This window comes from Moschus berezovskii, chromosome 23 (genome assembly GCF_049115385.1).
Source record: "Moschus berezovskii isolate FMDL1 chromosome 23, NW_MosBer_1.0, whole genome shotgun sequence".
NCBI lineage: Eukaryota > Metazoa > Chordata > Mammalia > Artiodactyla > Moschidae > Moschus > Moschus berezovskii.
Window position 1 is genome coordinate 51,116,794 of NC_142482.1, and position 144,179 is coordinate 51,260,972.

Consider the following 144,179-nt stretch of genomic DNA (forward strand, 5'->3'; position numbering starts at 1 on the left):
CTCATGATGTACTCTGCATATAAGTTAAATAAGCAGGGTGACAATAGCCTTGACATACTCTGTGGGGTTTCCTCCCTGGCCTGGCTTCCTCTTTCTCTTCCCTTTATCTTCTCTCCTGCCTTGTAGCACTCCAAGGCAGGAGCCAGAGACTGAGGGGTGCCTCGGCCTCGGCAAGAAAGCCACCCAAGATTAGCTCCTCCAGGAGACTGGGTCTGAAGGAGCAAGCCCCAAAGAGGAAGTGAGCGTGCCGCCAGTCCCACAGCCTCCCTCACCCGGAAAGAGAGACACTCAGACGCAGCGGGGGATTCTGTCAAGGCAGTTCCTGTTTTATTAGTGTAAGCTCCTCATATATATATGCAAACAAGGGGTAAGCGCGGGACTTTTAAAAGAGGCTTTCCACTCACATCAAATCATGTAAGGGTGGGGGTGCTTAGGAGCCACTCAGAACCTTTTGGGTTTATCTGGGCCGCGCCCCCCTGACATCTGTCAGGCGCCGTCTTGCTGTGAGCACATGTAAGGTGCCTTGGCCACGCCCCCCTGTCATCTGTCAGGCACCGTTAAGGCACCCTATAATACTCCTTTGCCGATTTGAAACCAGTCTGTTGTTCAGTGTCCAAGTTCTAACTGTTGCTTCTTGACCTGAATACAGATTTCTCAGGAGTCAGGTCAGGTGGTCTGGTATTCCCATCTCTTTAAGAATTTTCCACAGTTTGGTGTGATGGTTAAGGGCTAATACTCTATAGAATTTAACGATTGAGCACTGCTTTTCCTCCTTAAGTTAAGGAAGATAAAGCAATATCTTCCTTTTAAAGCAATATGTTTGGCTCAGGAATTAAATTGTATTCCATAGAGAGGAAATGTATGTATTAATTACTAGAAATGATTATTGCTTTCATGATCCTGACATTTAGAATGACTGCATTTGGTGCTTAAAATAGCTGATCACTTTATTTTCCTGACAGTAATTTCTTGTTTCTAAATGACAAAAGAAAAATGTATGGATATTTAACTGCAAACATTCTTCATCAGTAACACTTTGCAAAGGCAGGTAGCCTTTATCCCCGATCAATGAAAAGGTCCAAAGCCATGGTGTTTCCAGTAGTCATGTATCAATGTGAGAGTTGGACCATAAAGAAGGTTGGGCACCAAAGAACTGATCCTTTTGAATTGTTGTGCTGGAGAAGACTCTTCGGGTCCATGGACTCCAAGGAGATCAAACCAATCAATCCTAAAGGAAATCAACCCTGAATATTCATTGGGAGCACTGATGCTAAAGCTGAAGCTCCAATACTTTGGCCACCTCATGTGAAGAGCTGACTCACTGGAAAAGACCCTGACGCTGGGCAAGATTGAGAGCAGGAGAAGAGGATGACAGAGGATAAGTTGGTTGGATGGCATCATTGATTCAGTGGACATGGGTTTGAGCAAACTCTGGGAGATAGTGGAGGACAGGGAAACCTGTGTGTTGCAGCCCATGGGGTTGCAAAAGTTGGATGCAGCCTAGGCCCTGAACAACTACAACAGTGAAAAGCCAACTGGAATGTAAGATATAACAGTTGCCTTTTTGAAACATTTTATCTCGTGGACTTTTCAAGCGTAGTTGAGATCTCAGTGTGCAGAATGAAAATTGTGATGAGGGGAATGCAGCTTCCTGGACAGGGTGAGAATCTCGAGGTGACTTTGCAAGATGGATCTTTCGCCCTCTGAGGGGCAGTGACCAAGAACAAGGACAGTAGGAAGCAGGGTCCTGGGTAAGCAAGCAGCTGTCTGCCCTCCCAATGGTGTAGGCTGCTGTTAAAGGAGCAGTGTTCAAATTAATTTACTTCAGTTCAGTTCAGTTCAGTTCAGTCGCTCAGTCGTGTCCGACTCTCCACGACCCCATGAATCACAGCACGCCAGGCCTCCCTGTCCATCACCAACTCCCGGAGTACACTCAAACTCATGTCCACAGAGTCGGTGATGCCATCCAGCCATCTCATTCTCCGTCGTCCCCTTCTCCTCCTGCCCCCAACCTTTCCCAGCATCAGAGTCTTTTCCAGTGAGTCAACTCGTCGCATGAGGTGGCCAAAGTATTGCAGTTTCAGCTTTAGCATCAGTCCCTCCAATGAACATCCAGGATTGATCTCCCTTAGAATGGACTGGTTGGATCTCCTTGCAGTCCAAGGGACTCTCAAGAGTCTTCTCCAACACCACAGTTCAAAAGCATCGATTCTTCAGCAATCAGCCTTCTTCACAGTCCAACTCTCACATCCATACATGACCACGGGAAAAACCATTGCCTTGACTAGACGGACCTTGGTTGGCAAAGTAATGTCTCTGCTTTTTAATATACTATCAAGGTTGGTCATAACTTTCCTTCCAAGGAGCAAGCGTCTTTTAATTTCATGGCTGCAATCAGCATCTGCAGTGATTTTGGAGCCCCAAAAAATAAAGTCTGACACTGTTTCCACTGTTTTTCCATCTCTTTCCCATGAAGTGATGGGACCAGATGCCATGATCTTTGTTTTCTGAATGTTGAGCTTCAAGCCAACCTTTTCACTCTCCTCTTTCACTTTCATCAAGAGGCTTTTGAGTTCCTCTTCACTTTCTGCCATAAGGGTAGTGTCATCTGCATATCTGAGGTTATTGATATTTCTCCCAGCAATCTTGATTCCAGCTTGTGCTTCTTCCAGCCCAGCGTTCCTCATGATGTACTCTGCATATAAGTTAAATAAGCAAGGTGACAATATACAACCTTGACGTACACCTTTTCCTATTTGGAACCAGTCTGTTGTTCCATGTCCAGTTCTAACTGTTACCAACTTGCAAATAAACAAAAACAGAAATGTGTTTATGATTGTCTTTAGGGATGAGAGTCACTAAACACATAACAGGGAAACTAAACAATGTTACATCATTCAGAATGATACAGTGGGAGTAGATTTATTTACATGAAAATATATTGTACTTCTGAGTTGAAAAATGCAAGTTACAAAACAGTTTATGTTGTATGAGACCATTTATGGCAGGAAATAAAAATCGAAGTCCATACAGTCAAATATTTCTAGTAGTTTTCTTGATAGGAGGGGAAAATGTTGGATTCTTGCTATTTTTTGATTCCTATGTTTTTCAGTGCATATTGCCTATAACATATTACTTACAGGATTTAGAAAAATGAAAACAAAGAGGTGGCTATGATTTTTAAGAAGCAGATAGGACTGACAGAGAGACCGTAACAGTTATCTCCCACAGTTTGTTTTAAAATAATGCCTTTATTGATCTCCTGAGACAAACACTCCACCATCCTACAAGAGGGTTTGCATATACAGCTTGTGTGGATGCAAAAGTGATCTGTCCACTGACACACTGCAGCATTAAACATCTTTAGTATGTGTTCTTGCCTGGAGAATCCCAGGGACGGAGGAGCCTGGTGGGCTTCCGTCTATGGGGTCCCACAGAGTCGGACACGACTGAAGTGACTTAGCAGCAGCATGAGGCATTTACTATATAATTACTCCCTCAAATATTAGCTGTTTATTGATAATTAAATAACAAATACAGAAATAGGCACAGTCGTAAATTACTGGTAGTCACCATGGCAACACCCTATGAGAAGTTCTATTTTTGTCCTTGTGATTACAAAGGTACTTTTGCTAACAGTCTTACATCGTGTATATTTTAAATATATGTGAAATATTTTAAAATACATCTTTTATACATTATTTTAAATAAATATAAATTATCACAAGTTTTTTTCCCCCCAGAAAAAAATGGAGGGGCTTTTGCTAGATATCGAAGTACCTTTTATTAGACACAGCAAGGCCATCTTTCACAAGGAAATCAATACAGGCATTTTTCAGCTGCCCTCAATTAAAATTATTATAAAGACATTTGCCTAATCTCACCTTTCTGACTCATAACTTCTGAAGGTTGTGGTTTGGTTTTAACTGAAATACCCTGGTGATTGTTCAGAACTTCATTATAAGAATGAGAAAACCAGTTATGTTACTTCAGTAGATAAAATTAACATTATTCCTAGAGACTATATTTTAGAAATCTCAGTCCTTACTGTTTAGTATGAATCATCTTTAAAAAAGAAAGAAAGTTGATCCTGGTAAAAAGTCATGTTTACATTTGAAGTAGTTGGTTTTGCTTTGTTCATTTTTTAAATTTTGCAGGGATGGGGTTGGTGGCTTATTGGAGGCAGAGTGGGTTCAACCACAAACCTTGTGCCCTGCTGATGCTTGTGGCTCTGGGAAAGCAGGAAGGACTTACAGCTTCTGAACCTCCTTCTCTTCTTCCCTAAACCATCAGACGGTTTCATGAGTAGTAACATGCCTAGAGTTTTTGGGCTTCCCAGGTGGCACGGTGGTAAAGAATCTGCTTGTCAGTGCAGGAAATGCAAGACACGGGTTCGATCTCTGGGTCAGGAAGATCCCTTGGAGAAGGAAATGGCAACCTGCTCCAATATTCCTGCCTGGAGAATTCCATGGACAGAGGAGCCTGGCGGGCTAGAGTCCATGAGGTTGCAAAGAGTCAGATGCGACTGAGCGCACACACAACACGTGTCTAGAGGTAGGGCATCCAGGTAACTCATTGCGTCTCTCTCTTTCCATGCCGTTAAAACGAATGGTCTTGCTAAGAAAATATACAGCTTATCATCTAGGGTGTGTTACTCCTTGGCATGTTTAACTATATAGAGAGAGGTTTCAAGCCAGAACATCAATGATAAGGCTCACATCTATATTGTGTACATTTTAAAAATAATTTTATTCATTTATTATTATTATTTTGGAATTGTGTTGGGTCTTCACTGCTGCTCGAGCTTTTCTCTAGGTGCTGCGAGCGAGGGCTATTCTCGAGTTGTGGTGCTCTGGCGTCTCATTGCACTGGCACTGGTGTCTCTTGTTGCCGATCACAGGCTCTTGGGTGCTCGGGCGTCAGTGGTTGCGGCTCCCCAGCTCTAGAGCACAGGCTCAATAGTTGTGGTGCATGGGCTGAGTGGCTCTGCGGCATGTGGGATCCTCCCGGTTCAGGGATCGAACCTGCGTCTATTGCACTGGCAGGCGGACTCTTTAGCACTGAGCCACCAGGGAAGCCCTATAATTACATTTATTTTAGCTCAATAAACATGCCTATAAATAGGATAGGCACAAACATGATTTCAAGGGAAAGTATTATTTGGGTATTTAGCAAATTTGAAGATTGATTTAACTTTCAACAATTACTGTAAATTTGCATTGAATGTATTTTTAGTCAATTAAATTTTATTATTTGCGTAGGTCTGAATGATACTCCAACTCTTCCAAAGTGTCCCAGCACAATTATTTTATAGTAGTCAATCATTAGCTACTTTAATATTTCACATGATTAGGATTGGCACTTGTCACCGCGAGATCATCTCTGTAGAAAAACCCATGGACAGATGAAAAACATCATGTTGCCCACATAGGATTTTATGTCAATAATATGCTATAAATATTCACATGTTTTAGCTTGCACAGTACTTTTAAACACAGTATTTTATCTGGTACAACTCTGAAAAGTGTGATTCCAAATTAACATACAAAGTAAGGTGGATCAGGCAGTAAAGAATCTGCCTGCAATGTGGGAGACCTGGGTTCAATCCCTGGGTTGGGAAGATCCCCTGGAGAAGGGAATGGCAACCCACTCCAGTATTCTTGCCTAGAGAATCCCATGGTCAAAAGAGTCTGGCGGGCTACAGTCCATGAGGTCGCAAAAAGTTGGACATGACTGAGCAGCTAACACTTTCACAAAAGAGGCACAGGGAGCCTACAGGGCTTTCCAAGGTACCATTGTAAGAAGTAGACTCTGATTCTTAAAGGTTTTGGTTCTGAAATGAGTTTCGAAAGAAGCCTCCCCAACCAGCACCACCATCCATCAGCTTAAGGAGTCCTCAGTCCTATAGGCTGTAGGAAGATGTGGTGTCCATTATACCATCCCAAAGGGAATGTACAAACAGGAGGTGCCCAGTGGTCTTCTGCTCAAGTCAGCACTGCCCCCAGCCATGATTCCCAGGGAAACAAGCCATCTCCTGGGCTCTCCTCTGGCTTTTGGAGGATGGATGGGTATAATGACTCATCTACTGAAGAAATATTTACAGAGCATATATCATGTGCTAGTCACTTTCCAAGGTACAAAACTGCAACCGAGGTCAAGACGAACCCATCCTGTGCCCTGTCTGGTGGGGAAGATGGACACGCATCAGCTAATTCCTACAGAGGTGGCAGGTGTGACACCGAGGAACCCGGAAGAAAGGGCAGCTATGAGAGAGGCCATCAGCCCAGACCAGGGGCGTCAGAGGAAGTGGGGTCTGAGTGGAGACGCGAGAAACAAGAGGGTGTTCGTCAAGTAAAGCCGTGAGATGGGGAGAGAGGAAGGAGCGGACAGCAAGCACAAAGGCCCAGAGACTAGGGAGTGTGTGAAGTTTGAAGAAGCAGAAATTCAGCAGAAGTGAATTATGAAAGCGGAGGGTCTTACCAATGAGAAAAAGAAGTCTGGACTTTACCTTGATCATGAAAGGGAACCAACAAAGGGTTTCAGCAGAAGACCACTGAATAAATACTGAAAAGACTGTTTTTTTCAGTATAAAGTCAGACTGTAAAAAACTGTCAGAAAAAAATTGCAAAATGTGAGAGTTGAGAGTTAAGTTTTATTTGGGACAGATGAGGACTGTAGCCCAGGAGACAGCATTTCAGATAGCTTGAGAAACTCCTCCGAGGCTGTGAGAAGAGGAGCTAGGATATATAAGAGTTACAATAAAGGGCAGGTAGTTCGGAACATCAAAAGATTACTGTTAATTAAAGAAACTAGATGTGTCAAGTTAAGGAATTTAGTACTTTCCTATGTATGGGAAGATGCAAGAGTCTGGGCTCACTGAAATCATGCCTTTGATATGCACCTCAGCTATCTGGGGCCATATCCTGTATTTTCAGATCCTGAGTTTCCTCAGGGCTCATCTTATGGAGTGGCTGCAATCTGATGGCTGCTAGACAGCAGGTATGCTTTCCTTCCTGAACCCCTCAGGGCTCATCAACTCACACTGCAGGGCTACAGTCTGATGACTGTGACATCCTTGTTTACTGATACGGCAGGAAATATTCCATTTCTCAAGACTATTGAAAAAAGAAAGACGATTGTAGTAATCTAGCTGAATGATGGTTGGATGGTCTGAACTAGGTAATGACGGGAGAGAGTATAAACATGGATACAAAATATCCTCATAGAATGTAGACTCATAGGACCTGATAATTGACTGGACGAGGGTGGTGAGGGAACAGAAGAACCACAGTGCAATTCCAGGAAGACGAGGGCCAGAAAACTCCTCAAGGAAGTCAGGCACTGGACCTCCTCCCCGACCAGCTCCACTTAAAGTTTTTCTTTTCTCACGTGAAGAAAATTTCATACTTCATTTAATTCTGAGAATTGGGTGTTGCTTTCTTAAATTTTGTGAATGAAATGTAATTTAGCCACCATTAGGATTTTGCTTTCATCACAACACAAAGAGAATTAAAAGAAAAAAAAAAAAACCCACACCTAAACATACAGCATATGAAGCATACAAATCATGAAAATACTTAACACAAATCCATAAATTTGTCTTAAAGGACCCTCAGAGGGTGGACACAGCCAAGGGGCAGGAACCACAAAGAAGTATTTTATTTGTCACAAACACATTAACAGAAGCTGAAAGGTACTCACAAATGAAAGGCATTTTCACAATGTTTGAACCCACACTTAAGGAGAACAACAACTTTATAAAACCGAAGTTGGTCAAATTTTCCTTTTATTTAATTTTTTGAAAGCCAGCCTAGCTATTTAGTCGACTCAACTGAGCTCCAGCCCAGGCAGCTCTCACAATCATTCCTAAAGCCCAAGGCACATCGCAGGGTGTGAGGGGTCAGGCAGTCAAAGAAAACTGGAGACAGCCTAAGAATGTCACACTTGGGGAAATGGATGCCTTTTCCTGAAATTCACATAAAATGGCTTAACTTCTATCAGAATACGTCGTCCGCTTGGTTGTAGGACATGTCTGACTCTACAACCCCGATATTTTCGTAACTATAGTTTCTATCATCAGAGGTAGTTTCACTTTTACTCTTCTTCCTTTTCAGCAGTTTTCCTTCCTGCAGGTCAGATGGTTCAAATTCGGCACAACTCACGGTTTTGGGTCCTTTTGCAAACGGAACCTCCTCCCCAACCAGTTCAGCTGAATCTGAATGACGGGCTGGGGGCAGAAGTCGGTCGCTCTGTAGCCTTTTTCTTATTTCTTCTTCTTTAGTCTGAAAAGCAGCGTTAAAGGGTGAAGAAAAGAGTCCCAGTAACTTTCTCCAAGTTCTCATTAATACTGCCTGTAACGAACATTCTTGGCTTCTCTATTTCATTATGCAGTCATTCAACAGAGGTTGAGGAATTACTATTGAAGGGGAAAGACCCCCCCACCCCACCCCTACACCCTCCAGACACTCTCAAGGAGCTATGGTCTAGACCTTGCTTTTTGGGAGGTCAACAAGAGACACGCAAGTAAAGGCTGTCAGACCAAAGCCATGAAGGCTGGTTCCCAAAATAATGGTAGACAGAGGGTGATGGGGACCATGTGTGTGTGAATGCTGCAGGCGTCTGAGGTCTGCATAGCCTCCTCTCAGCTCCCATCCTCCAACCAAAACCTCCTGCCACCTGGGGCCCCAACTAATGTTTCCTTCTCTTTTTTTAATAGGAAGAAAATATCATACTTAATTCTCAGAAGTAGATATTGCTTCCTTAGGCTTTATGGAGCTGTAATTCAACCAAATTCAAGATGGTGCTTCATTTCTTCACCACACAAAGAGAACTTAAAAAAATTAAGTATACAGCATGGGAAGCATAGAGATCACTAAAAGAATTAATACAACCCATGCAATTTGTCTGAAAGCTGCCGATTAGAGAGGATGCACTCATTCAGAGCAGCGCCCCTCACGTGAGAGCTGGGCTACCTTCCTGCGCGCCTCTACCGCCCGCATCTTCTCTTCTATGTCCTTCATCGTGAAATCTTTTCCTTCCTTCTTGATCTTAAGTTTTTTCAGCCTGGCTGGTGGCTTTCTCAGTGGCTTCTCGGTAGTGCTCACCTGGAGGAAGACACTTTTTAAAGTGGACAGACAAATGTATTCACTGGCAAAGGGAAAGGCAAGAGAGAGTGAAACATTGTTTAAGGTGTTAGTTCTAAAAATCTGAACAGATTTTTGGATAGATTTTAAAAACAATGATGTGAAAACTGGTAAAAACTGAACTCACTCCTAAAGACTTAATTCCTGGTAACAACAGAACTGATTCCTAAAGAAAAAGTATCTATTGGATGTCTAGGGAAAAAACAAACTATTATAGAAAAAAAAACAACCACCCAAAAAACAAACATGAAAAAACGCAGAGATGGAAGAGGGCTGATAAGAAGGAAAAAAAAAATCTGAAGAACACAAACAAGATGGGGAAAAGTGGCAAATGAATGCTGGATGCATTTGTAATTCAAGGTAAAAAGTTAAACCCCATGATTTTTTAATATTCCACAAGCAACAAAAGACTTTCATTTGGGATTGAGATTAGAACTTTTGGTATTATGGAGGAGAGGCTTAACAATCACTGATACAGCAACTCTGTTCTGCACTGGGCTTTGCTGTTGGTTCTTTCCACGTGTTTTCATGATGACAGAAAAAAAAAAAAACCCATACTATTTACTATGAGGGCTTCCCAGGTGGCGCCAGTGGTAAAGAACTGCCTACCAATGCAGAAGACATAAGAGACGTGGGTTCTATCCCTAGGTCAGGAAGATCCCCTGGAGGAGAGCATGGCAACCCACTCCAGTATTCTTGTCTGGAGAATCCCATGGAGGGAAGCCTGGTGGGCTACAGTCCATGGGTTGCAAAGAGTCAGATACGACTGAAGTGACTTAGCACGCGTGCATATCTCCTCTGACTGGCCATCCTTTATATAGTTTAGAGCAGCGATAATGACTTTGATTATAATTTCTAGTTATTAAAAAAGGTTAAACTGTTGTAAAGGGTTTGCAAAGAAAGTTTAATTTTAAAAAATAATATACCTTGGGTATGAAAAATTAAAATGATACATAAATAGTGCCCTAATCCTCTGTTTAGGGGATCTAACCAGTCCATCCTAAAGGAAATCAGTCCTGAATATTCATTGGAAGGACTGATGTTGAAGCTGAAACTCCAATACTCTGGCCACCTGATGCGAAGAACTGACTCCTTGGAAAAGACCCTGATGCTGGGAAAGATTGCAGGCAGGAGGAGAAGGGGATGACAAAGGATGAGATGGTTGGATGGCATCACCAACTCAACGGATTACTTTTCATTCAGTGAAAGCATGGACTTTGTTCAACGATAGCACACAGAATCATACCAAACACAGTACTTGTCAAGAAGGGGACAAATGAGATTCAGAAGCTTGGGGGCCAGCAGGCAGGGGTCCTGGACTCTATTTCATCCCGGGTCTACCACTGCTACTCACTGGGTGACCTGACACAAAGCATTTCGTCTCTCTGGACTCACTTTTCTCAAAATTATACCATAAATGCCGCTCTGCAATCTGCTGAGGACGGCTAAGGTTCCTTCCAGCTTTAAAATCTATGATTCTTGGAAAGCCTTTTAGAGGGAAAACATTTATTAAAGTTTTGGCTCAGTTGCAGCCTTCAGACAGTTTTATGTGGTGAGAAATTGTGCACTGCAGGAAAACTGGGAGATGTTTGTCAAAGCAAGTTCCCCTCCCCCAGTCTTGTTTTATTTTTTTAATGACCATTGGTTTTTAGGCTCCCTGCTGGCCAAAGCCATCTGCTGAAAAGACAGATATGCTTGCTATGGGGGCTCAACTAGAGATACTGTAAAATTAGGTGAAGATAGTTTTTTTAGGGATGTTCACTCAGAGAGGGCTAAGAATATGATATAGTCATCTAAAATCCAATAAACAAAGGTTCCTTCAGGCTTACACAGGATCTGAACCTTGATTTAAGTGATGAGCTCAACAGTTTCCAGAGAACTTGGGCTTTCCAGTTTGGGTGGACTCTTCCTATGGATTTATCCAAAAATGACTCTTAAGAAATCATATGCTTCCTACTCCTTGTGGAGGTTAATCCTACCTGGGCAACCTCTGTCCTTTCTTGAGTTTGACATTTTAAAGAAAAGCGTTCAAAGACCTGAGAAAATCTATCTGTATTCTTTACCACTGGATTTTATGAAATCAGGAGTTATCAACTATCATTTTGTACCATTTATCAAAAATGATAGGATTATATGATCACATTATACCTAGAGAGCTACCCATAGAAACCATACAAAAAATCAGCTTCAAAACCTATAGAAGTTATTAGTTCAACTATTTTCTTTACGAGCAGCAGCAGGGGATGGCATGCCCAAGACACTGTAATAAGTTGAGGGTCTTGTTTCTAGCCAACATACCTTGTATACATTACTTCTGGCACCCTCAGCACTTTTCTAGTTAACTATTGACCAACAAATAAACTTACTTTGGCTATACTCCCTTAGTGAGAGTCTTGTGCGTAGAGTAAGGCAGATTCTCAGAAGAGATCTGTCATTCCTGTTCATTGTTAAAACCTCCAAGACAATCATTCTGAGCGTGAACTGCCATTATTTTGTCTTTATCTGGTCAACTTCCTCCCCCTTAAAAAAACTCCCCATGAGGTTCAACAATGTTAGAAACTCTGATATATTGTCAACAAATTCCCTAACAATATTGAAAGTTATCAAGGACAGGAGTTGGCTTGAAATGGGAATCATCTTGGACCAGAGATAGGAGGATTCAACAGAGGATTGAGAGTCTTGTGCAGGGAAACCCAGGATGGGAGAAATGAGTTTGGGATAAAAGACTCTTAAGTGGATAATGGGTTTCCCTGGTAGCTCAGTGGTAGAGAATCTGCCTGACAATTCAGGCAGATTGGGTTCGATCCCCTGGTTCAGGAAGATCCTCTGGAGAAGGAAATGGCAACCCACTCCAGAATACTTGCCTGGGAAATTCTATGGACAGAGGAGCCTGGTGGGGTTCCTCTGGGGTTGCAAAGAATCTGACTTCACTTAGAGACTCCGTTTAGTCAGTTCGGTTGCTTAGTTGTATCCGACTCTTTACAACCCCATGGACTGCAGCACGCCAGGCTTCCCTGTCCATCACCAACTCCTGGAGTGTGCTCAAACTCATGTCCATCGAGTTGGTGATGCCATCCAATCATCTCATCCTCTGTCGTCCCCTTCTCCTCCTGCCTTCAGTCTTTCCCAGCATCAGGGTCTTTTCCAATGAATCAGTTCTTTGCATCAGGTGGCCAAAGTACTGGAGTTTCAGCTTCAGCATCAGTCCTTCTAATGAATATTCAGGACTGACTTCTTTTAGGATTGACTGGTTGACTTAGTGACTAATCAACAACAAAGTCGATAATACCTATGTGGATAAATGAGAGCCAATCCCATCTCTTTAAAGAGATCTGTACCAAGCCATACAGATATTTACATGTGTACATAAAACCAATTTACATTCTTAATACAGTCACTGGAGTCTCATGAGAATGTTTTAAAAGGTACTGGATGATTCACTTGGTCTGATACTTTAGCTTCTTAACATTGTATTTCTTACATATCATTATAATTCTGAGTGAACGTAACACCTATTAGTATGAATATGCTTTCAGGCAGGTTACCCAGGAATGGACATAGTACTGGCTAAAAAGCAGATGATGAAAAAAATTGAGAAAAAAGATGACAGAGGGTACTTCCCTGGTGGTCCAGCTGTTAAGACTCTGACTTCCAATACAGGGGGCAGGGGTTCCATCCCTGGTTGGGGAACTAAGATCCCACATGCCATATGGAGCAGCCAAACAAACAAACAAAAAGACAGTGGGGGCCCCTGGACAAAGACACAGCTGTGGACTTCTAGGAAGAGACTAGGTCATAGGGGAGTCCTCTTTGTTTCCTTTGGCTTTTTGTTTCCTAGTTAAAAGTATTAACTGTCTCATGATATTTTCATTCTTAATATGGTTCCCCTTTCAGTCCTTCAATATTCAGTCTCAACTTTTTGCATTGGCCTTACAACCTTCCCCCAGATAGTCAAGATCTCTGGTGTCTGACATACACGTTCTCAGCTACACATGAATTGAGAGACTTCACCAGTGACCCTGAGCAATTATCTCTCTTCATTTCCATATGCTTCCTAGGTACCATCTTAGTCCTCTAGTGAACAGATGCTCTATTTTCTGGAATATTTTAGGACTTTCTTTCAGGGTGAATGGGGGAATTTTAGTTTCGAAAGCTTTAATCCTTCCCAGCTTGATCATGAATGTGAGGGCTTGGTGTACACTTTTATTGACACTTCAGGGCAGCACTTCTCAGCCTGGGCTGCTCAGGAGGACCCTGGGAGCTTTCAAAAGCTCTACATTCTGGGGCCCAGCCTCTGCCACTGGTCCCAGGAGTTCTGAAAGCTTCCAGGGTTATGCAAATGTTCAGGTTAAGGACTGTGCTAAGTAATAAGATGCTTTACTGTTCTGGCCTGTTGCAAGTCTGGCTTTTGTTGGACATCTTGGCTCAATTCCAAACCAAAAAATAAAAAAAAAAAAACTGTGTTATTCTCGCCTACCTCTGCAGTCCTGTCACATTTAAATCCTTCTGAGAACACTCCAACTATGCTCCACCATTCCATTTCTGCATAATACGAATACAAATGAAGCCTTCATCTTTGGCTCTCTTAATGATGTTATTGAAAGTCAAGCCTGTAGTTTTCATTTTTTAATAGATACATTTCTTTCATGATGCAGCTTATATTAATTAACCTTGCTGGTGCCCTAGTGAGGTCTGAGTCTGAATTCATTCATCTCTGGCATTGGAATCACTGAACAATATTTTATTGCTACTCCCACTGGTGTGAGCATCAAGGGACAATAGCATCTCTCTTCAGAAGGCATTGCTTAGTTACTGAATGTCCACACAGTCTATCTTCCTCCAGATGGCTCTCCTGTCTTTTTTTTGTTTTTTTTGATTCACCTTTTATTTTCTGATTCCCCAGAGATTCATCTACAGCAAGAAAAAAATCTCTCCTAGCCTTTTTCATATTAAAGACACATCATTTTTTAGTACTTTGAAGATGCTGTTGCTGCTGCTAAGTCGCTTCAGTCGTGTCTGCTCTCTGCGACCCCATAGACGGCCTCCCACCCAGGCTCCCCCGTCCCTGGGATTCTCCAGGCAAGAACACTGGAGTGGGTTGCCATTTCTTTCTCCAAAGGAAAGTAAGCTAAGGTACTTCGAAATGCCCTGTATCCTGATAGCTGGCCTTATACAAATGTAAATTGTCATTATGTTGGCATCATTTTTTCCATCATATGGTCCATTTTCACCTTCCCTCACTTCCTCTTATTATTGGCAGCTTGATAATATCATTCATAAGGCTTAACAATCTCCTTCCTTTCGCTGAATACTTTCTGTAGCACTTATTTTTTCCTTCTTCAAAAGAAAATGCCATGTTGGCTTTTATCATGAGTTCTCAGCAAGTCCCATACACAGAGAAGGAAATTACCTTCATTGAAACACTAAGTGACTTAGGTGGCAAACTTGATTTCAATAATGAATCTTTTTATTCCCTATTTGATTGTTTTCCCTACAACGCAGGAGACTGGTCACCACTAAGGTGGCTTTGATATAATTTCAGGCCTCAATTTCCATCATTTCAGTTTCCTTCTTTTCTTTCCTATTCATTTTCTGTGTTATTTCTTCATCTTTTTTCCTCTGTCTATGCTTTAGGATTACAGGTACTGCTGGGAGCAGTGGCTTAAAAAGAAACCCAAACAAACAAGAGAACTAAGCAAAACAACACCAAGCCTGCTATCCTCACCATAGGTTTACAAAGAGCTTATTAAAAAGTGAACTCAAGACTTTGACCACAACCAGTTAAAATCAGCCTAAAACGAACTGCTCATACTACAGAAAAACAATGATTGATTAGTTAAGATGAATTGACAAAGAAAAATAGAGTATAACAATTTTTATCATTTCGTTTTATTTCCTCATGATTGACCTCTAGGTGTGTATATAAATGATAAGCGTATCTGCTTTAGCTTTGGTATTTAGACCTATTTTCTGATTGGCTAAGCCAGTGTTCAGTTCTATATTCACATATCGAATACAGAGGCAATGTTTAATAAAAACTGCTGAAAGAAGGAAGGCATTTGATTCAATGGGTCTTAGGTTTCAAGTTTGGTAAAACCCAAGATATGTCTTATTGGATTCATTAATCACTAATGATCAGGCAATTCCTGAATCCATAGAGAAGGGTGGTGTGTGGAGGGGTGAGGGAGTTAATGGGAGGAAAAAACTGGCTTAGATAAACGCTGTAGTATAATCTGTATTGTGACACTAAGATGCATATTGCTAGAAAAAATAACTCCTGATCAGTCACATCCTGTTGCTATCTTCAACTATGCAGGGCATGCTGAGTCACTCAGTCATGTCCAACTCTTTGCAACCCCATGGACTATAGCCCACCAGACTCCTCTGTCCTTGGAATTTTCCCAGCAAGAATACTAGAGTGGATTATTATTTTCCAGGGGATCCTCCTGACCCAGGAACCTGAGTCTCTTGAGTCTCCTGCAGTGGCAGGCAGATTCTTCATCACCAAGTCACCTGGAAAGCTTATTTTCCCTATAAGTTAGTGTTAATTACAAAATTACTTGCCATGACATTGTATGATTCTCCATTTCTAAATACTCTGCTGTGGCTCTGTATTATTCCTTGAACAATTAACTCCTCCAGAATGTCTGATGACTTTTGTCGCTCTCGATTCTCTAAGGGTTGGGAATTATGGATTAATCCATTGATCACTAGGTCTTCCAAAGGAAAAGAAAAAGAGAAAGTGAAATTTAAGCACAATGATTTTATCAATCAAATGCTAAATACATGCCTTATAAATCATGCTAAATAATTAATTGTTAGTCTCAACACTTGTACCTAAATATGTTTCCATTACAAATCTTTATAATCCTTTGATGTTCAAATCCTTAATGTTCTTACAGAGGATACACATCAACATAATATAATGTTTACTTAGCAGGTTGGAATATTAACAGAACAAAAAAGTCCTTTCATGTGTTGCTATATACTACATTTTTGTTGTAACAACACATATACACTCGGGTACGATTACACGGGTTCTGTGCAATAATTATGACGCTAAACCACAGGTACAAACAAGATAGTCTTTCAGTGACTCTCATGAGTTGCAGTTTGGTTTCTATGCTTTGTATACAAAGGATAAACAGTGTGATGTTGCCAAGAGACTTCTAGTTCTGCAACCCCGAGTTTACAATTATGCCATCTGCTAAATCTACATAAGTAAAAGCATGCCTTTTTGAAAAGAGTCTTTGAACCAAATCAGAATTGGAGTCAAGTGGTAGCTAAGTTTTTATCAGTGATTCTAAAAATGGCACAGAAACAGTTTATAGGGGAGCACTAATGAGAGGGACCGCCCCATTACACATCACCCAATTATAGAAGTAAGCAAGGAAGCATCCCGTTTTCACAACCTCATAAAATAAAGGTGCAATGAGGGGTCCTTGGAAATGAGCTCTTAGGACTTCCTTGGTGGTCTGGGTGTTAAGACTCTGTGCTTCCAGCGCAGGGGGCACAGGTTCGATTCCTGGTCAGGATACTGTATGCTGCACAGCACAGCCGAAATAAATTAAATAAGTAGTCTCTAGCCACTGACACTTCGGAGAAGGTGATGGCACCCCACTCCAGTACTCTTACCTGGAAAATCCCATGGACGGAGGAGCCTGGTAAGGCTCCATGGGGTCGCTAAGAGTTAGACACGACTGGGAGACTTCACTTTCACTTTTCACTTTCATTCATTGAAGAAGGAAATGGCAAACCACGCCAGTGTTCTTGCCTGGAGTATCCCAGGGACAGGGGAGCCTGGTGGGCTGCCATCTGTGGGGTCGCATAGAGTCGGACACGACTGAAGTGACAGCATAGCATAGCATAGCATAGCATAGCCACTGACACTTAGAAAAATGAAAGAAAGAAGTGAGCTCTCTTGTATTTTAAGACGCTCTTTCCATCCAGTGGATGAAATCTTTTCATGAAAATTTCTAACATCACTGTTTAACGAAGACAGTCTTCGTGAATTTGTAATGGGAAGATAGGAAAAACCTCTAGACACACACACACACAAACCAGATGTCTCTCACTTCAGAATATTAACCTTCTTGAAATTTTTAACAAATATACTCTGTAGCTGTGAAGAGCAGGGATGCAGAGAGAAGACAGAGAGGAAACGGCGTACACACTAAGTCGCTTCAGTTGTGTCCGACTCTTTGTGACCCCATGGACTGTAGCCTGCCAGGCTCCTCTGTCCATGGGATTCCCCAGGCACGGATACAGGAGTGGGTTGCCACTTCCTTCTCCGGAGAATCTTCCCACCCTAGGGATCGAACTCATATCTTCTGTGTCTCCTGCCTTGGCAGGTGGATTCTTTATCACTGCGCTACCTGGGAAGCCCCAGAGGAACCTGGGATGAGAACAAATAGAAAGCTCGGGGCACTGGTTCTTATTTATCCTGTAGGAGGCTCTTCCCTGAAAACAAATTGGTACTGCATTTTGAAAACACCTGCTCTTGTGGCTCAGCCCCTCCCCAGCTGGTCTCTCTCGTGCTTCCCCGGGGCCTCCCTCCCCACACTGCTCTCAACCGTGTATATAGATGGCAGGACTGCCTGTCCAGAGGCACCCAGGTCCCTGGCCTCCTGACAATCTGTAGGTTGTTAACACGTGGATAGCGAGCATTCGTATTGCAGTCTAGGAGGGATTCTCATCAACAGAATTATCAGAGAGAAAAAATGCCAGTGCTGACCCAACACAGGGTGAGGGGGGGCATCTCTGCCCTGCTTCCCCTGCCCCTCCCTCATCCTCAGAGGTCATGCTACACCCTGTCAGAAGCACAAGACGAGGAGCAAGGTGAAACTTGTGATGGACTTAGTGAATATTACGCTTAATGACATATCAGACACAGACTATACAATATTACTTATATGTGGAATCTAAATAACACAAACAAATGCATATGCAAAACAGAAATGGACTCAGACATAGAAGACACACTAGTGGTTACCAAAGGCGAGAAGGAAAAGAGTAGGGGCAAGGTAGAGGTGGGTGATGAAAGAGAATCTACTATGCATAAAGTAGATAAGCAACAAAGATGTATTTTATAGCCCAGGGAATTAGAGCCATCGTCTTGTCATCAGTTTTAATGGCATATATAATCTGTAAAGATACTGAATCCCTATGCCGTATTCCTAAGACTAATACCATGTTGTAAATCAACTATGCTTCAGTTTAAAAGATAAATAAAATGGGCATTAAAAAAAGGAGGTTTGTCATAACCCAAGTTGCCGCAAAAGTCCAAGTAAAAGTATGTCACTTACTATCCAATCTATTTTCCGACTCTAACTGGTTCCTAGGGAAGAAACTACGGGAATGAAGGATGGAATGAAAGCTTTCCCCTTTGAATAAGAGAGTACTCTTCCTTGGAGTCTGAAAAGTTCAATTTGTTTTAAAGGCTGAAGAAATAGAAATAACAGCTCTTAACACCAGAAGGTAGCTCAAGTAAAGTGAAAACACACCATTAAAAAAAAAAAGCCCACTAACAGTTTCTAAAGAACACACTAAGTCAAAATTATGTCTTGATGTTTTTGGAAGATACTTTTACTATATATCGGCTGATAGCTTTGAATGGGGAGAGACAGGAGAAAGTGTTTGATGTAGGTTTTACTAATTTTTTAAATGTAGAACTTTGCCTTGGAAAGATGTTAGTATGGTGGGAGTTTTGAGGAATTTAACTAAAGCCTGGGCAACTCCTATTCCCAAGGCCTTATCCAACCACCAATAAGAGCTCTTAGTTTCTTAATTAACTAATTAATTAGGCTGCACTGGGTCTTAGATATGACACATGGGAGCTTCCACCTTCGATGCAGCATGCAGTTTAGTTGCAGCACGTGGGATCTAGTTCCCTGACGAGGGATCGAACCCAGGCCCCCTGCATTGGGAGTTTGGAGTCTTAGCCACTGGACCACCAGGCAAGTCCTAAGGACTTTTAGTTTTAAATAAAAAAGAAAGTTTTAATTATGTCATCAACAAAATTTTTAGTATCTTATTAACTCATGATGTGAGTAAGTAATGGTTAGTATCACTCACATAATGAAGGCCTAAGGATAACTCCTAATGTTTTAGTGATGGGACCTTATCACTTGAAGCACTGCCTGGAACACAAAAAGCAGTGATGCAAGTCCCCAAACACACATTATAAAATGTATTCAGAGAAACAGTATTTTACAGAGATCAACACGTACGGGGATTGTTACCTGAATTTAGTTTTCCGTTTCTTTCACTAGGAGATGGGAAACTTTCTGGAATAGTTCCAGGTAAGCTTCCCAACTGGGCCTGCTTGTCCAGGTCTCCGGGGCTGCCCATAGCATCCTCGGGCAGTGAAGTTTCAATCTGGGGTCTGTAACTGTCCCTAGAATGAGCCACGCTGACATCAGCCTGTGAAAAGGGAATGGCTTTGTGAGAGTCAAGACTTCTTAGAAAATGGTTTCTTTTTAAAAACTTTATGGAAGTACAGTTGATATACAATTTTTTATTTTTAAATTTATTTTTATTTATTTATGTGTCTGCACCAGGTTTTAGGTGCGGCACGTGGGATCTTAAATCTTCATTGCAGCAGTTGAAGTCTTAGTTGTGGCATGTGGGATCTAGTGCCCTGACCAGGGATTGAACCCGGGCCCTCTGCATTCGAAGCATGGAGTTTTAGCCACTGCACCACCAGGAGAAGTCCCAGAAAATGGTTTCTTGGAAAATGAAAATGTCGCAGGGTCTGCTTTATGAATACTTAGTCAATTGGTTATCTGTGGGAGGCTAAAGAGTACTCAGCAACTAGTCGATGTGAACTTTTAAGGCAAAACAGACTTCTCGGGTGTGATTAAATTAAGGACTTCATGATAGCAGGAGTATCCTGGTTATCCAGGGAGCTCTGAATGTAATCACAGGTGTCCTTAGAAGAGGGAGGCAGAAGAAGATGCGACTACAGAGAGGGAGATGGTGATCTGACGTCAGAAGCAGGACACAGCTGAAGATGCTGCAGTGCCAGCAGCCAAGAAATGCAGCTCTAGACTCTGGAAAAACTGAAGAAAACGTCAATGAGAAGATGCTTGAGTTGGGTCTTTATGAATGAGCTTCCAGTTGTTGTTTAGTCGCTAAGTCACATCGGAATCCTTTGCGACCCCATGGACTATATAGCCCGCCAGGCTCCTCTGCTCATGGGATTTCCCAGGCAAGAATACTGGAGTGGGTTGCCATTTCCTTCTCCAGGGGATTTTCCTAATCCAGGGATCGAACCCAGGTCTCCTGCATTGCAGGCAGATTCTTTACCACTGAGCCACCAGAGAAACCCTGAGGCCCAGTATGGAAAGGGAAAAGGTCATTCTAGACACAGGAAAAGTACACAGGAAACAGCAGGGTGTGCTCAGAAACTTGAATTATTCCAGTTAAGCAGAGATAGACTGATGTAGAAAGTGGTAGCTGCTGAGGCAGGAAAGTCTTTTGTGACATGTAGGCACGTGCCATTTTGTTTTGAAGGCAACAGGAATCTTTGTAGGCTTTTTATACAGGAAGTAAAATAAGGTGATCAGGTGTGATTTTTAGAAAAATCGCTCTTGGGTTAGCGCACATGGCTGGAGCAGAGGGAAGGAAGGGACAAAACGGGGTGACCAGTAAGAGGACTGCAACTGTCCAGGGGAGACTGGGCTAAACAGGAACTGGGACCCTGGCCGTGGAAGTGGGGGAAGAGTGGGCCCCAGAATATTAGAGAGGAGGGACAACAGCCCCTCTCAGAGCTTCAGTTTAAAGCAGGGAGGCCCCTTCTGGCTCTCAATTATGACTCTAGGGACCAAGCAGATAACATTCGCTCTAGGAAAACAGTGAGAAGCCAGGACATTGGCATAAAACTCTTGGGTGTTGTTGTTCAGTTCCTCAGTCATGTTGGATTCTTTGTGAACGCATGGACTGCAGCACGCCAGGCTACCCTGGCCTTCACTATCTTCTGGAGTTTGCTCAGATTCATGTCCATCAAGTCAATGATGTCATCCAACCATCTCATCCTCTGTTTCCCCCTTCTCCTCATGCCCTCAATCTTTCCCAGCATCAGGATCTTTTCCAGTGAGTTGGCTTTTGGTACTTTCACAATAAAAAAAAAAAACAATTTAAAATAGTTGAGTCCATCCGACCACTTTCTGGAAGCATTCCGAAGCTCCCTCAGAGGTTAAGGAGGAGCCACCACTGACAGGTTGAGGGCCCCCGTCATTCTCAAGTTCTCATAATTCTATTAGCTATTCTTGTATGTTCTGTTAGTAGGGAGACTCGCATGGCTTATCATCCTGTTTGCAGAACACGATCACTCCAGCTAAACCAACATCAGTTCATTCTGTGGAGAGCTAATTAGTTCTGTGGTTCAGAACTACAGGAGAAAATATGATAAACCAAACAACTGAACAAACAAAGACGTAAGCAAACAAAGACTCAACGGTCCTGAAACACGACTCAGCTCAAGGGTAAAGGGTGAGAACAACTACAGGCTTTTCTCTTTGGCTCTTCATTCTTTATTCTCAGACTCAGTTATTGTATATACAATCCCTGAATAGTAAGCTGACCCAGGAAAAGAGTCTTTACATGTAACGTATTCCATGCTATGCTATTATATAATAGCAGTCATGTTTTCTCATACAGGGCCTCCTTTTCCTTTGTTATATGGAATATATATACATAGCTATAGGTATACATATCTCATATTATATTTCTATTTCGTGTAACAGGAAAAGGAGACCCTGTCTGATGTTTATCTTTAAGGGGCTCACAGTTCACACTGAAGGTAAAGATTATATCCAGCATTTTTGTTCCTCTTGCCACATGAGCTATTAAAACCCAATATATGAAGTGATAGTAAAACAGATATTTTTTACAAGTTCCTTTTGTTTCACAGAGCCTTCGGTTTTTGAACCCAGCAAAGCACTGAGTTACACATGGGGACTAATTTTGCCATTTAAGATTTCCCAGGGGAGATCCTGAAACAGGGAGCTGATTTAACAGCAACAACAACAAAACAAACAAAATGCCCACATTGGAACTGAGAGCAAGTTTGAATGTTTTCAGTCTAACGCGTGGATTTTCACAAAGATATCTGTCAACTACAAGTCAGAGTAGATTTAAATGCCACACAACCTCCCAATTATTTCATCAAAGCAGCTCATCCAGGCCTGAGCAAGAATCTTTCCCATTTATGCTTATTTAAATACAGCCTGCCTTCAAGATCTGTCAGTGACCAAAACTCAAATTGTAGCCAATGAAACACAATCTTCCAGAATAAAAGAACATATACCAACAGCCTTCAGTTTCTAGGACAGAAATTTAAGGTTTTTCTCTTTTGCAAACTAACGATGTCTTTCAAATATCTTATCTATGTGCAACACATTCTGGAAGTTTTAACACCCAATTTCATAATCTAGACTTGAGAAAAGATGTAGTTCAAAGACGAGAGATATTTACAAATTAATTAGATCTATGCCTCATGGGGATATGGTGTAGACAGTTTTCCTGGTCTGTCTATGCATGCAGAGTTTATATTTTCACACCAATGAGAAGTCTAACTGTAATGGTATGGGGGTGGGGAGGTGAGTAGAAGGTTTTATTTTGTCCTTGAGATGAAGTTATAGCAGAAGTACAGAATCAACGTTTCCATATTTTGTATCGATTTTATTTTATGCTTCACTGTCTTGGGATAAAAATCTACCAGTTTTAGACAGAAGTGAAAAGCTGTGAATTCCAAAGTAACAGCTATACATGAGCATTATCAACATCCCAAGGAAGGTATTACTTTTAACTATAGAAAGGTATTTTGTTTGTTGGTTGGTTGGTCTGATGGCATTATATGTTGTGTTCTAACACTTTGTGGGAACAAATCTGATGAACAGTTTGGAAGGAGAGAGTCATCTGTCACAGTCCCCTGGAGCTGAAACCTTCCTAAATCAAATTATTGGCAGATAATTGATGAATGTATTTGTCTGTAAACATATAGGAAGAATTTTTCTCATTAAATTTTTATATTCTCTAGCTTACTTAAAATAAACATAATAATAAATAGCAACCCTCCAAAAACATTATCCTGAATATTCATTAGAAGGACTGATGCTGAAGCTGAAGCTCCAATACTCTGGCCACCTAATGTGAAGAACTGACTCATTGGAAAAGACTCTGGTGCTGGGAAAGATTGAAGGCAGGAGGAGAAGAGGACGACAGAGGATGAGATGGTTGGATGGCATTACCGACGTGATGGACATGAGTTTGAGCAAGCTCTGGGAGTTGGTGATAGACAGGGAAGCCTGGCATGCTGCAGTCCACGGGGTCATGGGGTCGCAAAGTCGGACACGACTGAGCAACTGAACTGAACTGAATCAAAAACAACTAGAAATATAATTTTTTTTTTAAAAAAGCACTTTAAAAAGTTAACTCCCTTTACTGATGACAAACAAGAATTTTCCTGTCAAAGTTTAGGGGAAAACTGCAAAGGATACTCAGAAATCATCTATTCCAATCTAGTCTCTCCCCTTTTATATAAGGTAAGAAACTTTGAGTTGATCACATGGAAGAAGAGCATTTATTCTAAAAACAGTTCCCCATGCTTTCTTTATTATGTATTATTTTATTACCACGTCTTCTTGCCACTTTAAGGTACAGTGAACAGAAAGTCAGCAGGCAGATCTCAAGAAGTTTGATTCAGAATATTTTAAAGTCAAGCTGCTAAGAAACATAAATATTTCAGGCAAGCAAAAGTGTTCATCTCATTTAAAAGACACTGCGTAACTAGGGAACTCTCAAACCCTATGAATTTATGAAGGTAAAAAAAATACTGTTCTGATAGCCGGAGAGCATTTAGTTAATAATTATATTTTCACCACATTGGATTTCCAAAGTCAAATGTTTGGAGTAGGGAAAGACAGTCAAGTCTGAGTCTATTTTCAGGTCATTTTAATATCGAATTTCCTCCTTGTTGTCATTAGTTCAGTTATGCTCCTAGGAGACAAGAAGAGGCTACGGAATCTGAGGAGCTCATGTCAGCATCAGCTTTACATACAGTCACCCCAAAACATTCATTAACGTCTGCTCTGCGCCAGACACTGTAGTGAGCATTGGAGACTAAGAGACAAAATACAATTCTTTTATTCAGTAATAGCTTAGGATGGGAGGCTAGCATGGAAATAAATAAGCACAATAAATGTTTTGAAATATGATGGGAGAAGGTATGAGGTTCACTCTGCCAGCGTGGGGGGAGGGTAGGGTTATGGAGAAGAGTGGTCTTGGGTCATCTTGAAACCTGGGGGCATATCTGCCTGTGGTCCAGGAAGATGTAAAAGGTAGAGCTGAAGGAAAGAGGCTATGAGGGGCAAAGGTGGGAACAGAATGGGTTTGGGGAACCCGTGGTAAGGTTTGATTAGAACAGGGGAGTAGGGAGAGATGAAACTGGGGCATTTGACCAGCATCAGCTTGAGGGTGGCTGGTAAGGTGTGCAAAGAACTTTGCGTTTTATCTCACATAAATAATTGTAATAATAGTGATTGCAGTAACTAACATTAATAATGACTGCAATAACTAATAATTGTAACAACAGTGATTGCAATAACTAATATTAAGTGCTTATCCTGTGCCAAGCTCTGGTATGAGCACTTAATGTGAACTGAATTCATTTATTTCTCCCAGCAACTCTACAAAATAACTATCATTACTTTTATTTTACAGAAAAGGAAGCCAGGGCACAGAGAGGTCAAATAATTGGACCCAAGTCACACAGCTGACAAGTGGTAAATCCAGAAATCAAACCTAGGTAGTTCCACTCTTGACCATCGGTGGATACGCCTACCTAGTGGGTTAGTGACTGTTTTCCAGCAGAGAACGGACATAATCAGATTTTATTTTAGAATGATCCCTCTGGAGGTCACGTGGAAGATTGGAGCCGCAGGGCAGGTGGAAGCTGGTTATGAAGGAAGCACCCAGGGAGACTAGTTAGGAGTGTTGTACAAAAATCCAAGCAAGGGGCAATGACTGTCTTACCCAGGAAAGGTTAGGAAGAAACCCAGAACCCCTCCCCAGCCTTGGGAATGTTTGGTCCAAAGGGACCCAGTGTATTTGACACTTGGACATGATTGCTTTTCAGTACTCCTTCTCTCTCTATATATATATATATTTTTTTTTTCAGTAATAACCATGAGATGGGACAAATGATTAATGTCCATAAAACAAACACAAATAGTGAAAATTTTCTTCTACTGAAGTCTTCTATGTAATCATGCCAGTAAAAATAAATTTTAAAAGATTTTTGTACCAAAAAAGGGAAAAACAGAATGGATTAGTGCTTTAAAGTCACATTAATATATTTTGGGGAAAAAGATAAAAAAAATATTCTTAATGTTATTCCCCAACAGTGATGAATAACAAAGATGATCAAATTGCTCCCAATAAGCCCATAAATCAATGAGGGCGAAGGAACTTTAAACAAACATCTACCACGTGATAAGGGAGCGTCACAGTGTTTGGGCAGTGGTGCTTGGGTTCAGTGTGGAGGGACAGGTAGGAGTTCATCAGGAGGACCAGGAATGGGGCCCAGGGAAGATATTCCAGGAAGTGGGAACGGCACGGGGGAAAGGAACAGAGTGTGATGACGCCTGGAGGAAATGGGCACTGCAGCTTCTTGGTTTGGCAGACGAATGTAAGGGATTGCAGAGAGATGGATGAGACCAAATGTAAACTTTTACACCGCAAGGGCAACTTCTTCTTAGGAAGATGGGTGGCAGTGTGGAAGCCAGACTGGTTAGGATGGTGATGATAGAGGCAGAAAGACCCAGTAAGAGGCAATAGTTTCCTAAAAGCACACCATGGCAGTTGGGATGAAAAGCAGAAAACAGTGTTGAAATAGGTGTGCATCTGGGCACAGGAGTCCCCCGGGGGAACAAGCTTGAGTCCCAGCCTTTAGTAAGCCTGGTTTGTTTTTGATGTATTTACACACAGTAGGTGTTGTAACTGATACTGGAGAATGACTTCCCCACCACCTGCTGAGAGAGTGTTTGCTCTTTCCAAACATGCCCTTTAGGAATGTGTGTGTGTGTTAGCCACTCAGTTGTGTCGAACTCTTTGTGACCCCATGGACTGTAGCCCACCAGGCTACTTTGTCCATGGGATTCTCCAAGCAAGAATACTGGAGTGGGTTGCCATTTCCTTCTCCAGAGGATCTTCCCGACCCAGGGATTGAACCCTGGGCTCCTGCAATGCAGGCAGCCTCTTTACCGACGGAGCCATCAGGGAATACAGAAAGAGCGACATTATATCTTGATTTGCGGCAGACAGTGTGGGCTTATATTGGATTGTCCGGGCAAATTTATCAATAGGGTTGCCTTTCACTCTTAAGGACTTCCCTGGTGGCCCAGACAGTAAAGCATCTGCCTACAATGCAGGAGACCTGGGTTCGATCCCTGGGTCGGGAAGATCCTCTGGAGAAGGGAATGGCACTCTTGCCTGGAAAATCCCATGGATGGAAGAGCCTGGTAGGCTACAGTCCGTGGGGTCGCAAAGAGTCGGACACGACTGAGCAACTTCACCTCACCTTCACTCTTAAGAGTAACCTGCTTTTGTATATGTGCTGCCGAAGCGAGCACAAGAGTATCCTGCTTTTGATAATAAATTATATGGCAACACGGTGTTGGGGTAACCCCTCTGGAAGGCACCTTGGTGGGTTCCTAGTTCTCTTTGTGGAAGTCTCGCCATGGTAGTGACGATGTCAAGAATCATGGACCTTATTTTTGCCTCTACCAGCCCATTTCTTCATGCCCTACCCTTGGGGGGTAAAATGCCCCATCGTGTCTCTAGAAGAATTACGGGAGAGTGGGTGGAGTCCTGAAATGTGACTCCTGACAATTTGGTACTGTCTCCTGTTCCCCCAAAACAAGTTGTACAGCCTCTGGCAAGTGGTCCACCTCCCTGGGCCTAGGGATCCTCTTGTGAGGAGCAGGAGAGCTCAGCCAGACGGCTGTGGAGGTCTCCTCCGGGTCTTACTCCCATAAGGGAAGCCGATAATAGAGGGCGGCTCCCAGGAAGTCTCATCTTCCCTGGAGCATCACCACCAGCCCAGCTCCTTGCAGAACGCGCCGTTGTCCCGTAGTCCCGCCTCTGGCCCGGGGGTGTGACCACCTTCGTGGGCTCTTGAAACCCAAAAGCTAGGCCTGGAGCAACACGAGTCTTGATTGAGACGGCAGTTAAATCCCCGCTGAAGCAAGCCGCTCCCTCCCGGTCCACCCAATGCTCAACCACCAGGCGGGCTGTGATCGCCCGCGGGGCCCTCTCCAGCCGCCTCCAGGCGTGGGACTCGCCAGGCCTCCCAGGCTGCACAGTTTGTCTGTTTTGTGGGTGTGTGCTTTTACCTTGAATCCCTCTTCCCAGCCCTTCCTGGGCGCGGGCCCGCGTCTCCTTTCTCCACCCGGTTGGGAAGGTCCGCAGCCCATCTTGCGCGGTGCGCGCGATTCCTGCGGCCGCGCCCCCCGCGCGCCCCGCGCCGGGACCCCGCGCCCCGCGCCGCCGCTGTCCCCAGCCTCGGGCGCTTCAGGGCTCGGCAGGAGGCGCTCGACGCCAGGGAACTGTTGCCACAATAAACCACATCACGCGGACCTGGGACCTGCGCGGCGATGGGACCTTTGCAACCGGAAACTGCAAGATCGGAGACGTTTAAGGCACGCCTGGGATGCCCTCTCTCCAGGGAGGAGTGAGCGGGAGTTCCCCCTGCCTCGCCAAGTTCGTTTTAAAAGTATCCTAGGCGTTGGCATCCTTCCGGGACGTCTTATTTTTTTCAAGGCACCGTGGGACACGCCCCTACCCCTGCTGCCGGAGCCGGGCGCTCAAGCTGTTGGTTTTGGGGTTACAGACCCCGAGGGGAGGGGAGGAGAAGGCTGCAGGAAGGCGGCGGAGGAGTCCAGTCCGCCCAAGCCCTGGAGGACAGGTGGGAGGTGGAGGCGGCCCGGATGGCCCCAGACGGCAGTGTCGCGCGGGGCGACCTCGGAGAGGACGGTGACGCACACCGAAACCCACACAGTGAAGAAAACCAGACTTTCAGGATCACAAACAGCTCAGCAGCGGCGAAATGGGTCATGCAAATCTTTTTTATGGAAGAGGCATTTTTATGAGCTGTTGCCTTATAAGGAAAGAGGGTGGATGAATGTACCTGTTTCTCTCAAAGAATTAACACGGTGTCATCCCAAAACGGCAGACCAGGCAGACTGCCCAAATGAGCAACAAGTTGTTCTTTCCTGGATTTTTTTTTCTTTTTATCCTATTTCCAATTAATTTTAATTTTCCAGAGTAAAATTTGAAAAGCTAAATTAAACAAATTTTAGAAAGCTGAAAGATATCTAGACATTGCTGAAACTGCAATACTTTGGCCACCTCATGCGACGAGTTGACTCACTGGAAAAGACATTGTTTACCGGTCCCTTATTTTACAAGATGCAAACCTTTGTTCAGAGAGGTTAAGTGACTTAGATGGGGAGTGTGTATGTGTGTGTGTGTGTGTATGTATGTGTGTGAGTGTGTGTTAGGGCAGGGGCAGGGAAGTAGTTAATGAGGGATCTCTGAAGAGGAACCAGGTGGCCTTATTCAGTCCCATGTGTCCACAACACCCGGAAAATACTAGTATGGATTCTTGGAAATGTAGTAAAATTCTGGATTCTGCTAAGGAAATTAATGGTCAGCTCTGTTATAGGAAACTGATTATTTGCTTTATAGCATTTGAACTCCTTTGTCTCTCCTTACGGCTGTGATGCCTGTCAGTTTTCCTTTGACTAAAATTGAAGAAGAAGAAAGATGAGATGAAACTCAAGCCAAGGCTTTATGATTATTGAGCAACAAACGTTAAAAATTTGTGAATGAACAGTTGAAATAAGGTTAATATGGTGTTTTAGGAATGTTTCTGAAAGTATTAACTCATGGGTGCAGTAAGTCACATGAAACGTTCCAACTGCAAACTGGAAAATTCTCAACTAGAAGAACTCAACAAAGAGGACGCCTGTAAGATGTTCTGGAGAAAGTTTAAGGAAAGTTTGCAGGATGAACCTTAAGAGTGAAATTCTACAGATGTTTTTTCTTTTTTTCCTTTGAAGGCAAGCTGTGAACAGATGTGTGCTGGGATATCAGCGTGAAGAAACGGTACCCAAATGCATTCTGCAGGTATTTTTTGAGACTTCCTGTGATTTACAGTCCAAAGGTGTGGAAAATGCCCCTTTTAAAGGTATGTGCTAGAGTCTGCTCATCGTGCCTCATGAGAGCCAATTTTCAGGACTGTTTGTACTTAGTTGTTCAACACAGCCATTGCTAAAACTTACATTATGTAAACTCACAATTAGTCATATTAAAAACAAAGGTAATAAGTACAACTCATCAGTTCCTAATTATTTCATTACAACTTACTGCGTTTCTGAGCTTATTTACGTCGCTTGAATCATGGTGTGCTATTCTATGTCTCTTCCCAACTCCACCTTCAGTGATACCACACTGATAGTTTAAAATCAGCCAAGGTAGGACGAGGTACACTGTGTGCTGTGCTTAGTCGCTCAGTCGTGTCCGACTCTGCAACACCATGGGCTGTAGGCCACCAGGCTCCTCTGCCCATGGGGATTCTCCAGGCAAGAATACTGGAGTGGGTTGCCATGCGCTCCTCCAGGGGATCTTCCCAACCTAGGGATCGAACCCAGGTCTCCCGCATTGCAGCAGATTCTTTACCATCTGAATCACCAGGGAAGGCCAGGTACACCATGGAAACTGATAAATGCTACAAATCAAGGCTTTCTTCTCACCGCCCCCCTCTCCCCCGACATGGTCCCTGAGGGACACACCACTGCCTGTTTGTTTTCCAGAATGCCAAGGAATGACTGTCCTATTCACTCTCCTCTGACGCCTCTCTGTCACCCTCAGTCTGAGCCACAGAATGTGTGCTGGAATCATTTCCACGTCTCCCTTCCCTGGAGCTGGAACCCTCTTCTAAGGCTCCAGGCTCTGTGTCCTTAACTATCCGCTCTGCTATTGGATAACCTTTTTCCACTTTGAAGACTGCTAGAGAAAAAAGTCCTTCAAGTCTCACCAAAGCAGAGCTATCACTTGCTCACTTTAAAGTTGGATGTGCTGTGTGTGCTTAGTTGCTTGTGTCTGACTCTGTGAACCCATGGACTTAATAGCCCACCAGGCTCCTCTATCTGTGGGGACTCTCCAGGCAAGAATACTGGGGTGGGTTGCCATGCCCTTCTCCAGGGAATCTTCCCAACCCAGGGATCAAACCCGGGTTTCCCACACTGCAGGCGGATTCTTTACTGTCTGAAACGATGGAGAAGCCCAATTTTTCTCATCACTTATGAGTAAACTCTGGAAGGTCAAGTCTTTACTTCCATTCAGAATCTATGTAATCCTGAGTTTTGTCTTGTTTTCTTTTCCTGGAGTGATGGGGGTATCATAAGGATTGGTGCCTCTTAAAAGTTTATGGTGCAGGCCTGTTAAAATGCAGATTATGATTCAGTAGGTTTTGGGATGCGACCTCAAATCCCAGATTTCTGAAAAGCTCCCAATGGTTCTGTCACTGTTGTCAGAGGATCACACTTGGAGTTCGAAAGGTATAGAACACATCAGAATATCAAATCATTACTTCATTATTTTTGGTTATCTTTTTGTTTGTTGGTTTAGCTGTGCTGCCCAGCATCTGGGATCCTAGTTCCTTGATCAGGGATTGAACTCGTGCTGCCTGCAGTGGAAGTGCAGACTCCTAACCACTGGACAGCCAGGGAATCCCCTCATATTATTACTTCAAAAGACAGAAAGGAGAAAGGAAAATGGCAAGAAGGAGAAAGGACTGAGCAGGAAAATGACAGCGAAGAATAAGATGAAGTTCGTTAGACAATCAAGCTCAGAGAAAAAGAAACCCTGGTCTCATTTTATCAAGGTGTTCTCCCTCCAGGAAGGAGCTTTATTACAACAAGTCACAACTAGGAGTCTGGGTGCTATACCAGCTTCTTCTCATCCTCTTCCCTGGTAGAGAATGGATCTTTGTGGGTTAGTGGGTCAGAGTGAAGAAGAAAACAAAGTCCTTACTTGCCATAACCCAAGCTGTGGAGTTAGTTTTCCCCTTCTGTCTGTTCTGAAAGTTATACTTCCAAGAATGATGGGAAAACTAGACAGCAGCCCTGGGAACATTTGTATATCAGAGTGGGGCATTAGATTTCACATTGAAAACTCTCCTAGTTCAGACCCTAAGAGTTTCTAGGCAGTGGGACATCAGAGAAATCAATTCTGATCCCAATCACCAAATCCACTGAGTCTACCAGCATTCTTCCTATGCATAGAAAAATTATGTGCTGACTTTCATTCCCAAACATGTCCCAACTGACTGATTATTTCAGGAATAGCTGACATTTTTCGAGTGCTTGCTAAGGATTAGGTAAATGAGAGAAGCTGATGACTGTTGGTATTTCTATTTTATCAGTCAGTTGGCTTAAAGCAAGGATGGGGAAAACTATGGCCCACTGCCTGTCTTTATCTGACACATGAGCTAAGAATAGACTTTAAATGGCTGAAAAAATAGAGGGAAAAAGAACATTAATTAGTGATTCATGAAGATTACATGGCGTCCAAGTTCCAGTGTCCATAAATAAAGTTTTATTGGAACACAGACACTCCCATTCGTTCACATGCTGTCTCTGGCTGCTTTTCTGCCACAGAGTTGAATAGTTGTGACAGAGGCCATATGGCTTACAGAGTGGAGGATATTTATTATCTGGCCTTTTATGGGAAATGTTTGCTGATCTCTGATTTAAAATGATAAAGTAATTCCCACAAGAGTATGAAATGATTCTGTGAGACCCTAATGGCCTAAAGAGTTTGTACCACTTCCAGGAAGGCACAGAACTCCCAGGAAATAGCTTCTACATGAGGGGGATTTATCTCATTAAGTAACAACTCCCAGGCGCGTGAAACATTTTGTTAAGTGGCTTCATTCAACTGCTAAAACCCTCCCCTGCCACATGGAGAGCCCTGTTCAGCAGGATGGCTATAGAGTAGGGAACAAAACTCCCCCGTAAGGCTCAGCTGTTTTGCATCCTGAGACGGAGCGCAGGGAGCCTTGCAGCTTCTGGAAAAAAGAAAAGAGAGCACCAGATTGTAAGAAACAGGGTGGTATTTCGAGTGTCATCTTGAATTTAAAGACCTAATTTTAAAACCCGCTATTGTTCTGGTTCTTAATGTCCTTTTGTCAGACACTTCAACCCAAACACTGTATTTCTGGAAAACAACCCTCCCCTTCACGCACACGTTGTGTCACTCAGATGTGAAGTTTCTATCTGCGGAATCCGCTGGGGCAGGTTGCCTCAGTAACAGAACCGAGCACATTTAGAAACCTCACAAATTGGTCTGTAAATGGTCATGATATAAAGGAAACTACTATGAGTCAAGGCAAGTTGTACCAGCGGTTTGTTAAGAAATACACAACATATTTGCATAATCGAGGTTTGTGACATCCATGTGTAAAAGCTTGCCATGACACCAGTGATGAATTAATAGAATTGCCTAAAATGCAGAGTGCAAGCATATTTTACGCCTCCCTCAAAGGGACTTGACAGGACAGATTCTGGCAGAGAACTCTCAGAAATAAATGAATGAGCCCACAGACAGGGGAACAATTGTTTGCCGAACTTTGGCATTAAGCCACTGATCTCAATGTTGGTTCATTCAACACAAACTGGGTAAATACACAGAGGAAACACCCATCTCAGAGGAATAGCTTGGAGGATGACAGCCTCACCGGAAATGTAGCCATAATAATCTCATAGAATTATAAGCCTTCTATTGTACATCTATCCTGAAGAACCAGTTCTGAACCACCTTTAGGTCGTATGTGGGTCTAAGACAATGATGAGGGCTGAACAGGGATGTGTAAGAGGAAAGCCAGTCCTTGCTGAATGGCAGTTGGAAAGGCAAGCTTGCTTTTCAGAAAGCTGTAACAGCTCTTAAGTTTACACATGGTAATTTTCACACACTGATATTCTCACAATTAAAGAAAAGTAATATTTAAATGATTTTCACTGCTTCCAATTTTGGCAGTACGTGGGCACAGAGCACGGAGACTTTTCGAATGAGTGGTGTGATTTTTCTGCGCTGGCCTTGAACATATTGTTGGACGCTCCAGGGGAGTTTGGCTGCTTGCAAGAACTGAAAGGCTAGGGGGAGAACAAAGCTCTCTCAGAGACTTGAATTTTTTCTCCACTGGAATGTGGTGGAAAGAATGCTGGGCCAGCTGTCTTGGTAGTGGACTGGCCTCCAGGAAGTTGCTTAACCTCTGGGGGCCAGCTCCTTGCTCTTCTAGTAGAAGGACTCGACTGGGAACATGCTGAATACTTAATAACCCCCAGACCACCAGTTCTCAAAGTGAGATACTGCCATATCCGTTTCAAAATAACCTCTGTAGCATGTCATAAATGCAGATTCCCAGCAACTCGAAGAGATATGTTGGATCAGAATCTCCGATATGGATGCTCCAGAGTCTGCATTTTTAAGAAGCATTTGGAATTATTTGTGCGCATAGGAAAGCAGACAGGAGAAGAGTCTGGGCTCAGAGAAGGCCAACCAATTATACCGCCTTCCTAAGTCTCAGTTTACTCATCTTTAAAATAGCAGATAGCAATAATATCAACGTCTACCTCCTAAAGTTATCGGGAGGATTAAATGTATATACACACATATATTTAATGACTGACTAAATATATACAGGCATGGCAAATGCTTCACTTATCCACAGTAATTATAAAATTCATGGTGGCTGATTTAGACTACACTTTGACATTTAGAGTTGACCTATTTTTTATTGTAAAGGAGATAAAATTCTAAATTCTGGCCAAAGGCCCACAACTGTATCAGATTAACATCACTGCAAGTGAAGAAAATTCTTGTTGGATAATCTAGCTTTTGAACAAGATTTTTCTTTTTGTTTTTTAGCCACAAGCTTGCTTCCATCTCCTTTCTAGACCCACAAGGACAATTCAACTGCCCTCTAGCCCTCATGTATCAGGCCTCAAAGCTCTAGGGGAAAATAAAAAGAGTGCAAGTATCACTTGTCATTTACCACCAACCGAAAGCAAGCATTGCCCTTTTCACAGTGGATGCTGCCAATTTTCTTTCTTCTGGAGAAACCCCCTTCTGAGCGGGTGGGGGTCACACAAGCTGCATGACTCCCTGCTTCCCTCTGTCTTGCCTTTGATCAGGCTCTACAATTAGAGCAGCTCCAGCGAGCTGCCTGCTCCTTGCTCTCCGAATAAGCTGCGGTGAGGGCTTGATAGTCAGAATTACTTGGAAGGAAATTATAGCTCTTCTCCACTCAGAAAGTCTGTTGAGTCTCTCCAGGAGATCCATCACAGGGAGGCTGCTACAGATTTCTCTCTCCATGTGAAGACTGAAATTCAGGTACAACAGCTTTGTTGGGAGTTAAGGATGGGGGAAGGAGGCAGAGATAATGACAGAAAGAGAGAGGGAGACTGTTTATACAGGGGAAAGGTCAGGATGACTTTCCCAAATAAAGACGTGTGTGTGTCTTGAGCTGTCTTGACCAGCCTCCACTGAGAAAGAAGAATGTGAGTGCTAAAGTGTCCAACTCCTTGTGACCCTATAGACTGTATCCTGCCATGCCTCCTCCAGGGGATCTTCCTAACCCAGGGATCGAACCTGGGTCTCTTATGTCTCCTGCATTGGCAGGCAGGTTCTTTACCAGTAGAACCACCTGGGAAGCCTTTTGAGAAAGAGGAACTCAGTTCTTTGCCTGTATGGGCTGCGTCCACACACCAGGTGGCACCAGTGTTGTTGCTTGCAGAAATGGCTCTTTTATTTAATTCCCTAAACAGGGATTGGGCACTTCCTAAGTGTCAGGTGCTCTGCTGAGCCCATAGTTGGTCTATGATAATGTCTGCTTTAACCCTGCATTTCAGTAATGGGTCAGTGGGTGACATTCTTTTAGGGACAGTCATTAAGAGTCCAAGGATCAGGCAGAGACTGTGGACCTAGAATGAAAAAAATGTTAATCATTCTTAGAAACAAAAAGATCCCTGTTTAGCAGGGCAGCTCAGGTCTTTCCTCGTGGTCCAGTGGCTAAGATTCAGTGCTCCCAATGCAGGAGGCCTGGGTTCCATCCTTGGTCAGGGAACTAGATCCCACGTGCCAAAATAAAGATATAAAGATTGAAGATCCTGAGTGCTGCAACTAAGACCCAGCACAGCCAAGTAAAATAAAGCTTTGTGTTTTTTTTAAAAATGCCAGTTCAAGAGCTAATGCAAAACTCCAGCTCAGTTTTGTGAATGGTCCTGAGTGCAGCTGATGGTCAGTTTTTGTGCATGGTTGGGTACCAGCCACCAGACTCTCTGATGCTAAGATTAAGTAACTGTGTGGGTCAAAAAAAAGCCTGAGCTGTTCCATTCTCCATGGAGTGTACGTCAGCTAGCCATGGGATGAACTGCAGCCCCTCTCCTATCAGATGCTTTTCTTTCTTGGGGAAATGTCTCAGACCCAATCTGTTCATTTTTCTCATGAATCCTTCATCACCTTCCTGGATTACTCCTCAGGCACCCCAGCTGACCCCATACCAGTAGGCTCCTAATATCTCTACATCTCCAGTTTGCCTGGTGAATTAAATTTTAATTTATGGCCAAGCATCACTTGTTACTTTCACCTAGGCAAGCCAGTTTTCTTATCATCCACACACGCACACAGACACGCACACGAAGCTTTCCATTTGTTCTACATGCTTGCTTATTTTTTCACTCAACAAATGTATATTGAGCTCCTACTTTTCACTAGGCATGGTCCCAGGTGCTGTGGATACAGGAGAGACCAAAATAAAGTCCCTGCCTTCGGGGAGCTTAAAGTCAAGATCAGCAATGGGATAAACGATAGAATAGACGGATACTCTGGGAGGTGGTAAAAGTGCTGTGCAGGAAAATAAAGCTCAGAAGAGGATAGAGAATAACTGGAGGGTGCATAATTTTAGATTGGGGCTTTAAGGGAGGTGGAGAGGAAATGACCCTTGTGGCTGGAGGGAGGTGGCAGGTTCTCAGCAGACAGAACAGTGAGTAAGGATGCTCTGCTTCAGAGCATGCTTAGACCGTGCAAGGGAGAGCATGGAGTCCAGGGTGGCTGCCTGGGAACTGGGAGGATACAGAGTCCAGGTCAGTGAGGACTGGAATGGTACCCCAGGAGAAGTAGTATCATCTTGTTCTTGATCTTGGAGAGGTTGTGTATTATTATACGTGCCACATAAGGTGCCTGAGGATCAGAAAGGGGCTTATTTGTCAACCTATGGGGCCAGGATATGGTTACACCCAATTATCCTACGTCCATGTCGCTTGCATGAATCCTACATGAAACTCTTCTTCCCTTAGCAGTTTTTCTGGCCCTCAGCAGAGGATCATAGTATATTTCATGACACCAATCCTCCATTTTTCTCCAAATGTGTTTTTACTTTTCGAACAGGTGGTGTTAGTAGTGATGGGGACCCCAAGATGGTACCCAGACAGTGGTGAACCCCAGAAGCACTGTAAGGGGGAACCCGGGCTCTCCTGACAGGGTTTATCACTAGTGGCTCCATCAGTCTCTTTCAGTGCACCTTCTGAAGGTTTAAAAGCAGTAACAGTGGGCAAGCCTACAACTTTCCTGCTGAGTTCGTTCTTATTCCTCCTCCAGAGTGAATCCCAACTGACTATTAATTAGATTGCTATTTACCAGCTAAGTGCCGAAAGGGTGACAGTGATAGATATTCGCAGTGATGTTAGCAGTCATGTTCACCTAGCAGGGAGAATCTTACTTTCCAAGGACACCACACAATGTAGTAAATTGTGCTCTCAGTTGTTCAGAGCAGATATGCTATCCCTCCAAACTGCTAGAGGGAAATATTCAGCTTGTTATCTTCTTCTACATTTAGCTTCAGTTGAATTCAGCTTCCCAACAATTTAAAAATTCTTTTATTTCCCATTCTATTAGGGAAAAGGCAAAGAATGTTTCAACGTTGCCACAGGAAGGGGAAAAAAAAAGAGAGACATCTCCCCTGTCCTCTTTCCTGCTGCTGCTGCTAAGTTGCTTTAGTCGTGTCCGATTCTTAGCGACCCCATGGACTGCAGCCTACAAGGCTCCTCTGTCCATGGGATTTTCCAGGCAAGAGTACTGGAGTGGGTTGCCATTGCCTTCTCCCCCTCTTTCCTGAATCTGCCATATATTTTTAAAAAACAAAAATTCTCTCAATTGTATGATTATTATGTATCTTGACAACTTCAAGAAGTTTGGTAAAGGGATGCCTCCAATCTTCTTCCCTTTCCCCTGAGATAACATGATTCAGGTTGGCTTGCAGACAAGATCAAATAATAAGGACCAGATGACCCTCCCACTAGAAACAATTAGAAGCAAAACATGTGAAACAATGACTTTTTTAAAATGATTTTATTTATTTTTGGCTGTGCTGGGTCTCCACTGCCACGCAGGTTCTTCTCTAGTTGTGGCGAGAGGGGGTTACTCTCTAGTTGCGGCTCACGGGCTTCTCATTGCCGTGGCTTCTCTTGTTGCAGAGCCTGGGCTCAGTAGTTATGGCGGCCGGGCTCTCGAGTGCCGGCTCAGTAATTGTGGCACACTGGCTTAGTTGCCCCGCAGCATGTGGGATCTTCCCAGACCAGGGATTGAACCTGTGCCTCCAGCATTGACAGGGATTGAACCACTGAGTCACCACGGAAGCCCACGGTAACTTTTAAGACAGTGGACATCAGGCAATAAAGGACAATGGTCCCTGAGAGATGGAAAGCAGATAGAGTGAGAACCTTATCTAATTGCTTTGATAAGGATTCCAGCTGATGGTACAGGGAAGGAGAATCCCAAACAGCCAATGGAATCCTTGAATTGAGAAGAAGATGCTGGGAGTTCAGGAAGGGAAAAGGTGGCTAGAGTTTGCAGAGCAAAGTACCTAAGAGGAGACAGAGAGAACTCTGGGGACTGCACAGGGTCCCCTTGAGTACTCAGCACAGGACTCATCAATACAGGCAGGTGAGAAAACTACTCAAGACTGGGGAAAGAACCACCCAAAGGCAGTAGAGGGAATGGCACCCAGAGCTCTCACGATGCCTGTTCTCACTAGTTGGACTAGAAAACCTCAGAAGACATAGGTTAGAGTACTCAGAGGGTACTAAGTACTTGTCCTTGGTAGTGGGGAAAACGAGCCCTTCACTAAGCATCATAATGGGCTTCTCTGGGGTTAAGAACCCACCTGCCAATGCAGGAGATGAGGGTTCTATCCCTGAGGCAGGAAAATCTCCTGGAGAAGGGGATGGCTACCCACTCCAGTATTCTTGCCTGGAGAATCCCATGGACAGAGAAGCCTGGCAGGCTATAGTCTATGGATTTACAAGAGCCAGATATGACTCAGGGACTAAACAACAACAGCAGCAACAAAGCATCATTACAGTCCCACCTAACAAACCATAAAAGTAATATTTGAAACTGCATCCAAGTAATGGAACTGTACCCAGGAGTTTAGGAACATTTATAGAACCACGGAACTCTTCTGGACCCATCAAGATAAAACTGATGATGTTAGAAATCTAATTTAAAAAATGGACCAGGCGTGCAAAGAAACAAGAAGATACGATCCACAATTAGGTGGAAAATAACTAAAACGGACCCCAAACTCACACAGATGTTGGAATTAGCAGACAAGGGCATTAAAACTTATTATTGCTATATTCTATATGTTCAAAGGGCTAGAGGAAAGTTTAAGGAGGTGAAGATTAGAGAGAACATGAGTTTGAGCAGACTCTGGGACATAGTGAAGGACAGGGAAACCTGGCATGCTGCAGTTCATGGGGTTGCAAAGAGTCCGACACAACTTTGTGACTGAGCAAAAAGCAAAGATTAGAGACAGGAAAGATAGTGAAATTTTGGAAATGAAATTTTTAACGTCTGAGATTTAAAAAAAAATACTCTGAATGGGATTAATGACAGTCTTAATCCACTCAGGATCCTATTAAAAAGTACCATAGACAGCATGACTTATAAACAACAAGGTCCTACTGTATAGCACAGGGAACTATATTCAATATCCTATAATAAACCATAATGGAAAAGAGTATGATAAACAATGTATACATATATATACATATATATATACACATACATATATATGTATAACTGAGTCACTTTGCTGTGCTCAGTAATTAACACAACATTTAAATTCAGCTATACTTCAGTAAAAAATAAAAAAAATCAATCACTTAAAAAAAGGGAGCTCACCTGATTTGGCCAGGGCCACCCATGTGGAACCTTAAATATATCTGCAACCACGAGTGTGATGCCCTGTCATATTCACAGAGTACACCCATATTCAAGGAGAGGGGGTTATTCAGGGGGTACACACTAGGGCCCTGGGGTCTTAGGAGCCAGTTTAGAGCTCTGCCTGCCCCAGGGAGACAGGAAGAAATGAGTGCAGAAAATGAACGTTACTTATTAATTATTTGCTATTCATAATCTCTCCTAAAAGAGATTCATAATCTCTTCTAAAAGAGAGTCTTTTCTTGAAAGAGATTAAATACTGCTCCTGAATGCAAACAATTAGCTTTGATTGGCTTTGTGTTATTTTTTCCCCCCTCAAGATCATTCATAACCTTCTGAATAACCTTAAGAATAATTACAGTAATGATATCAGCTACCGTTGCTTGAATGCCTAATATGTGCCTGGCATTTTGCACAGCATTTTACATATAATATCACATTCAAGCTTCACAACAAGTCTATGAGGTGGATATTATTATACCTTGTAGATGATAAGAAGATTCTGAGGTTTCGAAATCTTAAGTAACTTGCCTCAAGGAACAAAATTCGTTAGGAAGGAGTCAGGATTCAGACCCAGAGCTGTCTGATGCTAAATCCGGTGCTACAGAGAAAAAATGGGAATGCAAATAACAGGAGAAACTGCCTTTCCACTGCTGGTTCTTCTTTTTGAACAGTTCGCCATTTCGCATTGAATTTTTCATTAATGATAAAGGTAGCCATCTCTAGCTTTTGGGAAATATTCTATCTGTTGGAGAGAGTAATATCTATCTATCTATATAGATATATATTGGATTGGCCAAAATCTTCAGTAGGTAACACCATCTGTATGTATAAAGTGAAAGTGTTAGTCGCTCAGTCGTGTCCGACTCTTTGCGACCCCATGGACTGTAGCTCACCAGGCTCCTCTGTCCATGGGGTTCTCCAGGCAAGAAGATTGGAGTGGGTAGCCGTTGCCTTCTCCAGGGGAGCTTCCCAACCCAGAGATCGAAACTGGGTCTCCCGTATTGTAGGCAGATTCTTTACTGTCTGAGCCACAAGGGAAGTCAAATATATATAAACCTTGCTAAAGTATTTTCTGTCAGTTAGAAATGTCATTCCCCATATCTACCTTTCCCCTACTTCATAAAACAAGGAGGTACAGCTGTGAGTAGATGAATTGTGTCTCATGGGTAAGTTTCTGATTCAGAGAGTGAAAATGCATCTGGAAACACGAAACCATGTGTACAGGGGACATGTCCCTAAGATGCAGTTATTATACATAACTTCGTGTGTGTGTTGGTAGTACTTCTATTATTTTTATACATTTGAAAAAATTTACAGCCTGAGCATTTAGATCCCCTGGAAAACTAGCTTCCATTGGATTGAATATTACTCTCTAAAATGGGGGTCATCAACCAATTGTTCTTTGAGACCAAAAATAGATAATCAATCTGGTGGTTGACTCCTTGGACAGTGTCTCCGAGGGGACAGAAGCATCTCCTGGGTGAAAGGAAAGTAAATGAAGAAATTGCCCTTAAAGAAAAAAAATGCAGATGGAGTCAACATAGAAGTTTTCATCAAGAAAATTATCTTATGCCTTTTGTCTCTAGTTTCACTCGGAGAGGAGTGAATCCCATGATCTCCAGGGGAAAACCTGTGGACCTCTGTTAAAACAGCAGCATCTTCAAAGGGGCAGGGCTAAGTAATTAATATCTCCACCAGGGGGCAATAAAACCACAGCAATGCTGAAATAGAAATCGGCTTGCTTTTATTGTATCCAAATCATCTACAAGGATAATCTCAGGTGAATGGATTTTGTGCTACTTGTGGTCAATGATGAAATTTAAGAACAAATACACTAATTACTGCTTTAAAGTAATAATAGCCTACACAGCTGGGCAGTACAGTTGGGCAGGCTCTGTGGGGGAAACTTTTATTTCCCCAGGCTACCTTCCCCCATAGAAAGAAATCATAGCCTTACAAAGGATGATGATGGAATCATGGGGTGGAGGTATGTATAGACAGGAGCAGGGAAGCTTCCAGATAAGGACAGTGAGGCCCAGCGACAGGAAAAGTGGCACTTCCAGCATCCTCCTCCTAGAAACAGGGTCAGAGCCTGGTGATTTTGAATTGCACCTGCTAGGAACCCTACAAGACTATGCCGCCTTCTCAGTGAAGAACTGGGCATCGCTCGTCTTTGTGTGCCCTGTGTTTGACGTGGGCATAGTGAGTTCTTAACACGGGCAAGGCACCGAGGTGTACTGAAGGGAAGAGCAATAAGAATAACGACAATAAGACATGACCCCTGCCCCCAGGAACTCAGGGTCTGGTAGGGATGCTGATAATGAGTTAATGATCAGATAAGCATCTAATCACAAACCGTATTTAATGATACACTTATTTGTTTGCTTTTGGTTGTGCTGGGTCTTTGTTGCTGTGCGGGCTTTTCTCTAGTTGGGTGAGTGGGGGCTCCTCTCTAGTTGCAGTGTGCAGGCTTCTTATTGCAGTGGCTTCTCTTGTTGCAAAGCACGGGCTCTAGGGCGCGTGGGCTCAGGGCATTTGGCAGTTGCAGCTCCCAGGCTCTAGAGCACTGGGCTCAATGGTTGCTCATGGGCTTAGTTGTTCTTCTACTGTGGGATCTCCCCGGATTAGGGATCAAACTGTTGTTTCCTGCATTGGCAGGACTGAGCCACTAGGGAAGCCCTAATGATCTAAAGGAAAGCACAAGTTCGTGTGCGATCATGTAATGGGATTGGAGTGAGGTTTCGACACTTAACCTGAGGCTTAAGGGAAGAGACAAACAAACGAACACCTGGAGAGTATTCCAGGCTGACAGCAAGATATACTGGATTACGTAGAGAGAAGCTGGTGCCTTTTAGTGCCAAGTGCCCTCTAGGCCGTGTCGAGGGTTTGGGATTTCATCCTAAGTGCAATAATAAATGTTGAAGGGTTTTGCAGAGAGGATTGTCATGAATCCAATTATATTTTCATAAGATCAGTCTGGTTTCTATTTGGAGAAAAAAAATGGAATGAGCACAAGAGTTACAGCAGGGAGAATGATTAGGAGGTTGTTATAATCATCAGGTGATAAACAGTGATTGTCTAGTGGTGAAGATGGAGAGAATTAAACAGATTCCCCATGTAGTTTGAGAGAGACTAGATCTATCGTTGTCTTGCATGCTAGAGTTAAGGGAGAAGGAAGTATTGACAATGACCCTCCCCAGATACTGGGCACAGGACCGGGTGGATGGGCGACATTAACTGAATTGGAGGAGGTGTTCAATTTTAGACATGATAATTTGGGAGGTCAGGAATCTGTCCAAAGGGGATAGAAGGTTGGCGGGCAGAAGGAAGATGTAGCCTAGAGATTCAGTTTTAGGGGATCATCTACACAAACCCCGAGAGTAAATGAGATTGCCTAGGAAAACAGAGTTGAAAGAGAAAAGGGCTGATAAGTGATCCCAGGAGGGCCCCGATATTCGGAAGTCAGGCAGGAAATGGACTCATGCAAAAGTGACTCTGAAAGAGCTGCCAGATGTGTTTAGGAAAAGCTAGGAGAATGTAGCATTGTGGAAGCCAAGAAAAGAGGATCTTTCAAGAAGAAGGGGAGTCATCCACTGTGTCAAATGTTTCTGAATGATTACGAAGCAAGATGAAGCCTGAGAGGAGAATTGGAGTTTAGCATAATCCATATGGAAAGCAATATGGAAGCCTTTGGTTCAGTTACATGGTAGAAATGGAATCCAGATTACAGGTTTGAAGAGAAGAAGGGCACATGATGCTCAAACATCAATCAAAGGTGGCTTAGGGACTTAAATGTGAAAGGTGAAATTAAAACTTCTAGAGGAAAACGTGAAAGAATATTTTCCCTATTTTAGCATAAGAAACCTTTTTGAGCAATACCAAAAAAGGGCAAATCATAAAAGATTAACTTATAAAATAGACTATTTTATTGTCAAGTTAATATTAAGAGCTTCTGTTTCATAAAGAATGTAAAAATCCAAGTTTCATTGGTCCTATCCCACATCTAGAAATGCAGAAAAAGAGTTACTCATATGCCCAGAGATATGTATAAGAATGCTCATAGTAATGTCATTTATAGACATCTCAGATGACCACTCTCAAAAGAATTGCTATATTTATTGAACAGAATGTAACACAACACGACATGTAATGAAAGCGACCGAATTATCTGGGTCTTTCTCACTCACATAACATTGAGCAAAAAAATTTGATGTGTAGAATGTTACATCATGTGTCCAGTTATACTAAGTTCAAGAATATCATTTAGAAATGTGACTATCTAAAAAAAAAGAAATGTGACTATCCAAAGAAAAATCTGCAGAATTGAATGTATTTGTCATTGGTCAGTAGGCTTGGGCATAGAGAGTAGGGCAGAAGACTATTTTCAATATATTCTGTATGTAATAGTCGAATTTTAAAAGCTGTGTATGTGTCTAATTTTAATTTTAAAAATGTGAAAATAATTTTTAAATGAAGGAGAGGTGAAGAAATGGAAGCTGTGAGGGACAGTTCAGAACAACATTGGTTCTGAACAGAAATAGGAGAGGATAGTCAGCTGTCATGGGAGACGAAATCAAGTGAGGTTTGTTTGTTTTGACTGTTTTTAAAAAAAATTTTTTTTTGGAGTATAATTGCTTTATAATGTTGTGTTAGTTTCTGCTGTGCAGCAAAGTGAATCAGCTATACATATAAATACATATATTCCCTCCCTCTTGGGAATATATAGTGCCCTTCACATCCCACCCATCCAGGTCATCACAGAGCACTGAGCTGAGCTCCCTGTGCTGCACAGCAGTTTCCTACCAGCTATCTGTTTTGTATATGGTAGTGTATATATCGGAGAAGGCAATGGTAAGCCACTCCAGTACTCTTGCCTAGAAAATCCCATGGACAGAGGAGTCTGGTGGGCTGCAGTCCATGGGGTCGCTACGAGTCAGACATGACTGAGCGACTTCACTTTCACTTTCATGCATTGGAGAAGGAAATGGCAACCCACTCCAGTGTTCTTGCCTGGAGAATCCCAGGGATGGCGGAGCCTGGTGGGCTGCCATCTATGGGGTCGCACAGAGTCGGACACGACTGAAGCGACTTAGCAGCAGCAGCAGCAGTGTATATATGTGTTTTGATTTTTTTTTTTTTTTAGTTAAAGCACTTTTGACACTAGTGGGCTTCCCTGGTGGCTCAGAGGTAAAGAATTCACTTGCAATGCCGGAGACCAGGGTTTGATCCGTGGGTCAGGAAGATCCCTGGGGAAGGAAGTAGCAACCCACTCCAGTATTCTTGCCTGGGAAATCCCGTGGACAGAGGAGCCTGGTGGACTACAGTCTGTGGGGTGGCAAGAGTTGGACACGACTGAGCCACCACCACCGCGTGACACTGCCATGTCCATTCACGAAGGGGGGGTCAAGGGTGCAGATGGTCAGGGAGGAAATCCAGACCCTGGTCCCCGCGAAGGCATGAGCAAGTAGGGATCACATACCTCTGATGGGGTAGGGGTGGACACTTCGTGTGTAATAACAGAAAGGACAGGAAAAGGGCGGAGGCAGACGGAGTGAAGTGAGCCGATTGGGCAGAGAGGACATGAGAAAGGGCCTATCCAATGGGCTCATCATTCTCTTTAGGGGAGAAGTGAAAGTCAAAGTGAAGTCACTCAGTCGTGTCCGACTCTTTGCGACTCCGTGGACTGTAGCATACCAGGCTCCTCTGTCCGTGGGATTTTCCAGGCAAGGGTACTGGAATGGGTTGCCATTTCCTTCTCCAGAGGATCTTCCCAGCCCAGGGGTTGAACCCGGGTGTCCCACATTGCAGACAGACGCTTTACCGTCTGAGCCATTTGGTAGGAAGTTAGGGGAGAAGAGATCCCTGAGAAAGGATCATTGGCTAGGAGAATGTTTAGGGAGAGGGAATCAAAGCTTTGAGAGTGGGGACATTACAAATTAGTCACTGTAGAGTTGGGTCATGTCAGGTGTCCACCTGAGGCTGGGAATCATGAGTTTATGGTGATATCAATTCTTTCATTTGTATAATTGCTTTAACAGAAACTTTCAAAACCAGGGAATAGGTATCCCTCCCCACTTCCCCGAGATACATAGCAAAGCACAGTGCCCACTCACGGCCACAGGATAAACATGGCACAACTTTTGGAAGGTGAGTTTACATGACAATAATTAATCTGAAACATTTTTATTTAAAAAGCAAGGACACATATAAAATGGATTAGAACACAAAGTTCCGATAGATTTTTATAGTGAATCAGAGTGCTTAAAAAATTTTAAAAATCGTGTATATGTACATATAACTGAAACACCTTGCTGTATACCTGAAACTAGCACAATATTGTAAATCAACTATATCTCAAGATAAAACAGCTACATTTAAGAAAAATTTAATTGATGTATAGTTGATTTACAATATCGTGTTACTTTCTGGTATACATCAAAGTAACTCAGTTATACATATATATGTCCTTATGAAGTATTCTTTTTCATTATGGTTTATCATAGGTACTAAATATAGCTGTAGTGTGCTATACAGTAGGACCTTGATGTTTAGCCACTCTATATGGAATAGTTTACAGCTGCTAATCCCATTGTCCCACTCCATTGTTCCCCCAGTTTACCCCTGCTGGCACTCACCAGTTGGTTCTCTGTGCTTCCTTGGTGGCTCAGCTGGTAAAGAATCTGCTTGCAGTGCAGGAGACCCAGATTCAATTCCTGGGTCAGGAAGATCCCCTAGAAAAGGGAATGGCCACCCACTCCAGTATTCTTGCCTGGGAAATCCCAGGGACAGAGGGTATTTTAAATGGGATATTATGATGACTAGAAGTTGCTCCAGGCTCTCCCTCAAATACCTGAATAAATGTCTTGCTTGCTTCCTTTTGCAGATAGGAGTACCCATGTGAAAAAATCTGAGAACTAATGATGTAGGCCACAGCGAGTGTGGGATTCCCCCAAAGGCCAAGGGGAGGTTAGGAACCATAACTCTGGACCCCAAAGCATGTGATTTCTCTACCTTCCCAGGCACATCTAAAGATTGTTCTTAAAGATTGTTCATTTCTGTGTTAGAAGGTTCTGTTAAACTGTGTTCTGAATGATGCGTACAATAATCCTGTATTTCTTCTATTTAACAGACAATTGTGACTGTGGCTCCAGAATGCTGTCTATAAATAGAATTTTATTGAAACCCGTGGCAACCCCTGCTTGCTGTTGGGAGGGTGGACTACTCAGTTATTTTGGGCTTCTCTTTTGGTGAAATTCAGAGCTGTACACACTGGGCTCAGCATTGGACTAAATCTGGACTCTGTTTAGGGAAATACATTTGCATCTCTGTCATCCTTGCTGTTTGACAGATGAGGAGGAGTCACAGAGGTGTTGCTTGCTTGAAGTCCTAAAACTCACAAGCAGGAGCTGCTAGTTTCCTATTCTGTCAGAGTAAATGGTGCTACTATTTTTGGTTCGGTGTTCTTTTCCATTTCTGGTTATCGTGATCAGAGAGAGAGAGACAAATTCTACTTTGTTTCTAAGATACTCTCTGATCTCTTTCAGGCAACTCACAAGCCTTGTCACTGAAAGTCTCACATAGTAAGGTCCTCAGGTGACGGTGGCAGGTGGGGGCTCATGTGTTAAAACCCACGCAACAAAATAAAAAGAAAACATTACCTCAAACTCTGTGCCAGAAATGATAATGAAATCTGTGGACTTAACCCTTCTTTAATAACTTGTCAAGATCTGTTATCCCCCTAAAGCTATGCCCTTTGGAAAGAGCCAGAGGTGAGTACATCTCACTGGTAATGAGTAACATTCACTGAAACAGCATTTAATGAGGGTTTAAAGGGGTTAAAATTATTTCAAGCATTTAGGAAAATCCCAAATTCTATCTATACGCTGAAAAGCATAATATGATAATGGAGCCTGATAACACAGCAGTAATCTGATCAGGGAGAAACTCAGGAGATAGGAGACTGAAAGCCAGGGCCGTTTTCACCCCAAGAGGAGCTTGGTTTCAGGGGCACAAGACAGGTGCACCAGTTCTTCAGCAGAGACTGCGAAGACAGCGGGGGAAAGCAAATGAGGAGGTTGTTACAGATCCAGCCAGAATTTTTCATCGTGTTTTTGAACTGGGACAGTATTTCACGATGCAGGCCGTATGGATAGAAAGTTACCAGTCCCCTTCTAGACTTGGCACTGCCTCTATGGCAAGGAGACTTGATGCTCTTCACCCTCCCAAATCCCCACCTTCCAATACATTTGCTTTTCTGTAATCTTTTCTCCTTGAGTGTGAGTTGGTCGAGTAACTTGCCTCTAATCAATGAAATCCATCAAGACAGAGGGTGACCTTTCTGGATTAAATGATCTAATATGGTCCCTTCCCAGTTGCTGGCAGACTCTCCATGGCTGGCTTTGATGAAGTAAGTGGCTGGTCAGGGAAGTTCACGTGACCTTGGGACCTCAAGGCAGCCTTTGGCCAAACAGTCAGCAAGGAACTGAGGCTGCTCAACCAACAGCCTCAAGGAACTGAATTCTGCCAATAACCGCATGGGGTTGGAAGTGCATCCTCCCCTAGTCAAGCCTTAAAATCAGACCCCACCACGGGCCAACACCTTGAAGGCAGGCCAGGGAGAAACTATGAAGGAGATAAGCCAGTTACTTCACGCTCAGACTCCTGACCATGGCATCCTAACTGTGAGACAATGAATGTGTGCTGTTTAAGTTGGGAAAACAAATATCAGCTTATAAGTGCATGAATTCATCATGCCCTCTGATACCTGCGTCTTTTGTCCGTTTATCCCTTCCACCAAGAATGTCCTTCCTTATCCTTTCCCACCATCTGGAAGACTCCAAATCTTGTGATAGTCAGTCATGACACTTCTTCCATGGAACTTTCTAGAACAGTCGAATTTTTTTCCCTTTGTGCCTTTGTGGCACTGTGTACCCTTTCTTGTCACGCTTGTTGCATTTTCATTGATGAAATATGGGTGTGACTGGACCGTGAGATCCTTGAGAGCAGGAGCTGAACTTCTCCGTCTGTTTCCCCAGCATCTGCCAGAGTGTCCGCCCCTGTGTTTACAATATTAGTATCTGAAAATTGGATAAACAGTGTCCAGAGGAAAATTACCCAGACTATGCCTTTGTAAACATGCCCCAAATCACAAAACCATCCTGGTTAAATCTCACTGTCGTAGAGGTTTAAATAAGCAATTTCCCAGTTTGTGCTGCTGGCCACTAGTTTTGAAACCACACTCCTTGTGGCTCATTGCATTAACATTTCAACATAGAGAAAAGGCCTAGGATAGTCAGATAATTCCTTTATTTTATGTCAAGAACAGCATGAGACCTGGATGCCTAAACTACTGTCCTGATTTTCAGTCGTTTCCAGTCTGTTACCCCACTTTGCATCCATTCCAGCTGTCCTACTTCTACATCCCTCCTCTTGCCATTGTCTTTTGTTTCTTAGTTGCCCAGTTCTCTCCCACCATGGCCTCCATACTTGGCTGTATGCAGAATCACTCATAGGGCACCTCAATAGTAAAAAGTGGCCCCTTACTCTACCAGTGAAACTGCAATCTGTGGACACCTCTTGTACGATATCTCTTACAACACTTCTGTCCATAAAAATAGGAAATTTATACTGGCTCTTCCTTTGCTTGGCAGTACCTCACAATGGTGTGCTGAGAGATTTCTTTACAGCTTGAAGGTTAAGTGCATGGGCTCCAGTTAGACTATCACTGCTTTCATTCATCAGATGTCACACCTTGGGCAAGCTATTTCTCCATACTTAAGTTTCCTTATTAGTGAAACAGAGTGCTAATAGTACTTACCACACAGAACTGTTTCAAGAGGCTTATTGATACATCCCTCAAGCTCTTGAAATAGTCCCTGGCACTAGATAACTGCTTGCTCTTGCTGAAGATTCCAAAGTTTGCCAAATAATAAGAAATGTGTGAAAAAAGATTGACATGCTAAATTCTGGCCAACACAAAGTTAGAGAAACACCATACAGGAAGCATTCAATATTGTGCCACTGGGCACAGTCCAGGTTGTGTCAAAGGATGTAATTGGTTCAGTTTTTTAAAAAGTTAATTTAGTTTTAAAATTTTCTTGGCCATACTGCACAGCATGTGGGGTCTTATTTTCCCAACCAGGGATCAAGCCCACTACCCCTACATTGGGAGTGCAGAGTCTTAACTACTGGGCCACCAGGGAAGTCCCGCAATTTGTCCAGGTTTTGAGGCCCATCTCTTATTTTCTTGCCTTTTCTGTTTGGTTAACAAGATGATATCCTTCCTTCAGATATCTCTGCATCCTGGCACCCTCACTCCAAGGATCTTGGTAATTATCCCTTCCAGCTATGAGAAAGGACAAGTGTTGCCTCCACTTTTTCAAATGTGAAAACTAAGGCACTGAAAGATAAAATAGGAACTGATGGATATACTGGCCTATGCTTATTTAAACCCTTTTAGGTGCAAGGTTTCCTGTTACAGCTTCACGAAGAGGGTAGTCCACATTAATTTCTCCTTTTTCTAAAGCCTACAAAATGTGTCTTGCTCAACTAGTTACTATTTTCATTGTTCTCTGTTTCATGCATATTAGTTATGTTTCATCAAGGATATGGGAAATTTCCTAAGGATGGGGACTAGATTCTGGACCCCTCTCATCCTGCCCTAATCATCCCAGGGCCAGATATCAGATGACTAGGGACAGTCCTTATGTTCCAGAGTGCATTGCCATTATTCAATCTAGCCAAGCCTAAGTCTGCTTTGCCTGCTACCATGCCAGGCCCATCATTTCCCTCAAAAACCACCATAAAGTGACTACCTACCCATGGTCCCCTTCTCTGTTTCTCTCTGCCCACTCATCTTGCAAAAAGAGTGGTCTGTGGTAGACAGCACTGTTCTCGTTGATCCTGATACCTCTTTTCTACCAAATTCTCCAAGCGTCGGTCTCTTCCGATCTAATCCTGCAAATTCTGCTAATGAATGACAAGGGCAAGGGAAATGTTTGCCAACTAGGTCCTACACGAGAGTGTCTGTGATCTAGTCTCTGTTTAAGAGGCTCAAAATATTTGCTAATGCAAATTAGAGCCAGGGTTGTTCAGAGGCTTCCAGTTACTCCAGGCTTATCTCAAAGGAAGGCCAATATTAGCTATGATGTGGGTGTACATGAAATCTACCAAACTTCTTTCGGCCATCTCGAAAGCACACAAGGACTTCATGATGCCAAATGTGTGTTATCATAGCATCCTGTGAGAGGCAGAATCACCATGCTAAAAGGTGAGGCCAGGAGCCAGACTGATGGAGCTTTTCTTAAGATTTCTTTTTTTTTTTTAATGTAGACCATTTTTTTTAAAAGTTTTTATTGAATTTGTTACAGTATTGCTTCTGTTTTATTTTTTGGATTTTTTGGGGCCGTGAGGCATGTGGAATCTTAGCTCCCTGTCTGGGGATTAATGCACTGAAAGGCGAAGTTTCAACCACTGGACCACCAGGGAAGTCCTCTGATGTCACTTTGAAGCCCGAATATTGGGCTTCACTTTGAGCAACATCCACACCTTCCCTCACCTCCATTTTTTTCTTCTGTGGTTGTTGATAATAGTAGGATCATGGTAAAGGGCAAACATTTGTAAAATCCTTGCCTATTCTAGTGCCTGCTATGGAATATGTATTTGATCGATGGAAGATGTTAGTGCTTTTGCGGAAGTGCATGCAGCTTAAGTCACCACTTCCTGGTCTTCATTAATTGGGTAAATAATCTTCCTTATTTCTCAATCTCCTAGAGTGAATGAATCTGCCCAGAAGACAGAATTACCTAGAATGCTTCCGTCAGTACTTTCCCGTTTTGAGATTAAGGTCAGGATTTATCATTTTGTTTTGTTTTACTTGTGAACATAAAAAATTCCTAGCAGTTTAAACGAAAACAATAGCATCTGTATATAAAAATCTATATCATGAGTTAAAGTATTAAAAGTGACAGCTAGGGTCAGAGTGATGTTTCAGTGATATCTTAATGGTGCACTAAAAAACTCCAAAGTGTTTGCTGTATCCTCATCCTCAAGTCATCAGAGTGGGCACTGGAAGGATTTTTATTAATAATACATGGGGCACCATGTTAGACTGACAGCGGTGACTAGCTGTCTAAAATTCTTTCTGGGACAGGGCAGATATAAACAAAGCAACCAGTAAAAACTGTAACCAGGGAGACTTTCTCCCTGGGAATATGGTTTCAGGTGGAAAATTCCTATGCACCAGTTTAATAAACTATTTTAAGTTTGTTCCTATGGCATAAAGGTCATTTTTGTGTGTTAGTCAACATCCAAATGGCCCGTGCTAAACATGGACTTCCTAAACAGAGAGGATATTGGCATCACTCCATAGAACATCCAGACAAGGCACTAATAGGTGTCCTAATAATGGGAACCTGGATAATTTTAGTTTCTCTTGATTTGTTTTCCATTTAAATGTGATAGGATCACAGTATGAGAGGGCAAGGCATCTTAGAGATTCAGTTCAGTTCAGTTCAGTTCAGTCGCTCAGTCGTGTCCGACTCTCCGCGACCCTATGAATCACAGCACGCCAGGCCTCCCTGTCCATCACCAACTCCCGGAGTTCACTCAAACTCATGTCCACAGTCGGTGATGCCATCCAGCCATCTCATTCTCCGTCGTCCCCTTCTCCTCCCGCCTCCAACCTTTCCTGCACAAATACTGTATGAGTTGAAACCTCAAAAATATTCCACCACTCAAAGATAAATGACCAGATGATAGTCTACTTCAGATGCAGAGGAAATAGGGCTGCAGTCCAGGTGATTGGAATGCTTTTCTTCTCATTCTAAAGCTGCTTGACACTTGTAAAACATCATCACAATCTTAATACAGTATTTAAATACTCTTATCCCTACAGTAAGTATAAGTGTTGTAAAGTGGTATATCTGTCAGAATCTTCTGAAATTCTTGCAAATCAATGGTGACATGAATGGTTCAGAAATGAATGTGAAATGAAAGGATTCAGGTATGAGAAAATAATGGTATCTATGGAGTCTTATGCGAATACACTTCAAAACCTATGTTTTGTGTTATGTTTTCTTCTCAAAGAAAAGTGCTTCAAGGTCCATCTTTGACAGCTGTTTAAACATCTTATGTCTGAATTAGCAGCTTCCTGGTACTGAAACGTGACCGTAATATGTTCCCTGTTGTTGAAAGATGTCTCCGTGGGGGTATTCATTTCTTTCAGGACTTGATATTTACTTTGAGGGGGATTGTGGAAGAGTCGTGATGATAATTCAGAAGACAAATAAGCCAAGGGACAAAACAGCTTGAGATAGTAGTCACTCAGGTTAGGCTGAGGCCAGGTGTCCACATGTGGCATAAAGAGAGGAAATAATTTTGGACCAGATTGGGGAACCTTTGGACTTGGAGCTAAATTGATTCTGCAACTTCAATTTAATCCTCTGCACAAGACAAATAACAAGAGCCTGTATTCTCCCCTATCCATGGTTACCCAAACACAGTGACATCTTACAAGTGACCACTGGCAACTTCTTTAAAATCCACAGGATGAGGAACATGCTTGAGCCTAGCCTATGCCCTTGGCAACTTTTTCTTTACAGCATACAATACTGGCACTGCTCTCACGTAATTTTCTCATCTGCTAGGTGAAGAGGGAGCAGGGTGAGCAGTGGGAAGTACACGGGGCTTAGACTTCCAAAGCCCAGTTCAAAGCCTCAAGTGCCATTTAATGGCTGTTTACTTCAGCTGAGCTCAGTTGTCTCTGAGCGTCAGTCAAGGATTCCTCAGGGGTAAAACAGTAGTAGAGGTACTAACCTTCTAGGTCTGTTGGAGGTGATTAAGTGGGATCATTTATGGAAAGCTTTCTGTACACAGAAAACAGCTGTGGATGTGATGACGGCAACCCAATGGCATTGACATCACGTATTGTGTCACCTAAATCATTCGTCCCAAGGTGGTTGCCAGCAATTTCTGGGAGCTGGTGCAGGTCTGTCGGATCCGTTCCCCAGAATCCTCCTCTTGTCATTCCCCGCTGCTCGTCCTTCTGGGCTCAGCTCTCTATTGCTCCTGTTGATGCTGTCCGGCCATTTTGGCGGCAAAAGAAAAAGCATTGCTTTTCCGGGTTTATCCTGTCACCCACCTGGGACAGGTGCTTTCTCTTAATCTCTGTCACTGGGAAGGCATCAGCTTGCATCTTCATAAGAGTTTACTGGAAATTCAGAAATAGCGGGTAGGAAGCATAATTCAGAGAGAAATTTACCGACACAGCACACGCTCTGAGCCATCCTCCAGGTGCCTTGCTGGGTCCCCACAAGAAGAGCTCCAAACCGCTCTGTAGCTCAGAGGTGGGGCCAAACCTCCTCCAGGCCTCAGAGAGAGGAGGACAATTTTTCTCGCTCCAATATAAGGCTTGCTCTGTGTTCTCTATTCCTTCCTAAAGTGACTCTTGTAGGAGGGAACCCACCCCACCTGGAGGAATAAGCTTTGGCTGTGATAAAATAATGGCAGTAACTGGGTGGGAGGGGAGCCCAGAACTTGTGACCTCCCCTCCCGCAAGCTTCCAGGTTTCCTCGGGAGTCACAGAGACTCACTGCAGATGAGGCTGGGCAACTGGAAGCCGTGTCCGGGTCCTGAGATGCAATTCTAAGGTCCTTCAGCGATGATCAGGGAGGTGGTGGCTGTCTGGTCTTCCTTTTCACAACTGGCTCAGGAACCGGGCCACAGGAGGCAGCAGGTCCTCAGGGAAGAGCAGCCCGAGGAGCTAGAGAGGGAGAAACAGAACAAGGGGGGCCAGAAGAGTAGGCAACCCTCCTGGACTTCCCTATCTATCCAGGAGTGTGTATCTGTTATAAATGTGTAATACGTGTGAATACACATGTTCCTGTTCGTCGTTCAGTCTCTAAGCTGTGCCCAACCCTTTGCGACCCCATGGACTGTAGCCCACTAGGCTTCTCTGTCCATGGATCCTCCAGACAAGAACACTGGAATGGTTGCCATTTCCTTCTCCAGGGGATCTTCCCAACTCCAGGATTGAAACTTTTTTTAATTAGTTAATTTTTTAAATTTATTTTTTTATTGAAGGATAATTGCTTTACAGAATTTTATTGTTTTTTTGTCAAATCTCAACATGGATCAGCCATACGTATACATCTATCCCCTCCCTTTTGAAACTCCCTCCCATCTCCCGCCCTATCCCACCCCTCTAGGTTGATACAGAGCCCGTGTTTGAGTTTCCTGAGCCAAACAGCAAATTCCCATTGGCTGTCTATTTCACATGTGGTAATGTAAGTTTCCATGTTACTCTTTCCATACATCTCACCCTCTCCTCCCTTCTCCCCATGTCCATAAGTCTATTCTTTATGCCTGTTTCTCCATTGCTGCCCTGTAAATAAATTCTTCAGAACCATTTTTCTAGATTCCATATATGTGCATTAGAATATGTCTCCTGCATTGGCAAGTGGATTCTTTGCTCACTGAACCACCTATTTTTAAAAAGTTTTTGGCTGCACTGCAAGGTATGTGGGATCTTAGTTCCCCAACCAGGGATTGAACCCTTGCCCCTTGCAGTGGAAGCATGCAGCCCTAACCACTGGACCACCAGGGAATTCCACTGAAATTCTTTAAGCAGTATAGTTTGTGGTGATTTGTTACACACCATAGAAAACAATACAGTTGATATTTGTACAGAGTACCTTTTTCTATCCTTTAATTTCAACCTTTCTAGATCCTAATATTTTGATTGTTTTTCTTACAAGCAGCACATAAATAGAAAAAAATCAACTATCACAGTATTAAATATATATGTATACACATATGTGTGTATGAATAAAACCTATATATGTGTACATATGTATGTATATGCAATTGCTGTCTTTAAATTTTTAAGTCCATCCATCAGCATTTATTTTTTAAAAACTTTCAATGCTATTTTCTCTCCTCCTTCCAGTTGTCTCCCAATCTCTCCTTTTAAAAGAGCCAAGATATGAAACAATAATATTTATTATTATTTGCTTATCATTTGTTTTCTTGTTGACAATTTTAAATACACAAAGTGGCTGAGCCTTTTATTTGATATTTATCTGCTTTTTGCTTATGGAGCCTCTGAAAAACTTTCTATCACAATCAGTGACCTTGTACAGAAAAAGGTCTCCACCATCGTTCTAAGTAAACACTGGAACACAATGCCCGACAATGCAGCCTGACTGTGGAATGTGGGCAGCAACTTTGCAGCCTGGCTAGCCTGGCAGGGAAAAGCATTCAAGAGGGCTCTTTGTGTCGGAGCAAAGCAGCAGGAGAAGACTAAGGGCAAAAGAGGTAACACAGGCCAAAGCTTGCTGGCATTTGTGGAGCTGATTCCAACAGGTTTAATATAGCTCGAGTCAATAGAGCACGTGTAGTTGGGAAGTCAAGCATCATTAGGACCGACTATTAAGATTGGCACTGGGCACCTGAGGGCAAAATGCTTGGAACGAATGTATGGTTTTTCTTCAAGGCAGGCCGGGAGAACACACCCCATCAAGATGCCACAGTTCCGATGTGTGCCTTAAACGATGTGAAACCAAGTAGACCAGAATGCAGAGGAGTTTGTCATCAGAATGAGAAAGATTCAGAGACCAGCTGTCTGTTTGCTACCTGAGCTATCCTCAGCAAGTTCATGGGGGCAGATTTCAAACCTTGGGTTGGTCTAGTGAGAGAGATTTAATGGGGCAGACAAAATGTTCAGCACTTCATACAGACATAATTGATCCCAACTTCCAACTGTATAAAAATAAGACCAGGCCTATCAGGAGTAACGAGACAATACATTGCACACGTGAAGACTCTACAGTGCTCCAGGTTTCCAAGGACTGTGGTTAATTTTCAAGGGGTTTCTGGCTCCAAAGCTCAAAAATCACAGCACATCTTTATAGTCCTGCCAGCTACCATGTGCCTGTGTGGGGATGTCAGCTCATGATAGCCCCTGGTGAACATGGCTGCTTCAGCTCCATCATTCCTCTTACCATCAAGCACTGCATTCAAATTCTTAGATATCTGGAGCTAAAGATGTCCCTTCATCTTTTTCAGGGTGAGGAGGAGGCATTCTGAATTTTGTTATTTACATTACGTGTGTGCGTGTGTGTTAAATCACCTCAGTTGCGTCCAACTCTTTGCCACCCTATGAACTGTAGCCCGCCAGGCTCCTCTGTCTATGGGATTCTCCAGGCAAGAATACTGGAGCGAGTTGCCATGCCCTCCTCCAGGGAATCTTCCCCACCCAGGGATTGAACCCATATATCTTAGGTCTCGTGCATTGGCAGGCAGGTTCTTTATCACTGAGCCACCAGGGAAGCCCTGTTTACGTTATAGCTAACATTAATTGAGTTCTCATATATGTATGGTAAGGTGTTAAGCACTTTATGCGATCTCATTTAAAAGTCCTATAACTGAAGATAACTTTTGTGAAAGAGCAATGTTTTGAATCAATATATGGAAAAACCACACTGTACCCATGAGAACATCAACCTAAAATGACCAATACCAAGGCTTTTGGCAATACACTTACTGGGAAAAAATTGATTGGACATCTAGCTAAAAAGAACATGCAATTTATAAAGGGGAAAATTGGATTATCGTCAGACTGTTTAATAACACAATTTATAAAGGGGAAAATTGGATTATCCTCAGACTGTTTAATAACAAGAGTAAATAGATAACATATATGTATGTGTCTGTACATATAGGGCTTCCCAGGTGGTACTAGTGGTAAAGTTGCTGCTGCTGCTGCTAAGTCGCTTCAGTCGTGTCCGACTCTGTGCGACCCCACAGACAGAAGCCCACCAGGCTCCCCCATCCCTGGGATTCTCCAGGCAAGAACAGTGGTAAAGCACCCACCTGCAAATTCAGGAGACATAAGAGTCGGTTCAATCCCTGAGTCAGAAAGATCCCCTGGAGGAGGACATGAAATCCACTCCAGTATTCTTGCCTGGAGAATCCCATGGACAGAGTAGCCTGGCAGACTATAGTCCATAGGGTTGCGAAGAGTCAGATACAACTGTAATGCCTTAGCACTTAGACATACGTGTATATAAAGAAAGAAAAATGTGAGCTAAGGATTTTATTTCCAGCAAAACTGACTTTCAAATATAACTAAGACAAACTGGTAAACATGCATGAATGTAAGGAATATTGTTTGTATGAACTCCTCCTGAAGATCTACTAAAGAATGATCTTTTGACAACCAAAATAACTAGAGAGATATCAACAGAAGAACAATTGGCGAACACTAAGCATATTGTTACTTTTAGAACCAAGACCAAAAGAGACTCAAAGGAAGAGAATATAGTAATGGATATATGCTCTGACAATAGAAATATTGGATGATTGTTAAAAATGGAGAGAATGTGTGAAAACTTTGTAAAATGTTTTCTGTAATTACATGGGTGATGGTGGAATTAGCTTGCTTTTCTGAGACTGCTGTGTATGCTTTGTAGTTTAAACAAATAATTATGCTATATTCTAAGTCTGTTGTTCCCAGTATCCTCTGGAACCAGGATTCTTACTATGAGAGAAAGGAGATACGAATGTAACAGAAAAGTTCAAGGAAAAAAAAACTCTGTAATCTTGAATTTAAATAGAAAATATCAGTGTGAACTCATCGGGCATTTTATCTCATATATATTTTTTTCTGGCTCTGTACACTAAAAATGCCTTAAAACAATGGCCAACATAGTTGGTGTGTTGCCTGGGGGAGTATTTAATGGTGTGAGAGTGTGTATGTGTGTGTGAAGCAGCTTTTGTCAAGGCTTTCTCCCTCCCCACCTTTGCTCACTTTCTGGATCCTGCTCTATTTTTAAAAGGATACTGATCTTTTATGGATCATGGCTCACCTTTCTTGAGTAGCCATTAAATCTGCTATTATTTCTAAAGAGTGCAACTTGACTTTTTTCCCTGAGTCATAATGGTTTATGAAGTTACACCCGTGGGTCTTGAGCACACCTGTGGAGATTCTGGTTAGATGAAATCTTTCCTTGAGTGCCCAGAGACAAGATCAGAGAGGAACAGAGGGCCTTTGGAAGGCGCTGAGAGAATAAATGTTTGATAAACGGTGAAACAGAAGCAGAAAGTCCCCAGAAACGATCTCATGCAGATACGCAGCTACTCTATCCTCAGCTCCTTCTCATCACACCTTTGCTTGCTGGTCTCCAATATACACACAGCTAATGTTCTTTCCTTCAGTAACATAGCATAGTTATCAAGTCCCTACTAAGTGCCATTCTAGATTCTGGGGACAGAATGGTGAAAAAGATGGGAGGCTCCACGCCTTCCCTGTGGTGAGGACGATGATGGACAAATACACGCGGATAAGATAGCGTCAGAGGACGAGGTGTGTCCCAAACCCTAAAAGCTTCATCGACATTTATGGTCTTTATCAGACACTGATTCACATCCCCTCCATGTGTTAATTCACTTAATCCCGCCCACGCTTTTATGCTGCCACTGACTTTATTATCATCCACATTTTATAGAGGAGGAAATGGAAGTACAGAAAGCAAGATTAAGTCACTTTCCAAGGTCACCCTGCCAGTAAGTGGTACAAGTAACATTTAAATTCAGACCACCTAATTCTTGAGCCCTCGGTTTTAACCATTATGTCATGTGACTCCTGCACTGCTAGAAGAACCCTGGGTCAGTGAAACATATAAAGTTCCCAGGGGAACTTGGGGCTGTGGCTGGGATGAGGAGCTTGCATTAAATAGGGTAGTCAGGGAAGACTTCTCTGAGGAGGGAGTATTTGAGTTAAAACCTAAGTAAAGAGAAGTGGTCAGATATGTAAAATACTGAAAGTAGAGTTTTCCAGGCAGAGAAATCAGCTAGTATAAGGATCCGAAGGCAGAAATAGGCGTGAATTGTTTGAAGGACAAAGAGAGGGCAATGGAGTGGTTATAATCTTCATGAAAAAGGAATCCAAATTTAAGGAAGAAAAATCTGACTTGTATTGAGTCTCAGTTTCACTTATCAAAAGGAAATGATAAGTCGGCATTCCTTGTTACACAATTAAAGGAGATTGTGGTAGCTAGAATGATAATCACTGTTATTAACACTTCCCTGGCAGTCCAGTGGTTAAGACTTTGCCTACCAGTGGAGTAACTGTGGGTTCAATCGCTGGTGTGGATCTAAAATCCCCCATGCCTCATGGCTAAAAAGTCAAAACATAAAACAGAAGCAATATTGTAACAAATTCAATAAAGACTTAAAATTTGTTTTAAAAATTAAGTTGTCCACGGTAAATATAGCCTGGCTAGCTTGCCTTTTCCCATAAGACCGCATCTGTGCTACTAGTTAAAGTTTAATTGAGCAGGTACTGTGTTCCGAGCACAACACACATGCATTTTAAAGTCATCACATTTATCTTGGAAAGCATCCGTTACCCTCATCTTGCAGATCACTAAACAGAAGATCTCAGAGGTTAAATAATATTTCCAAAGACAAAGATCTAATGTATGTTACAAGACAGCAGTCCTAACCCAGTTTTGTCTTACTTCAAAGCACAAGTGCATTGGTGTACAGCAGAAACGAACACAACACTGTAAAGCAATTATATTCCAATGAAGAAATTTTTTAAAAGCCTAAGTGTTTCTTCTATACCATACTTCTTTATAAATCACATCCACAGCACACAGGAAACAATGTCTCGTCTATATTAATAGCACCACTTCCGATGAAGACATTGTGTAATAAATCTTTTCTATCTGGAGGTTAAGATGGTGATGGTGATAATACTGGAGTCAAGAGAAGGAAGTAAAGCAAAGTGAATTGGAGACATGGATTGCTTTGGCTACGTTCCTGTCCTCAGATGTCCAAACGCTTCTGACAAGACACGCTCTTCCCCTGCTCTGAAGCTGTGCGGTCTTGGCCTCAGAGAATCAAGAATCAAGCTGATTGCAAACTTGGTGCATAACAGAGAAAATAAAGACATCATTTACTGACTGATTTGGACTAAGAAAAGATGTATTTACTTGCAGTTTATTATGTTGAATGTGACAGGCATACATTTGGGCTTTTTATTGAATGATGACTTACTACATACAGGAATTGGTGCAATTTGTAATGCAGATTATGTTTTTAAACAAAAAAGGGTGCAAATACACTGATGACTGTCACATGACTTGCTCTGCACTTCTCAAAAAGTGGCTTGAGTGTGGGCGGAACGACAAATATACCCTAGATGCACAAATGTAATTTCCAAAGAAGATGATTCTGGGCAGCTTCCAATTCAGTCGGGCAGATTTAGACAGAAGAAATCCACGGCTAAGAAAAGCTAAAGGATCTTAAAATAGCCAGAATTGGAGTAGCATCTTTTGAATCATTCCCATTAACTGCTGAGATGCCTCCAGACAGAGCAAGAAGAGCCACAACTAAAATTCGAGTGTGGGATGAGAGAGTACATGTCGCATCTTTGTAAGATTACATAAGTTAAACACCTGGCAATCCCATTTTTACTTCTAATAACAGGCGGTTGGGGGGCAGGAGAAAAGAAGAGATCCTCTTTCTATGGTGGAAAGCAATAGAATGAGAGTCTGGTCCACGGCATATTTTCTGAGTACTGAGTTTTGTGACCTCATCGGCTTCTAGGCATTGAGCCAAATCTTGTCTTGTGATACATTTATGCAATTCCTCGAGGTCGCAGACTTGGGTCTTTCACTTGGAGCGCATTTGCAACTTGACCTGTGGGCAGGATTTGTTCTATCCACCCCCTTCCCCCACAACCAACCACCATATTCATTTCCCTCAGCACATGACTGCACAAACACTCCAAGTTTCTTTTAGAGGAAGGCAAATTCTATTAATTGCTTTTCTCTGTCTGACTGTTTGGGCTTCACAACGGATTTCATCCAGCCATTAAGAAAAGAGTGTTCATTCATGCTAATAACTTCCATTTAAGCTGCCGGTGAGTAATATCAAAGAGAATGTGTGACGAAAGGAGCAACCCATGCAAAGATCTGAAAATCCGTGGAAACATTTTTATTTCAAGACTTTTATTTGCCTTAAGGGAAGGCAAAGCACGGCCGGATATTTTCAAATCGTGTGTCACGGCTTTTCTCGTGATTCAAAATTAAAGCTTTCCTTGCCTAAGAGAACCTGCAGCATGCATGACACGACACGTCAAAACGGTTTCTTCTCGCAAAATCTTGGAACTTCACAATAAATTCTGCTATGGAGATTCTGACTCCTGTTTCCCCCGCACTTGGTAATTTACCAGGGCAATTTCCCCTCCTGCTGATGGTGGGCAAGCCCTGCGGCTCACACAGACTGCAGAGCCCTGCCTCTCGTGTGAGAGCAAGTGCTACGCCCCCGGCTACATTTCAAAGAAAAGCTCAGCTTGCCAGCTCTTGTCAAAAGTTCCCACAGACAGTGATTCCACTTAAGGCCTGGGTGCAACGTTGGAAGCTGGAACAATGCAGATCTACACTGCATATCCCGCTCCCAACACGTGCGTGTGGATCCAGGCTCACAGAGGGGGCTGGTGCCTTGCTTTGCTAGGTGGTGAGAGCTCCAGTCTAATTTGGGGCAGCCCAGCATGGATTGCCTTGGCTCGCCTTCCATAGACCTGCTTTTTCCTTCTCTCATTATCCAAAGAAGGTCTGCATTTGTAGGAAAACAGGTGAAGGAGTGAGAAGGCTCTACCCAAGGTCTCTTTGCTCCTCTGAGACGCCAAGCCACATCAGCCCTGATGGTCTGCCTTAGTCTTAGAACTAGCTGGTCTTCTGACGCAGAGCTAAGTTTGAACAGTGGCCTTTTGTCTTATTTTGTTCTGTTTGAACGGCTGCTAGGAGATGAAGTAGGAAAAAGGAACTTGCAATAACCGTACCTCCCCTCCACCCCAACTTACCTACCCTGAGCACCCTACAAGCTCACTCCATCCTCCAAATGCCTCCAGGATAGGGGCTGATGGGTGGGGGCAGTAGTGAGGAGGAGGAGGAGAAACAGGAGGTATGCTCTTGACTTCATGTAGAAGGAAAGATGTGGTATTAGAAAAAGTTCCGTTTTCCTCCAGCACAAATGCCAACTTGGGTGAGATCTTGGAGAACATGTCTTAGTTTGCTTGGGCTGTGTAGCAAATTACCATAACGTGGGTGCCTTCCACAGTAGAATTGTATTGTCTCACAGTTCTGGGGACCAGAAGTTCACGAACAGGTGCCAGTAGGCACCTCACTGTGTGCATCTTTAAATCTGGAATCATATTACCACCTAATAAACAAGGCTGTTGCAGGGATAGATGACAGAGCAATCTGGTAGCAATTATTATTTTGCAATTTTGTTTGCAGCTAAGTTTGTCAACTGTTTGAGTGCAGAGTTCTTAAACTTCCTTCCTTGTGAGGGCTCCAGGGAGACTGTTCCATGCCTCTGTCTCAGCTTTTGGTGTTTTGCTGGCTATCTTTGGCATTCTTTGGCTTATGGAAAGTGAAAGTGAGCATTGCTCAGTCGTGTCCGACTCTTTGCAACCCCATGGACTGTAAAGTCCATGGAATTCTTCAGGTCAGAATTCTGGAGTGGGTAGCCTTTCCCTTCTCCAGGGCATCTTCCCAACCCAGAGATGGAACCCAGGTCTCCCACATTGTAGGTGGATTCTTCAACCAGCTGAGCCACAGGGGAAGCCCTTGGCTTATGGAAGCATCAACCCAATATACCTTTATCTTCACATGGTGTTCTCCCTGTTTTATTTATTTTCATGAGTGCTCTTTGCTACCCACTAAACCAACTTCATGACCATGGATGGGTCATGACTCACAGCTTGAAAAACAATGGCGCAGCCTGTACAACATCAGCTGCAGGCTGAGCTCTAGGAAGCCAGCAGAAACTCTGAGGCTCAGATGGGTCAAAGTCAAGGCACACTTCTGCTCAGCTGACTTTCACCTGGAGTCCTATTCTAGCAATCAGACTCTTGCTTTGTTTCTTGTACTAAACTTCAATCCTGGACCACTGTTTGGGACTCCAGCACAAGACTCTCTTTTGTGTTTTATTCTTCCTACACTGAAGGCTTGCTTATGTGGTTGTGTTTCCACTCCGTGCTCTCAGATTTCCCAAACTCTGACTTCAGTTGTCTGGCAGCTACTGTAGCACCCTGTGAAGAGTGGCCTTCACTGGTCATTGGATGAATACAGGTGTGGTCATGGTTTGCTGCTTATTGCTGAATCAGTGGGTTGCTAACTTTCTGCCCCTTTGAACTTCCTGCTAAGCCCATGGGAGACCTCTCAGGCGTGTCTCTGTGCCCTCTGCAACCCTCCTTGAGTTAAATGAACCCCAGCTCTGCTGCCAAGGGGAAAAAATAGGATAGGAGTCTGAAGTCAATCGAAATGGGGGCTCTAGTGCGAGAGGGCTTGGGTGACAGGGTGACAGAATAGCACAGAGCATCTGAGATGGAAAGTCAGGGGGCCAGCGCAGGAAGAGGCTGGTACCAAAGAGAGGCTTCACGAGAGGAATGGGGGCAGCATCGTGAGTCCTATAGACTTGGCACTTAAGCTTAGTCCTGACTTGTTCACTTCCATCTCACTTCTATACCTCACTTTGTGCGTCTTTAAATTTGGAATCATATTACCACCGAATAAACAAGGCTGTTGCAGGGATAGATGACAGAGCAATCTGGTAGCAATTATTATTTTGCAATTTTGTGTGCAGCTAAGTTTGGTAACTGTTGGAGTGCAGAGTTCTTAAACTTGGCTCTGGCCAGCCTTAGGCAGATTCTGGTGTCCACTTTTCTTCCTTTTTAGTCTTCCCCACCTTTTCACCTCCCATTCCCCTAGAAAGGAATCTACATGAATTATTCCTGCTAAGGTAGCTGGTGATAATGACCTGGAGAGATTCCTTATCCATATGGATGTTGGCATTTTAAGAGAAAATTAAGGTGAAAGATCTTAGTAATCTAATTGAACAAATTGCTGCTAACTGAATTTCAGGCATTACAATGAAGTGGAGAGTATATTTTGACTATGAGGGTCTCATTGGTATCTCTCACAACATTGTAACTGGGGTGGATTTCAGACTTAGAGGTTGGCAGCACAACTCATGGCTTCTATTTATACATTTAAACTTGACCCTAGGACTATATAAAGCAAACAGAATTTTTTCAGCTTTGCTCAAAGATCAGTATTTTTCAGTCTTAGGAAAAACCCAATGAAATCAATCACTGGTCCACCATGAAACACAGGTACATCATTATTTAATCTAATTTGACCAATTCTAATTATTCATTCATTTACTTCCCAAGAACTCTATTTCCCACTTCTCAAACTAACTTTTACAACAATATTTTTTCAAGTACAGTACTATATGTGGAAAGTCTGGGTAAAGCATGTGTAATTAAAAATGGATTAGGTACTCTTATATCACACTCTTTTGTTTACACCTCTCCCAAGATAGTATATATGTGTGTATTTGGGTGTGATGTGTGTGTATATATATATATAATCTGGATATGTTTATAATGTTCAGACATATGCTTATAAATATTCATGAGACAATTTATACATAACTGAATAATTTAAATTCCTTAGCATCACCTGATCTGTTTAGAGAATTCCTGTCCTGTCCCAGTTGAGCAACACCTCATTAAGCTCTTCTCAAGCCCCTCTCAGCCAGCATTCTGAATATGCCTAATGCAACTGGTAAATTTTATAGAACTGTATTAGTTTTCTATTGTTATATAATAATTGACCCAAAACTTAGTAGCTTAAAACTATGCAAATTTATTATCTTCTAATTCTGGAGGTCAGAAGTTTTAAAAATCAAAGAGTCAGCAGGACTGTGCTCCTTCTGAAAGCTTTAGGAGAGAATCTGTTTAATTTTTTTCCAGCTTCTAGCACCTGCCTACATTCCTTGGTCCATGGCTTCTTCTTCCACCTTCAAAATCAGAAACAGAGTAACTTCAAATCTCCCTCTTTGTTTCCATCATGACATCTCCTCTGACTTTGACCTTCTTGCCTGTCTTAAGGGATCCCTTGTGATTATATTGGGCCCTCTTGGAGAATCTAGGGTGATCTCTTCATTTCAAAATCCTGAAATTAATCACATTTGCCAAATCCCTTTGGTTATATATGGTAAGAGGTTCCAAGGATTAAGACATGAACATTTTTGGAGGACCCTTATTCTCTCTATCACAAGTACAAAAGAAAAAGTTTAATAATTTTATGTTTGTCAAACTATTTCCTGCAAATAGAAGAAATGGAGTTTCCTCATGATGGCGTGTATGCTTGTTCTAACTCTCTGGGTGTCGTGCTTTCAATGACTTCACCATTTGAAACACTGAATATATACAAGACTCCAAAGAATGAATATGGGACACTGTAAACAGACTTCCAGGGTTGGGAAGTCTTAACAACAAAACAGGAAAGTCTAAAAATAAAATTGTTAATAGTTTAGTTTCTTAATTTTTTTAAAGTGTTAGACCTTACATGTTTAGGATAAAAAGCATTATCATCTTGATATTCTCTCTAAAGAACCCATGAAAGTCAATGTGTTTAGAAATCACTCATTCTTTACTGAATCATTAATTTAACTCAATAGGGCTAACTGAGCACTCACAACATACCAGGCACTGCACTGGGCATCGGGGTCTGATATTGACCAAGATTGACAAGATCTTTGCCCTCCTAAACATACAATCTAGTGGAAGATAGGAAAAGTGCAGGAATTATTACAATACTATATAGTAAGTGTGTGACATAAACGGTTTCACTGTTGTTCCCCCTACGCTCAGGTCTTAATGTAGGAACTGTCTACCATCTCATCTCTGGGGTTCAGGGCCCAAACACCCCAAAGAAGAATTGGGAGAAGAATTTATGGGGATGTCGCAAAGAGTTGGACACGACTGAGCGACTGAAATGAACTGAACTGAAGCTCTTAATAAATGGAGGGGAGCAGTGACTACCTATACATTTCAGATGGAAAGCAACAAACAGTTGAACTATTAAAATGGAAGCTGCCAAGGACAAGATGAGCTAACACTTCCCCAGCTGGGTAGACTGCAGGATGCTCCGGAAAGGCAACAAATGCTCTACAGGCACTGGTTCAGCTTCAGCAGAAATCCCCAGTGCTGTTCACTATGGTCAGCAATTTTTACGATGCTGACCCTGCTTGTCTGTATTTGTCCTGCCCAGTCAGACCTCTCGTTCCCAGTCCCCACCTCTTCCAAGGTCATGTCCATCCTCCTCCCCACACACTCCTGCTCCTCAACCCAAAGGACCCTCTATTTATATGTATTGGTGGGGAAGAAATGCTCTATTTTTCTTTCATCCTCTTTCTACTTCTATTTTTTGTGGTCTAAATTCTGTTCTCTGATTCCCTCAGGACTTCTCTTCAGATATTCAAAAGCCTGTTTAGAGGTTAAAAAGAAATACTGAACATTGACTGTTTCCTGCTTTTTAAATTCCTACTTTAACTATCCTACTTTTCCTCCAGGCAAAGCAAATGCCTCTGATAAACAGAAAAGTCACGCAAGCACGAGGATGCTGGGGAAATGAAAACACAAAGACAGACATTTCGAGATATTATTGTGCAATTAGAGTTATGGCAGGGAAACCTCAGGATGCTGATGGGCCAATCACCGATCAGGTTACACAGAGCCCACAAGGATAGTTTCAGAACAGTAGAACAGATGCATAGGAAAATCAACTTTGAACCTGAACTTATACCTCATAAAACTTAATTCAGGATATATCACAGACCTATAATTAAAAGCTAAAACTATGAAGATCCTAGAAGAAAGCATAGAAGAGTATCTTTGTGACTTGGGGTAGGTAAATATTTCTTAGAAAGGACATAAAACCACTAAAACTAACAGGAAGGAAATCAAACAAATTGTATTTCATGAAAAAATTTAAAAACCATGTATATGTATGTATATGTGTCACTGAATCACTTTGCTATACACCTAAAACGAACACAACAGTATTAATCAACTGTACTCCAACGTAAACTAAACAGTTAAAGAAAGATTACCTATAAAAAGTCATTGTTATGAAAATATTCCCTGTACCTGTAGCTGACAACTATAACTCTCCCGACTATACAAATCAAGAGCAAGGTTGAACTATCAGACCCACAGTTTCTGTGAGAGCCTACTACGTGTATTGTTGTTAATTATTTATTTATTTTAGTTGGAGGATAATTACTTCACAACACTGTGATGGCCTCTGCCATACATTAACAGGAATCGGCCACAGGCGTACACATGTCTCCTCCCTCCTGAACCCCTCTCCCACTTCCGTCCCCAACTCATCCCTTCAGGTTGCCACAGAGCACCGGCTTTGGGTTCCCTGCATCACACATCAAACTCCCGCTGGCTGTCTATTTTACATATTGCAATGTATATACTTCAATGCTCTTCTCTCAAATCATCCCACCTTCTCCTTCTCCCACTTTGTCCAAAAGTCTCTTCTTTATGTCTGTGTCTCCTTTGCTTCCCTGCGCGTAGGATCATTGCACTATCTTTCTAGATTTCGTATATAGGCAAGAATATACAGTATTCGTCCTTCTCTTTCTGACTTCCTCATTCTATATAATAGAATCCACTACATTGAGACAGATGTCGGTACTGCTGACAGTCTGATGGTTCCCTGGACCCACCCCTAAGGGCCTAAGGGGAGAGGTTTCTAACCAAAAATAGGTTTTCCCAGACAAAGGCGTCTCAGGACATGATTCATTCTCCTCGCTCCATTTATTCACCAAAACACGGTTACTAAAATCTTACCAAAGAACTTTTGCAAAAGTCAACTGGTAACACGATATTTTCACGCAATACCCTGTTTAGCTAAACCCTCTGAAGTCTGCCACTGCAGAAAAACCCTGGAGGATTGGGCAGCTGCTCCAAAGGATTTCTGAAAATTCTGCATGTGGTTTGGTAATCGGGGCTGTGGTAATTCTAATCCAATAACGGATAAACATAGAAAGTTGTCAGAGAGTCTAAGAGCCTCGGAAGGAAACATTTATACAGTTTCTTTTCTCATGGAGTCATGCATCAGAGTTGGTTGGTGTGTCCAGTCAGAAGGTTTATACAAGTGTTTGCATTTCTGCTTTTGAGTTCAGTTTTCTAAGGATGATTATTGAAGAAGTATCGGCATATTATGAGAGATTTTGTAAGACCTCAAAAACTCAAAAGGGAAAATTTACTTATAAGTCCACATTCAGTTTTTCTTACTCCTATCATCATAGTTTAGATCATATGTTTTCTCCTAGCATCTTTTTTTATAACATTTCTCTATATTTAAAGCTGCTGCTGCTGCTGCTGCTAAGTCACTTCAGTCGTGTCCGACTCTGTGTGACCCCATAAACGGAAGCCCATCAGGCTCCCCCATCCCTGGGATTCTCCAGGCAAGAACACTGGAGTGGGTTGCCATCTCCTTCTCCAATGTGTGAAAGTGAAAAGTGAAAGCGAAGTCGCCCAGTCATGTCCGACCCCTAGCGACCCCACGGACTGCAGCCCACCAGGCTCCTCCATCCATGGGATTTTCCAGGCAAGAGTACTGGAGTGGCTTGCCATTGCCTTCTCCGATATTTAAAGCTACCTGCAAACAAACCAGTTTTCCTTAACTATGTCCCTAATGGTAGATCCTCAGATTGTTTCCAACTTTTCTTTCTTTAACCAAGATGAATAATGCTGTAATGAACATCTCTGTGCATTAATTTTTAAATCTATTTCAGAATATATGCTTAGAATTCTATCCAAAATTCTGTATTACTGTGTCCAGGGACATGAAAAGAAAAGTTAAGGGTCTTGATGCTTCATCAGACTGGTTTCCAACACCTTCATACCCTTTAATGACAAGCCTAACAGTCCCTTTTCCACTGTATCTTTAACAGCACTGGGTAGTCTCAGTTTAGAATCTATGCCAATTTCGTATGTGAAAAACACTCTCTTCAAATCTACTTTAGAAATGAGTACCTTAATTAATTTTCATTTATTGTCACCCGTTTCTCAAGTTGGAATATATTTATTCCGAGTTTTTGAAAAGTGCTTTTCTCCTTTGTTTTCGTCCTGATTATCTTTCCCATTCTTTCTTACTAATGCTCCACTTTCCTCCTCCCAATCGGGAAGGCTGTTTAACATTCCACTCGGAATGCCCACCAGATGAGGTGGACACCAATGTAGGGGAGGGATGGAAACAAGAAATTGCCTTTAGTTCTTTTCATCAGAAACTTGTGGAACGCTACTGTGAGACACGCCTATAGTAAATGTTGAATACAATCAATTTTCTAAAATCATCAGAAGAGTCTTAATCTGAGTCCTGACGGCATCGTGTGACTTTGGCTTCAGCTCCATAGCACTCCTTGAGAGGTTATCGAATTCTTGATTATTGCTTGGGCATGGTTAGAAGAAGGGCACCCTGTATTCCCAGAGGTATTCCTCTTCTCTCTATATATATTTTGGCAGACTGTTAAACCATTCCATTTTTTTTTTTTTTTTGGCCACGTGGAGTGGCTTGTGGGATCTTATTTCCCTGACCAGGGTTTGAACCCTCGCCCTTGGCAGTGAAAGATCAGAGTCCTAATTACTGGACCACCAGGGAATTCCCATGCTAAACCATTTTAAAGCATCCAAATCTTGATATAGAAACATCCATTTCTTCTTCCCTGGAAAACCCTTATCCATTCAGCTCTCTGTAGTTCAAGAATAACTTGTGAACGGGGTAGGTCACATTGGCTCATGTGACCAATCAGTGACAGCCATTTGACAAAAGGATTTCTTTATTTTATTTAAACGGATGCGTTGGGGAAAGTAACACAGGAGAAGTAGATAAAGATAGACCCAGAGAGACAGTGTCACGGAGATTTAAATAGAAAGAGTGAAAAAGACAGACAGAGAAAGAGACAATCAGATGTAATGAGAAGTGAAAGACTATATCTGTTTTGTCTCAGGATGTGTGTGTGTGTGTGAGAGAGAGAGAGAGCAAGCAAGAGTGAGATGCTCATGTGAAACAGGGGATTTAACTGTTAATATACAGTGCCTCCCAAAATACACCTTTGCCTGCAAGGCTCCTGCAGGTTCATTCCAGCACTTGGAAAGGCTGGCCTGATTCGCATGGTCTCTCAGAGGCTTCCCGTGGTCCTTATCCACGTGTCTCCTTGTAGATGACTGCCTCCAGGCAGAGAGCTGCTTCTGGGCAGCAGGAGAAGACAGGAGGCATCCAACTGTTGAGCTGATGATTCCATTAGATGATTCCAGAATAAGTCAGCAAACAGTAAAAGAGAATTCAAAGTGAAGGAGCAAAAGTCACAGATAAAACATAGAAGAAAGGATTTACATTTTAGGGATAACTAGAAAGCCTTTGGGATCCTAGAAAACAATGACTAATTGCTAATGAGGAATTAGAATCTTTTGGACAACAAGGGAGACCAGAAGGCTTGAGAGTTGTTCTTTGGCAGAATGTCTTCTTAAGGTCCTTCATGGAAGACGTCTTAACTGCCAGGCTCTTCAGATTTCAAGATACATGCTACTAATAAGCACCCCAAAGAAGAAAATGACTTCAGATGCTTCCTCTGAGCTCGTAGGTTGCTACTTCCAGAAGAGCAGGTGGGCATCATACATTGGGAAGTGCTGATGGTCCATCCTCTAGGGAAACGCTTGAAAAGTGTGGCAGTGGTTTTGGAGCAGAGAAAGCAAGCAAGCTCTTCTGTAACGCTGTCATCAGTTATTCACAGCTGGATATATTTGTCTTTGTTCTGTATAGGGTTGGGAGCTAAAGGTCCCCACATACAGCAGAAGGAAGACAGGTGAGCTTAAAAATTGCCCTATATTATTTCTCCAACTTCCTGACTATTCTCACAGGGATAGATGATGCCAAGTAAATAATACAACTTCTGCTTGTTGCTGTTTAACGAAGCTAACTGAGTTTGGCTGAAATATGGTAGGCTCAGGGCTTCTGAAAATGAGGTCTATGTGATGGTTTTCTTGTCATCACAGGTTTGATCCCAATGTTTTATCACCTTTGAGATTTCCTGGCTTTAGGGTGTGCTTTCTGTTCCTTGTTCAGCAGGTGGAGCTCTATAACTATTCAGGGAATGACATGTCTAAGCCTGGAGAGTTTTCTTCTTTGATTCAATACAGATCAGACTTGGGAGAGGGTAGAACACCTTGGACTATGGTGACTGATTTGTTCTTGTGGGGTTTCCTTAAAAGATGTGTGTCTTGACATGATGCTTCTGAGAGTGTGCAACATAGAGAGAGTCCATGATAAGCATTTTCCCTTATTACTGTGGTATTCTTTCCAATTATTCCAGGTCAATTAAGTTTGGTTTGGGGGATTGGATTTATTAGTGTTATTAGCGTACTTGGCACTGATAATGATTACAATTTGCCAAATGAGCATCGGGAGGTTTACTGTCTAACTTCAAACCATATGATCATCTCTGTCCATTTGCTCATTAGGCCTTGAAGTCCTAGCTCTTCTAAATTCTCAAGACTTTGACCTATTTATTAAGGTTTGCTTTCCCAAAGCAATGTAAAAGAAGTTATTTTTCTTTCTTCAAAAAAACTTATCCCCAAATATGGCATGTTCAGTCCTCAGTTGTGTCTATTTGTGATTCCCATAAACTGCAGCACACCAGGCTCCTCTGTCCTCCACTGTTTCCTGGAGTTTGCTCAGATTCATATCCATTGAGTTGGTGATGCTCATAAACACTGATAAAAGTGCTTATAATGAGATAAAAATACCCATAATAAATGTGTTAAGGAGAAATTATACATCCATATTGTCTTTTTCTTTTCTCCTACTTCTAATGCTGATGACTCTATAAGAAATACTACAAATATACGATATCACTCATATGTGGAAGCTAATTTTAAAAAGATACAAATGAATTTATTTACAAAGCAGAAACAGGCTTATAGATATAAAAAACAAACTTACAGTTGCCAAAGGGGAAATGTGGGAGAAGGAGGAATAAATCTGGAGATGAATATATACACACTGCTGCTGCTGCTGCTAAGTTGCTCAGTCGTGTCCGACACTTTGGGACCCCATGAACCACAGCACGCCAGGCCTCCCTGTCCATCACTGACTCCCGGAGTCCATCCAAATTCATGTCCATTGAGTCAGTGATGCCATCCAACCATCTCATCTTCTGTCATCCCCTTCTCCCCCCACCTTCAATCTTTCCCAGCATCAGGGTCTTTTCAAATGAGTCAGTTCTTCACATCAGGTGGCCAAAGTATTGGAGTTTCAGCTTCAACATCAGTCCTTCCAATGAACACCCAGTACTGATCTCCTTTAGGATGGACTGGTTGGATCTCCTTGCAGTCCAAGGGACTCTCAAGAGTCTTCTCCAGCACCACAGTTCAAAAGCATCAGTTCTTTGGTGCTCAGCTTTCTTTATAGTCCAACTCTCACATCCATACATGACCACTGGAAAAACCATTGCCTTGACTAGACGGACCTTTGTAAACAAAATAACGTCTTTGCTTTTTATTTTATTTTTTAAGAGTAAAGGAGAGTTTTATTCAAGTCAAACTGAGAACCAAAGCCCAGGAGACAGCCTCACAGATCTAAGAATCTGCTCCAGAGAAGCATGTTTTCAGCACAACTTTTTAATAGGCTGTGTAGGTTGGTCATAACTTTCCTTCCAAGGAGTAAGTGTCTTTTAACTTCATGACTGCCTTCACCAACTGCAGTGATTTTGGAGTCCCAAAGAATAAAGTCAGCCACTGTTTCCCCATCTATTTGCCATGAAGTGATGGGTCTGGATGCCATGATTTTAGTTTTCTGAATGTTGAGCTTTAAGCCAACTTTTTCACTCTCTTCTTTCACTTTCATCAAGAGGCTCTTTAGTTCTTCTTCGAACTTTCTTCCATAAGCGTGGTGTCATCTGCATATCTGAGGTTATTGATATTTCTTGCGGTAATCTTGATTCCAGCTTGTGCTTCCTCCAGCCCAGCGTTTCTCATGATTTCTCATGAAAGAGTACAGTAGCACTTTTACTTTCTCTAGCATAACAGAAACAAGGACAATTTTTAGAACCGGTATAAAGTGGTTTTTGTGAATTTGAGACTCACTTGCATAGTATTTGCCAAGAGTTGTGTAAGACTAGAGTGATTAAATGCAGTATATATTCCAACAAATATTACTTGAGAACCTACTGTGTGCCAGTAAGTGTACTAGGCCCTGGGAGATCAAGAGTAAATATATCTGTTTATGTCTCTGAAGATCATACAACCTCATGGAGAAGGTGCCATATGAACAGATGATATTGAGACATTACGATGAAATTACCACCATCTGGATCAGGGAGGAGGTTTAGACTACGATATTCTTGAAAGCAAGCACTACCTGATTCAGTTTTATTTCTTAGTATCTAGAGAATGTCTGGAAGATTTGTAGGGTTTAAAAACTATATACTGAATGAATGAATGAAATCTGAAGACTGAGCAGGAGTTTCTGGAAGGAGATAATGTCTAGAACATCAGTAGCGATAAGGATACTAATCAGTTCAGTTCAGTTCAGTTCAGTCGCTCAGTCGTGTCTGACTCTCCGCGACCCCATGAATCACAGCACGCCAGGCCTCCCTGTCCACCACCAACTCCTGGAGTACACTCAAACTCATGTCCATAGAGTCGGTGATGCCATCCAGCCATCTCATTCTCCGTCGTCCCCTTCTCCTCCCGCCCCCAACCTTTCCCAGCATCAGAGTCTTTTCCAGTGAGTCAACTGATCACATGAGGTGGCCAAAGTATTGCAGTTTCAGCTTTAGCATCAGTCCCTCCAATGAACATCCAGGATTGATCTCCTTTAGAATGGACTGGTTGGATCTCCTTGCAGTCCAAGGGACTCTCAAGAGTCTTCTCTATAATGATGGCTTATATTCAGAGTTTATTATGTACATTGTTTAAAATCCTCATTTGTGTCACCCTCCCCCCAAACTCTCTGAGATTAATACTATGTTTATCTTTATTGTACTGTGTATAAAGCTAACACACAAAGATAGGTTAAACATTTTCCCCAAATCACCTGCCAATAAGTGTTAGAACCAAGACTGAAACCCAGCACTTCCCCCTGAAATAGAGAGACATTCCAGGCACAAGGAATGGTGAGAGCAAAGGTAGAGCAGTGAAAATCAATATTTGCAGAGATCTACTAAGAAGGTCGAATTTTCTGCTGCAGGAGATCAGAAATCACTGAACTGTTCAATCAAATAAATGACATGGTTAGATTTATGTTTTGGCTGAGGCATTCCAGTTGCTGGGTGGAGGTTAGTTGTAAACCTTGGGCTAAGATTGAAGGGGTGTTGAAGGGTAAAGAAGAGTTCACCATGTAAAAGATGTGAGAAAACAGAAGGGTGTGGGGCATCGGGCCCAGTGTGTGGAAAGGCTGCATGGTCAAAGAGTACGGCATCTGCTGGGAACCTAAAGCACCGTACTCTGGCTGTAGTGTAAATCGCAAGGGTAATAAGAGACGAGGGCGATGAGAGTAGAGGTTACTGAGCTTGAACTTGTTTCTTTAAAATCCAAGACCATTGGAGAGTATTGCTCAAATGTATATTTCAGAAAAATCCCTCTATTAGGTAGAAAATGGACTGGAAACTGTAAAACTGAGATCAAGAGATAAAGGCAACAAAAACGGGGTCAGTGGAGTCTGAGAGATTTTTAGGAGACGGAATTGACAAGATTTGATTGATTGATGGGTCATCAAGCGGTGAGAGAAGTAAGGAGGAGAGTCACCACGGATCCTGGTTGTGTCACAATAGTTACTATTAGCACCTCCTTTCACTCTCAAGAACACGATACTTTAAGTGATAAATGTTACAGTTACTCTTGTTAGAAGTGAAAGATGTCTTGTGGGGTCTTGGTTTGAGCCACAGAATGGATGCCACTCACCGAAACAGAGAATGAAGGAGAAAGAACAGGGGTAAGGATGCAGACATACTGGACATTCCGGACACGTTGAGTTTAGTGACTGAGGTTAAAGGACAATGGGAATCTTGAAGATCTCGTGACGTGTCAGGGCCAGAGATGTAGCTTTAAGGATCATATGCATAAAAGAAATGGTATCAGATCCAATCAATACCTTAGAGCTGTTGTCACAGATGAGGCAAGGCTCTGGGACATTTTGTCTTCGGGACCAGAGGGCTGGGAAATTTTGGAGAAAAGCAACTAATCGAATATTTTCTGTATACCTTCAGTTGAGTGGATGGAAGTTTCCAGTACAGGGCTGGTTAGTGGGATTTTCTGAGCAGGGCCATCAAGTAATCATTGTAACCGGGACTGCTACTGGTGGCCTGTGGTGCAGGGTCTTGCTCCTGATAGAAGAACTTGAGAGTTGCTTCTTGTCAGGAAGGACCTTATGGTCAAGTTAGGTAGATAACAGCTGACTATGCCTGGAGAATCCCAGGGACGGGGGAGCCTGATGGGCTGCCGTCTATGGGGTCGCACAGAGTCGGACACGACTGAAGTGACTTAGCAGCAGCAGCAGCATACAATCAAATATTGTCTAGTTAGTGACACACAAGAAATAATTAAAATGATGAATTTATTTTTAAAATGAAGCATTTATATATTCTAAGTTGGCAGTACAAACTAAGAGCGTTTTAGAATTTCTGAGCAGAGAAAGAACACCGTGAGCTGGAATAGTGACAGCCACTTGCTAACTCGGCATTACATTTTCCTGAGACGTTTTTGGAAACAGGCATGGAAGGACCCCCATGAACGGTTCTTTCATATGAGTGTATGCCAGTCCTTACACTGCTGTGCGCTGTCCTGCCTGATCGCTGGAAATCTCAGATGTATCAGCATTCATGTCATTTCTCCCATGAACTAGAATTGGAGAGATCATGTGGAAAGCTCCAGGGAGGTGCTGGGCCTTGGCATAAAGGAACGGGCATCCCGAGTGTGGCACACACAACAGGTAACAAACCGAAAGAGTGGGCCAAGAGTGAGTCTGGCATCGTTGAGAACCATTAAGGAAACTGGAAGTTTCATGGTGAACGATAATGGAGGAAAGGTTTAGAGAAAACTTATTCTCTTAGCTGGAGCTCTCTTCTGCAGACCTAGCAAGCTCCTGTCTGTGTTTGAGAAAGTGAAAGTCACTCAATCATGTCCAGTTCTTTGTGACCCCATGGATTCCTTTGGCTGCCAAGCTCTTTGTTCATGGAATTCTCCACACAAGAATACTGGAGTGGGTATTCATTCCCTTCTCAAGGGTATCTTTCCAACTCAGGGATTGAACCCAGGTATCCTGCGTTGCAGGCAGATTCTTTGCCGTCTGAGCCACCACACCCCAACCAAATGTCCTCCATTTGTCCCCATCCAAAACCTCCATGGAGGTTTCTGTGATCCTCCAGACAATCAGGCCATCCTCTCTGCAAGCTTCCAAGGCACTTGTTGATACCTCTTACCACAGCATCCATCACAATCACTCTGAACTGGTTTACCAGGCTGATTTCTCCATTGGACTCTGCGTTATTTGAGGATATAAACTGTCTTTTTATCCTGACTCCCCAGCATTCTAGTATAGTACTCAACCTATAGAAGAACTCGATTAATTTTAGCATATTAAAGATTTAAATGACAGATAAGACGGGACTTACTTCTCCTGCCAAATAGGTTTACTAACTGTCCTCAGACAAACTCCCCCCTGCTCTGTCTCTGCCTTCTGTCCATCAACATTCCCTCCAGTGCAGCACACTCCTCCTCTCTAACATCTAATTCTCGTGATTTCTTCTAGCAGGGTTAGTGTTAGTTGCTCAGTCGTGTCCGACTCTTTGCGATCCCATGGACTGTAGCCCGCCAGGCTCTTCTGTCCATGGGATGCTCCAGGCAAGAATACTGGAGTGAGTTGCCATTCCCTTCTCCAGAGGATCTTCCTGACCCAGAGATTGAACCTGGGTCTCCTGCATTGCAGGCAGATTCTTTACCATCTGAGCTACAGGAAAGTCCCCTAGTTTTCTCCTAGGTACTGCTGAAAGTCCAGTGCTCCCATGCAGCTTCCCCTGGGATGTGCCTTATCCCTTTGTCACTAAACTTTGGTTCGTCTGATCACAAAGACTCTTACCCTACTGGACTGGAATTCCCCTATTTTATAGTGAGGAGGTGGGAAAGCACCAGTGTGGGATTGGCTTCACCCTAAAGTTGGGCGACAAGCATTGTATAGAGTGAGAGCACAGTTCAGTGAAGCCCCTTCCTATTGGCAAGGCAAAGAGGGACACAGTTGAACAATCCAAGGAAACCGACAGGAGTCTTCTTTGTGTGATAGCAGCCCTCTTTTCCCCAGGCTCTGGTTGTGTTACTCCATGCTTATGTGTCAGAGGTCTTCCAGTTCAGCCCTGAAGCTGCCTTTGCTACTTGGTGATTACAGTGGGCAAACCTCTGTTTAAGGGAGATAGATACACATCTTTCTAGATCTTGCTGATCCCCTTGCCTCAATTTCTAAGCACAGCCAACCGTTCATAGTATTGCTTTTTCATTAGCAAGTTCTTAGCAGAGCACTTTCCCGGGTGAACCCAAATGAAAGTGCCAGGACAAACCCTTCAGTGTCTCTGAGTGGCTGTCCTACCTGTAGTTAAACTAAAAGAAGTGATCATTGCTTTTGTACCCTGGAGAGCTTTCTCCAGTTTCAAAGTGGGCCAATAACTCCCTGAACAGAAGAGGAAGCAAACTATATTTAAAGCAGTGCCTTCTTGTTTCTGTTTTAGCCATTTTGGCAAACCACTTGAAAAATGAAATCTTTTGGCCTAAACTCAGTTAAATCTCAGATGCAGTTAACTGTGCCAAGATAATTCCAATTTAGCATCACCTTACATTATTTAAAGCTGTGGCTGAGGAAGCATCCATGGGGGCCATCAGACAGAACTGGCTTGAAGGTTTGGATCTTGTTTGTTTTTTGTGTTTGCTTGCATAGAGGGGGTGGATATCAAAATGTATGGCAAACGGGGGCGGGAGTTGAAGGTAATTCACTGGTTTATCCACTCAACAAGTATCTTTTTAAGCAGTCTGTGCCAGACACTACACTAGGTGCTAGAAATAAAGTGATAAATAAGACCCAGGCTCTGCTCTTGAGAGGTTCATGGGGATTCAAATATTTATAACCCAAACCAGAAGTCCTGAAATGTAAAGAGCTAAATGCTGTATGTGGGGGCATGGAGAATGCTGCACCTACACTTTTAGAGGATTCATTTGAGCTGGAACTTGAAAAACGAGTGAAGTTTGCTTGAGAAGAAGGGCATTCTAGGCGGAGGAAAGAGCTTGTGAGAAGTCAGGCGTGAAAAGGCAGGGAATGTTCTAGAAGCAAGAAGTAACTGTCGGAAATAGAATGAAAAAGATGTAAGGGACCATACATTGAAGGCAGATTCAAAAGGGTCTGATAAGCCATGGTAAAGACTTGAAATTTATTCTGTAAGCATACGGAGTTATTAGTGATATTTAACAGGCAAGAGAGTCAATAACATCTGGGAAGGAAATGTAAGCAGATGCCCTCATGGATGGAAATTTGCTCACCATGATCCCATTCTTTCCTTTAGGAAGAGAAGGCTGACTACAGTACAGAAGATACTAATACTTGGCATGCGGAGACCACGAGCAAGTGAGGAGACTGTTGTGACTGTCAGATGGGAGATGATGCACTGAACTGAACTACGGCCATTGACAGTGGTAATGAGAGGCCAAATCAAAAGATATTTTGATGACAAAATCATCAGGATTGAGTCTGGTTAAATTTCTTCGAGGCCGTGTAGGTGGCATAAAGCAGGACTTAGAGAGCCATGAACTGCCAGTGCTGGAACAGGATGTAGGAGGAGCGGTCTGTTTGGTTGCTGCTGCTGCTGAGTCACTTCAGTCGTATCCGACTCTGTGTGACCCCATAGGCGGAAGCCCACCAGGCTCCCCCGTCCCTGGGATTCTCCAGGGAAGAACACTGGAGTGGGTTGCCATTTCCTTCTCCAATGTGTGAAAGTGAAGAGTGAAAGTGAAGTCGCTCAGTCGTGTCCGACCCTTAGCGACCCCACGGACTGCAGCCCACCAGGCTCCTCCATCCATGGGATTTTCCAGGCAAGAGTACTGGAGTGGCTTGCCTTTCTGTTTGGTTAGGTGCAGGGAAAGGCAAGGTGAGCGAGGGGAAGATGCTGGGCCTGGCTCTGAACACAAGTCTGATGTGACAGAGATCTTGGTCAACGGTTCACCGCCTGCGATGCCCAGCCTGCGCCAGACCTGAGGATTTAGAATGTTTGGCAAACAAGCGTGTCTCTAACTCCTGCGGTGATTTTCAGAAGATCCTCCCACCTCCTCCTGGTTAATGGAATCACATACCTCTCCACGGTCTAGAAAGCCCGTGGTTCCTGGCCCCTACCTCCCTCTCCAACCTCATCTTGATCCCATCTTCACTGGTTCACACAAGCTCCGCTGGCTTTGTTCCTATTCCTGAAACTCCCAAGAGGTCTTAAGGGGCTTAAAACCTTTCCTTACTCTGTCCCCAACGGCCTTCCAGATCTTTCCGTTTATGGCTCTTTTGTGTCATCAAGGTCTCAGCTTAAAATTCTCCCTTCAACAACCACTCGTCTGTCTCTCCAACCTCAGTAAACCACCCTCCCTCCTTAGGTCACCACATGTGACCCTTTGTGTTTTCATCACTGAACTTTCATTATCAAAAAGCATGTTGTTCTCACAGACAGAGAAAACAAACTTATGGCGGCCAAAGCGGGAAGGAGGTGGGGAGGGAAAAATAAGGAGCTTGGGATGAACAGATACACATTATTATATATATAACAGATTAACAACAAGGAACCTACTGTAAAGCAGAGGGAACTATATTCAATATTTTGCAATAACCTGTCATGGAGAAGAATCTGAAAAAAAAGTATGTATGTATGTATATATATATATATATATAAAACTGAATCGCTTTGCTGGACACCTGAAATGAACACAATATTTTAAATCAACTATAAGGGGCTTCCCTCATAGCTCAGTTGGTAAAGAACCTGCCTGCAATGCAGGAGACTGGGATTCGATTCCTGGGTCAGAAAGATCCCCTGGAGAAGGAAATGGCAGCCCACTCCAGTATTGTTGCCTGGAGAATCCCATGGACAGAGGAGCCTGGCAGGCTACAGTCCATGGGGTCACAAGAGTTGGACACAATTGAGTGACTTTCACTACTACTACTACACTTCAATAAAATAAAACAAGAACAAAAATCCCAAAGAGTGATAAATTGGAGTGGTTTCTGGAAGCTGTATCCCCATGTACCCTCCATGAAAACAGGTGCTGCTTTTATCGTTCTGGTGCTTAAGAATAACAGAACGCAGTAGGTGCTCAGTAAACATTTGCTAAAGGATCTACTAAGGGAGGTAAGGAGGGAGGGAGGCAGGGAGGGAGAGGGCTCTGCAGGAGCCCAGAGCACTGGATCTAACTCAGGACACGGGAACAAGGGATCTTCTGAAAGAAGTGAAGTTGGGCTGAGTCTTGAGAAACGAAGAGGTTCCCACTAGGCTGAGAGAGTCCTACTAGGCTGAGCTGGAGTGGTCAGAGACGAGGCCGAGGGATGTCTAGCACAGAGATTGGGCCCTCCTGTAGGAAAGCACAGAGCATCCCTTAGCGGCTAAAATGGGAAGTTCTAGGACTTTACTCTGGCAAAGCTGCTGACTGGTTCCTGGCTTCTGTGACCTTTGCAGAGTTGATCTGATATGTCGCTTTGTCACTTCTGACATTTCTTGGGCTTTTTTTTTTTTCTACTAAATTCCTATCAACTGCAAGTATGTAATTAGAAGAGATAGTATGAAAATGGGGAGTGGGGGAAGGAACTTGAAAAATATCCTGTTTTTTGAGTCAACCCATCCAAGAGCCTTGTCTCTGCCATGAGAACCAGTTTCTGAGTGCTCTGTACTGTCTGTGAGGATAAGCCACTGCTGCGTGCTGTTTGTGCAAGATGTTGGCAAGAAGAATGGTGAGTGATTGCTGTTTCTCTGGGGCCCTCTGGAAGTGAGATGCCTGTCTCCCCAGGACTCTTGAGAGAGCCAGATTCTAAGTGAAATAGAGCTTCATTTTCATGAAGACTGTTTTATGCACTGAATTCAAAGGATTTGTTTCTGCTGGTTTTCTTTATCTGATATTTAGAACTTGCATATAAGGCTTTTCTTGTTGCTGTGCTCAGTCATGTTGGATTTTTTGTGACCCTGTGGACTGTAGCCTGCCAGGAGCCTCTGTCCATGGAATTTTCCAGGCAAGAATATTTGTGTGGGTTGCCATTTGCTACTCCAGGGGATCTTCCCTACCCAGGGATCAAACTCATGTCTCCTGCGTCTCCCGCAGTGGTAGATGGATTCTTTTTACCACTGTGCCACCTGGGAAGCCCACGGCTTTCTTACTTGTATCCTTTTCCTCCAATCATTCCCCTTTTCTATCCTTTTTCCTTGAACTCCACATTAGACATAAAAGCTTCACAAATTTGGAATCATTTAGTTTGGACATCAAGATTAAACAGGCACAGATTTGAGATAATAAGAGTCAGACTTGTTCTTACTCAGCATTTGCCAAAACTTCAGTTAGTCACCTCTCACCCTGGTGGCCGTTTCCATAGGCACACAATGTCAGTATGATCTCTGTTTTTCTTTGAAGAGATTTCCTTTTCAATTTTTTACCCATCTTGAGCCTTATAAAATCATGAGTAAAATGCTATATTTATAAATTTTCCAAAGGCATGTTAAAATAATCAACTATTAAAAGTAAAAATATCTGTCCTCAATGTTCAGTTCAGTTCAGTTCAGTTCAGTCTCTCAGTCGTGTCCGACTCTCCGCGACCCCATGAATCACAGCACGCCAGGCCTCCCTGTCCATCACCAACTCCCGGAGTACACTCAAACTCATGTCCACAGAGTCGGTGATGCCATCCAGCCATCTCATTCTCCGTCGTCCCCTTCTCCTCCCGCCCCCAACCTTTCCCAGCATCAGAGTCTTTTCCAGTGAGTCAACTCGTCGCATGAGGTGGCCAAAGAATTGCAGTTTCAGCTTTAGCATCAGTCCCTCCAATGAACATCCAGGATTGATCTCCTTTAGAATGGACTGGTTGGATCTCCTTGCAGTATAAGGGACTCTCAAGAGTCTTCTGTCCTCAATAAAGCTAGAAAAAAAAAATCTGTCCTTTTCCAACTAAATTCATCTTTTGGAGGTTCCGGAACTTGGGAGACACTGGCCCAAGACCAAGAGCTGACCGGTTTACATCTGCACTGGCTGATCTCATTCCTCCTGAGGATTCTAACCCAACCACGGGATTTTCTGTGACTTCCCTGGTGGCTCAGACGGTAAAGCGTCTGTCTACAATGTGGGAGACCCAGGTTCGATCCCTGGGTTGGGAAGATACCCTGGAGAAGGATATACTGGCAAACCACTCCAGTACTCTCACCTGGAAAATCCTATGGACGGAGGAGCCTGGTAGGCTACTGTCCACAAGGTTGCAAAGAGAAGGACACGACTGAGTGACTTCACTTTCACTTTCTCCAGGCATGTCTGCTCTTCGTTAGTTGGGATCCAGTATTAATTAATTAACTGGAATCCAGTATCACCAATGCAATGGACATGAACTTGGGCAAAGTCCGGGAGATGGTGAGGGACAGAGAGGCTTGGTGTGCTGCAGTCCACGGGGTCACAAAGAGTTTGACACCACTGGGCAACTGAAAAACAGCAACAAATCACTGAATTCTAAAGACTGTTTTGTAGGTTGATCAATTAGTTGATATTCACAGTCATGTTTTGCAAATCAAGAGCGTTAAAGGCGTGCTAAATATCATGATTTTGAAAACACTTTATAAGCAGTAGTTACTCTTTACATCTGAAGAAGAAAGATCTCTTTCAGGCATCTAGAACTCTGGCCCTCCCTTCCCTTCTCCTGCTGAATGTTTTATAGTCTCCTCAGCTTTGTGGCTTTTATCCATGTTTTTTCTAGCTTCTCCTTTGGGGTTTAATGGTGCGGATCACATCAGCAGAGTTTGTCATCTTGTGTTTGCTCTGAAGGTATTGCTGTATGTTTTGTAACCTTTGTATCTATCCATTTATATAGTTTTAGAAGGCAATGAGGTGTTCCATACCAATGAGTCTTTAGATAATTAAAGCTTATCCTCTGTAAGCTCCCAAATATTTTAAAAAATCTCAACCGTTTTGATAGAAATCTTTTCAAATATATTACACACTTGATTGCTTTCTTATATAAACATAATATAATTTCACCCTGGGAGATAGCAATGTGTGTACAGTAGAAGAAGAATCTCCAATCAGCTTGTATTTGTTTATATTTGTGGTTTTCTCTTTGACCCAAGAGTGACACCATCACAAGCTAATTAGATTGATTTTTTTTTTTCCTGACTCCCAGGCTCTGTCTTCAAGGAGCTCAGAGCTCACAATTTTGGGGGGTAAGTAGGTGTGTGAATATAATTAGTGATAAATATTGTGAGAGCCTAAGAAGATAGACAGTCTAGGACAAGTTAGAGTTGTGCTGGGATAGAAATGATGAATGGGAGAAATAAAAAGAAGATGCCTGCATTTTAAATGATAAAAAAGTCCATCTGGACCAGAAAGGTAAATGAATTCTAAGAGAGGGCACAGAAAAGAAAACACAGAAGCTTGACTGAGTGATATGTCTGCTGATAAATTCTTCAGAGCCCAGAATGTAAAGATGGCTTTGTTTGCCAAGCCAGTTTTCGGTTTTACTTTGTGACAAGGAGCCCTGAAGATTTGTAAAGAGTAAAGTGGCGAGATCATATCTAAGTTTTAGGAATCTCACGCTGGAGCATTTTTGCATTCAATGAAATTAAGCCTCAACTTTGTACAGAAATAGATCTATTGATGCATGATAGTCAAGCAACCAAAGTGGGTGAATTCCTTACACTCATGGAAGTAGAGTTGAAAGTGAAATAGGAGCTAAGCCCATTAGGAAATAAATTGAATTCATCCAAGAGACAAGTTTTGAGAGATTTTTGGACATAGATCTGGTAGGATTTATAGAGGTGTAGAAGATGACTCTAGGAAAACTCCCAGGAGTCAGGCTTGGGTGGAGATTGGTGGTGGTGAGGATTAAGGGAGACAGAGCTGTAGCTCACATAAGAAAGAGACTGTTTCATCTGTCTGTGGAGCATTCCTGGGCACGGCTGACCTAATCTTTCTCCTACTCTGATCCAGATAATCATCTCTTCCATGCTACCTCTTTATCTTATACATCATCTAGGTTTGCTTCTGCTGTTAAACTATAATGTATGTTTGTTTTTCTTTCTTTCCTACCGTTCTCGGAGATCTCATTTATCTCTGTAAGCTCAGGACCAGACACTTAGACACTTTGTACTTCAGTAAACCTTAGTTGAATAATCAGTAGTGAGTGAAAGAAGCTTAGCGGGAGAGCAAGGGTTTTTGATTGGGGGTTAGGGGTGGGAAAAGGAGTAATAGAGAAAAGATGATTAGCTGAACTCTGAACATACTGAATTGGGAGACCTTGTGGAATATGAATGTAATGAGAAATGACATAGTTTTAGATACATATATCTTTGGTTTTTCTTTTTTCTGTTGTGTTTTTTTTTTAGATATACATTTTGGATTCATCAGCATGTGTTAAGATCTGGGTATAGATGACAGTCTTTGGGCAGAGGCTTCCCAAGCATTTTCCTCTCAGAGTAAAAAGGAGAGGGCTCAGAATTTTAAAAGGGGGGCTATTGGAAGACCATGGGATGATCCCCAAAGAAAAGGAGAAATCAAGGGAAGAGAATTTAAAACAAGAAGAGCATAGTGTCCCTGAAGTCACAGAATAGAATTTCAAGGAGAGCAGTGCTGAATACCACAGAGTCACCATGTATGATAAGAGTAGATGTACCATCTTAATTGGCAGTCACCTTGGCCAGGAAGGTTAAAGTGTAATGTCAAGGCCAACAGCCTGATTGTACAAAAATGAAGTCTGTTCTTCCAAGAAGCCTCAAGAAGAGGAGAAGGAAAGGGTCATTATTGAGGCTGATGGGAGCTACCCCAGAAGCCAGAGTGAGATTTCCTCAACTGAGGATTGAATATATTTTATACTGAAGGGACGTGAAAGAGGGGATAGCTGATGGAGCACGGTCCCTGAGGAGATGAGAAGATACAGAAACCAGGTCGGGGAGCTGACTTTGAACATGAGGAAGACTTCTGTTCTTTCAGACTAGGAGAGAAAGACTTACAATGGGTCCTTGTAGGAAAGGGGGCAGGAGCTTGAATGAATGTGTAGTAGATGGCCTAAACTTTCTCAGAGCAGTTTAGTGTAAAGATGCACCAAGCCAAGAAAGAAGAAAACTGAAGGAGGAGGTCTGGGGCTTTAGGGAAAGTCTTGAAGGCTTAGACCCACACATTGTGAAATGGAAGAAGGAATTGGCCTTGGTCATGTAGGCTAATACTCGAGAAGGAATTGCCCCACATGTCTGCCCAGCCTGACTTCCATGGTTTATTCTAAGTCCCTGCATCTCCTTCTGTATTGATTTCAGCAAACCCTCTGATCTCTCCTTGCAACCTGCTAAGAGGAGCGATTTATCTTTCCCCTGAGCTTCTGAGTGGGAAGGAATAGCTTCCAGCAGAGTGCAGCTAAAAACACTGCCCCTTGGAAACAAAAGACGCTTTCTTTTCTGCCCCTGCCCACTGTTCCCTCTGCAGCATCCGGCCAATGAGGATTTAAGTGTTACTTTCATGCACATCAAAATTGTCCTGAGACTTGATTTTTCAAATGTCCTCTCCCTTTCCCCTCCATCACCAGCTGTGTGTGTGGGCTCCACTGGGTTATTTACTCTGTGGTAAAAGGTCCTGAGAGGCTGTGCTTTTACTGTCCTCAGGTCTTTTTTTGTAGTTTTTCTGTTTCCTCACTCCTTTTGTCACTTATTGTCAGACTCTCTGCCTATGATCGTTTGAGGCTATATACTCGTTTTCTAGGGCTGTCATAACAAAGCACCACAAATTGGATGATTTAAAACAAAGATTTATTCTCTTACATCATATTCTGGAGGCTAGAAATCCAAAATCTAGGTGTCAGCAGGGCTGGACTCTCTCTGAAGGCTGGGGAAGAATTCTTTCTAGCCTCTTTCTAGCTTCTGGTGGTTGCTGGCAAGTCTCAGCATTCCTTGGCTTGTAGCTGCATCGCTTGAGTCTCTGCTTCTATTTATCTTCATATGGTCATCTTTCCTCTGTGTGTGTGTGTGTCTGTTTGTCTGTCTGTATTTGTGTCTTATACAGACACTTGTCATTAGACTTAGGGCCTGTCCTAATCTAGTATGACCTCAGCTTAACTAATCACATTTGTAACAACCTTATTTCCAAATAAAGTCACACTCTGAGATTTCAGAATGATGGATAATGCATTTGGGGGGCACATTATGTAACCTTGTACAGCCCTGTTCTAATTTCCTGTTGTTCATATATTGGATTTGCCAAAAAGTTCGCTCTAGTTTTTCTGTAAGATATTATGGAAAACCCTGAAGGAGAATTTTGGCTAGCCCAATTCTACAAGCTGGGACATTAATGCTATAGCCAAGCATAGCCTCTTCTTCCCCAGAAGAAGTCAGCCTGGAGTCAGCCTGCAACCCTCAGTCATCAAGCTGGCCCTAGCCCCCAGATTTCTGAGTAAGGAAATGTTACTACCTCTACTGTAAAAGTGTAAGAGGAAAGTCTAGGCATTCATCTCTCTTCTCAGTGTAGCTCACACAAAGATGGAGCAGGCTGGGATTCCCAACCCATAGCCAGCTCCCAACACGGTCTCTAGAATGAGCATACAGGGGCCTACCTGTAAGTAGAAATTCCTAGTGCCTGGAATTTTTCCCGGACTTTTGTACCAAATGAAAGCTATCCAACAAACTGAGACTCTCAAAATATGTTAAAATGAAATATTAAAACTCATGCTATTTCAGATTTCAGAGTATGCGTGCTTGCTGATAAATGTATTTGATTTCCACAGATCAGATGATTCTTTTTCTTATTTTTTTCCCTTTTCACCATGCTGAGCTGGAGTTATTTGCTGATAATGTAGCCATGAGGTACAATTTTTGCCCCTTTCTGATTTTTCATTTTTCATTTGCAGACTTCCACTTGACCTACTTATTAGAGACTTAAGGCTTAAAAGCTGTAGGCCTCCAGTGTCTTTCTCACCCTATGCAAAGCCACACAGAGAGATGTATGCCTTCTTCCCATTGAATTCAGGGACCGTCCTAAGGGGACAGAGGGGCAGAGATGCTGGCCTGTGCTTTCCTCAGCGACTGTGTTCCCCATCGCATCATGTTGATCTAAACATCCATTGCTGACACCTTCACTTATTTGGTGTGTACCTCGGACGTTTTTCACTCGCCTCTTTTTCTGATGTTGAGGGAAGCATTCTTAACAGGCAGTGTAGCCATTGCCTAAATCTTTAGTATTTTCCCCGAGGTGGGTCCCCCTCAAGACCCTGTATTCAGATAAAACACCTCCTTAACTTTAATCAAGAACATATGGGAATAAACACAACCTGAATCACGATGGATGTGGATGGAAGTAGATGCCAGACAGACAAGTACAAATAGGAGTATTTATAGGATGCCAGAGCGTCTCTGGTAGCTCAGCTGATAAAGAATCCGCCTGCAATTCAGGAGACCCTGGTTTGATTCCTGAGTTGGGAAGATCCCCTGGCAAGGGGATAGGCTACCCACTCCAGTCCTCTTGGGCTTCCCTGGTGGCTAAGATGGTAAAGAAACCACCTGCAGTTCAGGAGACCTGGGTTCAATCCCTCAGTTGGGAAGATCTCCTGGAAGAAGGCATGGCAACCCACTCCAGCATTCTTGACTGGAGAATCCCCATGGACAGAGGAACCTGGCGGGGCTACAGTCCATGGGGTCGCAAAGAGTTGAACACGACTGAGCGGCTAAGCACAGTGCATAGGATGACAGAAAGGGAACTGGAAAAAAAATGCATATAGGCTTAAACAGAGGTGTTTGTACAACCAAAGAATGAACTCTCCAGAATTTATTTTCAGTCAATCATCACCTTTTAGCCAATCCTTGATTTCTTACCCTTCTACAGATTCTTCTTATACAAGCATTTCTATTTCTCTTACCATTGATTTCAGTCCACCGTGGCTTTCTTTTTTTCCCCCTCACCCTGCTGGAATATTTATGACTGGGTAGCTTGTAGTGATTTTGGCCATGCATTCATTTCTCTCTGCACACTTTCTATTTCCTTCGTGGCTTTCTCTTCAACAGCTTTATCCTGTTTCATTTCCCTCAGCACTTTCTCCCTTCTTCCAAAATTAGCTCTACTAAAATTTAATGTCTTTAGTTTCCCCTTCTGCTGTGGCTTCAATTCTCTCTGGTATAAACACAACTATTATTAGCCAATCTCTTTGCTGGTGGGCAAGTCTGTCGCGGCAGTATCCACTCTCTCGCTGTGCCCTTGGTCTTGAATCCACACAAACACGGCTGTGCTTGCTTCACCCCTTGCCTGTGGTTGGCATGAAGCTGTGGCCTGTGCAAACGACGTGCCTCTTCTGTAAGTTTTCTCTGCTCTCAGGGAGTCCTAGTATGTCACAGAGTATAGGGTATCCGGCTAACTGCTCCCCACTCTGATGCTATTAACACCACCTAAGCTGCTATGACAGTCCATCCTATGGTTAAAAACGTGAATTCCCCTTGGACTGACTGTTAAAAGGGAACACGGTGAAGAGAACCACAGCCTGATTTATTTATTTTTTAACGTGCTTCATTCTCTGACACTGCCGAAACCGTTCACGTGGAATATGCATGCTTCCTCTCTCAGCTTACCAGTTTCAAGATGTTCAGTCTGGGCTTACTCTGTGCTGTGTTTAGGGTATTTTATTCAGCATTCAACTTGGAAGCTTCATTTGATGGACACGACTGAAAGATTGAGGCAAAAAAAAAAAAAAAATTGTTGCTGTTTATGCTCCCAGCCTTCTGGAAGAGTGGAAAAATACTCACCTCTCCTGAACATTTCCTCTGCTGCAGTTGCCAAATTATCTCACAGCCAGTCACTCTCCAATTTGACAGCGTGGTATTTATTTTTAAAAAATTATGCATTGTGGTGTCTGTTTCTGTCTATGACACGTTCCTTATAATAATAGTGGTAGTGCTTTGGCCTTTCCATCTTGCCTTTTAATTCAAGAATCTTCCAGGGCTCTGGACCCCTCATGGCCTCTGTGGCATTTCACAGACGAAGCGGCAAGGGCGGAGATTAAGTTACAAGAAGGGCAGAGCTGTGGGGTGGGTTTTCAGCAACCCTGGTCTCAGCCAACTGGAATGTCTTGTATCTCCATCTTAGTGACCTTCCTTCTCTCTTCCTTCTCTCTTACCACTCCCTCCGGCTTTCTTTTTTTTTAAGTTTAATTTTATATTAGAGTACAGTTGACTTACAATGTTGTGTTAGTTTTCAGGTGTATGGCAAAGTGGTTCAGTTATCCATAAACACATACCTGTTCTTTTTCAGATTCTTTTCCCATTTAGGTTATTACAGAATAGTGAGTAGAGTTCCTTGTGCTATACAGTAGGTCCTTGTTGATAATCTATTTTATTTATATAGTAGTGAGTACATGTGGAGAAGGCAATGGCAAGCCACTCCAGTACTCTTGCCTAGAAAATCCCATGGATGGAGGAGCCTGGTAGGCTGCAGTCCATGGGGTCGCTAAGGGTCGGACACGACTGAGCGACTTCATTTTCACTTTCACACATTGGAGAAGGAAATGGCAACCCACTCCAGTGTTCTTGCCTGGAGAATCCCAGGGACGGGGGAACCTGGTGGGCTGCCGTCTATGGGGTCACACAGAGTCGGACACGACTGAAGCGACTTAGCAGAACCTGAACAATAGTTTTTAATCCCTTGGCATGATAAGAGTATTTTAAATACCTTAACAGCTTATTCATCCATTGCATTTTTAATGGCTGAACTGAGTTTTGAAGAACAAACAGGAGTTAACCAGGCAAGAGGGGAGAAAGATCATTCAACGTAGAGGAAGCAGCATGTGCAAAGTCCCTGTGGTCAGCAGGTGCACAATAGCTTGTATAAAAAGAAAGAGGGTTGGTGGGGCTGGAGCAGGCTCAGGGATCAGAGAGAATATAGAACTCGATGAGGGCAGGGACAGGGCTGGAGCAGTCCATTTGGAGCTCCAGTGACCTCGTTAAGAATCTTTGCCAAAGCAATGTTGAGCCTTCAAATACTCTGGGGGATGGAATGATTAAAAAAAATCTGAGTTTTTAAAAGCTCACTCAGACCGTGAATTGGAACAAAAACTGAATCGAGTGGCATGGCTCTACAATTGACATGGTGGGGGTGGAGAGAAAGCCAATAACCCCAGGGGATGGCAGACATGTTTTAGAACTTCCTTGGGAGCTCTAGGTGTTTTCAGCAATCTGGTTGCCTGGAAGAATACTGGGGTCAAGATGAGGAGGTCATAGAGCGTAGGGGCCTAAGCTCCAGAGGCAATGAATTTGGAGCTAACCTGGTGCGCAAAGGAACAGCAGGTTGTCAGTGAGGCAACACCACTGCAGATTCAGGAAAGACTCAGAGTGAACATCTCCACCAACCAAACAGGAGGCGAAATCCCTGGAGACTGGATAATTACCTCGAGGAGACATCTTTAAGCTAGAAGAGATGACAAGCTCATGTGTTTTGTGCCATCAGCAAAAATGGAGGCTAAAGAGCTAGATGAAGGTAGTAAGGGAAAGTAAAGTGTATGGTATGTAAATTCAAAGCCATTAAAAAACTGATTGAGTCAACAGTGCAAAATGACTCACTTATAGTGCCTTTAAAATGGACTAATCTTATACAATTTGATTTCCTTGTCGATGTCAGCTTCCCTTGATTTGGAGAGCAGCATATTTGGAAACAACTGCTGATCTTGATAATGACTATTACCTATGGCTCTGAAGGAAGTGAGCCTAGGTGTGTGTGTGCACTTGTGCATGCTTGGTCATGACTGACTCTTGCGACCCCATGGACTACTGTAGCCCACCAGGCTCCTCTGTCCCCAGAGTTTTCCAGGCAGTAACACTGGAGTGGGTTGCCATTTCCCTCTCCAGGGGAATTGTCCCGACCCAGGGATCAAACCCACATTTCCTGCACTGGCAGGCAGATTCTCTACCACTGCACCATCAGGGAATCCCCCCAGTGAGCTTACCAGATGTCATTTTTGACTCAGCTTGATAACCAGAGAATTGCACCTAAAATATTCGAATAGATCCATAACATGCAAGTGTATTGATGGATGGTAGAAAATGTAACTCTGGTTAGGTCAGAAATTGCACTGGCCTGAGCAATGTCTTCTCCCTTTAAGCAAGCTCTCTAGAAAGCAAAATCACCACAGGAGGCTTGGTGAGTGTGGCATCAGGATTGGATTGGAATATTTAATGGCATAGAGTCTGATAGTCCCCTCGCTAAGATGGGAACATAACTTTCACCCTCTCCCCTCAGAGGTGCTTGGACAGGCATGGCCAGGCTTATATCTACAACTTTTCTTTCTCTTTGCACCATAGTCTTTTCATTTTTGCCCATTGATTTCTCAGATATCTGCCCACACAGATGAAGACCCACTGATCAGAATTTGCTCTTTTTTTTAATATCAAGAGCTTCCTACCGAGCTTGAAAGAAGTACAAATTCTGATGCCTTTTATAGTATAAAAACCAAACTCAAGTACCCTTCAGCCTTCATTACAGCAAGTCTTGTTATTTAGAAGTTAACCAATTGGAAATTCATTGCATCGCAGCCTCTGATGAATGAACATAGTCATTCCATTTAGCCCATCACAAATGTGTCCTTCTCCAAAGGTGAGTAATTCCAATTTTCATGCCTCGGCTGCTGAATCTGCAGGACTGGCTTCTCATCATCACAAACTCTGCAGAGTAAACATAGAGGCAATACCCAGAAAGTGGGAAATCAAGGGGGTTGCTGGTCATCCTTTAGTTCTCACCTTTGTTTCTTTCTTCTTCTCGTATTTTCCTTCTACCCCTCCAAACCCAGCTTCTGTTCTTCTCTGCCCCCAGCACATAGGCATAAAGTCCCATGGAGGGAGAAAAGCAAAACCTGGGGAACAGGGTGAGACTATAGATGGGATTGATGAAAAATCTTTGATGTGATTTCACCTCCCGAGTCATTCATGCTTCATGCACAACTGGTGCCTCTCATGGCCATTGTTCCAAAGCATCTCCTTGTTGCCTCATCTGTATCCTTGGCTATCCTCTTAGTTCACTCATCGCCTAACTCAAGACTTCCACTGTCACCTTGGTTATCCTTCCCTGTTGTCTTCCCCATGTGGAGATGAAGGGGTGTGTGTGTGTGTTTGTGTGTGTGTGTGTGCGCGTGCTTGCTTCCTGATAGATTAAATTGGATTAGAATGGACTAGAATGAATTGAAAGCCAGGGAGAAAGCTATCAACCCACTACTGCACAAACAGTTCCCTAGAAGGGAGATAGGATTGATGAGAACCCCACCTAGAATTCCACACTCCAATCCCCTGGACCTTATTTTCTTTTTCCAAATTCACTTTCCATTCTCTGTGATTCTACCCTGTAAAAAAGGAAGTAAGGATGAGATGCCATCAGCGTTTGCCCAAGCACTCTGCTTCGACTTCCTCTAGTACCAAAGAGACAGAGGCTCTGCTCTGGGCCACGACAGGTGCTCATGTATCACATTAAATCACCTAGTCCCAGGCTCTTCCTTCTGCTTGTTAGTTGAAACAGCAGATGACATCAGGACCTAGGCCCTCCCCAGACAATGGGGACCCTTTGAATGTATTACATTGGTTTCAGATACTGTTAATGACCCATCATTTCCATTTGAACAAGTCAACAGGTGGCCACTTAATAAACAGAGGTAGCCAATGATGATAAACTAGACACTAGATTAGATGATAAGCTAGACTAGCTAGACACCAACTCTGGGAGTTGGTGATGGACCGGGAGGCCTGGCGTGCTGCAGTCCATGGGGTCACAAAGAGTCGGACACGACTGAGCGACTGAACGGAACTGAGGCATTAGACACATGATAAATAAAGATGGTCCATCACGACAATGCGGTTCCCATATGGCACTAGTGGTAAAGAACCTGCCTGCCAATGAAGGATATATGAGATGGGGTTCAGTCCCTGGGTCGGGAAGATTCCCTGGAGGAGGGCAAGACAACTCACTCCAGGATTCTTGCCTGGAGAATCCCATGGACTGAGGAGCCTGGCAGGCTACAATCCTTAGGGTCACAAAGAGTTGGACACAGCTGAAGGGACTTAGCATGCACAAATCTTGATAAAGTTGCTTTGAGGTATTTTTTAAAAATTATTTTTCTTCCAGTTTTATTAAGATATAATTGCCGCACAATACCGTGTGAGTTTCAGGGGTGCAGCAGGATGATTCGACTAAGGCAGTTTTCTGCCGTGCCTCTCGTTACACTGAAGATCCTCAAGTATTCTTTGTGGTCGTGGACCTTGGCTTCCCTCCCAGGATGTTTCACAGAAACATGATGGGGGCACCTTAGTGTTCAGATATAATTGCCAACTAAAAATAGGAAAGAAGAAAAAAATATCTAGCTTTAGAAAAATGACAGATTGGCAGGGTGAGGGTGGGTTAATAGGAACAGGAATTATCTGCTTGAATGATACTCATTCCACAGTCCTGGTCCCATTAACACTGCAGGCAGGACTGAGATGCTGGTTCCATTAACACGCCCATCCGATTCTCTCTGTTTCCTCTGTTCTCCAGTACTGATCAGTTCCTTTAAAAAGTGTCCTCAGGCTGAAATTTTCCCTGTTTGACATCAATCCAAAGGTAAATTGCCTGCAAAGTTTAAGACAAATTGTAATTGTGTTCATGTCTGCTTCGCAACGTGTACAAGCCTTCTTTTCCAGTCAATTTTCATTTTTGAGGGTTTTTCTCTACAGCTCGCTTTGAGGCACTGACAATGATTTGATAACAGACTTTTGCCTGCTGCATTGTCTAAGGAGGAGCTATTTTTACTTTTGCACATTTAAAAAGAAGAGAGAGTAAACATCATGGCATTATTGTGCCAGGGTGGTGCAACGGTAATGAACCTGCCTGCCAACGCAGGAAAAGCAAAAGATGTGAGTTTGATCCCTGGGTCGGGAAGATCCCCCAGAGTAGGAAATGGCAACCCACTCCAGTATTCTAGCCTGGAAAATTCCATGGACAGAGGAGCCTGGTGGGCTACAGTTCTTGGGGCCATAAAGAGTCAGATACAACTGAGCACATATATACAAGTCGCATAAATAAAATACAGTAAGTGTTAACAAAATGTATTACCTGGAACCAGATTCATATCATGACGGCTAAACAAAAAGAGGTAGAGATAGTTAGGCAGATAGATAGATATACAGACAGACATCGTTGTGTTGGTTTATACATATCTAGATAGATCCATTCATCTCTTTATCAGTGATGAATCTAATTTTGACATAGAGATCAAGATTTTGCTGATGGGCCTTTATATGTTCTTTCTTGTCCCTGTAGATTAAATGGCTTATATTCTTCTTTGGAGGAACATGGACTCTACCTTAAGACTATAGGAAATGCCTGCTGGTTTATGCTCAGCCTTTCCGGTTGAAGAATGTTTCAAGCCACATTGCTTGGGCTGTAACCAAGGATGTCTGTAACTTAGCAGTCCTGTTACCTGAAAGATGTCTTTTAAGGTCATCTCAATGTCAATTCCATCATATCTCAGGGTGGCAGCATCCCAATGGGTTAGAAAAGTGAAAGTGAAAGTATTAGTTGGTCAGTCATGCCTGACTCTTTGTGACTCAATGGACTGTAGCCCACCAGGCTCCTCTGTCCATGGGATTTCCAGGAAAGCAATACTGGAGTGGGCAGCCATTCCCTTCTTCAGGGGATCTTCCCAGTCCAGGGATTGAGCCTGGGTCTCCTGCACCACAAGCAGATTCTTTACCATCTGAGCCACCAGGGAAGATGTGGACTAGAGAGCCACTGTGTAAAGCCACACCAAGGATGGTAGCAAAGCCGACCAGAATGTTGGAGCTAGTAAACAGGTTCAGGGTGTCTGAGTTCTTATGTGGGGTTTCACCAAAGCTTCCCAATTGCCAGAGATGCTCCTTTGAATGATTCCAGACCTTAACTGCATTAACCATTCATGGGGCCACTTTGCCAGGATAGAAATATTATCATATTGTTATTACTTCTTCATTTTCCTTTTGTAAAGAACAGAAGGCACTTTTGACTAGATCTTGTAGGTAGAGGGCCCTTTTCCTTCTTTACAAGTCAACATGTAACTGAAATTTATGAGAAAGAAATAAACAAGCCACTTAGTCTCCATGACTTGCCCTATTCTAATTCCTGCATTTTCTTCTTCATTTTATTGGTTACAGAAAGAGAAGGAATGAGAGTAGACTGGATTTTTGAAAAGATGTGTCTGTTTTCATTGAATCTGATAAATGTAATTGTACCCAGTTTTAGAAATGTGTTAAGAGGAAATATTTGTTTACACCTTAAGCTGCATAAAAAGCAATATTGCTTCAGTCTTGTTAAATCAATTACTCTCTGGGCTTTCAAGAGTTGGCAAGCAATTCTGCATGCCCTCAAAAAGAGCTGAAGTTGCAGAATTATTATTTAAAATCTATATGATTCACCTCCTCCAAAAAATCAAACATAATCCGTTCTGAAATTCAGATTGGACAATTTCAATCGCAAAAACATTCATTTATTATTTCTGGCACTCCCTAGATGTGAGGGACTTCTTGGGCCATTCAATCTGGCCCAGGTTTCATAATGAAATCTACCCCTTAGATAAAGGAAAATAAACAGACTTGGTACCTTAAGCTAACATGATTTTCTGAGTTTTGGAGAACAGCAGATTGTTTATTTTTTTTTTCAACCTGATAAGTTTCCAAGGCGAAATGATTTATCTCTGGTTCTTCTTGGGATATTCACTGGGCAGAAAGTGGATTAAGGAAGAAGTATAGAATGGCAAGGAACTCTATGGGCAACGCTGAATGGGCAACGGCCTAACCCGATTACTGTGTATCCTCCAAAGAGAGCAAAAATCAAATTAAACTGGAGAAAAAGAAAGTGGAAAGAGAAGGAAATTGCAATATTTTGGTCTAAGGGAGATTGCATTGTAGGGTTAATAGAATTTAGATGGCAACATCATTTTTAAAACTAGATTGGCTTATGCCTATAATTCCTCAATGTACTGTTCACAGGCAAGGTTTGTGCGTCTCTTTCTCTGACATGACACATGAAAAAAAAATGTTCACAAATGATAATTGCCTAGTGCCAGCAGTCAAATAGTTCCCTTTCAAAAAGAAAACAGGGAAAAGAGCTATTGCCAAGGCAAGCTCAAGGCTGTAAGACCCAAGAGTTCTCCAGTATCTGAGTCCCACCCACAGCTGTCATTTCTCTCCAAGGCATCTGCTTGGCACCTGGAGAAGCTCCGTTCCCCAGGCTGACTCAGAGGAACTGCCCAGCTGGGATCCACTTAATCCAACATGAACTCTCCAGTAACAGTAACCCCATGGGCTTGGGAGGCTCAGCACTCTCTGAAGGGGGTGCCCTGCAGTGTCACAAATAGTTCTTATCTTCCAGAGACAAGACACATGTAGACTTGTAAGCAACCCAGTATGAGTCCAAGTTGAATGTGAATATATGCCAAATTGGTGTACAGACCAGCTGTTCTCAAGGTTGTCATGATCATGGGGAGAGAAAAATGTGGAGTTAGGGCCACCATTGCTGTAGGGGGCTTCCTAGGTGGTGCTAGTGGTAAAGAACGTGCCTTCCAACATAGGAGACGTAAAAGATGCTGGTTCAATCCCCAGGTTGGAAAGATCCGCTGGAGAAGGGCATGGCAACCCACTCCAGTTATTCTTGCTTGGAGAATCCCAGGGATAGGGGAACCAGGCGGGCTACAGTTCATGGGGTCGCCAAGAGTCAGACATGGCTGAAATGACTTAGCACGCACGTACCCATTGCTACAGCACCTATTGCTTATCACAATCACAGGCAGCATTCAGACAGCGCCAGGCATGCTAGGGGCAGGGGGTGGGGAGTGAAGCACTTTAGGGCCTCACTGCAATGCTGTGTGTGGTCAAGAGCAGAAAATGAAGAATAGCTACCTCTCAGGAGAGGTTGTCCATATGATGCCTTTAGTTAATTCCTGATATTAACACGAGATTTCAATTGCATCGTTTTCCCCAAATAAAGGATAAGGAAATCAAAGCTGAGTGTGCTAAGTAGTAGGTAGTTGTTGGGAAAACCTGAATTCAAACAGTGGTCTGAGTCCCAGGGCCATTCCCTTAACTTTGAGGTCCTACTGCTCTGTGCTGAGTGGGCATGGGGGTAGAGCCCATGATCTCTGTCAGTAACTTTGAAACACACCTCCATTACAAGCCTCAGTGACAGCTGTAGGAGGAAGTTTTAAGAGAAGGTTCTGGGGAGGAAGAAAGGTTTTCAAAAATTGTTAGGGTTGAGTAGGCAAAGGGAAAGGATGTTTAGATGGTGGAGACAGACTGGGAGACAGAGGGCAGGGCAGTCCCAGTTAACCATCTGGAAAAAAGGACATTAAGAAAATGAAACTTATACCTCAGTCTTGCTCTGCACATGCTGCCAGGCATGTACCACAAAGCCTTCTCCTCAGACACACAATTCCCACTGATGTTTTCCTCCTGTCTTTTCAAAAAGCTATCATGTTCAGTCATTCACAAAATCCCAGGGTATCACAGGACCTTGATCCAGATCAGACAAACATTTCCAGGGACGGGGAGCTCACTACCTCTCAAGGGAGCACAGTTCTTTGATGGACAGCTTTCGTTCCTAGAAAGCATTTCCTTTTGTCATCTCTGCTTCTTAAAGCCCCTCCAATATTTAAAGACCACTATCCTGTACTGAATTTCTTCCTCTCCAGGCCAAACAAATACAGTTTCCCCATTTTTAAAACTGTCCCCATGCCTTTGCTTTGATGTAGCTGTTTCCAGTTTGTAACTTCCTGGACACAGCACAGCTTATGGAGCAGGGAGTGAGTTCACATTAGCAGATCTACATACAAAGAGTACCACTTAAGAGAGGCAGAAAGGCTCCGAGAGGAGGTGAAAATTATATCATCTGTACATATGTGCAAGTAGCTAAAGTGTAACATCATTGTCTGCCATATGAGGGATCCCTCAAGTCTTACTGCAGCTTTAAGAACTTCCGAAGTATATTTGCTAAGATCTTACACTATTACACCACTGGAAAGTTAAATTGTGTACATTTTTATTGTATTTGTTACATCTTATAAACTTTTAATAAAACATTTTTATGAGAATATTTGTTTCTGGCAAACTTGGCCATCTTCAGAAGGCCAGGGCTCCCCTAAAGAGATGTGTGACTCCCCTTCCTGACCTGCACATAATGGGAATTTTCCATGGTTAGGTGGCTGAATGTAGACCCTCCATATTAGGAGTCGGTGACTATTAGGAACCCGAAGGCCACATTTCAGACACACAAATCTATGCTCAAGGTCTCTTCCTTAGCATCCTCAAAGTGTCTTTGGGCTCCAAGATGGCTACTTGAGTGCCTGCCATCACAGCTCTGTTCCATTAAAGCAGTGGGAAGAAGCAAAACAGCAGAAATGGACACACTTCTCCATTCTTTTAAGGAAGCTTCCCAGAGTTCCTACACAGTACTTTCACTTATATCTTATTGACCAAAATTAAGTCATAGCTAGACTTTGGCAACATAGCTGTGAGGAAGGCTTAAAAATCTTGTCTTTATTCCAAGCAACAGTACAGTCAGTTTAAAAAGTAATGGATTCTATGACTAAGGAAAATGGGAAGAATGCATGTTGGAAGATGATCAGAGTTTCTGTTCTCCTCAACCAGCATTGTATGAGAGCACCTGCTCCCCCATATCCTCACCACCACTGAGTATTACTGTTTCTTTACATCTTTGTCAACTGACATGCTCTAAATGGTATCATGTTATTTTATTTATGTTTCTCTCATTACTGAAAAGGGTGAGCATGCGTGCATATTTATGAACTACTTGTAGTCTTTTCTAAGTTGCTCTTTATACCCACAGCCTACGTTTCTTTTTCATCTTTTTCTTACTGATTATTAAGAGCCTTCTATTTATGAGAAATATAAACCATATACCCTGCAAGCTTTTCCCAAGTTTTAAAAATTTTACCATTAAAAATATATTTTATGTCCTTTAGCCATCGGTATGGATACTATCCAAAAAAAGCCAGAAGATATGACAATTGTTGGCAAGGATATGGAGAATTTGTGATCCTTGTGTACAGTTGATGGGAACGTAAAATGATGAAGAGATATGGAAAACATTATAGCAATTCTTCAAGATATTAAAAATAGAATGAGCAGGTGATTCAGTCATTCCACTTGATATATACCCCAAAGAACTGACAGCATGGTCTTAAAGAGATATTTGTATATTCACATTCATGGCAGCCTTATTCACAATAGCCAAAATGTGGGACTAACCCAAATGCCCATCAGCAGATGAACAGATAAACAAAATACAGCACATAGTACAATGGAATATTAATCAGCCTTAAGAAGGAAGGGAAATCTAACACTTGCCACAGCATGGATAAACCTTGAGGATACTATGCTAAAGGGAATTAGCCAGTCACAAAAGGACAAATATTGTATGATTCTACTTATACGAGGTACCTAGAGGGGTCAAGTTCATAGAGATAGAATGCAGAATGGTAGTTGCCAGGGGCAGAGAAGGGAGCAACAGGGAGTTGTTTAATGGGTTACAGAGTTTCACTTTTGTCAGATGAAACGAGCTCTGGAGATTGGTTGTGGAGCAATGAGAAAGTACTTAACACTTACCAAACTGAACACTTAAAACTAGTTAAGATAATCAATTTTATGTTATGTATATTTCAGTTCAGTTCAGTCGCTCAGTAGTGACCGACTCTTTGTAACCCCATGAATCACAGCACGCCAGGCCTCCCTGTCCATCACCAACTCCTGGAGGTCACTCAAATTCATGTCCATCGAGTCGGTGATGCCATCCAGCCATCTCATTCTCTGTTATCCCCTTCTCCTCCCACCCCCAATCCTTCCCAGCATCAGAGTCTTTTCCAGTGAGTCAACTCGTCGCATGAGGTGGCCAAAGTACTGCAGTTTCAGCTTTAGCATCAGTCCTTCCAATGAACGTCCAGGATCGAGCTCCTTCAGAATGGACTGGTTGGATCTCCTTGCAGTCCAAGGGACTCTCAAGAGTCTTCTTCAGCACCACAGTTCAAAAGCATCAATTCTTCGGCGATCAGCTTTCTTCACAGTCCAACTCTCACATCCATACATGACCACGGGAAAAACCATAGCCTTGACTAGACGGACCTTGGTTGGCAAAGTAATGTCTCTGCTCTTCAATATACTATCTAGGTTGGTCATAACTTTCCTTCCAAGGAGCAAGCATCTTTTAATTTCATGGCTGCAATCAGCATCTGCAGTGATTTTGGAGCCCCCCAAAAATAAAGTCTGACACTGTTTCCACTGTTTTTCCATCTATTTCCCCTGAAGTGATGGGACCAGATGCCATGATCTTTGTTTTCTGAATATGTATATTTACCATAATTCAAATATATTTTCTTTCACTAGATTGAAAATCCTTCTCCATTATAGTTTTTGTCTTCTGCATCATGCTTTAGTTCAGTCCAGTTCAATTGCTCAGTTGTGTCTGACTCTTTGCGACCCCATGTATCACAGCACACCAGGCCTCCCTGTCTATCACCAACTCCTGGAGTTCACTCAAACTCACGTCCATCGAGTCAGTGATGTCATCCAGCCATCTCATTCTCTGTTATCCCCTTCTCCTCCCGCCCTCAATCCCTCCCAGTATCAGAGTCTTTTCCAGTGAGTCAACTCTACACATGAGGTGGCCAAAGTATTGGAGTTTCAGCATCACGCTTAGGAAGCCTTTTTTTACCTACACATGAAAAAAGTTTTTACCCGTGTTTTTTTCTTCTGTGGTTGAGTGTGGGATCAGTTCAGTTCAGTCGCTCAGTCGTGTCCAACTCTTTGTGACCCCATGAATCACAGCATGCCAGGCCTCCCGGTCCATCACCAACTCCCGGAGTTCACTCAAACTCATGTCCATCGAGCCGGTGATGCCATCCAGCCATCTCATTCTCTGTCGTCCCTGTCTCCTCCCGCCCCCAATCACTCCCAGCATCAGCGTCTTTTCCAGTGAGTGTGGGATACTCAGGTACAATTGATGCATTTCCTAAGATATTATCAGTGGTTGATAATAATCAGTTCTTAGGCTCCTCTCTCAGAGAAGGCAATGGCAAGCCACTCCAGTACTCTTGCCTGGAAAATCCCATGGATGGAGGAGCTTGGTAGGCTGTAGTCCATGGGGTCGCTATGAGTCGGACACAACTGAGCGACTTCACTTTCACTTTTTACTTTCACACATTGGAGAAGGAAATGGCAACCCACTCCAGTGTTCTTGCCTGGGGAATCCCAGGGACGGGGGAGCCTGGTGGGCTTCTGTCTATGGGGTCACACAGAGTCGGACACGACTGAAGTGACTTAGCAGCAGCAGCAGCAGCAGGCTCCTCTCTTATTTATTTCTTTCCTGTAATCCCCACTTCCTATTTCCTCTGCTTCATAAAACCATTCTAAGGTATTGAATATGTATCCTTTTCATTTGCATATGTTTTTGCTAAATATGTATTGTATGAAATTCACACATTTTAACTGACATAAACGATATTGTGTTATATATCTCCTTATGCTTCTTACTTGTTAAACTCAGCATTTTTAAGATGTTCTGTGTGCACTTGGTCCATCGCTTCTAATTTCTGCTCAGCCTTCCTTGGTGTGCCTCTTAACATTTTACCAATCTGCTGTCCGAGCACTGAACATTCCAACTGCCTCCAGCTTTCCATCACAAACAACACTGCATCCACTTATGGATTGTGTGAGATGGATTTCATTTTATCAGAATGAAAGACTTCTGTTCAACAAACACTAACATTTATAAAACTGGTATTTTTTAAATGACAAAGAGGAAAATGGTATTCACAATGTGCAAATTAGCAAGGGATTAATATCTACAACACACAAGGAACCTTTTCAAATGAAGAAGAAAAATACAGAAACCCCGGTAGAAATTGGACAAAGGAGGTAAACAGGTATTATAAAAATGGAAGTACAAAAAACTAAAAAGTATTTGAAGAGATGTTCAAATTTATTAATAATCTGAGATGTGCATTTTTAAACAAACTTGTGCTATTAGAATGACAAGACCCAGAAACTAGATAATATCACATATTTGTGTGCATCTGCTCACACGGAATCCTTGCACGGCCAGTGGGAGTGTAAACTGTGGTCAAATTAAGTGCATACACACTCCTGACCCCAAATTCCACTCTTCCACCAGCACTTTTATAGTTTGGGGGTTTGTTTATTTTTAGCACAAAGATATTTAATCCATCTGGGATTTATTTTGTTGTAGAGTATAAGTATTGAGTAATATTTATTTTCCCCAAATATTTGGCCAGTTGACTTAACACTTTTGGATAACACTACCTTTTCCTCCACTGTCACTCTATCATTTACTGACTTCTTATAGATTCCTGGGTCTGTTTCCAGGTTTTAGGTTTCTAAATAGTGTATCTTGGGGCTGCCAAGCAGTGACCCACCTGGAGAATGTTTAATCCCTCCTGTGCTTTGATGTCAAGAGCCATGTACTAACTACAGATCCAAAGGGAAAACGGTCACAGAAACCAAGGGTTGTTTTTTCCTGATACTTATAAATTCCTGTTGGATGGAACTTTGGTTTCTGGCTTTTATTCTTAAATGAGCGATCCCCTTTCACATTCCTCCTTCCTGGTCTCCCAAACTTCTTGTAGCATCTTCTTCCATTTCTTTGACTCCAGAAGTTAGATTTTTATTATTACTTTAAGTATTTATTTATTTACTTGGCTGGGCTGCGTCTTAGCTGCGGCACTCAGGATCTGTGATCTTTGCTGGGGGATACTGGATCTTAAGCTACAGCATGGAGAAGGCAATGGCAACCCACTCCAGTACTCTTGCCTGGAAAATCTCATGGACCGAGGAGCCTGGCAGGCTGCAGTCCATGCGGTCGCGAAGAGTCGGACACGACTGAGCGACTTCACTTTCCCTTTCATGCATTGGAGAAGGCAATGGCAACCCACTCTAGAGCTTTTGCCTGGAGAATCCCAGGGACGGGGAACCCTGGTGGGCTGCCGTCTCTGGGGTTGCACAGAGTCAGACACGACTGAAGCGATTTAGCCGCAACAGTAGCAAGCTCCAGCATGTGGCTGGAACCCAGGCCGCCTGCAATGGGAGCTCGGAGTTTTAGCCACTGGAACACTAGGGCAGTCCCAAGAAGTCAGATCTTAAATCTCTCTGTCTCCCCGTCGCATTGAGTGCCCAATTGATCCTGTTTCAAAAACAAAGTTTGAAGTCTTGAATAGAGTTTGGAAACCAGAAAACCTCTCTGGAGATTAGCAATTTAGCAATTTGAAGATTTCACACAGACCAAAAAATAAATAAATAAATAACCACCTTCAGAACTGTAGCGCCTCTGGTTCCTAAGAGCGAGCCTGCGGGCACTCCCGCGAGATCTCGCGTTCTTCCCGTGCATGCTCAGTCCAGGAAACGAGATGTCCGACCACAGAGGGTTAACGCCCTGAGATGCTCAGTTCAGTTCAGTTCAGTCGCTCAGTCGTGTCCGACTCTCCGCGACCCCATAAATCACAGCACGCCAGGCCTCCCTGTCCATCACCAACTCCCGGAGTTCACTCAAACTCATGTCCACAGAGTCGGTGATGCCATCCAGCCATCTCATTCTCTGTCATCCCCTTCTCCTCCCACCCCCAATCCCTCCCAGCATCAGAGTCTTTTCCAGTGAGTCAACTCGTCGCATGAGGTGGCCAAAGTATTGCAGTTTCAATTTAGCATCAGTCCTTCCAATGAACACCCAGGATTGATCTCCTCTAGAATGGACTGGTTGGATCTCCTTGCAGTCCAAGGGACTCTCAAGAGTCTTCTCCAGCACCACAGTTCAAAAGCATCAATTCTTCCGCACTCAGCTTTCTTCACAGTCCAACTCTCACATCCATACATGACCACGGGAAAAACCATAGCCTTGACTAGACGGACCTTGGTTGGCAAAGTAATGTCTCTGCTTTTTAATATGCTATCTAGGTTGGTCATAACTTTCCTTCCAAGGAGTAAGCGTCTTTTAATTTCATGGCTGCAATCAGCATCTGCAGTGATTTTGGAGCCCCCCCAAAATAAAGTCTGACACTATTTCCACTGTTTCCCCATCTATTTCTCATGAAGTGATGGGACCAGATGCCATGATCTTAGTTTTCTGAATGTTGAGCTTCCAGCCAACCTTTTCACTCTCCTCTTTCACTTTCATCAAGAGGCTTTTGAGTTCCTCTTCACTTTCTGCCATAAGGGTGGTGTCATCTGCATATCTGAGGTTATTGATATTTCTCCTGGCAATCTTGATTCCAGCTTGTGCTTCTTCCAGCCCAGCGTTCCTCATGATGTACTCTGCATATAAGTTAAATAAGCAGGGAGACAATATACAACCTTGACGTACTCCTTTTCCTATTTGGAACCAGTCTGTTGTTCCATGTACAGTTCTGACTGTTGCTTCCTGACCTGCATACAGGTTTCTCAAGAGGCAGGTCAGGTGGTCTGGGATTCCCATCTCTTTCAGAATGTTCCACAGTTTATTGTGATCCACACAGTCAAAGGCTTTAGCATAGTCAATGAAGCAGAAATAGATGTTTTTCTGGAACTCTCTTGCTTTCTCCATGATCCAGCAGATGTTGCAATTGGGATGCTCAGACACCTGAAAACTATCTTCACATCATGAGAATCAAGTCACATTGCCAGACTTCAGGAAAGTGTGTTCTTCTTGAAGAGTGTCAGTCACTTTCCTCTTAAAAGATGCAGACAAGCCCTGAAAGGATGTCAATCATTTCCCTAGAAGGGAGACAAGAAACTTTTAACATATGAATTGCCAATATTTTTCCACAGTAAGGTAAGTAGAAAATTGCTTTTAATGTTAAAAAAAATTTTGCTAGACCAAAAGACCAGGTTTTTTCCACGAGAGTATTTGGAATAGTATTCATTATCTGTCAGATTAAATACTAATATTGGGTTGGTCAAAAAGTTTGTTAGAGTTTTTCTGGAAGATGTAAGGGAGAAACTTGAAAAAACTTAAAAAAATTTTTTTCCAACCCAATAATGATAATAATAGACTTATTAAAGCATAAAGAAAAAGATCTCGTCTGACTTCCCTTGAAGGTGATGTTCCATAAGCAGCCTGGAGACAGATAAGATGCCAGAATAGCATGTTTTCTGCCAAAGAAAGCTGACAACCAAATTGTGCTGTCCAACGTAGCAGCCACCAGACACATGGAGCTATTTAAATTTAGTTAAAATTTTATAAAACTAGTTTTAGTCATACTAGCCACATTCCAAGTGCTTAACAGCCCCATGTGGCTAAATGACTGCTATATTAAATAGCACAGGAATAGAACATTTATATTATCACAGAAAGTTCTACTGGACACCACTGATTAGATCTTTACTACTTAAAGTATAATCATAGACCAGCAGCACTGGCCTCTCCTGGAAGCAGGGATGGCTCCATGGGCATGTGGCCTGTAGAAAGTCAAAAGACCTCATGCTTAGGACTCTGCTCGTGGTTTAATACTTTGTTGTCATTATTTTGAAATTGTTAATTTTTTAATAAGAAATCCTGAAATTTCCTTCCCTCCCTTGCCCCACAAATGATGCAACCACTTATGCCTGGGTGCTTGTTACAAATGCAGAACCTCAGTTACACTTGCTGAATCAGAACCTGAATTTTAACAAGACTTCCAGATGACTTAGGTCTTCCCCGGTGGCTCAGCAGTAAAGAACCTGCCTGCAATGCAGGAGACGCAGGATCGATCTCTGGGTCAGGAAGATCCCCTGGAGAGGACATGGCAACTCACTCCAGTATTCTTTCCAGGAAAATCCCATGGACAGAGGAGTCCATGGGGTTGCAAAGTGTTGGACTTGACTGAGCACAGATGACTTATGGACATTAAACTTTGAGAACCAGGATCTTCAAGAGTAATTCTCAAACATTTTAAATCTACAGACTTTTTCTTTAAACTGATTAAAATTTGCACAGATCCAAAGATATAAAATAGATGAAAATAATTACGCCCATTAGGCAATTATGTAATCATTGATCAGCTTAAATAATATCAGGTTATTTGTGGATCCCTAGGATTTTATGGGGAGAAGGCAATGGCACCCCACTCCAGTACTCTTGCCCAGAAAATCCCATGGATGGAGGAGCCTGGTAGGCTGCAGTCCATGGGGTCGCTAGGAGTTGGACACGACTGAACGACTTCACTTTCACTTTCATGCATTGGAGAAGGAAATGGCAACCCACTCCAGCGTTCTTGCCTGGAGAATCCCAGGGATGGGAGAGCCTGGTGGGCTGCCGTCTGTGGGATCGCACAGAGTCGGACACGACTGAAGCGACTTAGCAGCAGCAGCAGCAGCAGGATTTTATGGAAGAGCTTGAACACCTTTAGAATTCTTTGGTTGGAGACAGTTTGCAATGTCAAGACAACCCCAATCCTATATCCTAGAACCAACAGACCCCAGGGAAGACAACTTTCTTTGAATACACATATGAGAACCATGGTAACCATGGTATTGTGCAATCTGCGTGTGTGATATTAGCCAACCCACATTAGGGCGTATAGAGGCTTCCCATTTTGCACTGGGCACTTCACCGCATCACCTCATTTACACTTCACAGAGCTATAGGAGAGCTGGCATGAATGGCATCTTACACACAAGTCAGTCAGTCAGTCAGTTCAGTTGCTCAGTCGACTCTTTGTAACCCCATTGACTGCAGCACCCAAGGCTTCCCTGTCTATCACCTTCCAATGAATATTCCAATGAATATTCCTTCCAATGAACATTCACGACTGATTTCCTTTAGGATGGACCGGTCGGATCTCCTTGCAGTCCAAGGGACTGTTGAGTCTTCTCCAACACCACAGTTATTACACACAAGTAAGTGAGGTTAGATTGGTTAAGTAACCAACCCAAGCAGAAGCAGAATTGAAACTCAGGTTCAGAATTTGGATTATGATGAGTGAGTGAAATGCTCTCAAGTGCAAACTGTAAGAGGGAGGGGGCACAGTAATCAAGGTAAATCAATAATTTTAAAGAATCTGAATACAAAAATATCCATGATGAACAAATTACCATAATTTGAAATAAAGACAGACTATTGGTTGCGACACTGCACTGTTGTGCAACAGGGACGGTTGCTTTCAGTCAGTTCATTGTTCCCAGCACTGCAGGACCTTCACTCTCCACTGCCTTGATGCCCAAAGTTGACCATAGTTCACGAACAGTCTGGACAACACAGACGTTATACGCAGTCTTGCTTTCTGATTGTAGACATTTTATTAATGTTTCTCATTTTGTCTGAACTAGAGGAGGATGTTTTGATAAGCAGGGGCTTCCCTGGTGGCTCAGCTAGTAAAGAATCTGTCTGCATTGTGGGAGACCTGGGTTCAATCCCTGGGTTGGGAAGATCCCCTGGAGGAGGGAAAGGCTACCCACTCCAGTATTCTGGCCTGGAGAATTCCATGGACTGTATAGTCCATGGGGTCACAAACAGTCGGACATGACTGAGTGACTTTCATTCGCTCACTTAGAGGTCAGACTTTTTTTCTTTTGCCTCAGGCTGCAAATGTGGCTTGCCACTGCCCAGGTTTGTTAGATTCTAGATCCTGGGTTAGAAAGTCTACTTTTGCCTACACCTGTGGCTCTGAATCCTGGCTGCACATTCAAATAACCAGAGGAACCATCAAAACATCCCCATGCCCAGGACCCATCCTCAGAGTCCTTTCAGTTTGCCTGGGTGGTTCTGAATGGGGCTTGGCTTTGGGTTTGTTGCAAAACTCTCCAGTTCATTCTAATATGTGGCCAAGGTTAACAATGATTTTGCCACTCTGCACTGCCTCCCTTCAAGGATGACAGAAATCCAGCACACAAAATGAAGCTCTCTCTGAACCTTCTGTAAGGTGAAGTTGGCTGGAAAACACATCCTCTTTCAGACTGGAGCAAGAATCATAGAATTTTAGATCTAGATGGTGCCTTAGGAATCATAGATTGTTGAGCTAAAAGGACCTCTAATTAGATTGCCAATCTTACTAATGAGAAAACAGAGGTTCAAATATCGCGTGATTTCATTTATATGTAGAATCTAAAAGATAAAACAAAACTAAAGTTCCCAGATACAGATAATAGACTAGAAGTGGGGGTGGGCAAAATGGGTGAAAGTGGTCAAAGTGTACAAACTTCCAGTTACAAAATAAATCAGCCATGGCGATGTCCAGCATGGTAATTATAGTTAATGATACAGCACTGTATATTTAAAGGTTGCTAGGAGAGTAAATCCTAAAAGTTCTCATCATAAGAAAAAAATTGTAACTATGTGTGGTGAGGAATGTTAACTAGACCAATTGTGGTGATTTTGCAATGTAAACAAATACCAAATCCTTATGTTGTACACCTGAATCTAATATGTATAATATTATATGTCAGTTACACCTATGTCCGGAGAAGGCAATGGCAAGCCACTCCAGTACTATTGCCTAGAAAATCCCATGGATGGAGGAGCCTGGTAGGCTGCAGTCCGTGGGGTCGCTAAGGGTCAGACACGACTGAGCGACTTCACTTTCACACATTGGAGAAGGAAATGGCAACCCACTCCAGTGTTCTTGCCTGGAGAATCCCAGGGATGGGGGAGCCTAGTGGGCTTCTGTCTATGGGGTCACACAGAGTCGGACACGACTGAAGTGACTTAGCAGCAGCAGCAGCAGCACACCTATGTCAATTATGTTCTGGGTACTTTCTCTGCATAACAAGCCAACCCTAAATTTAATAGTGTGAAAGGAAAACATTTTACTGTGTCCACGATTCTGTGGGTCAAGGTTTTTGACCGGGCACTATATATGAGTGTGTGCATGCTAAGTCACTTCAGTAGTGTCCAACTCTTTGTGACCTTATGAATTGTAGCCTGTCAGGTTCTTCTGTCCATGGGATTCTCCAGGCAAGAATACTGGAGTGGCTTGCCATACCTTCCTCCAGGGGATCTTCCAGACCCAGGGACTGAACCCAACTCTATGTCTTCTGTAATGGCAGGCTGGTTCTTTAACACTAGCACCACCTGGGAAGCCCCATGTCAATTATACACCTATTAAAAAAAAAGAAAACAGTGGGTCAGAAAGGTAACCAGACTTGCAAGTGAGGGGCAGAGAGAGAGGAGCAAAAGGCTTCGGGAACTCAGCCCAAGCTCTTTTCAAGGCCCTCATGAGAGAAAAAACAGAAAGAAATTTAAGCAGTCCCCAAAGTCAGTAGATTTCCCCTAAGTCATAAGAATTATAGTAAAACTTGTCTATTAATTCAGCATCTTAAAACATTTTTTTAGAACAAATGTGATCAATCTGAATCCCAATTCATAAAGGATCAGACTGCAAGCCAAACTGTTTGTTTGATCTGTACAATGCTTTCTACTCAATACTCTGTGATAACTTATATGGGAAAAGAATCTGAAAAAGAATGGAGATATATATATATATACACACACATATATGAAACTGAACATTCACAGTATGCTATACACCTGACACTGACACAACATTGTAAATCAATTATACTCCAATATAAAATAAAAATTAAATTAATAAAATAAAAAGTTGACCCAACGTTTAAACATGGAGAGACCTCACCTAAAGTTTTAAGATAATGTACTTCCTGTGCAGGCTTGGATACTTGGCACTGGGCCCTGCATTCCTGACCATAACAACTAGCCAGGCCTGAGTCCCCGCTGCCCATTGGAGGAAGCCTCCACCCCTTCCCGCTGCAATTCAGGACTCTAGACTGGCTAAAAACGAAATTGGACATCTCCCAAGTGCCAGAATCCTCCACCCACCTGTTTCAGGCGTTTGCATTGACTCTTTGGCCTGGGTTGTATTTGAGTTTGCAGCCCATGGTCCTATTGTCACATGCCCATCGTTGGGGGCAGAAAGAGCAACTCCTGGGCTCCCTTCTGCCTGGAAGAGCCGGGCAAGCTGGGTGGTGAGGTGGGTCCTCTACGGAGAACACTCGGGGGGCTGGATCTTCTGTTCTTGGGTTTTGCTGTCAATCATCCTAACACTGCGGACTAACAGATCCTTTCATTGGCAGTCTCTGCCCTGTGTCCTCAAGGTTCCTCTTCCTGCTGGCTTGCTTTCCGCCCATTCCAGGATGCCCTCCCTCTTTTCATGTAAAGTCCACTCGTCCTTCCAGGTTCAGCTTCCTGGATTACTCTGATCCGTGGTGTCCTCTCCCTTCTCAGAAACTCCTCCCATGACATCATGTCAATACAGAAACCATATGCTCTTTTGATTTCCCCAGGCCGGAGGATAAGCTCCTTAAGTTTGCCTGCTTGTAATTCCTTTGAATCCTCCTTAACACCCTGGACGGTGCTGGACAAACAGAATCTTTACAATAGACCCTGTGCTTTTTAAACTCAGGATTCCCCTCAAACTCCCTGCGCCTTGGGAGCAGGCGATGCAGCTCCCAGTGTCAGGCACTAGAGGTCGCTCGGCCACACACATCTCGCCCTGCCCAGGTTCTATGCCGCACACGGAGTACTAGCGCCTCTGGAAGTAGGGCAGGCTCATTTATTTCCTCTCCAACACAGCCTCGGGCCATCAGAGCCTCTGATGTCAGGGTCCCTGCGGCGCAAGCTGCAGAATGAAAACACTGCAAATAAGAAAGGTCACTGCCTCCGCTCTGCACATTTACTTCTCACCTGAAATCTCTGCTTCACTAGCAACATCCCTCAGGCTCTGAATGTTTTTCCTGACTCAGTGTTCCAGCAGGAGGGAGAAGAAATCTGTGACTAGTGCGCACACGTGTGTGTCCTTACAGATTATTGCGTCAGGTCCGTGGGCCAGCGTTGTGTCAAGGTAGGCTTTCATCTGCTCTCCTCTCCACCAACTCCCAGGAAGGTTCTGACCAGGGCACTGATGCCCCGAATCTGTTTTGCTTTGGCTGCTGTTGTTTTCAATGAATAACAAGAATGACCTTTTAAAACAGGCCTTATCGAGTTGTTCAGCCTTGAAGTAAAGGCAGCAGTCAGGTTTTATCTGAGAGACTTGCTGAGCCCAATGCAACAATATGAGGGAAGCACAGTAGGTCTGAAAATGGGACAGGTGCCATGGCAGGTGGGAGGGGCAGAAGAGGGAAGACCTAAGGGAAAGCGGATCACACACCCCCAAGGGCCCAGCATGGTGTCATGTGGCATTGCAGACCGTGACCCTGACACTGGTTGAGTCAGAGTGATTGTAGAGTTTAGCAAGTAATGTGTCCATCACAGCAATTCAAATGAATGTCGACACTGGGAAGAAAGCTCGGAGTAGAGCAGACTTGGACCCTAAAGCTCAAAGAACAAGCTTTCTGGGCTGGAATAACATATTTCAAGGCCATCTCCTCAGTAACTTCTAAATAGCACTCAGACCTCTTTAGAAGAAAGGTCAATCTGTGTGTATGTCATCCATCAAAAGGATGCACTTATTAGTAGTATAGCAACTCTGAAGCTGGACTGCCTATGTGGAAATCACAATTCTGACATTTACTAGGCATGACTTAAACTCTCTCTCAGTCTATTCATCTGAAAAATGGGGCTAATAGTAACACTTATTTCACTAGGTTAAACAAGTTCATATATATGTAAAGTGCTTAGAATAGCACGCGGTACATAGTAAGTGCATATGTAAATATAAGCTTAAAAATTATCTGCTTTGCACAAAGATCACGGTAAAGCCCCTCTTTCCCTTGCTTGGTTGTGTCTGGAATAAAGAATGAAAAAAAAAACATTTCCAATTTTATACCTAAGTGGTGACAATACTGTTTTCAGTTCAACAATTTTTCCTTTCTTACACAGTCAAGTTTATAATTATCTTTAAAGTGTTTATTTTCTTTTCATCCCACCTCTCTTTAAATAAAAAGTCTGAAAAAGTGGGTAAGGGAACAAAATCAAGAATTGGTTCTTTGAAAAGATCAGTAAAATTGGCAAATCTTTCGCTGTATTGATTAAGAAAAAAGAGTGAGGGATTAAATAACTAAAATCAGAAATGAAAGAGGAGTTTTGACTACCAATTTTACAGAAGTAAAAAGGATTGTCAGAGAGTACTGTGACCATCGTAGGCCAAGAAATTAAATAACCTGAATGAAAGGGACAAATTCCTAGAAACCCAACCTATCAAGACTCAATCATGAAGAAACAGAACATCTGAACAGAACTATAACTAGTAAGGAAATTTAATCAGTAATAAAAAGCTTCCCAATAGAGAAAAGCCCAAGACCAGATGGCTTCTTTGGCAAACTCTACCAAACATTTAAAGAAGAATGACATCAAGCCTCCTCAAATTCTTCCAAAACTTGAAGAGGAGGGAACACTCCCAAGCTCATTTTAGGAGGGCAACATCTCCCTAATACTAGAGCCAGACAAAGACACTACAAGAAAAGACAGCTACAGACCCTGATGAATATTGATGAAAAATTCTTAACAAGATAGTAGGAAACAGAATTCAACAGCAGACTTAATACTATTAAAAAGTCAGTACCACCCAAAATGGCCTACAGCTTCAATGCAATGCCTATCAAAATCCCAATTTTTTTTTTTTTTGCAGAAATAGAAAAATCCAATCTAAAATACAAATGAAATCTCAAGGAACCCTGAATAACCAAAGCAATCTTGAAGCAGGGCAGTGTTGGAGAGCTCACACTTTGTGATTCCAAAATTACTACAAAGTCACAGTAATCAAAACAGTGTTGTACTTGCATAAATACAGATATATAGATCAATGAAGAGTCCCTTGGACAGCAAAGACATCAAAGCAGTCAATTCTAAAGGAAATCAGTCCTGAATATTCATTGGAAGGACTGATGCTGAAGCTGAAGCTCCAATACTTTGGCTACCTGATGCGAAGAACTGAATCCTTGGAAAAGACCCTGTTGCTGGGAGAGACTGAAGGCAAAAGGAGAAGGGGGTGGCAGAGGATGAAGTGGTTAGATGGCATTACCGACTCAATGGACTTGAATCTGAGCAAACTCCAGGAGATAGTGAAGGACAGAGGAGCTTGGCGTGCTGCAGACGGGGTCACAAAGAGTCGGACATGACTGAACAAACAGCAACAAGACCGATGAACTGGAATAGAAAACCCAGAATAAATCTCATATACATGGACAAATATTTTTTGTAAATGTCAAGATCATTCATTGGGCAGAGGACAGTCTTTTCCAAAAAATGGTTCTGGGAAAACTGGATATCCATAAGCTAAAGAATGAAGTTGGACCCTTATCTTACATTATATGGCAAAATTAATTTAAAATTGATCAAAGATCTAAGCATAAGAGCTAAAGGTATAAAGTTCTTAGAAGATAATATAGGAAGAAAGCTTCACGACATTGGATTTAGCAATGATTTCTTGGATATGACACTGAAAGCTCAGGCAAAGAAAGAAAAAAAATAGATAAACTGGACTACACCAAAATTTAAATCTCTGTTCATCAAAGGATACAATCCCCTGAATGAAAAGGAAATCCACAGGAGAGAAAATATTTGCAAATTATATATTGTGTAACAGTTTGGCATCCAGAATATATAAAGAACCCCTGCAACTCAATAACAACAAACCTGATTTTAAAATGTGCAAAAGACTTCAAAAGACATTTTTCTGAAGAAGATATACAAGTGGTCAAAAAGTGCTTGAGAAGGCATTCAACATAGCTAATCATTCAATTCAGTTCAGTTCAGTTCAGTCACTTAGTCGTGCCCAACTCTTTGCGACCCCATGAATCACAGCACACCAGGCCTCCCTGTCCATCACCAACTCCCAGAGTTCACTCAAACTCATGTCCATTGAGTCGGTGATGCCATCCAGCCATCTTATTCTCTGTCGTCCCCTTCTTCTCCTGCCCCCAATCCCTCCCAGCATCAGAGTCTTTTCCAGTGAGTCAACTCGTCACATGAGGTGGCCAAAGTATTGGAGTTTCAGCTTTAGCATCAGTCCTTCCAATGAACACCCAGGATTGATCTCCTTTAGAATGTACTAGTTGGATCATTAGGGAAGTGTAAATCAAAACTGTAATGAGATATTACCTCACATCCATTTGGGTGGCTACTATAAGAAAATAAAACAAAATGGAAAATAACAAACGTTGACAAGAATGTAGAGAAATTGGAAAGTTTGTGCACTGTTAGTGGGAATGTAAAATGATGCAGCTGCTATGGAAAACAGCATGGAAGTTTCTCAAAACATTAGCAGTAGAATTATCAGAAATTATGTTTCTGGATGTGTATATACCCCAAAGAATTGAAAGCCGGGCTTCAGAGAGAGATCTGCACACACACGTTCATAGCATTATTCGTTATAGCCAAAAGGTGGAAGTATCCCACGTATACATAGAAGGATGAATCGGTAAACAAGTGGTCTATACATGCATTGGACTATTATTCAACCTTTAAAAAGAAGGAAATTCTGACACATGTTGCAACATGGATGAATTTTGTAAACGCTGTGCTAAATAAGCTAAACCAGTCACCAAAGGGCGAATACTGTATGATTCTAGTTGTAAAAGTTACTGAGAGTAGTCAAATTCATAGCGAAAGAAAGTAGAATGGCAGTCCCCAAGGTCTGGAGGGAGGGAAGAATAGAAGTTATTGTTTCTGGGGAGCAGAATTTCCATTTTTCAGAATGAAAGGAGATCTGGAGATGGATGGTGGTGATGGTTGCACAACTGTGTGACTGTACTGAATGCCACCAAACAGAACACTTAAAATGATTCAGGTGGTAATTTTCATGTATTATGTATGTTGCCAGCATGAAATAACCTGGATAAGAACATATGCAACCACTCATTCCTTCAACAACTATTAATATTTCCTGAGGGCCTGTAATGTGCCAAGCTCCTTTTCAGGTGCTGAGAGGCCGTGGTGAGACAAATACATGGTCCTGCACTAATGACAGTTCTAGTCTAATTGGTGGGGGGAGGGTTGGGTAGGGCACAGGGAATACACAAGAAAACAGAGAAGTAGGCAAGGCAGTGTAGAGCGCAAGGGAAATGAACAGGGTGATAGGACAGGAATGACTTAGAGGCTGGGGTTTACTTATGATGGGCTGATCAAGCAAAACATATCTGAACGATGACATGTGAGCCAAGATCTGAAAGCCGAAATGAACTAGACTTGCAAAGAGCCTGAGTAGGGATAAGATGTTGCTGTTCAGCTGCTCAGTCGTGTCCGACTCTTTGTGACCCCATGGACTGCAGCACACCAGGCTTCCCCATCCATCACCAACTCCCAGGGCTTACTCAAACTCATGTCCATTGTATCGGTGATGCCATCCAACCATCTCATCCTCTGTCATCCCCTTCTCCTCCTGCCTTCAGTCTTTCCCAGCATCAGGATCTTTTCCAATGAATCAGTTCTTTGTATCAGGTGGCCAAAGTATTGGAGTTTCAGCTTCAGCATTTGTCCTTCCAGTGAATATTCAGGGTTGATTTCCTTTGGGATTGACTGGTTTGAGCTCCTTGTTTGGTCCAAGGGACTCTCAAGAGTCTCCTCCAGCACCACAGTTCGAAGGCATCATTTCTTCAGCGCTCAGCCTTTTTATTGTCCTGCTCTTACATCCGTACACAACTACTGGAAAAACCATTGCTTTGACTGTACAGACCTTTGTATACAATATGATAAGATAAGCAGGTGCAAAGGCCCTGACATCATAAAAGGCTTGGGAAATCAGGGAACACAAGAAAGACCTGGGGCTGGAGCAGAAAGGGAGAACGGGACAGAATGGGTTTGGAGAGCTGGGCAGTGCCTACATCATGTAAAGCTTTGTTCCCTGGATAAAAGGGTGTTGCTTTTATTCTGATGAGAAGCTACAGAACATATCTAAACAGAATAGAGACATGATCCAATTTTTGTTTCAAAGTACAGCAGTAAGAGAGAAAGCATTGAGCCGAGAAAGGAAATGAGAGGCAATGGTGGCTTAAACCAAGGTGACAGCAGCAGCAGTCAGTCGTGTCTGACCCTGTGACCCCATGAACTGCAGCCCGCCAGGTTTCTCTGACCTTCACTATCTCCCAGAGTTTGCTCAAACTCATGTCCATTGAGTCAGTGAGCAGCAGAGATGGAGTGAAGTGGATGGATTTTAGATATATTTTTGAGTTAAAACACAGAATGACTGATAGTGTGACAGTGGAGGTTGAGGGAAAGGGAGAAATTAGTCTTTATTTCTAGTTGCTTTTGACATACGTGGGTGCGTGGATGTTGGCATTTACAAGAGAAGAAGCAGAAGGCAGTGAAAAAGGCAGCCCGGGCTAAGAGAAGAAGGGTTTGATTTTGCACATGTTACATTTAATGTGAACATCAGATATCCAAATGGAGATGTCAAATTGGCGTTTATGTACACAAGTTTGGGGTCCAGGAAAATGGCCAGGCCTGGGGCAGTAAACCTGGGAGTCATCAGCAAATAGATATTTAGAGCCAAATGCCTGATTGATATTATTCTAGGGAGAGTGTGTGTTCTGGATATTTTACATGGCCCTTTGCCTGGAACGGACTGTATGATTGAGCCCATTAGTAAGAAAGTCTCACAACAGTTTCCCACCAGAAGCAATTTTTCTCTCCTGGGTCAGATGTGCATGTCTGGGTTCTATAACACACCGAGGAAGAGGGAGAACTGGGTTGGGGTGTGTGTGTCTCTTTTTTCCATCCCTTCTTCCAAGATTGTATTCATTGAGCAAGTTTTCAGTGAATGCCAGATGCGAATGAATTGAATTGCTTTCCCCTTCCCACTCTGAGCAAAGCCCTGGATGGCGATTATGGCAGGCAGATGAGGAAAAGAAGTGTGATTCTTCCCTGTAAAAAGCTTAACTACTTAGAAAGAAAAGAAGTTAGTGAAAGAGTAAAATAATCATAGGTAAGGCATTCTATGGGTTCAGTGCAGGAAAGAGAAACTAGTTACTTTATTCAGAAAAAAAAGGATGGATGAAGTGAACTAGGTGCACAAAAATTGTTTAAGATTTCAGGAGTTCACTTTCAATGGCCCCGGGGCCGACTCCTTTAACATTAAAGAACTGACCACCAGGGAGCTAGGCACCAGTGAATCTGCTGAGTTCAAAACCTCGCCTTAACAACTGCTATTCAGGAATCAGGAAGTTGGAATCTGGAAGTGTCCGGCACTGGGCAATTATGGAAATTGTCTCTTAATACTGAGAAAAACTGGATACTAGGATGTGGAACACTGAGCCCAGCCACGCCTCACCCCACCCCATGCCTCCTACACATACACGCACAGCTTCCTTTCAACACCTAGGAAAATGGATGTGGAATATTGCTGAGGAAATATTTTGCATCCTCACAACCCTTTCTGTCATTTGAAATCAGCCAAAGGTAGAGGAATATGGTCCCCACCTCACTATAGCCTTTCAAATCTAGCACAAGTTCACCTGCTTGTCAAAACCTATCTCCTGTCCTGAATTCTAGATGAAACAGTCTGAGAAATGTGGTTTTCAGCCTTCTTGCCTCCGAGGTTCAGAGAGGTACCCTAGGAGTGGTTCTCCCCTGGGAGTGAGTTTCTTCCCCTCTCCACTGCCCTGGAGACATTTGGTAATGTTGGAGACTTTTTTGGTTATCTTAGCTGGAGGGTGAATGCTACTGGCATCTGGTGGGTAGAAGCTAGGGATGTCATTAAACTCTACAGTACACATGACAGCCCTTCATGACAAAGAATTATCTGGCTCCAACTATCAATGGTGCTGAGGTTACAGAAACTTTGTTATAGAAAGAGGGTGAAATAGAAATTGACTAAATCTAACCATTGTGTCAGGAAAAGGCAATGGCACCCCACTCCAGTACTCTTGCCTGGAAAATCCCATGGACGGAGGAGCCTGGTAGGCTGCAGTCCATGGGGTCACTAAAAGTTGGACATGACTGAGCGACTTCACTTTCACTTTTCATTTTCATGCATTGGAGAAGGAAATGGCAACCCACTCCAGTGTTCTTGCCTGGAGAATCCCAGGGACGGGGGAGCCTGGTGGGCTGCCATCTATGCCGTTGCACAGAGTTGGACACGATTGAAGTGAATTAGCAGCTTAGCAGCAACTACTGTGTCAAACAATGGTGAAGGACCCAGATTAGTTATACAAATAATTAGTCTCAATGGGATTTTTATTTATTTTTAATGAATATCAATTATGCAGGAGTTGGAGAGGGTCCAGAATTTTTCATGAATGACATGGGGACTGAATTGCATCCTGAAGATAGTGAAGGATTGAATCACTATATGCTGAGACAGGAAAAGTAGGTGGTAAGAGTCAGGAAGGGGAAATAACCTAAGGCTTGAAGTTAGGAAAGAAAAGCCATGTTTGCAAGCTGAAAAGAAGATCAGCCTGACTATAGCAGGAAACTGAAATTATGAAGTTTTGAAATAGGTGTTTAAACAGGTGGTATCAGATTGTGAAGAGCTTTGAACATCTGGCTGAGAAGTTTGGACTGTAGTGTGGTGGAGTGGAAAGTCTCAGGAACCAGGCAAAAGAATATTGCAGCCTGCCTCCACCTCCTATAGTGAGATCCTGGAAATACTTCTTACATTTTCCCTAGCTAGAGATACTATCACAGCCATCTGTGGTTTATGTAAGATCAGGATAGTACATGATCCTATTCCTCTTTTGACAATAGGATTGTAGGAGACTTGTCTCTTCCCCAGTTCAAGAAGAAACCAGACAGTTCTACAACCTACGAGCCAATCTCTCAATGCATCCACAGTGCCGGGACATCTAGACTCTTAGTCGACAGCCAGGCAAAATAGTAAATGGAATCACATTGTTGTTTCCATTTTAGAAATATTTCAGTTTATTTAAATTGTTAAGTAGAATGTGAAACCAAATTTATAGCTAGTACCAGAGAATGGACTTAACTGGGGTTTAAGGAGAAGTTTCTACAAAGGATCACAAGAGACTTACAGAAAAAGGAGTAAAGCCCTCATTTTAAACCAATAGAATTCATGTTTCAAACAGATTAGACAAAAATTGATATATACCCCATTCCCCCCTTTTTTATGTTTAGAAAGTTCAGATTAAACAAAAGGTAGCTGTATCCTTTGTATATACAATGCCGATTATAATTGTGCAAACAACACAGCTGTCAGTCTATTACCCCAAAATTCCAGTGTTTGGGGGCAGGGGTTTAGGTTATTTCTATTACTTTATTAAACACACTGAGATCATCTATATTTGTTTATATCTCTCTCTCTCTTTTTTTGGTTATAGCCATCTTAGTGAGACTAAAGTGGTATTTTTTTTTTGTGACTTAGTTTTGCATTTCATTGCATAATAACTAATGACTGTGAACATCTTTTCATGTGTTTGTTGGCCTTTTGTATATCTTATTTTGGAGAAATTCTATTGAATTACATTGCTCATTTTTTGAGTTATTTGTTGTCTTGTAAGAATTCTTTCTATATATTCTGAACACTAAACCCTTAACAGATACATGATTTGCAAATATTTTCTCCCGTTCTGTGGTTATCTTTTCAGTCTTTCAATGGTGTCCTTTTGTGCACAAAAGGTTTTCATTTTGACAAAGTCCAGTATATCTATTTTTTTCTCTTGTTGCTTTTGCTTTTGGTGTCTATCTAAGAAAACATTGCCAAATCCAAGGTCATGGAAATTTATCCCTCTGTTTCCTTTTAAGAGTTTCATAGTTTTAGCTCCTATATTTAGATCTTTGATCCATTTTGAGTCATACTGTCTTTTGAATTATCTTGCCTTCTGTAGACTCTGTTCACAAGTTGCCCTACCAACCTCCATGTCCCAACCTCCTCTAACAAGTGTTGCCTGCTCAATTCCTTCCCACAACAGTCTATTTAGACCTTCTTTCCCCATTCTCCAGATCTTTGTAAAAGTGCCAGCTACCAAAATCTTCCTTCATCGTGCTCCCTTGAAATATCCTGTTCTTTGCTGTTGGCGGTAGAAAAGAACTGAAGTAACTGATGATTTCTTAGAACTCAGAAGAGCTGATCAGTAGAAGACTTTGCCCTTTCCAAGACAGATCACATTTTACTAGTGGACATTTTTAATAGACTATTTTTAGAACAGTTTTTGGTCCACAGTAAAACTGAGAGGAAGGTACAGAGATTTCTAATATCCTCCCTGCTCCCACACATGCATAGCCTCCACCATTAGTAACATCTCACACCAGAGTGACATAGTTATTACAATTGATGAACCTACATTAGCACATAAAACCCACCCTAAGTCCATAGTTCATGTTAGGGTTCATGCTTGGTGTTATATGGGTTTTGAAAAATATGTAATGACATGTATCCACAATTGTGGCCTTCTCTGGTGACCTGCCAATGCAGAAGACGTGGGTTCTATCCCTGTGGGCTACAGTCCGTGGAGTCACAAAAGAGATGGACACCAACTTAGCGACTAAACAACAACAAATCCACCATTATTGTATCATGTGGAGTAGTTGGCTGCCTTAAAAATTCTCCATGTTCCACCTATTCCTCTCTGCCTCCCCACCGGTCTCTGGAACCTACTGATCTTTTTATTATCATCATTGTTTTGCCTTTTCCAGAAGGTCATGTACATGGAATCATGTAGCCTCCTGATGGACTTTCAAAATCCAGTATTGCCTTATTTCAAGCACAAATCCACAAACTCTTTGAGAAAAGGGATTGTGATTTGTCTTCTCATATGTCCAGAAGGCATCTATTATCTATAGAACGTGTGAATGAATTCCTAGTGATGACATTTCAATATCTTAGCAATCACAAAATAGGCAATACCTTTGGAAAGAAGAACCCCCTCAGAAGCACTGGCTTATAATGATCATCTAATGGGAAGTTAGCAATGAGAAGAGTCTGGAATCACTTTTGAAAACCTAGGTGATGTTTTTCTAACAAAGTCTTGGACTATCCACAAGTCTAAGACACAGTGAAACTTTTAGAGACAAGGGCACAAATAGCAACTACCACTGCAAATCAGATTGTCATTGTGGCTTGTAAAGTTTCTACATGATTTCCTGTGATATTGCTCATTCACCCTTAGGCTATCAGGGTGAGTTCAGAACATGGGAATAAAGAGAATAAAGAACCACTTTTCCCTTCATAGGAAAATGAATAATTCTTTCCAAGCACTTCAGAATGTCCTATTCCACGATGATAAGATACATATTTCATTCTTTTCCCTCAGAGAATCCCCTGCTTTCTGTAACATTTCTTCAAAAAATTGTTTTGCCAGTTTTGTGTATACTCATTATTAGGGTCAATTTAGGAGTTGTTTATTATTGGAATCTTGAAAGAACTAAACATGTCTTTGGTTAGTCAAAGACATTTTGCTTTGGTGATTTAAACACAACAAATTAGAAAAAGCCTTTAATGTTGAAATTATGGGAGATCAAATATTTAATGTTCAACAGTCAAACAGCAGAGCAATTAATTTACCAGGAATTTTTATATAATATAACTTACCTCCAAGATCCATCATTCATGACTAAAAAAAAATACCTATTATTTCAAATGTTGGTCAACTCAACCAACAAGCTAATTATTGGAGTGTGTGTGTGTGTGTGAGAGAGAGAGTGTGTGTGTGTAAAATTGCCAACCATTTCCCCCTGAAGAACTGAACGTTGCAGAAAAGCTTTTGCGATATTGAAAAAAAGAAATTTTTTTTTGCTTATACTTGAGAAAGCAAGTTGTTCTATCTTCTCCTTAGGTGGCTTCTGTGTGTGTGTTCTGTTTATTTATTTTGGAGACTGTAAGTGGTAGGAGGACAGGACCCACATCATCCTAGTTCACTCTAAAGGGAAAGAGGATTGTTGGTGGCTTGGGAGGGAGGGTGGGACAGAGGGGGACTGCTTAGCAAATAATTAAGGAAGAAATAAAGCCTCCTGCTTTCTACAGGCAATAAAAAACTAAGAAAATATTGGAAAAGTAAAAAGGATTATTCTCATTTGACATTTCATAGGTCCCACCATAAAATTTGCATGGACAAATATTCTCTAGAGGCTTTGCCTTCCACGGGAGTGGGGCTTGGAAGAACAGGACTAGGGGATGAAAGTTGCAGAGAATCGTTTAATTGCAGAATAGGTTGGCCTTCATCTGTCCCTCTGACTTGCTCTTCCTTTTGTGTTCACGCATGCACACACACACACACTCTTTCTCTCTTTATATTTTCCTTCTTTTTCCTCTTTCCCTCAGCTTCTTTTTTTTAAGTAATTTATTTTAATTGGAGGATAATTACAATATTGCGGTGGTTTTTGCCATACATCAATATGAATCAGCCATGGGTGTACATGTATCCCACCATCCTGAACCCCCCTCCCACCTCCCGCTCCACCCCATCCCTCTGGGTTGTCCCAGAGCACCGGCTTCGAGTGCCCTGATTGATGCATCGGACTTGCGCTGGTCATCTATTTTACATATGGTAATATACATGTTTCAATGCTGTTCTCTCAAATCATCCCACCCTTGCCTTCTCCCACATAGTCCAAAAGTCTGTTCTTTACATCTGTGTCTATTTTGCTGTCTTGCATATAGGATCGTTGTTACTATCTTTCTAAATTTCGGATATATGTGTTAATATACTATATTGGTGTTTCTCTTTCTGACTTACTTCACCCTGTATAATAAGCTCCAGTTTCATCCACCTCATTTGAACTGACTCAAATGCGTTCTTTTTTATGGCTGAGTAATATTCCATTGTGTATGTGTACCACAACTTCCTTATCCATTCGTCTGCTTATGGACATCTAGGTTGTTTTCATGTCCCAGTTATTGTAAACGGTGCTGCAGTGAATGTTGGGGTACCTGTGTCTCTTTCAATTCTGGTTTTCTTAGTGTGTATGCCAGCAGTGGGATTGCTGGGTCGTATGGCAGTTCTATTTCCAGTTTTTTAAGGAATCTCCACACTGTTCTCCATAGTGGCTGTACTAGTTTGCATTCCCACCAAGAGTATAAGAGGGTTCCATTTTCTACACACCCTCTCCAGCATTTATTGTTCGTAGACTTTTCTATGGTGGCCATTCTGACTGGTTGTGGTTTTGATTTGCATTTCTCTGCTAATGAGTGATGCTGAGCATCTCTTCATGTGTTTATTAGCCATCTGTATGTCTTCTTTGGAGAAATGCCTGTTTAGTTCTTGGGCTACTTCTTGATTGGGTTGTTCATTTTTCTGGTTTTGAGCTGCATGAGCTGCTTGTATATTTTGGAGATTAGCTCTTTGTCAGTTGTTTTGTTTGCTGTTATTTTCTCCCATTCTGAAAGCTGCCCTCAGCCTGTTTCTTATGCATTGTCTCATTTCTTTGGAAAATATGTACTTGAAGCCTGTGAATATTTTTGCATTTAAGAATCAAAGTTGTATTTTTCCCTCAAAAATGTAAAGCAGATCAAATATTTTCTGTATCTTTCACCCTGGTCTCTCCCTACACCCTCCTCACATCTTGTAGGTTGGTTGTTGGCTACTTTTTTTACTCATAGCTTCCTTACACACTAGATGAGTGATACTTAACAGAAAACTCTAACCCTATCCAAGAAATACTACTGGAGAAAATGTGTGAGAAAAATGTTACTTTGGAATACCTCTCTTTGCTGTTTAATTTGTTTATTGCCTGCCTTATGCCAGAAATTAAGGATCACTCACAAAAATAGGAATAATTTGGAAAGATACAGTAAATTAAAAGCAGATCAGAAGTTGGATAAAAGGAAAAATAAAGATGGAAACCAAGAACAGATCATGTTTTAAACTTGCTCAGATTGGCTCCTCTTTTCATTTTAGCTGACCAGATATATTCAGAGAGATTGTTTTAGCAAAGCCCCCTTTGTCAGAGGTAGCAGAGGAGATTATCTTCCTTGGAGAAGAGATTGTCTGGATTTCTGTTTGTTATTTAGTTGTTGTATCAGTAAAGTGAATGAAGCAGTTACCTTTGCTGGGAGAAGCTTCATCAGACACAAAATGAAGAATTAGGGCGCATGAAGGAATGATGTGAGGCCAGAATCAGAAAAAAATAAAGAGCTTGCAATCTTTTGACGTCTAGATAGAGTTTGCATGACACGTTATGTCCTAGGAGACTGTTCAGCACGTGCATTCATTTAGTGATTTTGTTTTTCCATTTATCTAAATCAGGATTTCTCAACCTCAGCACTACAGGCATTTTGGCTGGATAATTCTTTGTTGTTAGGGAATGTCTTGTGCATTGTAGGGTGTTTAGCAGCATCCTTGGCCCCTAAGGACTAAATGCCATATCGCTCCTCAGGTGTGATGAGTAACAGTGTCTCTGAACATTGCTCAAAGTCCCTGACATGGTAAAATTGCCCCTTATTGACCTAAACATATTCAAACATTCATGCCAGGCATCCTGTGAATTGAAGAGATATGTATTTTCTTCCTTCATGGAGCTTGAACTCTTTATTTGCAAAATGAATTGCATGAATGTGGATATTAAGTGAATGGGGGAAAGAAAGATTAAATTCAGTTGCTGTGAAGATCAATTAAGAAGACCCATAAAAAGTGTTTAGGGCAAACCTTGGCACATTGTCCATGGTCAATCAGTGTTTACCATTAAAAATGTTCATTAATATTACCATGGTTACTGTCAGTATTGATTTAAAGCATGATGGTTTTCAATGTTTTTTTAATTGCTTTCTCTCTCTTAATCATCACAACTTAGTGGGTCATTGTTGGTGTTGCTCCTACTGTATAGATGAGGAAACAGAGGCTCAGAGAAGAGATGTATCCCACTGATAGCTGGTAAACAGTAGGCTCAAGACTCAGGTGGCTCTAGTGGTAAAGAACCTGCCTGCCAATGCAGGAGACATAAGAGATGCAGGTTCAATGCCTGGGTTGGGAAGATCCCCTAGAGAAAGGCATAGCAACCCACTCCAGTATTCTTGCCTGGAGAAACCCATGGATTCTGGGGGACTGTAGTCCATAGGGTCACAAAGAGTCGACACAACTGTATTTCTGAGTTACTAAACAGTAGGTTCAAGACTCAGTCTAGTCAAATCCAACTGTTTTCATCTCCTCCGTATTGTCTGCTACAAAGAGAACTGGCAGGACAACGCCATAGAGTGAGACATCCACGCTGTGTGTAACTGTGATCCGCTATGGGCATCTGTCTTTTCTTTCCAAACACAACTCCTCCTAGACCGCCATGTTATACTGTCAGCAAATGAAGATCAAAAGCCAACTTGACACCCTTGTATTTTTTTATAAAACAATCTAATATTCATCTAAGCCTGAGTTCAGTCACTCGGTCATGTCCGACTCTTTGTGATCCCATGGACTGTAGCATGCCAGGCCTCCCTGTCCATCACCAATTCCCGGAGGCTGCTCAAACTCATATTCATCGAGTCGGTGATGCCATCCAACCATCTCATCCTCTGTCATCTCCTTCTCCTCCTGCCTTCAATCTTGCCCAGCATCAGGGTCTTTTCCAATGAGTCAGTTGTTCACATCAGGTGGCCAAAGTATTGGAACTTCAGTTTCAGCTTCAGTCCTTCTAATGAAGATTCAGGACCGATTTCCTTTAGGATTGACTGGTTGGATCTCCTTGCAGTCCAAGGGAAAGAGGAGAGTGAAAAAGCAGGCTCAAAACTCAACTTTCAAAGCCTGTGTATCCAGTCCTAATCTCTGCTCAGAGTAGCTTCATTAGCAGAGGTATTACATCTTAAGAGCCATCTACCATTAGTGTATACATTGTAGGGGCAGTACAGAACCAAGATTTCCTATCCTGTGTCAGAGGCACACAGCCTTTCCCAAGAAAACTTTTGGCATACTACAACTATGTCATGGATCATTTCTAAGATCCCCCATTCAAGGTATTGCCATCTGTGCTGATGGTAGTTTCCATGTGAGAGATAGAGTTACTGGGCCTTACTGTTCACACGCCCATGTACCAATTTGTTCTCATGGAATACAGCTTCTGCAAAAACCAGTTGATCACGTGAGACCTTTGACTGCCAATGCTGAGTACTCAACACTGTGAGTTATCAGGGCTGGCTGACAAGCGAAAGATGCTATTAGAAGGTTGAGGAATAGAGATCACGAAGTAAAGGACTCGTCATTGTTCCATGAAGATGTGACAAAAATTAGATTTGTTTTGAATGTCAGATTTGGATTTAGGAAAACATTGACCTTTACCATCAGAGAATCAACAGAGTCATTTCCCCTGTACAGTTAGTGGCTCCCCTCAACCCTCCCACTTTATTATCACCACTCTGCCTCCCTCCACCTACACATACAGACCAGGAAAACATTTACAGCTGGTGAGTATTCTAGCAGTGTGGTTTTAAAAGGTATTTTAAATTTTTTCTAGAGATCATCTTTCTGACATGGATAATGTTACATGATGGAATGAAGACCTCCAAAGAGCTATTCCTGTTAATAAACTGGCTGATAAAATGTCAGAGTGAGCCACCATTCTGATTCTCAAATAGCGAATCATGTTGTAAGGATAAAACTTCTCCTAGTAATGCACCAGGACCTCCTCCGCCTTGAGGAAAAACATATTTTTATTTTCTATTTAAAAATTATAATAAAGGAAGGACTAGAAAAGAAAATTAAAATTAAAGAGAAGCAAAGAAATGAAAATAACACTAGACACCTTTAGAAAATTTGGGAGATCTTCCTGGTTATTTAAAATTTGTTGGGTAACAGAACATTATACATTAATCACAAATATTGTGTCATCAGTTAAGTTTAGTTCAGTCACTTAGTCGTGTCCAATTCTTTGCAACCCCATGAACCGCAGCACGCCAGGCCTCCCTGTCCATTACCAACTCCTGGAGTCCACCCAAACCCATTGTGTCGGGGATGCCATCCAAACATCTCATCCTCTGTCGTCCCCTTCTCCTCCTGCCCTCAATCTTTCCCAGATCAGGGTCTTTTCAAATGAGTCAGCTCTCCACATCAGGTGGCCAAACTTCAGCTTCAACATCAGTCCTTCCGACGAACATCCAGGACTGATCTCCTTTAGGATGGACTGGTTGGATCTCCTTGCAGTCCAAGGGACTCTCAAGAGTCTTCTCTAACACCACAATTCAAAAGCATCAATTCTTCGGCGCTCAGCTTTCTTTATAGTCCAACTCTGACATCTGTACATAACTACTGGAAAAACCATAGCCTTGATTAGACGAACCTTTGTTGGCAAAGGAATGTCTCTGCTTTTTAATGTGCAGTCTAGGTTGGTCATAACTTTCCTTGTAAGGAGCAAGCGTCTTTTAATTTCATGGCTGCAATCACCATCCACAGTGATTTTGGAGCCCAGAAAAATAAAGTCAACCACTGTTTCCACTGTTTACCCATCTATTTGCCATGAAGTGATGGGACCGGATGCCATGATCTTAGTTTTCTGAATGTTGAGCTTTAAGCCAACTTTTTCACTCTTCTTTCGCTTTCATCAAGAGGCTCTTTAGTTCTTCTTCACTTTCTGCCATAAGGATGGTGTCATCTGCATATTGAGGTTGTTGATATTTCTCCCAGCAATAGTATATTTCATATATACACATGGATTATGAGCATCAATCATTTACTTGATGCCTCTAAACGCAATCCTAAATTTATATGCATCCCATTCAAGAACTTTCCAAAAAATTATTGTTCCTGGGCTTGAACTGGTAGAAGGGGGATGACAGGTCTGGGATTTACTTACTCTCTGTCACTGTGGAAAAGCTTGAGCATTTGCAACTGTATGTCAATAAATTTTTTAAAAAAATCTGATGAATATGCTAGTATTTCCCTTTAAGGTAAATATTAGTTTCTTTTCAATTAAAAAGACACTAGAAAAAAAAGTTTCAGTAAGTTATTTATCTGGCTGAGTTTCAAATTTCTTGCCTGTAATATGTGAATGGTGCTAATAGTTGACATTTATTGAATATTGGCCACATTCCAGACCCTCTTCTCTGTGCTTTACATTCTTTATCTCAGTTAATACTTTCAACAATCCTTTGATGTAGTATGTAATATTATCCCCATTTTCCAGGTGCAAAGCTGAGACTTGGAGGTCAAATGAATTGTTAAAAATCCCACAACTAATGAATGTCCTAGTAGGAATTCAAGATCAGGTACAACATAATCCAGAGTATAAACTCAACTAGGTTCAATAAAGTTAAATAACCCTTCACATATCCAGCAGAGTAGAGTGTCGAAAATGGTAGTAAACTGTGGCTGTGGATTTTAAAATAAAATCTGCCTTTAGGTATTTTTGCTTATGAAAGAGGTTCTCAACTTTGTTGTAGGTTCAGATCACAAGGGCTATCTCAAAACAAAACAAAACAAAACCTTTGCTCACATTTCCTCCCATACTAATGAAATCAGTATCTTTGGGACATAGGTATATGTTTTATTTTTATTTTCAGAATCTTTGAGACCTAGGTATGTGTTTTATTTTGTATTTTTAAAGCTTCTGGAGTTCTGATTCCCAGTAAGATGGAGAAGCACATGCCACCCAATCTCTCCCACTGACTGCAATTATAAAACTTGAACAGATTGCATGAAGCAGCTATTTGAGGGTTCTGAAAAGTAAAAAGTAATAAGAAAAAAAGCAGGTGGATTGAGGAAGAATACCAGAATTCTCAGTCCCACTAAACCATCAAAAGATAAAGCATAAGTTTATCTTTTCTTTCTTTCTTTTTTTCACTTGAACTCAAGGTGTCCTGAAACCCAGTGGCACAGACAGAAATACTTCCACAAGAAGCCGTTTATTTCCAGCACAAGAAAAATGGTCTCCCAGTATATAGACAGAGTAGGAGAAATCTTGTTTTTATAATATGCTCTTTTCTTTTTTTCTATTCTCTTGATCCTCAGGTCCCAGTGACCAGTAGGCACTTTGAACTTTAAAGGAGGGGGTCCTTCCTCTCAGGTGAGAAGAACTGTGGCCCCAAGAAGGTAAGGGGAACTCTGCTACTTATTTTTCTCTCTCTGTCCTCTCACTTCTTGGCCCTGGACATGGGTACATAGTAAGAAGTATGTGATAGAGTAGACAAATAAAGCCTCAAAAGACCATAAAGGGTGCCTCAGGAAACTAGCATATATGGTGGAGATGGCAGAGAGGGAGAAGATCCAGGAAGCAACCCCATAAAAAAGTGTTTTTGTACCTCTAGTCCCATGAACTCTTCACCGATAAATTTGATCCTGACCAGCATCTCACAGGTTGTGAGCTGACCCATGGGGTGGATTCTTATCCAGGTCCTAGGATGGCCACTGGATGGTGCACATGTAAGACTGATCTCAATAGCAGTGCAAGGCTTTGAATATGGAAGAGACAAAACTCCTGAAGGTTCTCTGGAGCCAACCAGCGTGTTTGACTGGTAAAATGAATACTTCAAAAATCTCCGTAGATTTAAATGATATCCAGCGTCTCATAACCATCAGAGATGTCCAGGATGAAACCCTGAAGTACTCAGCATGTGAGGAACCAGTAAAATCTCCACCTGCATGGAAAAAGGCAACCAACAAATGTCAACACTGAGGCAAAACCGTTGTCAGAATCATTTGATAAAGACTCTAAAGCAGCTAGGACAAATATGCTCCAAGAAGTAAGAGTAAATCCTGTTGCAGTGGCTGGAGGGATAGAATGATAGATTTTTCACTAAAAGTAAAAATTGTAAAGAAGAACCAAATACAAATTTGAGATCTAAAAAACATAATAACCAAGGCAAAAAACCTCATTAGATGAGCTCACTAGTAGAATGGAATGACAAAGGAAAGAGCAGTAAAATGAAGATATAACAATAGAATTTAACAATTGAGGGAAAAAAATATTACACTAAAATCACTGCAGATGGTGATTGCAGCAATGAAATTAAAAGATGCTTACTCCTTGGAAGGAAAGTTATGACCAACCTAGATAGCATATTAAAAAGTGGAGACATTACTTTGTCAACAAAGGTCCGTCTAGTCAAGGCTATGGTTTTTCCAGTGGTCATGTATGGATGTGAGAGTTGGACTATAAAGAAAGCTGAGCACCGAAGAATTGATGCTTTTGAATTGTGGTGTTAGAGTAGACTCTTGAGAGTCCCCTGGACTGCAAGGAGATCCAACCAGTCCATCCTAAAGGAGATCAGTCCTTGGTGTTCATTGGAAGGACTAATGCTGAAGCTGAAACTCCAATACTTTGGCCACCTGATGTGGAGAGCTGACTCATTTGAAAAGACCCTGATGCTGGGAAAGATTGAGGGCAGGAGGAGAAGGGGACGACAGAGGATGAGATGGTTGGATGACATCACTGACTCAACGGACATGGGCTTGGGTGGACTCTGGGAGTTGGTGATGGACAGGGAGGCCCGGCGTGCTGCAGTTCATGGGGTCTCAAAGAGTTGGACACGACTGAGCGACTGGACTGAACTGAAGATGAAGATAATCCCCACCCTCTTCCCCAAAAGAGAAGGTGCAAAATCCTGTCCACTACCACATCCGTGTCTTGGAGATATTTATTCCACTTCTCGTTCAGCTGCAATTCCACCTGGATATGTTATAATCTAAAGATTAAATTGCAAAGTTAACAAGTGCCAACAAAACTAACAGATGTATAACTAGTTTGGCCAATAAAAAGAGAGAGAGAGGGAAAAGACCCAAACAACCACCAGCATGCCTTATATAAAATAGCAGAAGGAGAAAGGAGGAAAAGAATTGGTTTCATATGCTAACAAGTGTTGTGAGTTGAAGTGTCCCCTCTAAAAGACAGAGCCAAAGTGAAAACAGCACCCAGCTGTGGATATGACTGGTGATGGAAGTAAAGTCCGATGTTATAAAGAACAATACTGCATAGGAACCTGGAATGTTAAGGTTCATGAATCAGGGTAAATTGGAAGTGGTCAAATAGGAGATAGCAAGAGTGAACGTCGACATTTTAGGAATCAATGAACTAAAATGGACTGGAAAGACTGAATTTAATACATATGACCATTATATCTACTACTGTGGGCAAGAATCCCTTAGAAGAAATGGAGTAGGCCTCATAGTCAACAAAAGAGTCTGAAATGAGTACTTGGGTACAATCTCAAAAATGACAGAATGAACTCTGTTCGTTTCCAGGGCAAACCATTCAATATCACAATAATCCAAGTCTATGCCTCAACCACTAATGCTGAAGAAGCTGAAGTTGAGTGGTTCTATGATGACCTGAAAGACCTTCTAGAACTAACACAAAAAAAAATGTCTTTTTCATCATAGGGGACTGGAATGCAAAAGTAGGAAGTCACGTGATACCTGGAGTAACAAGCAAGTTTGGCCTTGGAGTACAAAATGAAGCAGGTCAGAAGCTAATAGAATTTTGCCAAGAGAATGCACTGGTCATAGCAAACACCTTCTTCCAACAACACAAGAGACAACTCTACACATGGACATCACCAGCTAGTCAACAGTGAAATCAGATTGATTGTATTCTTTGTAGCCAAAGATGGAGAAGCTCTATACTATCAGCAAAAACAGGACCTGGAGCTGACTGTGGCTCAGATCATGAACTCATTATTGCTAAATTCAGACTTAAATTGAAGGAAGTAGGGAAAACCACTAGACCATTCAGGTATGACCTAAATCAAATCCCTTATGATTATACAGTGGAAGTGACAGATTCAAGGGATTAGATCTGATAGAGTGCTTGAAGAACTATGGACAGAGGTTCATGACATTGTATAGGAGGCAGTGATCTAGACCATCCCCAAGAAAAAGGAACGCAAAAAGGCAAAATGGTTGTCTGAAGAGGTCTTACAAATAACTGAGAAAAGAAGAGAAGCTAAAGACAAAGGAGAAAAGGAAAAATATGCCCATCTGAATGCAAAGTTCCAACGAATAGCAAGGAGTGATAAGAAAGCCTTCCTCAGAGATCAATGCAAAGAAATAGAGGAAAACAACAGAATGGGAAAGACTAGAGACCTCTTCAAGAAAATGAGAGATACCAAGGAAACTTTTCATGCAAAGATGAGCACAATAAAGGACAGAAATGGTATGGACCTAACAGATGCAGAAGATATTAAGAAGGGGTGGCAAGAATACACAGAACTATACAAAAAAGATCTTCATGACCCAGATAATCATGATGGTGTGATCAGTCACCTAGAGCCAGACATCCTGGAATGCAAAGTCAAGTGGGCCTTAGGAAGCATCACTATGAACAAAGCTAGTGGAGATGATGGAATTCCAGCTGAGTTATTTCAAATCCTAAAAGATGATGCTATTAAAGTGATGCACTCAATATGCCAACAAATTTGGAAAACTCAGCAGTGGCCACAGGACTGGAAAAGGTCAGTTTTCATTCTAACCCCAAGGAAAGGCAACGCCAAAGAATGTTCAAACTACTGCACATTTGCACTCATCTCACACACTAGCAAAGTAATGCTCAACGTTCTCCAAGCCAGGCTTCAACAGTATGTGAACCATGAATTTCCAGATGTTCAAGCTGGATTTGGAAAAGGCAGAGGAACCAGAGATCAAATAGCCAACATCTGCTGGATCATGGAGAAAGCAAGAGAGTTCCAGAAAAACATCTACTTCAGCTTTATTGATTATGCCAAAGCCTTTGACTGTGTGGATCACAAAAAACTGTGGAAAATTCTTCAAGAGATGGGAATCCCAGATCACTTGACCTGCCTCATGAGAAAGCTGTATGCAGGTCAAGAAGCAATAGTTAGAACTGAACATGGAACAGCAGACTGGTTCCAAACAGGGAAAGGAGTATGTCAAGGCTGTATATTGTCACCCTGCTGATTTAACTTATATGCAGAGTACATCATGAGAAATGCTGGGCTGGATGAAGCACAAGCTGGAATCAAGATTGCCGGGAAAATACCAATAACCTCAGATATGCAGACGACACCACCCTTATGGCAGAAAGCAAAGAGGAACTGAAGAACTTCTTGATGAAAGTGAAAGAGGACAGTGAAAAAACTGGCTTAAAACTCAACATTCAAAAAACAAAGCCCATGGCATCCAGTCACATCACTTCATGGCAAATAGACGAGGAAACAACGGAAACAGTGACGGACTTTATTTTCTGGGCTCCAAAATCATTGCAGATGGTGACTGCAGCCATGAAATTAAAGTCACTTGCTCCTTGGAAGCAAAGTTAGGACCAACCTAGACAGCATATTAAAAAGCAGAGACATTACTTTGCCAACAAAGGTCTGTCTGGTTTGAGCTATGGTTTTTCCAGTAGTCATGTATGGATGTGAGAGTTGGACTATAAAGAAAGCTGAGCACCAAAGAATTGATGCTTTTGAACTATGGTGTTGGAGAAGACTCTTGAGAGTCCCTTGGAGAGCAAGGGGATCCAGCCAGTTCATCCTAAAGGAAATCAGTCCTGTGGAAGGACTGAATTGAAGCTGAAAATCCAATAGTTTGGCCACTTGATATGAAGAGCTGACTCCTTGGAAAAGACTCTGATGCTAAGAAAGATTGAAGACAGGAGGCAAAGAGAACAACAGAGGTTGGGATGGTTGGATGGCATCACCGACTGGATGGACATGAGCGAGCAAGTTCTGTGAGACGGTAATGGACAGGAAAGCCTTGAGTGCTGCAGTTCATGGGGTTGCAAAGAGCCAGACATGACTGAGCAATTGAACTGACTGAAAAAAAAAAAAAGGAAAAAAACAACAGCAGAGAATTAGGAAGTTATGTGGCCATACCAAAATACCTAATCTTCATGTTGTTAGAGTTCCAGAAAGAGGAGAAAGTAAAGTGCACAAAAAATATTTGAAGAGAGAGTTTCTGAAAATCCCCTGAATTGTGTGAAAGACATCAGCCTACAGATTAAAGAAACTCAGAGAACTCCAAATGGGGGGAAAAATACCCATAGAGAAATCCATCCTGTGACACATCCATAATCCAACTGCTAAAAACTAAAGACAAAATATTAAAAGCAGGCAAGGCAACGTTTCAATTGACCATGGAAGTCTCATAAGAGTCCACGGAAGCAGAAGAAAGTGGCATGACATTTTAAAAATGTCATTGATTTTTTCATCAAAAACCATGGATATCGGAAGGAAGCATGTCATGATATTTTTTAAACGCCAAAAGAAAAGGACTATTGATTCAGAATTGTATATGAAGGAAAACAATAGGTAGTCTCTGAGGGAAAACTGAAAATTCTGAACCAGCAGCCCTGTCGCCTCAAACCACAAACGAAAACCCCACAAAAGACAAAAACCAAACAAACCCAAGACTTCTAAAAGAAAGCTCAGACAGTATTTGTAAAATTTCAGATGGAAGTTTGTAAAAATGAAGGAAGAGCCATAGAAATGTTAGGTATATAGGGAAATGTAGTAGACTACACTTATTTCGTTCTTTAAAATATGGGATGATTGAGAGCAAAAATTATAATTACATCTGATTGGGTTTCAAAATATGAAATAGCAGAAGACAACTACAATATGAATAGCAGAAGGCAAAGGAATCTATTAATATATATTGATAACATTTCTACGTTCCACTTGAAGTGATAAAATACTGACCCTAAGTAGACAGTAAAACTTAAGTATGCTTATTATAATCTCTAGAGAAACCACTGGAAAATAAAAACAAGAACAAAATAACAAGCAACAAAACTATGCAAAGAGATTTATTCAAAAACACAATAGAAGAGTTTAAATGGAATACTGAAAAACATTCAAATAACCCCAAAGAACACAGGGAAAGAGAAGGATGGAAAGAGAATAATAAAACAGAAAACAAATAATAAACTGTAGACTTAAATCTAAACACAGCAATAGTTATATTAAATGGAAATACTCTTAGCGCGCCCATTAAAAGACTGAGATTGTAGATTAAAGGAAAGCCCATGACCCATCTATATATACTGTCTACAAGAGATTCACTTTGAATACAATGATAAAGGTGGATTAAAAGTAAAGGGTGGCAAAGTTATGCAAACTCTCATAAAAAAAAACAACTGTGTAGCTGTGTTAATAATCAGAGTAGAGTCGGAGAAAAGAAAACTGTTAAGGATAAAATGGAACTTTACATAATGATAGAACAATTGATTCGCCAAGAAGACATGAGAGTCCTAAATGTCAATACAGCTTACAGCAGTTTTCAAAACACATGAAGCAAAAGCTGGCAGAACTGAAAGGAGAAATAGACACATCCACAGTCATAGTTGGAGACTTCAACAAGTGATTGATAAAACAAGTAGACAAACCAAAAAAATCAGCAAGGGAAGCTGGCGAAAATTGAACAAAATTATGTATGGATGTGAGAGTTGGACTGTGAAGAAAGCTGATCGCCGAAGAATTGATACTTTTGAACTGTGGTGTTGGAGAAGACTCTTGAGAGTCCCTTGGACTACAAGGAGATCCAACCAGTCCATTCTAGAGGAGATCAATCCTGGGTGTTCATTGGAAGGACTGATGCTAAAGCTGAAACTCCAATACTTTGGCCATCTCATGCGACGAGTTGACTCACTGGAAAAGACTCTGATGCTGGGAGGGATTGGGGGCGGGAGGAGAAGGGGACGACAGAGAATGAGATGGCTGGATGGCATCACCGACTCGATGGACATGAGTTTGAGTGAACTCCGGGAATTGGTGATGGACAGGGAGGCCTGGTGTGCTGTGATTCATGGGGTTGCAAAGAGTCGGACACAACTCAGGAACTGAAGGAAAAAAGGCCTTTGGACTATTGCAAACAAATATCACCTACTTCCCAGTTTGTTTTGTACACATACGTCCTTTGTAAAAGTGAAAATCCATATAGTGCTTTCACTAGAGAACCGTCTACACAAACCCTGTCTAAAAGAATTTCCATTCATTCCGCTAAAATATGATTGACCTTAGGCAGGACCTTTCTCCCTTCTGGGCGCTCTTTTACTTCTCTGCAAAGTGGGAGGTGGGGGCTGCCCCCACTCACCCTAAACTCTTCCCACAGGATCAGACTTTATCCAAGTTTTCTTCCAGCTCTGTGATTTTCCCTATGCTTTTATTTCCAGTGACTTTTTTCCCCCTAGGCTGGTGTTTTCAAATTGTTCTGTACTGATAGAGCCAAAATATCTTTCCATCTTTCTATTGTTTAATTTGCAAAGAAAGTATTAAAGATAAGACAGGGTAGGGAACTGAGTCATTGTCACTGAGCCCAAAGGCTGCGGTCTAGAAATCTCCCCTCAGACAGAAACATTTTGAAACAAAGGTGGAAACCAATATGGAAAAAACAAAAGTAGAACAAGTTCCAACCAAACATATTGCTTTATTTTCTGCTGAAATCTTTTTTCCCCTGTCGTGGAGAAACAGCTTAGGTAGTATTTAACCAAATATTACTTATGTTGATGAGAAACATGATTCTATTACATTTAGGAAGTTACATGTTACAAACAAAACCTGACAAACTGTTCCAAGTTTGATAATAGGAGGAGAAATGGAATAAATTAAAAGGTAAACCACATTTTTCTCAGCTTCCTGATGGGTTTTGTCCAAACAGCTTGAAAAATTGCAATATATTATTCAGGTAATTTTCAGGCATTCTGCTATTATTTGCATTGGAGCAAAGCTTATTGAATACTGTGTTGTTCTAGTTCTAGGCCCTTTGGAAGGCAAAGAGATGTAAAAGACTTGGTCTCTGTTTTCTTGTTATTGTGAGAGCTTCTTAGTGGATTGCAAATTCCGGGAGTGCAGAAAGTGCATCTGCTTTGTTAATCACTGTGTAACCGGTTCCTAGCACAGTCCTGTAAATGGGGTGCTCCAGACTACTTACTTGGTGATCCAAGAACTTGATAACAGAGTTAATCTTGTTTAACTCCTTACTGAGAGAACACATCCCTATACAAAAATGGCTGGTGGTTCAGACGGTAAAGAATTTGCCTGCAATGCAAGAGAACTGGTTTCAGTCCCTGGGTTGGGAAGATCCCCTGCAGAAGGGAATGGCAGTCCACTCCAGTATTCTTGCCTGGAGAATCCCATGGACAGAGGAGCCTGGTGGGCTACAGTCCGTGGGGTTGCAAAGAGTCAGACATAACTGAGCAACTAACAATTTTATCATATGTATAAACATACCCAAATATGTGAAGTGTAGCAAACAGATTCACACACGGTTTATCTGCTATGTGTACATATGTAACAAACAACAAACAGACTTTTTAGTTTGTTTTCACTCATGTGCAAGTAAAAGTGGTAGTCACTCAGTCATATCTGACTCTTCGTGACCCCTTGAACCCACTAGGCTTCTCTGTCCATGGAATTCTCCAGGCAAGAATACTGGAGTGGGTACCCATTACTTTCTTCAGGGCATCTTTGCAACCCAGGGATTGAACCCAGGTCTCCTGTATTGTAGGTGGATTCTTTACCATCTGAGCTCCCAGGGAAGCCCTGTTTTTACCCATAGAGAGGCCCCCCGCATCCCCGAACAACAAGATTGATGAAATTTGTCCGTCTCATGGCTGTTTTTCTGAGACTCTAATAGGACAGTGCTTCTAAAAACCAATCATACAGAGATTTTGTTTAACTGCAAATTCTGATTCAGTAAGTCTGGGGGCAAGGTCTGAGATCTGCATTTCTTACAAACTTCCACTGACTGTGTGTGGAAGTGATATTCAGGCCCAGGCAGAGAAGCTGTAAGGACTGCATTGTGTGGCCAGGACAGGGCTATAAACACAGAACTTTTTAAATTTGGAAATAGCTGTAGAGATTATGTTGGAGGCGTGGTGTGGATCCTTAGATATAAAGAGGCTGAAAATGACCTTCCTGAAGCCCTCCAGCCAGTTGTGGTTTGTTCCCACTGGGTCTGGGTCTTGGAACTTCTGATTTTAAAACTCCTGTTCTCTCCACAGGTTAAGGTGTCTACTTTGATTGACAAATTTAAGAGCAGTCATGTTATCTATGGGAGGAAGAGCATGTCCTGCAGAGACCAGGGATGTGGTCTAAGCTTACAGCCTTAGTGTAAATGAATCTTGGGTCTCAGGTAACATAGCTGAGCTACCTTCTTTCTCTGAATCACTGCCCAGGTGGCCTATGTCTGGTTCCTGCAACAGGGAGAAAGAAGTGGAATTGGGGGTCCAGATGAGGTACAGCGCTCAGAGCATCCCACAAAATAACATTTGCAGCCTGAATCGGGATATATGCCTCACCCCAGCAGCCTGCCTATGAGTGTTTTGGGGACAGGCTGGCTCATGTCCAGGTGGTAGGTCCCAAGACTGAATTTCTAGGGTCATCTGGACAGTCTGGCTTCCCTGTCTCTGACTTGGGAAATGATTGATTGCCTGCTCTGAAATCACTGACGATGGCTACTTCCTAAATAACACCTTAAAAACTGTTCTTACCTGGTTTTATCTTCATCAGACTGGCCCACGTGGATGAGAATGAATGTCGGAGAGAACATGGTTATTGAAAATGTAAATAAAATCCTCAGTTTCTAAGTTGCTTGGAAGTCACCAGCATTTTTCTTGAAGCATTCCTCTGGAGACTGTTTTCGAGGGAAAAGTCTCATGCTAACTGAATCTCAGGACACCCCCAAAATCTTAATTCTGTTTGCAACATACCCATTATAATCAGATGATGAGCTGTGCGTGTCAGCTTGTGAGGGGGGGATGGGCATGTGGAGAAGATGAACAGGCAGAAAGCATCAGTAGCAGTTAGTGCTTTGAGCTCAAGGAAGCTGCTGGTCTTCTGGCATCACTGCTAAATTTTGGAGGGTCTTAGAAGTCTCTAAGTCCATAGCATCCTCTTACAGTGAAAATCACAGGCTTTCCCCTCAGTGAATGAAAATCTAACAATAAATTCGTATCAAAATATTTAAGCCACCTCTTTCTGAGAAACTGAGTCCTTTTCCGGGGACTTTCTTTCCACAAACTCTCCCCTTCCTCCCACGCTCCGCTACCTTTAACTTTTTGATGGAAAGAGACAAAGCAAAGCCAGCAAGACAAGCACGAATCTTCAGGGTACAACGGAAAGCACATAGGGAGTGAATACACACGGGTCTGAGTTTTGACTCTATTGGTAATTAGCTCTGTGACCTTTAGCAAGTTGCTTATTTCTCTTATGTTTCCATTTCTGGTTATGAAATAAGTTGAACTAGATTTCAAAATATTTGTTTAGCCCTTAATATCTAGGCTTATACAGCTTAGTTTCTTTCTAGGAGACATAAGAGATTCAGATTTGATCCCTGGGTCAGGAAGATCCCCTGGAGGAGGGCATGGAAATCCACTCCTGTATTCTTGCCTGGAGAATGCCATGGACAGAGGAGCCTGGATGGCTACAGTCCATAGGGTTGCAAAGAGTCGGATACAACCGAAGCTACTTAGTAGCACTGGCTGCTGCTGCTGCTGCTGCTGCTAAGTCACTTCAGTTGTGTCCGACTTTGTGTGACCCCATAGATGGAAGCCCACCAGGCTCCCCCGTCCCTGGGATTCTCCAAGCAAGAACACTGGAGTGGGTTGCCATTTCCTTCTCCAAAGTGTGAAAGTGAAAAGTGAAAGTGAAGTCCCTCAGTCGTGTCCTATCCTTAGCTACCCCACGGACTGCAGCCTACCAGGCTGCTCCATCCATGGGATTTTCTAGGCAAGAGTACTGGAGTGGCTTGCCATTGCCTTCTCCGAGTAGCATTGGCAGAGCTCATAAATCCATCCCCTGGATTCTAACTTATTGAGACAAAAACTCGTTCATGAGACTTGTGTCCTATTGAGTTTGACATTGGAATTCACTTAAAAAATAAAGACTATCTTGATTAAAGCACATATTAAACTCCTACCAAAGTCAAGGGGAGATCATCACTCAGTACATTATTAATTTTGAACTAATCAACTTGGCAGTTGGTAGTTGATAGCCCATTTCCTTGTCTTTTTCCATTCTTCAAAGCATTCTTCTTTCCTTGTCCTTACGTTCGTCTGACACCACTCTGACATTCTCAGGTAAATCTAGCCAGTACCCACCCCTCCCATCCCTACCCCAGCTGGGGATACTCTAACACAGAAACACAAAGCCCTATCAGTTGACAACAAAACATTGAGTCTCACAGGAAGTAGATCTTGCTTTGTTTTAATAAAAACAATCTTAGAGCACATACACATGCACCAACCACACATGGAAAAAATGTGTCATTTGTACCTTTGCCTGGAGGAAAATGTTGATATTGTACCGTGATTAATAGAAATGAAATCAACATTAAATCTCTAAATGACTTTTCTCTGCACATGGAACGGGTCCACAGTTTCATACTCAGAGGAGAAAGGCAGAAAGAAACCTGATCTAAAGTGACTTGGCATTTTGGTTCACCAAGAACCGGAGTGCAGAGAGTCAGATCTTGGGGAATAGGAGGGAAGCATCTGAACTGCCTGAAAGCGATTACAAGAGAGATAATGGACAATTACATCAGAACTAACTCAAACCTGCCATGAGGCTCAGTCGCTCTTCATTAATAATGGGGATGCTGGCAAAAAATGAAATAGATGAGTGAGAGGCCTTGACTAAGCACACACACTTCAGCACATACTCTGCCAAAACAAGTTTGCATGTGGCATGTTGTAACTTTACTACTCAGAATCATAAAAGAGCTGGGCAGGATTCCCAGAACATTGCTAACTTTTCTTTCTTCTGCGGTCCGCATATTATAATTGTATGATTTTTTTCCAAAGCCATTTTCAACTCTAGAAGTGGAGAGAATATGCAATGCACATGCTACCCAAGTTTAGACCGAGTTGTGCCCTGACGAGTTCTGCCCAGTATTTAGCTCCTATGGGAACTGCGGTGGTTTACAGTCAGAGAGGAAACGGAGTTAGCGCAGCAACTAGGTTCAAGTCCCTTCACGAGGGTTTGATTAGCTAAAGGCTTCATCAGCCCGGCCTCCCTCCTTCTTGGCGGGTGATCTCAGCAGCAGGTAAGGTATCAGCCAGCTCGACTTGCTTTCTCTTCACCCCAAAGTTCTGGGAATCCTCATTTATTCTCAACTCCTTTCATCCATCTCAGAGACAAAAAGCATCCTTGGGGCTTCCCTGGTGATCCAGTGGTTAAGAATCTGTCTTGCAATATTGGGGGTGCAGGTTCCGTCCCTGGTGGGGGATGCAGAGCAACCCAGCCCATGAGCTGCAACTGCTGAGCCTGCACGCTCTGGAGTCCCTTCGCCACAACTAGAGAATCCATGTGTAGCAATGAAAAATCCTGCATGACACAATGAAGACCCTGTGTGCCATGACTAAGATGCCAGGCAGCCAAACAAGTAAATAAATCTGTATATATTTTTTAAAAAACATCCTTCGTCTACTCCAAGCCACACTCATCATTTATGCTCTGAATCCCATCTCCTTCTTGATTCCCCAATCTGACCATACATACCGTGTATGTGTTCATAAACAGAATTATGGATCTCCTTCCATGACCTCCTCCTCTTCACATTCTGGCCCACAAGGACTCCTTCACTCAGCTTTTCAGATCAGGAAAAATGGGTTATTATCTGAGTTTTAGCAGCTGGCACCTCAGAACTCCCTTTCCATCTCTGTGCCTGAGATAGTTCAGAGATCAGAGTCATGGAAAAGGAAAAAGAAAGAAAGAAAGAAAAAAAAAGAAACCTGGGAATTTCATTCCCTTGCAGATGATTTCTTCGACTTTCAACCTTATCCCATGATCTGCTTGTATGGACCTAATTTTCAGAGTCCTTTTAGCATCTTTTAGCAAAGTTTCATCTTGAGGCAGGTCATTTTTCTTATTTTCTCTCTCCTTTGGGTCTCTGTCTCTGCTCATGACTTTTAAACAAGTCCTCCTCTCTAAAACTTCCCTCTCTCCACCCTGCCTCCATACGAAAATTCCATCCTGCTCTCTTCTTTTTCTTTTCTCCAAGCTTCCTAAAACTGTTCTTTCCCACATGAACTTAAACTCCTTTTCCGGCAGAGCAGGGCAAGCCCACCACGGCCTACCTCTCTGGCAGATTGCAACTAAAAACTCTAGACAGAGCACAAAAAGTAATTATTCAAGAACTCTGGAAACCAAACTCAAGCAGGCAGGGATTGAAGAAAGGAGTTGAAACTTGAAGTGACCTGCAAGTGAAAATTTCTCAGGTCTTTTTTGCCCTGGCTTTGCCCTGAGGATGACCCCAAGCACAGAACTGGAAAGGGGCAGCGTTGCAGGTGCCTAAAACTAAACTGCTATTCCAGCTTTGGACTGAGACTTGGAAAGGAGGGTCTTATGGGCCAGAGAGTGTGGAGAAGAGAGAACTACACAAGGGGATCCATAATTCTGCTTTTGAACCTACACAAGTGCATGTGTGGATCCGACCCAAACCAACAGAGCCAAGGCTTTGTGAACTGAACTGATACGTAAACCACAGCCCAACTCTCATTAATCCCTAAGTGGCACACACAAGGGACATGCTCAAAGCAGCATACTAAAGGCTTTAAACATTGAGCTGAGATTAGAACCACTGCCCACAAAAGGCAAAACGGAACTTTCACTCTGAATCAAATGAGGTTGATTACCTGATGAATCAAACGAATTTTAAAAATCAACCCTTTCCAGAGAATGAGAACAAGAATCTACATGACTTAATACTCATGATGGCCATTGACAATGTTACTCAGATACACATAGAACCAGAAAAATGTGACCAACGTGCAGGGGAAGAAAGAAGCAACATAGGTCAACACTGAGATGATCCAGATGTTAAAACTTTTAGGTAGAAATTTTAAAGCAGCTTTTATAACTGTGATCCATAAAATAAATCTAAAAGTACTTGCAATGAACAGAAAGTAGTTCTTAGCAGAGAAAGAGAAACTATAAAAGGGAAGTAATTAGAAAGTATAGAATTGAGAAAGAAAATATCTGAAATTTTAAAAAGGTATTGAATAGGCTCAACAGAAGAATAGAGATGACAGGGGGAAAAAAATCAGTGAACTTGAAGAAAGATGAATAAAAAGTTATCTGATTAGAAGAATGGAGAGAAACAATAAAATTAAAAGCCTCAGGGACCTACAGAACCATCTTGAAAGGTCTAACATATATGTCATGGAAATTCCAGAAAGGGACAGAAAGAAAATATGAGCTGAAAACTTCCAAAATTGGAGAGAGACATAAACTTAGAAATTAAGCTCAGCGAACTCCAAGTTCTTAAGCTCAGCGAACTCCAAGTATGTTAAAATCAACTGCACTTGACACATCATAATCAAACTACTGAAAACCAAGGATTAAAAAAAAAACTTGAAAGCTGTTAGGGAAAAAATGCCACATCGCACACAGGGGCAAAGTGATTTGAAGGACTGTGAGCATCTCAGAAACCATGGAGGTCATAAGAAAGTGGATCAACATCTTGAAAGTGCTGAGGGACCAAGAATGAGGTGGTGCTTACATCTGAGAGAGTCTGGAGTGCATGCTGATGACTCAATATGGTCTCAGGTTCAGGAAATGGGGAAGAAATCTAGAGATTAGTACTGGGGTGGGGCTCAGAAACAAGGCAGTCAAGGCTTGATTAGCAACTGAATATCAGTTTCACACACAAGTGCATGTGGACACCCAGCGGCCAAGAGCTCATCCAGTAAGCTGGAGATAGAGGTCAGACAGCCACAGCTTCAGGAGAGGAGGGCTCTAGGGGCTAGGACACCTGGCTGGACATTAACTCTTTTTTGTATATGTCTAAAAATTAAAAGACGCTTACTCCTTGGAAGGAAAGTTATGACCAACCTTGATAGTATAATAAAAAGCAGAGACATTA

General features: G+C 42.4%; 1 protein-coding gene and 1 long non-coding RNA gene across 3 annotated transcripts; one reads left to right on the forward strand and one right to left on the reverse strand.

The window, feature by feature from the left end:
• Positions 1 to 7,576: 7,576 nt before the first annotated feature.
• Positions 7,577 to 27,738, reverse strand: STMND1 (stathmin domain containing 1). The gene is made up of 5 exons (XM_055407113.2): positions 27,539 to 27,738; positions 19,385 to 19,565; positions 15,708 to 15,859; positions 8,973 to 9,104; positions 7,577 to 8,282 (listed from the first exon to the last, which is right to left on the reverse strand). The coding sequence occupies exons 1-5, from the start codon at positions 27,617 to 27,619 to the stop codon at positions 7,998 to 8,000; spliced, it is 831 nt and encodes a 276-aa protein (XP_055263088.2). The 5' UTR covers positions 27,620 to 27,738; the 3' UTR covers positions 7,577 to 7,997.
• LOC148774204 (uncharacterized) lies at positions 27,374 to 79,569 on the forward strand. 2 transcript variants are annotated; one of them, XR_016036025.1, is made up of 3 exons: positions 27,374 to 27,524; positions 29,267 to 29,394; positions 78,975 to 79,569. It is a non-coding gene; the product is annotated as an uncharacterized LOC148774204 (long non-coding RNA). The 2 variants fall into 2 exon arrangements; XR_016036024.1 differs by lacking the exon at positions 27,374 to 27,524 and adding an exon at positions 27,873 to 29,174.
• The last annotated feature ends 64,610 nt before the right edge of the window (positions 79,570 to 144,179 follow it).

Bases quoted from the DNA above. Each gene is read 5' to 3' on its own strand.
- STMND1 (XM_055407113.2), bottom strand. From the start codon at position 27,619: ATGGGCTGCGGACCTTCCCAACCGGGTGGAGAAAGGAGACGCGGGCCC. The intron at 15,860-19,384 runs GTAACAATCCCC...TTCCTTTGGAAG, and splicing joins AAACGGAAAACTAAATTCAG to ACCTAGTGATCAATGGATTA. The intron at 9,105-15,707 runs GCAAGTAATTTT...GTCTTCCTCCAG, and splicing joins GAGAATCATACAATGTCATG to GTGAGCACTACCGAGAAGCC.